The sequence below is a fragment of the Paramacrobiotus metropolitanus genome, unplaced genomic scaffold (genome assembly GCF_019649055.1).
Source record: "Paramacrobiotus metropolitanus isolate TYO unplaced genomic scaffold, Prichtersi_v1.0 Parri_scaffold0000132, whole genome shotgun sequence".
Lineage (NCBI taxonomy): Eukaryota > Metazoa > Tardigrada > Eutardigrada > Parachela > Macrobiotidae > Paramacrobiotus > Paramacrobiotus metropolitanus.
This window is the reverse complement of record NW_026570352.1, coordinates 231,468-344,274: the sequence shown is the minus strand read 5'-3', so window position 1 is coordinate 344,274 and position 112,807 is coordinate 231,468. Positions and strand designations below refer to the sequence as shown.

The 112,807-nt window shown below is 42.5% G+C and overlaps 13 protein-coding genes and 3 long non-coding RNA genes across 28 annotated transcripts; 8 read left to right on the top strand and 8 right to left on the bottom strand.

The window, feature by feature from the left end:
• Positions 1-6,620: 6,620 nt before the first annotated feature.
• Positions 6,621-10,135, top strand: LOC129598914 (BTB/POZ domain-containing protein 6-B-like). 2 transcript variants are annotated; one of them, XM_055497003.1, is made up of 10 exons: positions 6,621-6,847; positions 7,467-7,586; positions 7,668-7,827; positions 7,930-8,108; positions 8,243-8,378; positions 8,731-8,918; positions 8,996-9,038; positions 9,124-9,399; positions 9,495-9,597; positions 9,687-10,135. In XM_055497003.1, exons 1-10 carry the CDS (start codon positions 6,684-6,686, stop codon positions 9,824-9,826), a joined length of 1,509 nt encoding a protein of 502 aa, XP_055352978.1. In that variant the 5' UTR covers positions 6,621-6,683; the 3' UTR covers positions 9,827-10,135. The 2 variants fall into 2 exon arrangements, with proteins under 2 accessions (XP_055352978.1, XP_055352979.1); XM_055497004.1 differs by lacking the exon at positions 7,467-7,586.
• A 10,888-nt stretch (positions 10,136-21,023) lies between these two features.
• On the top strand, positions 21,024-25,106 carry LOC129598925 (uncharacterized). Of its 2 annotated transcripts, none has more exons than XR_008691843.1 (3): positions 21,024-21,146; positions 21,632-22,023; positions 24,447-25,106. It is a non-coding gene; the product is annotated as an uncharacterized LOC129598925 (long non-coding RNA). The 2 variants fall into 2 exon arrangements; XR_008691842.1 differs by lacking the exon at positions 24,447-25,106 and adding an exon at positions 22,213-22,525.
• A 5,988-nt stretch (positions 25,107-31,094) lies between these two features.
• LOC129598935 (uncharacterized) lies at positions 31,095-32,428 on the top strand. Its single transcript, XM_055497022.1, has 3 exons — positions 31,095-31,256; positions 31,359-31,593; positions 31,862-32,428. The coding sequence occupies exons 1-3, from the start codon at positions 31,095-31,097 to the stop codon at positions 32,422-32,424; spliced, it is 960 nt and encodes a 319-aa protein (XP_055352997.1). The 3' UTR covers positions 32,425-32,428.
• A 15,588-nt stretch (positions 32,429-48,016) lies between these two features.
• On the top strand, positions 48,017-49,763 carry LOC129598913 (uncharacterized). Its single transcript, XM_055497002.1, has 2 exons — positions 48,017-48,543; positions 48,794-49,763. The coding sequence occupies exons 1-2, from the start codon at positions 48,260-48,262 to the stop codon at positions 49,407-49,409; spliced, it is 900 nt and encodes a 299-aa protein (XP_055352977.1). The 5' UTR covers positions 48,017-48,259; the 3' UTR covers positions 49,410-49,763.
• A 206-nt stretch (positions 49,764-49,969) lies between these two features.
• On the bottom strand, positions 49,970-53,963 carry LOC129598903 (uncharacterized). Of its 3 annotated transcripts, XM_055496992.1 has the most exons (3): positions 53,608-53,963; positions 53,438-53,556; positions 49,970-53,366 (listed from the first exon to the last, which is right to left on the bottom strand). In XM_055496992.1, the coding sequence occupies exon 3, from the start codon at positions 51,553-51,555 to the stop codon at positions 50,467-50,469; it is 1,089 nt and encodes a 362-aa protein (XP_055352967.1). In that variant the 5' UTR covers positions 51,556-53,366; positions 53,438-53,556; positions 53,608-53,963; the 3' UTR covers positions 49,970-50,466. The 3 variants fall into 3 exon arrangements, with proteins under 3 accessions (XP_055352967.1, XP_055352965.1, XP_055352966.1); XM_055496990.1 differs by having other exon boundaries at positions 53,438-53,963; XM_055496991.1 differs by having other exon boundaries at positions 49,970-53,299; positions 53,438-53,963.
• Positions 53,964-56,850: 2,887 nt separating this feature from the next.
• Positions 56,851-60,064, bottom strand: LOC129598891 (uncharacterized). Of its 7 annotated transcripts, none has more exons than XR_008691832.1 (4): positions 58,231-60,064; positions 57,736-58,165; positions 57,351-57,389; positions 56,851-57,255 (listed from the first exon to the last, which is right to left on the bottom strand). It is a non-coding gene; the product is annotated as an uncharacterized LOC129598891 (long non-coding RNA). The 7 variants fall into 7 exon arrangements; XR_008691833.1 differs by having other exon boundaries at positions 57,778-58,165; XR_008691829.1 differs by having other exon boundaries at positions 57,351-58,165.
• A 3,220-nt stretch (positions 60,065-63,284) lies between these two features.
• Positions 63,285-64,499, top strand: LOC129598916 (uncharacterized). Its single transcript, XR_008691839.1, has 2 exons — positions 63,285-63,746; positions 64,177-64,499. It is a non-coding gene; the product is annotated as an uncharacterized LOC129598916 (long non-coding RNA).
• A 2,684-nt stretch (positions 64,500-67,183) lies between these two features.
• On the top strand, positions 67,184-71,792 carry LOC129598902 (uncharacterized). 3 transcript variants are annotated; one of them, XR_008691838.1, is made up of 3 exons: positions 67,184-68,754; positions 68,832-69,014; positions 69,103-69,205. XR_008691838.1 is itself a non-coding variant. In XM_055496989.1 (2 exons), exon 1 carries the CDS (start codon positions 67,286-67,288, stop codon positions 68,129-68,131), a length of 846 nt encoding a protein of 281 aa, XP_055352964.1. In that variant the 5' UTR covers positions 67,184-67,285; the 3' UTR covers positions 68,132-68,625; positions 71,730-71,792. The 3 variants fall into 3 exon arrangements, 2 of the variants coding, with proteins under 2 accessions (XP_055352964.1, XP_055352963.1); XM_055496989.1 differs by lacking the exons at positions 68,832-69,014; positions 69,103-69,205 and adding an exon at positions 71,730-71,792 and having other exon boundaries at positions 67,184-68,625; XM_055496988.1 differs by lacking the exon at positions 69,103-69,205 and having other exon boundaries at positions 68,832-69,036.
• LOC129598901 (heat shock 70 kDa protein-like) lies at positions 71,216-74,166 on the bottom strand. Its single transcript, XM_055496987.1, has 2 exons — positions 73,727-74,166; positions 71,216-73,651 (listed from the first exon to the last, which is right to left on the bottom strand). The coding sequence occupies exon 2, from the start codon at positions 72,585-72,587 to the stop codon at positions 71,325-71,327; it is 1,263 nt and encodes a 420-aa protein (XP_055352962.1). The 5' UTR covers positions 72,588-73,651; positions 73,727-74,166; the 3' UTR covers positions 71,216-71,324.
• A 516-nt stretch (positions 74,167-74,682) lies between these two features.
• LOC129598897 (actin, clone 302-like) lies at positions 74,683-76,614 on the top strand. The gene is made up of 4 exons (XM_055496982.1): positions 74,683-75,046; positions 75,244-75,718; positions 75,831-76,022; positions 76,133-76,614. The coding sequence occupies exons 1-4, from the start codon at positions 74,930-74,932 to the stop codon at positions 76,534-76,536; spliced, it is 1,188 nt and encodes a 395-aa protein (XP_055352957.1). The 5' UTR covers positions 74,683-74,929; the 3' UTR covers positions 76,537-76,614.
• On the bottom strand, positions 76,209-79,414 carry LOC129598896 (BTB/POZ domain-containing protein 6-like). The gene is made up of 6 exons (XM_055496981.1): positions 79,086-79,414; positions 78,892-79,014; positions 78,599-78,758; positions 78,320-78,498; positions 77,739-77,874; positions 76,209-77,331 (listed from the first exon to the last, which is right to left on the bottom strand). Exons 1-6 carry the CDS (start codon positions 79,331-79,333, stop codon positions 76,897-76,899), a joined length of 1,281 nt encoding a protein of 426 aa, XP_055352956.1. The 5' UTR covers positions 79,334-79,414; the 3' UTR covers positions 76,209-76,896.
• Positions 79,415-80,503: 1,089 nt separating this feature from the next.
• On the bottom strand, positions 80,504-82,845 carry LOC129598934 (mannosyl-oligosaccharide 1,2-alpha-mannosidase IA-like). Its single transcript, XM_055497021.1, is given in 6 exon segments — positions 80,504-80,995; positions 81,307-81,482; positions 81,792-81,994; positions 81,997-82,067; positions 82,167-82,388; positions 82,581-82,845. Coding segments are annotated over 6 exon segments (1,095 nt in total). The 5' UTR covers positions 82,695-82,845; the 3' UTR covers positions 80,504-80,686.
• Positions 82,846-89,782: 6,937 nt separating this feature from the next.
• Positions 89,783-96,235, bottom strand: LOC129598933 (uncharacterized). The gene is made up of 5 exons (XM_055497020.1): positions 95,840-96,235; positions 93,233-94,049; positions 91,934-92,946; positions 90,650-91,684; positions 89,783-90,570 (listed from the first exon to the last, which is right to left on the bottom strand). The coding sequence occupies exons 1-5, from the start codon at positions 95,919-95,921 to the stop codon at positions 89,783-89,785; spliced, it is 3,735 nt and encodes a 1,244-aa protein (XP_055352995.1). The 5' UTR covers positions 95,922-96,235.
• Positions 96,236-105,075: 8,840 nt separating this feature from the next.
• LOC129598932 (mitogen-activated protein kinase kinase kinase 3-like) lies at positions 105,076-106,038 on the top strand. Its single transcript, XM_055497019.1, has 2 exons — positions 105,076-105,172; positions 105,500-106,038. The coding sequence occupies exons 1-2, from the start codon at positions 105,076-105,078 to the stop codon at positions 106,036-106,038; spliced, it is 636 nt and encodes a 211-aa protein (XP_055352994.1).
• Positions 106,039-108,557: 2,519 nt separating this feature from the next.
• LOC129598937 (speckle-type POZ protein-like) lies at positions 108,558-110,199 on the bottom strand. Its single transcript, XM_055497024.1, has 2 exons — positions 109,747-110,199; positions 108,558-109,216 (listed from the first exon to the last, which is right to left on the bottom strand). The coding sequence occupies exons 1-2, from the start codon at positions 110,055-110,057 to the stop codon at positions 108,592-108,594; spliced, it is 936 nt and encodes a 311-aa protein (XP_055352999.1). The 5' UTR covers positions 110,058-110,199; the 3' UTR covers positions 108,558-108,591.
• Positions 110,200-110,591: 392 nt separating this feature from the next.
• LOC129598919 (uncharacterized) lies at positions 110,592-112,562 on the bottom strand. Its single transcript, XM_055497007.1, has 4 exons — positions 112,342-112,562; positions 111,961-112,115; positions 111,559-111,811; positions 110,592-111,197 (listed from the first exon to the last, which is right to left on the bottom strand). Exons 1-4 carry the CDS (start codon positions 112,391-112,393, stop codon positions 110,875-110,877), a joined length of 783 nt encoding a protein of 260 aa, XP_055352982.1. The 5' UTR covers positions 112,394-112,562; the 3' UTR covers positions 110,592-110,874.
• Between the last annotated feature and the right edge of the window lie 245 nt (positions 112,563-112,807).

Genomic DNA, 112,807 nt, shown 5'->3' with positions numbered 1-112,807 from the left:
TTAAGCCTTTGGTCACTGAAGGCCACGCGTGCGGAACCCCCCTTTTATGCCTTTGGTCACCAAAGGCCTCGCGTGCGGTACCCGCCTTTTAAGCGTTTGGTCACCGAAAGCCACGCGTGCGGCACCCGCATTTTTAAGCCTTTGATCACCGAAAGCCCCGCGTGCGGTACTCGCTCTTTTAAAACTTTGGTAACCGAAGGTTACGCAATATTTGTCCACGCTTTTTAGCGTTTTGTAACAGAAGAATTTCGGTTTAACCTGTTTCTAGATACATTAACTGTATTCCCTTTTTAATAAGCCTTATTTAACATATGAAACCGTTTCATTTCGATTCGTTTAGCAAAAAGAGCCCAGCCGACAAGAACCGCCTTTGCACTGCAGCGCGGCGCGTAAGCGCCGCGCGCTGTGCTTGTCTATATTATTATAGGATAGCCGTCTTTCTTAAATACTGTAGTACAGTATACACTACTATACAGTTACACCCCTTCGAATTCGAACTTGAAAAAGTAGAAAAAACAGTTTTCGTTCAAATCTGTGAAACCTTGCTATGTGTATCCTTACCGGTATCACTCGGCAGTGGGAAATAGGAAAACGCCGAAATCAACCGTGATTCCCCAAACTTATACGTACGAGAAATGAGTCGCAATATCCGCTTCAAGGTCAATGGATTTGTCACTGGGATTTTGAATCCCACGGACAAATTCATCGCACTCGAAGTACAGTAGGCCCGATCAATCCTAGCTAATTTTCTCGAGAAAGATATTGCAAAATAAAATGTGAAAGCAGAATGTGTCACCGATTGATGACACACGGCAAAAAACACAAATGCGTTGGACCAGTAATAAGCAATGGATCACCAGAGAAAACGCAAGCACTGACTGTTAAATGAATCGTGCTGCGTGCACACAAACGAATTGTACAGCAGGGCCGCAGGCGCGTTTTAATCCGCATGCTTGAGGTGTCATTAAATAATGCAATAATTTACAACTTAACTGAAGAATGTATTCCATTTTCTCAATGTAACTTGGCTAATTAATACGCGTTATTAATCAATGTAATTAGACTTAATTACAGTAACGCAGCCTGCACAATATTACAAATGTGCATTGATAATTGTAATCACCCATATTAATTACTTTAATTACTAATCGTAATTACTAAATTAACAATCACTAATAGTCTATTACTAATAACAACTTTTAAATCTAATTGAGGCTTATTAATGCGGATTAATACTTGACCACATTTTATTAGCAAATCAGCAATCAGAATGCTTTAATATTTACTATCGTATGTTACGGGTTGTACCGGTGACCACTGTGTAAAGCTCGGTTGGCTATGCACGACAACGGAGGTGAATGTGTATGTGAAATAGAAAACGCAGCTTCGAAGCTGCGTTTTGTAATTCATCTGTGGATCACGTAGCGGACCAATGAGCACAGCCGTTAGCTTTCGGCTTGAGAATGTTGTGGTGACTAACTCGCGTTATCTTTCACGGGCGCGCAAGAGAGCGTTGTGCCTACTTCAGCAAAAACATCTGCCAAATGTTTAGCCAGGTCTGATCAGCACTAGTGTGTTATGCTGTGTACACAATTCAATCCAATCTTCTTCCAACAGAAGAAGAATAAATCACACGTGTAAAACGGGCTAGAGCAAAAACTAGGATAAATGGTGTGTATAGTATTATCAGTTATATTTATCGACGATTACACATTCCATCTATATCACAAACTGCGCAGTCGTTGTGTACAGCCTACAGTACGTACAGGTGCTCCACACGGATTGAATGGATATCCGGGAAGACTACACAGTTATTTATAACGCTATTCTGTCCATGACTCTACACGTCATGGGACCATGTAACTCCCATATTTCCGAAATATTGGAGTATTTCGTTAGATGATAATTATGTCCTTATCATGGCTACGATGCACTTTGCGAACACGTGTCTCCAGAAAATAAAGGGTAGGTTTTTCGAAATTCCATGGGCAAGAATGAGTGCGGCGCGACAAACACAATAGTCGATAGTGAAACTCAGTAACAAAATCAGCTGGTGATTGCGGAAGAAACGGGCATTCGAGTACTCAAACATCGTAAACATCTTGCCGCTCTGCACTTTGTGAAAAGATGCCACAGCAGCCATACGTTTGTGCACTCGTAGTAGAAACGTGGTAAAACAATGTAGCGCAAACGTTGCAAGACGGAGACTAGCGCATAATGCGTGCTGCTGAATAAATATTTAAAGGCTAGTAAAGTGTTAAAAACAGCTTCGTATGTCCCGGTACGTGTGCCACTTGCATATGTATTAATAAATTAATAATAATAATAATATGCAAGCAGCAGATGTACAGTGATGTACACTGTACAGTACATAATTGCTTTCAACAGGACGGCAAAATGCAAGGAACGACAGAGAGAAAAAGCGATCATATCGCCTTCGCTATCTGCCAGTTAATCTTGCAATTATTATTATAAACAGTTTTTTGCAACACGTTTATCACACACCATTGGCACCACGACGACATTGACCTGCTGTCGCTGGTAAGTAGGCGCCGCGAAGCCGGTATTCAGCCTTTCCAGTTTTTTTCTGATTGATAAGCTTGGCAGAATTGGCACGTGAAAAAGATGCCACAGCAGCCATACGTTTGTGCACTCGTAGTAGAAACGTGGTAAAACAATGTAGCGCAAACGTTGGCACGTGTTGTTTAAAATATTATGCTTTCTCTGCATTCCGATGCGGATAGACGTTTCAATTTCTTTCCCTGTTCTCCTCGATTGTGGGCAGCCGGCACCTCGGCTCGCATTCTGTGGGGCGGTTTTTTTTATTTCTTATATTTTTATTTACGTATTTATCCGTTATCTGTGCAGGTAGTATAATTATGTACTGGTACTTATTGTTGTTGCTGCATTTTTGAAATTCACTTGCGTTTTTTCCAATCAGTCTGGATTCTGCGCTTGATGTATGTATAAGCCGGTATTTGGATTTAGTACCGGAAGTACTCCATACAGAAAAGTTCTTAATTGCAAAGTTGAGTCAGAATCTGTATGTTGCGGCCGGTAACTTTATTTGCAGTAACTGAGTGTAATCCGAGCAGAGTTCACATAGAGTTCATTCGGTTCGTGAAGCAACGAGTATGTACGACGCAGGCAGTATGTTTTTTATAATCATAATTATTTTACGAATACCGCTCTGTTCGTACAGGTATAATTTCACAATCCACCGTTAATAACACGATATACACATTTGTATATCGTGTGTAAACGAAGTAATTAATCTGTAGATATTCTTATCGGCTAAACCGAGCGGGCATGAACTAAAGCATGCGCGACAAAATGCTTGTACATTACATACACGAACACTACCGGCTAATTTCTAGCACTGATATAATTTTCTTTACGTATTTTTATGGACCTGATTGAATTCAGTATCCACACGGACCACACCGTATTTTATTGTTCGCCAAAACATACATAAAGAGCTCTGCAGATAAAAAACCTTTTTCTTGTACCAAACGATCGCTGTATTAATTGTGCCCGCAAATTCCCACTGTCGGAAAAATCAACCAATAAAAAAACCAGTAATTTGTCCAATAAAGTTGTATCTGGGCAATCGTAGATTCACAACAGGAAGCAGTCTGTGGTAGCCATAAAAAAGTTTCAGAGGGAGTAAAAAAACCGTAGGAGTATCTATGTTATAATAGGATAACCGTCTTTCTTATACTTGAATTGTAAATAAAGTAACAAGTCCGGCCACAGTCAAACATGCAAGATAACATGCAAGACATTAATAAAACTGTCAACCGGAAGTGTGCATGCAGTACTAATTGGCGCATTGATCTTAATAGGAAATTCTGACTTTAACCTTCAATACATAATTATAATCAGTTTTGTTTTCATCCTAAGCATCGCGTACAACAATAGGCGGAAAAAGGGACTGCGGAATGCTGCACGGTTTCCATTCCGTTTACATTGCGCTTCCTGGGTGTATCTTCCAGCCTTCCAGGGAATCTCCCCGCTGTTGTAAATCCATCCATTGGGTCGTAATCTCTTTTACAAGCTCATAAAAGTTTGTTCTCACGGAGCATTGTCTGTTACTAAAGGGCCCGGTTTTACCATAAAACACCAGCATCATACAACGCCCTACGATGAGAGGCGAGGAATTCTACTTGCATACAGGTATCTTCTATGCATCTTCTTTTGCATCGTACGCTTTTAACTCTTAAGCATCCTTCAGCTCGTCCAACCAATCATTTTATGGCATAATATCATACAAAATCTAATGCCAACGGCAACTGTTACTTGCACACGATGAAAGATCGTTCGTATTTCACTAAACTCAAAGAAAAAAGAAAACATTTCTTGTGTAACACCTTGGTATTTGTATCCTTACTGATGACACTGACTACGAACAAAAAACCTAAAAATCCCGCCAAACTTGCAAACAGAAACAGGCTTCATAACATCCGCTCTAAGAGAAATCAATTTGTGATGGAAATTATGGAATTCATCCGTACGGTTCATGGGGACTCGCGTCAGCCTTCGAATTCAGTGCTGTCGTTGCGTACAGGTGCGCGACGACTCACAGCCGGGATAACGACGTCGGTATACCTGATGTGCGTCATCGCGCACTTATTAAACTTTTAATTCTGCGCTTGACACTATGTGTCCATGATTCGAACACGTCATGTGACGAAAATTGTTCGAGTATTTCGGCACGTGACATGTTCGAGTCGTGGCTACGTTCCGACCGGTCAAAGGGCTGTTGGTCCATGCATCTCCAGGAAACATCCGGTCGGTTTACCGAAACTCCATTCAAGAAAGAGTACGTTGGCATTAGATGTCGACTATCATGTTTACCGGGAAGTTTTTAACGCTGCGACAAACATGATAGCCAACTGTCAAACGCAGTAGCAAAACCACTTGATTATTGTGGAAGATGCGGGCTTTGGTACTCCAACGTCATCCACATCTTCCGCTCTGTGCTTCGTAAGGAATATGCGGAAGTAGCAATCCGTCTGGGCACTCACAGAAACGCAGTAAGCAAGAAAATATAATGCAAATGTTGCGAACGGAGACAAGTCAAGACTGAGCAGAAAAGGAAGAAATGGTCAAATGGCAGACAGAAAACTGCCTTCGTTCGCATCGTCATCTTTATCTGCCACTTAATCTTTAAAATGTAAACATTTTTTTGCGACACACTCATCACACACCAGCGGCATCACGACAACATTGACCTGCTGGGCAGTGCGCGTCGCGAAACCGGTATCAGCCATTTTTTTTATAGACAAGCTTGGCAGTTGGCACATGTTGTTTGATATGCTTTTCTCTACATTCCGAAACTGATAGCCGTTTCAATTTCCTTCACTGTACTCCTCGATTGATGACAACCATTTCAACTCGGCTCGATTCGGCGGGACGGTTCATTCAGATTCCGGGACTATCAAATATCAGCAACCCGCTTGTATTTACTATTTACGCAACTACTTGTAGATCTGTTCATATATGTAGCTAAATTTTCCGAGATATTCCACCTACAAGTATTTTCGATAACTGGTGAGACGGTGACGTTAAAGAAGGTGCTGGGATTTCGAAAACTGAAAATTTTACACCAGCTGCGAAAACGTTTCTGCATGGCAGCATTTTGGTGAAGAATCATGATTTTTACGGTTGTTATTTTAGTATCATTAAATCTATCATCTCGCCACCGCAGCCGCGGAATACCAACAAATAACATAACAGCAAGGGAGTTTTTTTATTTTACTGATAACGCACAATTAACAGGGAATATTTTGGTGTGGGTTTAATAATTGACTTTTCTCCATGCTTACCAGATCGTTCCATGAACAAGTACAAGCCCATCCGGAAACAAGAGCATAAGTGACATTAAGTGTACCCGCGAAATATGTGGGCTGCGTCAAGTAACGTAGAATGATTACTGTAGTGCAGTGGCCACAGTCACAGATAACGTTATTAACGATTACAAAAATCCACCAGCAACCAAGTTGACTGAACCAAGCTGATACCCTAAAAACTTTAAGTTACCACACTTTATTAACCTAACTACGTTTAATTATTTATATAGCTTTATTTATTTAACTTTTGCAACCTGCTGCCAATTTGATGTTGGCGTAACATGCCGTAGTTTGTCTAATACCTCATGCCCATGCTTTTTATTTTTCCCGCATACACTTATGCTTTTGTTTCCGGATGGGCTTGTACCTCTCGAGTTTTCTTAAGTCTTAACTAAATAGCGCGGTAATTTGTGCACTGAGATTGGAATATTTTTCATTACTGGCGTGTCATTCCTTTCTTCATCGTTTGTGTGTTACCGTCAAGTTACAAGTTACTTGCTTACTACTGGCGGTTACAAATCATGCATCCAACCGCATCCATAGATTCATCCATTCAAGCATGCCCGATATGATGATAAATATTTATGTATTTCCCGGTGCAATGTGCATATGCCACACATGGTTCTATAATAAGCGTATTCCAGCACGTACCACTTTGTTTAGGTAATAGGCACATACGCTAAGCGCTTATTAAACGCTTATGAGTTGTGATTCCTTGCTGGTTTCGAGTTTCTGTGTTAGCTTTCTCCTTTACATTCTGTACTCATCTTCTGCTATCGAGTGTTCTTCAGCGTTGTTCTGCCATACCACACGGGTCCCACTTGGATTACGATGGACCCTAATACACAAGCGGTAGAGCCAATTTGGGGATGGCAGAGTGAACTATGCACGATTGCCGACAGAGCGAAACATATTTTCGGGAATGATATTTTGAGCGATGTCACATTCCGGATTCAACCGCCAGACAGCCTCGGTGTCGACATCAAAGCACATAAGTAAGATTTCACTGGACTCTTTAGCACAATTATGTTTGGTGCATACTTCAGCCGTAATCCGGAATACATAAGAAATCATACAGCAATCGCAGAAAAAGATACATAAACGAGTCAGCTTTGTTGTAGCATGGTTTGTTACGATTCTCCAAAGTATGGACGCGAACAGTCGTACCGTAAGAAAAATGCTGTGATTTTGTTGTAAATCGGAAGTCTGTTGTAGAAGGTACACATACAGAAGGAAGCTATATATATATCTATATATATATTTTTGCTTTTCTCCCTCTCTACGACAATGCCAGCGAACTGACCAATGAATATTTTTGTCGGTCACTATATATATACTTTTATTGTTCTTTGTGTGCAGCTCAATAGTCCGTAGATGCAGAAATACGCGTACTGGATACCTTACTGAATATCTCCGTTATTTGACAATGTACCTTAAAATAAATAAAACTTGTTCCTTCCGCCCTTACTAAGAATAAGCGGGATATCTCCGCCTATCGCGTCTCTGCTGGGTTGTCATTCGGTTCTAAAAATTGGTTGTGGTCAAAATATGGCCAGAAAGTGTTCAGTAAAGGGTTATAATGCACTGTATTGCATGGACAACTGGATGTTACAGATTGCTACTTGCCATGGGTAGTGAGGTGTTTGCAACGATGTTTTACGGTTCAATGAAAGAGACGGAAAAAATTGTTAAAATTACGGATATGGACTCCGAGACATTCAGAATTGTTTTGCGGTACGGTACTTACATGTATGTCAGCGGCAGGAGCAACGTCGTTTACTCTCCTGGTTAATAATGATTTTGTATACCTTGCAGATGCATTTATTACGATCAGATCGGGCCGTTTAACAAATGGACCGCATTTTCGACCCTGTACGCCGCGAAAAAATACGGTATCCCAGTGCTGAAAAACGCTTGCGAACAGTACTTGAAACAGAATGTGGCTGCCGATAATTGTCTGGCTTGGTTTATCCAGGTAGAGTAATTTTAAGTGCATCCTAATTTGCTTGAATCGTGTACTTATATGTTCAGGTTTATTGCGAGTACTAATTTGCACTGTGAACGGTATTTGATGTAGGCGCGGCTGTACGACGAAATCAACTTGGAGAACGCCTGTATGGAGAAGATCGATTTATATGCAGCATACGTATTGCAATCCGCAGACTTTCTGGAAATTGACCTGGAAGTGTTGAAAATAATTTTATGTCGTGAAACTGTGAAGGCTAAAGAGGTGGATGTATGCAATGCAGTTACGAAGTACGTACGGCGTCGACCATTGAATAATGTTCATTTTGACTTCGTACGGATGCTAAAACTACAGGTCTACCGTTTATTTGAACCGTAAAAGCAGATGTCGATAAATTACAGTAGTTTTTTTCTTTAAACGGCAGATGGGCTAAGCATCAATGTGAGCAGAAAGAACTCGATCCCACCGGAGCCAATCAGCGATCAGTTTTAGGAGAAGCACTGTTCCTGATAAGATTCCCTACTATGACCTCCGAGGAAGTCGCCAGTGGACCAGCCAAGGTTTGTTGCGCTTATAACGTTCAATGGTTACTCGGTGCTTTTTAAATTTATTGATCAAGTTTTTTAACACCGCTAATTGTTTAACGCGATTTTTAACGTTGTATGCATATATCCAATCAAATTATCCATTACCCAAATTGCATACTGTAAGACTTACGGCAAAACTGACTTCCATAATAAGGGTCCAATAGAGAAAGTAAATTATGAACTACTACTCGCAACATTTATTATTCGGCCGTCTTTCCGGTCCGGAATGGCGGACAAATAGCATTTCACTTTTGTTTCTCTTTTTATCATTTTTGTTGTGTTACAAGTACTACTGAATACTTTATACGGTTCATTTCCTTTGCAGTCAGGCTTACTACTGGCCGAAGAGATCAGCCAGCTTTTTCAATTTTGGTACGCTAAAACGCAATTACCCGAAAAATTCGTCAGCCGAATAAGAGTCGGCAGTCACAAGGAGGTGACTGTCTCCAGGTTCGAGAGCACGAACAGCTCTCAAAATTGGACATACATGGCTGGTTTCCCCGATGTCATCAAGTATTCACTGCCTCGTATTACGTACAGACGTTTTGTACTTGAAAAATTGGAACGATGGTATATTTAGATTTTTTCAGGTTTTCTATCACATCCACCGCACAACCTTGCAGCGATGATTTGGTACTCATACACAGTTAATTGAATACTGCTTTCCACTCTCCTCTTTACAAGAATAGAGCCACTTGAACAATTTTTATTATTGCAGAACGAGGCGACGGTCCACCTGGTGGCTGTTGGTGTGTTTGTCCAAAGCCCACTTCCGGAAGGCGTGGAATGCACTGCAACTATGAAAATATTCGTTTATGAAATGGCCGACCCCAATGGATATCGGTGTTTAAGAGACCACCCGAGAGAGCTGAAAGATTTTCGCCACACGTGGACCATCCCGGGGAAGAAGCATTTATCTGTTGCAAAGTTCAAACTGAGAAACCCCTTCCCGGTAGAGTTCGGAAAGCAGTACGCTCTATCGCTGCAAACGTCGGTAAGTGGGGAGCTGTCTGAGTAAAAAAACAGATCTAAACTCCAGGCTTGGTTTGGGCATGTATGAACACGATAAAATTTTATATGCTATTGTAGGGCATGCAACGATCTTTCTACGGCTCCAACGGGAAAGCAGTTGTGAACACTTCTGGAATCTGCCCACTCTCAGTACAGTTCTCTGACGCTCTAGATCCAGAATGTATGCATCCTGCCTTAGTTATAGAACTATTCGCTTTTCGCATGGTTACATAGTGTTGTATTTAAAAATCTGGATTTTCATGGTTTTAGATGACGTGGTATACGGTTCGGGTTATCACTCGTACAATGAAAGACAAATTGGCTATAATGCACATACCCGAACTAGCACCTGCGGGACAACAACTTTTGCTAACGGACAATTTCCTCAGCTATATTTTGAAACATCCTAACGCGTTGGTATTCCGGTCGTACTTGACCAGCATTTGCTTGTAGATACATCAACTTTCACGTTGCTGTTTTTCAGAAGTACTGCTTTGCACTTTTTCTTTATCAGTTCTGATCGCTGACATTCACTGTGCGGGCATTTTCGGAAAACAGGTTCTTACAGGGCGCAAGAACTACTTGCGGTTGTTTAATTTCTTTTTTGTTGTGGCTGTCTATGAACGGCATGGATTTCTATCACACTTCATTTCATTGCTGCACATGACAAAGTACTGTATGCGCTGGAAACAGTCAGTGAAGTTGTAAAGCCCACGCATCAGTGCGTTACATCCGTATAAAAGATGGTAGTTGATACGTACTGTATTTCGAAAATGCAGCAAATAAATTTCTCACTTTCATCTCAGTAGCCATACACTGCAAAATTAGTAACAGTACTAGACAGTACTAAAGCGCAAATTTTGCAAACCGGTCGCTGTGTGGATCCTTTAGTAAAACCGCACCCTTCGATGTGTGTTTGATCAGTTCGATAAAAGCCATACACTGCAAAGGCTTCCCGGCGTTCCCGGTTTGGAAATGCAGGTAAACTGTTTTACATTACTTTTTGGAGCTGTAATATAAGGAAAAACCGCTTTACTCAAACCATTTCCCTGGTCTCCTACCGACTACCGTCACCCGGCTGGAGTGTGACGTTGTAGCTAAACATGGCGCTTAAATATGTGCCGCGCCGGATCTAGGCATACGTACATATTGCCATAACGTCACACTCCAGCCAGGTGATGGCAGCAGTGCCGTGAAATGATACGACTAAAATGAATTTCCCTCTTATATGTGTACGTAGATAAAATTTTTACCAAAGCGCTGCCAGAGAAAATACAAGGCGTGTGACCGCATGCTTATAATATATATATAGAACAGGCTCTAGCAAATACTTTTATGGGATGTGATTGTCTTCAGAGAGAGAAAACAAAGAGCACCTTGTCGGTTTATGGAAGATTGCGCGCAAGTGGACATTTCCGTGTATTATGCGGTTAACTTAATCTTTTGTAAATATACCGACGATTCTGAAACGCACCCCTTTTAACGCTGGTGTTAGATCAGACTAGGTTTTCCTGCTCCTTTTCATAGGAAGTATGTTTCCTATTATCCGAAATTGTGCTATGACATTACAATATGCCAGAGTAACAACATCCTTACCCGTAACTGAAGCCCATGAACTGGCATTTCGGGGGGGTTACATTTTTGCACCATCTTATGGGGGCTTCAATTACGGGGGAGGGATATAATTCGATAATAACGGTTATATATCTACGTATTTTCATAACCGCCGAAGAAAGTGCCGGTAACGTAATGTAACCGGTAACTTGCCGTATATGTACAAAAATTACAATTGGTGAGTTTGTGTGGCATGTATTTGGAGTGATGGCAACTCGTTGCCGATACTGCGTTCGTTTTGATGAAAAGTTGTGGTATTAGATAAATCGTGGACTGGTTAATCGTTGTACTTAAATTTTACGAATTTTGGACGGTGAGTTAAAGAATAATTAACAGAGTTTGTTATTGCTAAATGTAAGCACACGAACTCACCAAGCATCTGTTTAAGGGTGATGCCGGCGTGACATGGATGCACTGCGACTGCACAGCGCAGATATAGGCCGCTCGCAGTGACCTCAATGGCCGTACTACAGCCTACCCGTACCTGGGTTTTTTTATGAGGAAGTGGTCGTATCGCGCAGGCTGTATACCACTGCGTATACGCGTATACGAAATATCAAAATTATAAACCCCGGTTTGCTTGTTCTTCTGATTTTCATTTTGCTGATTTGCTGATTTTGATAAGCTGATTTTTGTTTTGTTTGGTTTTCTCCTGTTGTGTCTGATTTGGTGGAATCATAAAAGTTGATTCAGTTTTGTGAAATTCATGGAAATTTATCGTGGAGAGGAATGGGTTTTTTGTCATTGAATTATGAATATATTATATGATGAGACGCGACAAGTGTAAGAAATAATAATCGTAATGCATTCATTTGAGAATATTAATGTGAGTATTCCGTAAAACAATAATTATTAGGGTAGGTAATTATAAATATCTTGAATATAGAACTCAAAATTTATACAGTGAAATTGCACACATACTACCTGCAGTTTGCCTGCTGTTAATATTACTATACCTACTAGCAGTAAATAACAGCACTGTACTGTAACTGTATGATGGGCTTAACTGGTTTCGTTTCCGGAACGCAGCGACCGCCGATAAACTGTCCCGCTGTTGCCCAACCGAGATGATCATCAGTACTTTTGTCGGCGCCATATGCCGGTAAAGCGCATTGTTCGTCCAGAAACCAGTATATGTTGCTGATGCGGCGCGGTACGTATCTTCCCAGGAACCTCCTGCTGTGGTGGACCCCTTCACTGGGGCATCAGTTTTCATTAATCAAAGTAAAAGTTTATCATTAAATGCGGAGCGTTGTATAATGATAAAACATTTACTATAACGCCGCCCGACGACAGGCCCTTGAGAATCGTCCGTTCATTTTGACACGATCTTCCACTTCTGGAAATGTCCAGCATGAACTTGTCCAGCAAATATATGTCGGAAAGAGACGGAAAGCACATACCTTGGAGAAATTCTCGTATAGTGATTAATTTAATTTAGAATGGCTTTCCAGGCTCAGCGATACTGACTGTGGGAAACATTCTTATTTAAAACGATTCGCACCGCACCGCTGCATTTCGTAAAAGTTCGGTACGGTTTTCATTTCGGTACGGTTTTCATGGTTAATTTTAATCTCTCTTGATGCGTTCATTTGCCGATATGTTTTTACGGTAAAACTTTAGGTGAATATTAAGCCAGCTGTTAAGTTGTAATTGTAGACAATACGCTATATGTCATATATGTACCCTACATCGAACTATAAAAAAATAACAAAACAGTTCCTTCAAATTTCGAATTTACACGTTGTTGTTTACTTACTGGTGAGTAATAACATTGATTTTGTGACTCTCGATGTTTTCTACTGCGGAATTGCAGTAGATTTTGATGTTTTTTTTTGCTAAAGAAACATCAAAATCAACCGCGATTCCGTCACACTTAAAACAGACGTGAGCTTCCACTTAACGACGATCCACTTAATTAATGACAATATTATATAAATCAGATCCATGCTGAATGTTGTGCGGATGAATCTTAGTGGCAAATTTGGGATTCAGGCGTGTATACCATTCAGCAAGAAATCTGCATCGGCTGTATACAATAGTAGAACTGTCCGAATTCTGAATCACAACCAAGCACAGGTATCAAATGCACAAAAATCAGGATAATTACTTTGTACTGTTTCATACAGTACGCACTGTGCTGTATTGTACGCTCCCCAACACACGATCTAATACGGTAACAAAGACTGTACAGTGTACAGAGATAGTGAATCGGAGAGTGTACAGATAAACGCAACGCACTCCAGCCAGCATGCGTAGGACTACGGACATCCTTGTACAGGTGCATCATGTGGACCAAGTGTATATCGGGATCAGGACGCCATCAACATGGTAATGAAATATTTCGTCACAAAACATGATACTGTAGATTCATGGCTCCGTCCCGATCGGTCAAAAGACTGTTGGGGTCCTGTACATCCTTTTAAACCGGTCGGAATGTAGACAACAGTTAGACCAGGAAACATTCCCAGGAAGCATCAGGGTGGTTTACCGAAACTCAAGTCAAGAATGCGCATGTCGCGACAAACGACACACGACAGTCAAACTACATATGCGAATTTCTTGAATAAAGATTGGGAAGATGCCGGCTTTCAGCAATAACACCTACAGTACCTCAATCTGTGCTCCTTGAGAAAGTTGCGGCAGCAGTCAAGTCAGCCGTATGACTTGTAGTAAAAAATAATATGTAACACAAACATTGCTTAACTAAACGAGACAAGCCACATTAGGTTCTTGGGCACAGTCACAGCAGCTGTTCTGCTTCAGCAGCTTGAAGCAAATGGCGCAACGTACCGTAACTGACTCAACACTAGTGATCGAGGTTTTGGAAGAAAGGAAAGAAGCGATAGAGAGAAAACTACCTACATTCACATCGCGATCGATCACCTTCTCTTATCACTTGAATTTCCCGTTTTAATCTTGAAAACAAAAACACGGCTTTGTAATTTTTCTCTCTAGTCTCTACATTTTGATATCGATGAACTTTGATACTGATAAACGCTTCGAATTCTTTCGTCTCGCTTTCTATTCGGTAGCTGGCAGCCAAGCAAACGCGCCGCGCATTCCATGGAAGATGATTTATTTCGATTTTTTGATTATCCGCTAAACCGAACGCTAATCTGTTGTTGCTGCATTCCTGACGTTCACTGGCAAAATATTTAATACTGTCACATAATGATTTTTATATAGATAATTAAGCGACGGCTCTGATTCACGTTTATGATGTTGCTACTGTTTACTGATTCATTTGAGCGATATGCTCACTCGTGCTATCTGATAGCATTCTTTTCTACTTGTTTGCCTACAAATACTGCTGTTTTTCACTTGTACTTCAATAGATGCATGCATTCAGTACCACTTCCGACAGTACACTTTGTACTTCTGTCTGATTTATTTCCTATTAACAGTTCCCTGCCTCGCGTTGCCTTTCCGCTTACCGTTGATGCATATTACCATATATTAGAATACCGACCGGTTTAGCCGTGCTGTGACCTTTAATTACTTTGCTCTGCCATAAATTATGTAACAAACTGGTCCGACGACTGAGAACCGGTGCCAACTTCCGGCGTTTGACTTTACATGAGCGGTAAAACAAAGCTAATGCTAAGCGGTTCTATGCTGCTCACGGTCGGTGGAGTTCCGTAGCAAACGGGTGCCAACTTCCGCGTTGTTCCATCAACACATTCCAAATTTCACCGTCGGTTCCATCCGGGTTCCAACCGTGTGCTCCGGAGAGGGAGTCCGGACGCCGATTGTTGATCCATCCGAGTCCTCGGCGGTCGTACGCGCATTGGCGTAGACGGGATCCTGTCGGACGGTGTCCGAAGGACGGCAACGCGGCGTCATGGGGATATCCACCGTCCGTGTGGGTATATCCCGAGACAAGTTCCGGTCCGGGTGTTCCGTAGCGGTTGCGGTGACCGCGTTCGTTTCCTGCCGTCGAGGCTGGAATTTTATCCGATTTGTTGAATGGGAGCGGACGTAATGAACAGATGCTCTTTCGTCGCACGTTCGTTCCATTTTTTCTTCAACCGTAAAGCTGAGTTAATGTAGATGGTCACGAATGTGGATCTCTCCTGATTTTAGTTGGAACAACTGTCCCTCGCTGTTAAGAACTGCGTTAACGCGACACTTCGTGAGGCTTTTGTCAGTATTCCACACGTAAGTTACGTGCGGATGGACACTGGACTCGGCCAGAATAGACGAAGAGATTTCGCTGGTGGTGGACAGCACTGGACAATCGTAACACGTCGTTTCGAGGGTGACGTTCTCCAAGAGACAGGTAATGACGGCGGAATTGGTTCCACCGGCGGTCAACCACAGGTATTGCGTCGTATACCCAAGTACGTCCACTTTTTATCATTGCGTTTCCACTGCATGTTTTTGTTCTAATCATGTCACGGCACTGGTCAGCGGTGACCGGAAGTGCTACTTCAAAATTCTGGCTGTTGTACCCACCAAAGAAAAACCCTTCTTGTATCGTACTTTTCATTATCATACGGCAAGCGGAGCCGGAAAAATGTCTAGTAATGTTTTTGTAGTCGAGAAGGTAGTACTTGACATCATGAGTTTCTCTGATGGGGCTTTCTAACTGATCGCACTGAATTCGCGCAGAAAGGTCAGCGATTCCCACGTATTTACTGCGTGAGCAGTCGCATAGCGTAGTGTTCAGTCCGGAGGTACCCGACAGGGTACAGAGTAAGAGAAGAAGAGAAAGCGTTACGAAACTGCGCACACCAGCGCGCAGGCGTTTCGCCGGAACCGGAGGCGGTGCTTCATTTTCTGGAATTGAGTCATCGCTCGTAAGAATTTCTCGATTTCTCGCTTTAGCCGGAGCATAGACGGGATTGTGAACGGTCAGTCCTTTTCTCTGTGGCTCTTCATCTAAACTCACCGTTACGGTGGATTCCGCGTCGGAATCAGAATATGCTTCTAGAGGAAGCGGACTGTCAGAGTCCTTCCTCACAACGATGACTCCAGAGCGATAGCTTGACAGCCGAGTTATCCGGCCTGATGTTCGAGACCGGTATTTCAAATTTGAGTACCACAAGTACTCCAAAATATGTTCAGAGTACAATGAAGTCCATGACATGGCATGGTCTCTTAAATATTTCGCTTACTTCAATAACAGTTTTTATTGCTGTGGTATTTTGCGTTCGGTATTACCGAACGGTGATGGCGTTTCTCAGTTGTTTTCTAGATTGTTGCCGCCCGCGCTTGCGCCGGCAGTATGATTTCCAGCCTCGACGGCAGGAAACGAACGCGGTCACCGCAACCGCTACGGAACACCCGGACAGGAACTTGTCTCGAGATATGCCCACACGGACGGTGGATATACCCATGACGCCGCGTTGCCGTCCTTTGGACACCGTCCGACAGGATCCCGTCTACGCCAATGCACGTACGACCGCCGAGGACTCGGATGGATCAACAATCGGCGTCCGGACTCCCTCTCCGGAGCACACGGTTGGAACCCGGATGGAACCGACGGTGACATTTGGAATGTGTTGATGGAACAACGCGGAAGTTGGCACCCGTTTGCTACGGAACTCCACCGACCGTGAGCAGCATAGAACCGCTTAGCATTAGCTTTGTTTTACCGCTCATGTAAAGTCAGTCAGCAAATAAATTAAAAACTTTTTAAAAAGAAAGATTTATTGAAAATTTCAGAAATATTGTATTTTATTTTGTTTGTTCTTCTAATTTGCTTAAGTAATTAAAATTAAGTCAGGTTCTTGCTTGTATTTTATCAGATTTAAAATGGTCAGGATCAAGTACTAAAATTTCCCAATAAAAAGGATAATTTTTTTTCGGAGAAACTTTATCAAAAATATTGTTCAGGAAATTTCCTTCGATAATTGTCAGATTTTATTTCGAGTTTTAAAAAAAGGTTCGTGAAGGTAGAACCGGTTCTATCCCCGGGAACCCAGTTATATTAGGCTCGCTACCTGAAGCTTTAGGTCGCCGATTTTTTATCAGTTACTACCGCGTTACAAAAAACAGTGAATGATCAGATCAAACGACCTGCATTACAACCATGGTTAGCGCATGGTGTTTGTAGGAATAGACTGAGATCGAAATTTTCTGGGGCAAAGTTTGATATTGAAATTTAAAAATTTAAAATAGTTAACAGACAAGCTGGTGCAGCAGTTTGTTTGCACAGTGCCTACGCAAATGAAGAATCGCTCACCTTCTTCAAGAACTACCCTAAGTAACGCAGTCTAACATCGATGTACAAAACCTGTCTGAAACAGCAATACCATCTGGTGTAAAGTCTCTGATGAGAACCCGTCTGAAACAGCATAAATGTGGCTGTAATATCTCTGACCAAAACCTGTCAGTAACAGCATTTAAATCTGCTGTAGAAAAAAAACAGAACAGAATTCCGTACGGGATCGTGCACACGCGACTCGATCGCAGAATACGCAAAATTACCAGTCAGACACGAGTTTAGCATCGTAGACTGAATGCGCTAACGTTGCATTAAAAAGGGGAAAAGAGGCGTGTGTTTAGACAAGCGAGCGCACAATGTTTGAAACCAGTGACTTAAAATCTATAAATTAATTTTGTCGTATCGATTTTGCCTCAGAAAGTGAGATGTCTGTTTATTTGCGTGAATACGGTGTGGTGTTGTGGTTTTGGTGTATGGTTAACCGCTGATCAAAGTTCAAGTTCAAGTTCGACCGAATAATATCATCGACGGAACCGCATTCATTATAAAAATGAGTCAGGGAATGTAAAATCCAAAACATTTATAAAATGAAAACTTGGTTCAATCCGGTTTTCCATAAAAACGTTCCAGAAATAAAATTCAGATTATTCCGCTGTATTATCTGTATTTCTTCTAACCGTATCAAGTATAAATATTGTTTGCATATTATTACTTGCTATTTCGTGGATGTGTTTAGAAAATTTCAAAATGCAAAAATAGCTGCTTTATCGTATTGCTGGTTGACTGGCTTTTCTGTTTTTCTTATATTAGTTATGGACTGCGGACAGTCGTTTTTCCACGGAGAGAACTGTCACGTATAGATTTCTTTTAACGATATTCGCATGCGCTGGGCGATATGCCCGTACATGTTGTTATCTGATATACGAGTACCTTTCCACTTGTTGCTATCATATACCGCTGATTTTGCGCTTTTCTGACACAGTTACCGCCATACAGTCTGATTTCCTTCAACAACAATCCCTGACTTGCAGTTACCGTCTCGTTCGATGCCGTTTATGCATATTTCCGTAAACACAGCATATTAGGCTACAAAACCGGCCGGTCTTACACCACCGTGACCTTTCTGTTTATTTTGCTCTGGCATTTGTTTATGTAACAATACATTTATCTGCAGATCTGTACACTTGATAATTATATATCTGTACACTTGATAATTAAGCAGTAGTGCTTCCAATACCAAAAGTATTCCATAAAAAGTAATTTTTAGGCAATGTTGGGTCAGATTCTGTGTGCCGGTAACAACATTGAATAACTGAGTAGGTTTCATTCAGTTCGTAAAACAACCACTATGCATTATGCACTAATTAATGGACGCTGCGTGGACACGCTGGCGGCCTCGTATATCGACCGCACCTCCGTGAATGCCGGCGCAGCAGCCGAACTCGCGGAAAGGAAGAAACTTTCGAAACACGCCTGGCTGCAACCAAGATACGATTTTGTTGCCGCTGCCTTCGAAATTTACGGACCTTTGGGAGACGGAACAAAAAAGCTAGTGGAGAAGGTTGGAAACGGTATAGCGACTTCGACTGGCCAGAAGCGAGCGAAAGAGTTTTTTAGGCAGCGAATATCTATGCAAATACAACGGGGAAACGCGATTTGTGTAATGGGTACGCTCCCCTATCAGGATAGCATAGAGGAAGTTTTTCTGTTATAATGACGTTCTGTTTTGATACTAAATTTGTACTTGTACTACGATACTTATTAAAGGTTGCGTCACCATTAGTGGACCATCTCTACTGACGGCAATCCAACGGCGCACTAAGTGGGTGCGGTCAACCCAAAACAGGCAAGCAAGGTGGAAATAGTTATTATTGGTGGAGGTCAATTACATTTGGGTAACGGTTGCGCGTCGGGTAATGGAGAGACGCGTAAAAAATTAGCCATGACTCAGCAGAAAAACAATCGTCCAATCGTGAGTCGAGTACGCTTCCGTGCCAAGAAAGAAATTGAACACCGACGTGGAACTAAAAAACTCATTTTTAATGCTGTAATGTGGTAAATGTGGTTTTACGTCAAAAAAGTTAATTATGAGTTTTGGAATGTGACTCTGGGTCGTTGGATTTACTTTTGGTCCAAACACACACAAATTTTGTTGATCTGTGCAGGAGAGTTACGAGTTACTCGTAGTTTGGGTAATGGTTGCGCTTCGACGTCGAAGCGCAACGCTTACGCGGACAAGTAAGCTGAAAACCCATCCCAGATTTTGTGACGGCGAATCAGAATGTTTGCTTGGTTACGCGCTGTTACGTCACATTTTTTACGCGTTTTCTCGTTACCCGACGCGCAACGCTTACCCAAATGTAACTGACCTCCACCATTAGCTTCTAAAAATTTAGCATCGATAGCACGGCAAAATTGCGGTAACCGGTTACCGGTTAATTAGCTCCCGATTAGTGGTTATTTTCTTCCGATCGTTATTAACAGTAATACACATGAATTACAGTGAACACTATTTCACTAACAAGTTAAGAGTAAACCAGGGAACAATCCGCGAAGTATTACGGGTTTTTAGGAACCTAACAAAATATACAAAGGCAATATTCGCTCGTTTTGATAATTTGTTGCAGTACAGCAGATTTCTTTACTTAGAATGCAAACAAGTTATCATGTTGCTGATGTACATACGAGTATTGCCGATATATATCGACACCTGATGATCAGCATTGATAAAACAGTAACCTGCACTGTCTAGATACCGGGAATCAGTGGTGACTAATTACCCTCCCTTGATTTGCATAATTATTACTAAGTTTCGACATCTGCAACCTTTATCCTGTCGCAATCTAGCGGGCAGTTTGTCAGGGAGAAAAATGCTATAATACATACTCTGGGTAGTGTATAGTGAAATCCACCGAAAACATGAAACGTTTGCCGAAATGAAAGTTTTGCGCGGCGCTTCATGGCTTTTTTCTGCAATTTTTGTATGCTGCTCCCTTTCAAGCGGACACTTTAAAATTACCGGTGGGCAAAAGTTTAACTTCGACATTCGCCATTCTACATACGCAAGGGGTATTTCCGGTACACGTACTACCACCAATATGCAATCGTGTATGCGCATTAGATCTGAAAGTGTGTAACTGAAATTCGAAAATGTACCAGTGCAACCGACTAACCGAACTGAATATCGTTGGTTACTGGATATGCTCTGTATAAGGACTCGTACCATGTATATGTATGTATAATTTTTTAGAAACTGTAGTAACAGATCAGTACGTCAAGGAAAAAAAACCGAACTGATGCTGTTCACTTTTCTTAAACTTTTACGGTTGTCGATTATCTAACAGCAGTCCTACGAGTACCAGAAGCAATCCACGCGTAAAACATTTATACAAATGATAAGCCAACATTGGCACACCAGAACAAAAAGTTTTTTTTACGCGGGAGTATGAACATGCAATCTTTTAATTCCTAAAATGACATGATTGCAGTGATGCAGACTAGTTACTGGTAACAGTGGTAAGTGTACATACGTTGACCGGTTGACGCATACGGTTTCGTACATTACGATCAAACGCATGCCGCGCATTATTAATTTTTAAAACATAAAAACGGTATAAACTTCCACTGCCAGAAACTATGGTGTCATAACAAAAATATAGCCGGTAATACTCTTATTTACCCTGTGTACCACCGTTCGCTTTAACCGATAAGAATTTGAATATTTACATATTTTGTGAATGCGAGTGTGTCGCTTATCAACGATGGATTTATATTATTCTTCATTCTAAAGAGAACAACGCGTTCGTCGTTCAACCACAAGTCAGCACTAGTACTGCGTGAAAGATAAGGCAGAACTCAGCGCTGAAACCCTTTGCAGTGAATGGTTTTAACGCTGCGATCTGCAACAGGCCAAAACAACGCTGGGACTGGCAACATCACTGCAGGTTAGAATTGGATAACAAGAATTTGTCGTTATTTTGCTTAAGGTCTTCAGTTCAGTATTAAGTAATATTTGATAATAGTTAATTAAAAATTAAATGTCATTAATTTTAAAATATCGTTTCTGTTTTTATAGTCATAAATGGCTCAGCGTACTGATTAAATACTACAACTTTTAATAGGACAGTGATGTATTAATTATAATGATTGTAATACTGTACTTTGAAATCTTATAGTATTCAAGGTCCCAAGTGCCGCCAGCTAATTCTGCTCAGTTGTTTTGCTTTTGGAGATAACTGATAAATAATTCTCCTATTTGTTTATTTATCTGATTTCCATAAATTATGGTTTTTGGTTTTTTTCTTGTTCAGTACCTATTTTGTTTTGGTTCTGGAAAGTGCGTGTGCATGAGTTTGCGAACTTCCTGAGGATTATCACGCACATGATTACTTCCATACTTCCATTGTAATATTAGCGCTTTGGTGACCAGGTAGTACCAGTAGCAGCTGCAATTTGTCGACGCGCATTGTCAGCGGATCTTGACCAAACCAGAGATCTTCCGCTACTTTATGGAGCCAGGCATGATCTTTACGGACGATACTGCCATCTTGGGCTTCGACTGCATCCTCGCCACTGTCACCGAGAATGTCATCCACGACGGCTTTACGCATTATGCTCTCGGTCCTGGAGCATCATGCGAAATTCGGTGTGATCCAGCTACAGTTTCGAATTCGGCTGGTTGGCGGACTTTCCGTAACTGCATATGTAAATGTTTCCGTTTGGGCCAAACGGAAATATCTGCCCACGCAGTTTCTGGAAATTTCGCGGCTGATTTCCTGTGAAACGCTAAAGAACTCATTAATAGTGGACGGCTGCATGCAAGTAAGCATATTACTAGTTTAGTATATTGCAATATTTATTAAATATTTACGTATAATGTGTTCTGATACGTATATCCTATATATTAATAAAATAAGCCTTAGCGAATTCCATTTCTGTCACCCTTTTTTGAGCGATCCACTGAGCCAAACTTTGATGTCTATATGTCATTTAATAGCCGTGAGTTTGCAGATTTGCAGAAACCAGTCAGTTTTTTGAAAGTGTGTGAAGCTTTAGAGAAAATCCTAAAAGAACTTAACATACAAAGTCTACGGGAAGAGTGGAGAACCCACCACTGCAAACCCACCCAAGCCACCACTGTCACGAACAGCACAGGAAAAGACATCTACACTTGATGGAACTTTGGTGTCCATTAGTTATCGGACTTTGGTGTCCATTAGTTATCGGACTGCCTTTAGTTCATAAGATTTTTAATATTAGTTAGTTTTTAAAATATGTAGGCTCTGAAAGTTATGTTTCTTAAAGACTGAACATGCAAAATCTCCTGGAAAGTGGGAGCGACGCAAATTCCAAAGATAAAGTAGCTGCCTTCGCAACGGGTTGATTAGATGTATTATTGAAACTGCTTCCAAAGGGCGGTTGGCTTTTGTAATATCGAGCTGCTGACGTGCCAATAAAGTGGAATACTCTTTTTTCAAATCGCGAATAAACATTATTTTGTGAGAGACTGAAAGTCGATTTTGAGAATTTTGGTGTTCGACTGGAAATGATGTGGACTACTCGAGCAAAACAGTGAGTCCCAGTCCCACCGGGCGTACGCACTAGGATTCGAGTCTAACCGCCGCCCGGGGGAGAAAGCGGCCCAAGGCAAATCTTTTCACGGCGACTAAATGAGGAGCGCGCGAGCCTCCCGCAGGGGAAGGGATGGAAGGTTAAAATATTTTTCCGAAAGGCTAAGGAACGTAGACAAAAACGGTTTTATGAAAGCAAAAACCGCATTTTCAGCATTCAAAAATTTAAAATAAACAGAAGGATTTAAAAAGCGAAGCTTATCCGCATTCTAATCTATCTTTCCGCCAACTATAAAGACCACGTCAGATCATCTCCCATCAAAAGTCAAAACAAAAAAATTTGGAAATAAATACCCTCCCCGGTGCGCCTGGGTGCGACAAGCTACATTAATGAACCATCTGTGAGGACGTAAGCGTGAAGCGACAATGCGTTTAATGGGTTGGGGATGTTGTTGGCGTTTAATGGGTTGGGGATGCGACAATGCGTTGGGGATGTACTATACGAATGCATAGATTTTTGCCAAACTTGAAACAAATTATATAAGCCGTAACTTGAGACGTAAAAGAAAGCGGAATCATAGGCGGCGCCTATCTGCAGCGGTGGTCGCAAGCAAGACAGTGCGCTTAAGTTGTCGACGTTAATTAATAATAAAACATTCACCAAAGAACACAACGAAATTTTGAAGTCTTCATCAGGTTTAAATTGTTTGTGTGTAAACAGTTGGAGTAAACCGGAAACTGGAAAGTATTTTTATTCTAAGTGGTCTAAAGGTTAACATCGGTGGTCGCACGGTCGTATCACTGGATTGTTTTGTCGGGACGCACTGACTAAAATTTAACGAAGCTCCGAATGGTATCTGAACCAGTAGAAGTACTGCAATACGGCTACAAAAATTTCAGTAATTATGGAGTTTTTTTTATTTGTAGTTCTTGACAACTGACCGGCATATGCTGCTAATTGCGAGAAGCTTAAAAACTTTGTTATAACTGCAAACAAAAAGGACATATTCCTGGAAATTTTCAAATTTTTCGGGTCTAATGTAAGTTTAAATCTGAAGTCGGCGGAACGCGACAATTTTTTCTCAAAACGGCCTTAAACATTTAATTAGTAAACTGTGATACATTCTAACTGCTACCAATCTGTCAGTGAACTATGACCAAAGACCCAAAATAAAGAATTATTTACGACATTAGTTATGATAAGCATAACCAAACAGGTATTGGGCAGATACTGTTTGTCTCTGCCTATGAAACTAATCAAACTGTATTATTATTAATATTCTTATACGCTCCGCTCAATAAAACTAAATTTGCAGTCCTGGGTTTGTACTTTGTAGTTTTCCTAAATAAAAATTTATCGCCGATTTATTCCGCGCAGTTTGCGCGGGGTCTACTAGTATTGATTATTTTTCTACGATATTACATATGCTTTGAAGTACATGTAATACTTAATTAGCTTTGTTTATCAACAATGTTTAACTGAAACAAGAAAAATAATTATTTAACAGCGGTTACCGGTAAGTAATACTTATAACATAAAAAGGGCAACTACCGTATCAAACGGCTTGTGATAATTTATAGTGTGCACTAGTACATATAAGTTGAATGGTATATATAAGTATTTCTGTTAGTAGGCGCTACAGAATTAACAGTAAATTTTTATTAATTTTGCAGGAAAAAATCCCCGACAAGCTGGCGCTTGAAGCACCATGTCAAAGCATCAGAGCAGTTCGTAATCGAAGGAGCAACAGTCTGCGACGAACTGACAGTATTTCTGACACTGAAATGCCGTCTGTCGACCAGGAGAATGGCGTTCTAGTGGATACACGGTTGATTTCCGCCGCATGGCCACTTCCTTATACCTACGGCGCCGTTGAGTACATGATGAACTTCGTCCGGCTGCTCGGCACCCGGGCCAAGGTCAAAAAGAGGAAGGAATAATTAAAGGAAGGAAATATTTTTGGTCAAAAAGAGGAAGGAACAATTAAAGGAAGGAAATATTTTTGGTCAAAAAGAGGAAGGAATAAATAAAGGAAGGAAATTTCATGGTCAAAAAGAGGAAGGAATATTTAAAGAAAGGAATGTTTTTTTGACCAGAAAGGAAGAAAATTTCGATGGAAAAAAATTGAAGGAAATTTTTGTGGTCAAAAACGGAAAGAAATTTCGATTGTCAAAAACAAGAAAAATTTTCTCTGCAGTTAATGCGCTAAAATTTGTAAAAATAAAATTTGTAAAAAGTTTTGGGAATAAGGTACTTAAACGTTACTGTCCGTTTGATCAAGTGATGCTAGAATACCTAAGCGTTACAGCCAAACCTAATAATTTTACGATAAGAGTACGAACGGCGCAAACTGTTCTTACAGAATGTTTTAGAAGTCTGACGTTTAAATAATGATGCGGTCTTTCGATTATACTGTTATGATATTCAAATTTATGCTGCAAATTCAAAGTTTCAGTGTTAAACTAAAAGAAAGCAAAGTATGTTCACATAGATAAGTTAAAAGGCCACAAAATAAGCAACCGCAAAAGAAGTACTTAAGTAAATACAAAATTAGTAAGTGCATTTGACCACAAATTCCACAATATACGCTAAATAGCAGCCGAACAAATCAGGATCAAGGAGATATAAATTGTTGTCAAACCAACGAAAAATTAACTGCTGTCAAATAGTTCTCTCCGAAACTCTACGATAACTTTGAGTTATTAAAGTGTAAAATGTATTGTCAAGTTGTCAACTGAGGTGCCGGTGTCCGTTTGTTATAATCACAATGATAGATTCGTATGTACTCAACATCATCATTGTGAGCAGAAGGCTCCATACTTATTATTAGCTGTAGTTGCGTCACATTAATTAGCCATTAATTAGTCACATTAATTAGTCACATTAACTGGTTACATTAATTGGTATTAGCGAGAATTTGTCTAGAACCAGACATGGGCCAGGAGTTTGCTACCGGAACGTCAGACTACACCATGTGGCCATGGTGCTTTACTGAAATGAGTGAATGAGGAATAACGCATGGCAACATAATTTATAATATGCAAATTTTCTTACCCTGTCTGTCACTGCTTCTGATTTCACTGCATTCTGTAAAAAAGGCAGGCGCCTTACTGCTTACTCCTACTGATAAGTCACGTATCATTGCATGAACACAGAGTCGCAGACTAAAAAGTTACTAGTATAACCCCCGCGAAAACGGCGCAAAGCTCTTGTCTGTTGTGTGTTAACGCGCTGCGGTGTCCGTTCATTTCGGAAACCATTCATTTCAGAAATCGTATATTTCGAAATATTTCCTTCGGTTTTATTATACTTTCTTATGTTACTGTTCAAATGGCTCTTAGGTTTCTTGATTTTCAGTAGAACCTTAATTAAAAAACCTGATCATGAACTTAAGAAAATGATTTTCTTAAGTTCATGATCAGGTTTTTTAATAAAGGTTCTAATAAGGTGGTTTTCTTGGTATTTTTCAAATGTTTTCTTAGGTTTCTTAGGTCTTTTTAAGTTCTTAGGTTTCCTTAAGTTCTTAATTAGGTTTCTTAATTAGGGTTCGTAATTAGGTGGTTTTTTTAATGAGATGTTATTATTCAAATGTTTTCTTAGGTTTCTTGGGTTTTCTTATGTTCTTAATTAGGTTTCTTAATTACGTTTCGTAATTAGATGGTTTTCTTAGGTTTCCTTATGTTATTCTGGTTTTCTTAGGTTTCCCTATTTTTGTTAATTGTCTCTAAAGTTTTATTATATTTTTTTACGTTGTTACTCTTTTTTATGTGTTGTTATGTAATCTCATCTTTCTTTTGCTTTCTTTTCGAAATGTTTGGTTTCCGAAATGAACGGTTTCCGAAATTTTCTCATTTTTTTCCATCGAAATTTTCTTCCTTTTTGGTCAAAAAACATTCCTTCTTTTAAATATTCCTTCCTCTTTTTGACCATGAAATTTCCTTCCTTTATTTATTCCTTCATCTTTTTGACCAAAAAAATTTCCTTCCTTTAATTATTCCTTCCTCTTTTTGACCTTGGCCCGGCACCGGCATCATCGAGGGCGTGGCTAATGGGAACGTCTTTCTGAATTGCTCCATTATGTTGGTACGATTGAGAGAGAAGTTCCCAAAGGTACGCCAAGACCTTCCTTCCACAAGTCAGCTAACGACAGTTACTCCACTGTGCTCTCTGCGTCGGAGACGGTGATGTCGGCGCCGGTTATGCGGCTGATTACGCTACATCTCCATAATATTAGCTCCTGCTTCGCGTTAAGGCTTAAAGTAAAGTAGGAACTGATTTTGTGGAGCTTGCTGGTTTTCGGCCAGATGATGCTCTCCAGACGCAGCCTAGTGTTAATGAACCGGACAGTTTTGGAAAAACTGCGGAAATTTCTGAATGCAGCCATGGTGGATTAAGTAATGGCGCGGAATGTCTTGACGCGCTCATGGTGACGCCGACACCGTTGGCCGTCAAAAAAATCGTAAGGTGCAGAATTCTGCAGAATCTGCAATTCGTGAGGTTCATCTGTTGATCGCTTCATCCAGCTTCAAAGAAGCTGGATGAAGCGCTGAGGAGTTGCGTCAACGCGAATCAGGAGGTTGTCGTACTTGAGAAGCAGCTGGAATGTTTGATCTGATAACGACACAATACAAACATGGTCGTACAGTACTTATCGTTAATTACTCACATGCAGCATACGTTTGATATACATACATAATAGAATTAAGAGTGTGTTCGGCTACTTAAAAGTGTGCTCAGCTAAGTTATTCGATTGTTTAAATAATACTGTGAAACAATATTCATTTTTTTGTCCAGCCTCGGTAACCAGTAGTCGGAATTGATGTACTCGTAGCTTGGTGACCTATATGTACAACATACTTGGAAACGGTTTCAACGATTGTTGTTTAAATATCACTCGGAGACAACTGCAGTCGAAAGCCATCATAAGTTGGCAGGAACCGTGAGGCGGACACTCTTTGGGCCATCAATAACACCGTCATGGCCGCCACCATCCGGGACGATCTGGATAAACCGCTGGAACTGTTAACCGTCTACGAACGCCTATGACGAATTAGCGTTGAGCCCCTCTACAGATAAAACGGAGAAGTACATATTCTCTCCGAAGCTGCCGGGTATTACGCGAATGTGTTACACAATTTTTCCGTGTTTTTTACAGTTGGCGCCGTAACTTTGATGGAGCCATATGGATTATTCCCATGGCAGTATTCCGGAACCGGATCTGCGAACGGGACTGTATATGCGCGGGTATCTTCTTCAAAATAGTTTCCGACATTCGATTACGTTCTTAGAGGCTAGAGCTACGAACTGGTTTACTCAATTACAGATACAGTGGTTTGCCGACCATCTCCACCCGGGCAAAAGGCGGAAAGGATTCAAACGGACATTACGCAGCATAAAGAAAATTGCCATTTGGACTTCAAACCACATGCCATATGAAATTTAAGAGTCAAGTAGAGTCTACTTGAATTTCACGAAGACGACATAGAGATAATTGTGTAAATATATGGGGAATTCTGAATTTTTTCAGAAAGATATGTATCCCATAAATTACCGCTATTTAATTAAGTTTAATCTTCTTTCAATGCATTCTCGAAATTCATTTAGACATCTTTATATTTAATGCGAATTTACTTATTTTCACGATAGCAGTGCCTTCCTTACATAAAATTGTTATGGAAATGTGGAGTTAGAACTTTTATTGAATTAAGTACCTTTTTTGACGTTTGTGTTTGTAAAAATTTTATGATTATGTACAGTACGGTCGTACGTACCGGCAAAAGTACAATAATAAAAGTACAATAATAAATACATACATTTTATTCGGCTTCGGCCAGCATACATAACAAATCGCCTGCGCAGGTTTACACTAATACTAATTGTATGTATGTGTACGTGTATTTGCAGAATACTGTACGCAAGAGGCTTTAACAGGAGATACGCGATAATTAGCATCAGTTTAACGTTTACTATGTTCCTGTAAAATAAATCTCATATTTCGAAACCGATGTTATTAAGCCAAACTTGTGAAAAGCGCAAAAATCACATTTGATTTTTGTTTTTGCGAAACTTAAACTTAAAAAAAAAACAGCAACAGAAAGCCGAAAATAAATGATAATGTGCAACAACGTACAAGAGTTGGTGTTCATTCATAAACTGACCAATACGCGCGGTACTTATATAGAAGTTATAATATAACATTATCTATATTATAGATATTTTACTTAGAATTAATCGTAACTATCGTAACTATCCGAACGTGCATGGTAAAAAGTAACTCATTTATGAGTAAATAACAGAGAAGATGCTACAACCGCACAAAAGAACCGGAAAGCAGCTACGGTATGAGGGAATTGCGAGAAATTGTGCAAAAACTAATTAGAAATTGTTCGAATTAAATGAAGGCTTGCTTAGTGCCAACTCATACTTCTTTTGAACTTTTGGACGTACCACAGGGTGCGGTGGTCGGTCATGTGTAAGCAGATGCGCAGAACATAGCCCGGTTAAAGTGACGGACACGTGCGCTGTGGCCGGCACAGAACCCCAGAACCCGCAATGGCGCACACATGTTTCCAACAGGCGTGTCGGAACGCTCGATGTCCAAATGCTGGTGACCGGCAATTGCACTCACGGTCAGCTTGGAGGTGGCCGTCCCAATGATCGTCGTGGCGGTGTACTGGGTTTTCAGGTAGAAAGCCCATTAAACTGTTTAGCCTGTCCATGCTCGTGTTGGATTCTGCACCACCAGTTTATCCAGCTTGTCGATGTCGGTCGGTCATTGCCGTGGTTATGGTGTGGCACGGTGCACCGGGTGATGGCCGTCGTCGAGACCGTGGTAGGGGTGTCGTCCGGCGACCATTATACAAATCAGGAATTAACTTCCATCGATGTCGCCCGGGGACCATTATACAAATCAGGAATTATTTCCGTCCACCAGCACGACCTCCGCCTTGACCTGGCTTAAGTGATGAACGCCAGACTGCCGCTGATATTCAGCGTGACCTTTTCCCGTGCCAAACCTTGAACCGCCGTAGGGACTTGAACCTTTATACACTTCGTATCCCGACTGCTCCAAGGGACATTTGCTAGTCGGACACCTGCTAGTCGTGCATCAACGCCACTTTTGCTACTGCGTGGTGTTGATTCTTTTTTATATGCATCTTGCTGTTGGACCGGAAGTGCATCGTCATATGGAAGGCTGGTCCCGGTGCATGCGCCCCGTTATAAGAAGTTCCGGTGTGGGTGGGTATGCGCCTTCGCCCTCCTGAACGTCGGTATGAGCAGCGTGGACATCCGCCCGATCTTCCGCAAAACCGGCACGAGTTGGAGTAACGGGGTGGTCGCCACGAGTGCCGGTCGCGCAGTATCTGAAGTGTGGTTCGGGTGTTCCTGTCAGCCTGATGGAGACCGCGAAAAGAAGAGTGCCGTGTGGTGGTGATAATAATTTTAAGGCTTAAAAATTTATCATGATTTTCTTTGTAATCAGTAGTTTTCCTGAAACAACGAGCAATATTTCGCGGATAACTACGAGTACTCTTTCATTGCTTTACTGTAACTGTATGTAATTATTTTGCTAATGAAGTGATTTATGTGTGCATGTAATCGCACTATTCTTAATGACGGTCGAAGACAAGTAACCAATAACCGGTAACGAATTATAGCCGGCTACCGTAGTTTTGCGAAATTATGCAGTGGTTACTGTATTAAGCGGTAATGTAATTAATTTCTTTAATCGTTTTGAAAATTTTGCGCAGTACAGCAGCTTTATTAATTTTTGGAGAAAACGAGCTACGTATTACGTTGCCGATACATGTTGCATTTGCTCTGAGATGGAAAGTTATGGTTTTCAACAAATCGTGATGTAGCTGTTTAATTTTCAAAATCTTATACTGAAATTAAAACTGTATTACGTGAGTGTTGTATGCACCGTACGCTTGCAGTATCACAAAATCGATACTATTCGTACTTCCGGGTCATAGAGACTACAGTAATTGTTGGCCGTCTGCTTGCCATATGTACGTGTTGGAAATTATGGTCAGAATTGTTTACACGCAATGCCGGGTTGCCGGTACATTACAGAGGTACCGTTAATTACAGTGGAAAGCACGGTCTGCTTTCTGCTGAAATATTATAATTGGTAATTTTTGTTTCATGAGCCCAGTTTTGCTATGCCAGTGTGCTATGCTATTCGTTTACGACATAATAAATGAGAAAACATGCACATCATTCCTCAAGTTTAACTTTAATAACTATTGTCGACAATGAGTAGGGTTTGGCAGGCTGTCATAACCATATCTTTGGGTGCAATATACCTCTGCATAGGAATGTTTCACGTTGTTTCTTACAAATTCCCGTTTCCTGTGGACCAGCTCAACACTACCGGTTATTTAACACTGCCTAGCTGGGATACGATAGCTGATAAAGACAGCCCTGGACCTGACGTGCTGAAAACAGCTATCATCCCCGAGCAAGGCAACGAGTTTCCGGTACATATCGTGCGACTGTACAAGGATCCGCCCAACCGAGACTCGCATACCCTTTGCTGGACGCAATGCCTGAGTATCGCTTCCATAATTCTTTTTGTGCAGCCGGCCAAAATCTACCTTCACACCAATTATCCTGACCACTGGCCGTTTGCTGGCTGCTATATGATCACCAATTATTCCGTGATCGAGATTGTCTACACTCGTCAACGGTTCACCCTCAACGGGCGCCGCATTGAGAATATCTTTCACGAAGCCGATTTCGTCAAGTACAACGTGGTGTACCGATATGGCGGCATGGCCAGCGATTTGGATGTATTTTATCTTCCACAAATCCGTTGTAAGTGGACAAACCTTTTACCATATATAGTAAACCTATATGACTGGCTGTAGCTTTAAGGAAACTACCACTACTGTTTTGGGGTGATCCGTGATCCAACGTGCGGCCAGTTATGCCCAGTAACGCGGATAGCTACCGATGTTTCATTATATGTTTGGAATTTGTTACCCTTTGAGTGTTTGTGCAGGTTTAACAAATAATATATTGGTTAAGTCTTTAATTCAATAAAGTACGAGCATACCAAGTGCTTTGCGTCCTTCATTTACAGCTTTGGTGAAAGAATGGAGAGATGGTAAATACGACTGCCTACTATCCCGCGAGGACCGCATAATGAACAGTGGATTCTTCGCATGCCGAAAAGGACATCCCTACATCCGGGACGTACTGAAGCGCTATCGCTACGATTATCAAACCGCTTGGCTGCACAATAGCGGCAGTGTCCCTTTAGAAATTTACAGCAAGAATGAACTGTATCACAAAACTCTGTACGTAGATACCCAAATGTCCAATCACTCCAAATACTACACTGGACCTGTGCCGTACAAGAACATCCCCGCGTGGCACTACTACGACCACGGTTGCGAAGGCACAGAGAGCAGTACAAGAAATAAAGCTGTGAATTCTTCCTTCTGGGAGATGCTGCATTTCATACAAGCCGAAGCCTGGCAAGTTTTTCGATTTGCAACGAGCCCCTCGACAAGGACAACGAGGATGCTGGCCACGAACCCGGTTGGAACGAGCACGTCTTACAGTAAACCTACTTCGGAGCCTACTGCAACAACCCTTGGACTAACGACAATGACGACAACTATAGCAGCAAAATCAAATTAAAAATTTCAAAGAGGTATTTAAGAGCAGAAACAACGTGCTTATGGGATGATCTACAGCAGCTGTTACAGATTGTCTTTGAATCCAATATTACTGGATCCTGATTCTGATGTAACAGCCATGTTTTGATGAAATCATGAAATCGTGTGCATAAGTACTAACACCATAGCAGAATTAACAGAGTGGCACTTTTTTGGAATGTAGCCTTAAAGTCCCTACACCGACCTTATTTGTTAGTCAGTCTAAAAGTCTTAACTGCAGTTGACGCTCCTTCATCGACATTTTCTTCTCAAGTTAAAGTGTACAAGTTTGTCCGGTAATTTCTGTCGTAGCTAGCGCGAAATTTGCGCTTAAAACGATGGCCGCGTCACTACGCTTATCGGATTGCTTAATTGCGCTCCGCAGTTAGATTGTCCATTACTACACCGACCGTTTTTTAGTCACCTTGCGCCAGGCAGTTACCGTTATTTTCATTAAATTATCTGGCGAGCACCAAGCCACCAGCCAGCCAGATGCATGTTACGTATTTAAGCAGTGTGGCATGGCACGCCGTAACATGGAGTTTGGCGTAACACGCAAATTTATATAAGTATTTCGCTGTCTTGAACGGGCAGAAATTACAGGACAAGCTTGTACTCCGAACGAAGTTTTTAAAAATAATAGGTTACTAACATAGGCTTTCTGGTGCAGTTGAGACACCGGCGCAAAACAGTCACAGTTTATCTTGAACAGCAAATTTCGCTTAGCAGGTCCAGTAAACCATCCACAAAATAATTTGTAGCATCAAGTTGAATTTGATTTTCGAGATGACCATACAGTAATAAAGTACCCTCGCAGTTGTGGTACAATAACCAAAGAAAGAAGTTGTATGCATATATTGTTCTACCGATTCTCATTTATATCCTTCCCGATCTGTCCAGCGACAGAAATCGAGTAATTAATGTAGCTGCTGTCATTGTAGAAAAGACTGGATATTGTTCAGCATACTTTCTGCAGTTTTGATACTCCCATTAGTCCCGTGAGGTGTGACCCTGTTGCCTGCTTCGTTTCTTTAAGTTTTTGATATTTGCTGCAACCGCTCTTCTGCAATATCGGCCAAAATAGCGGGAGCAACTTGAATTCTGAAGTCCATTCTTGGTACAGTTTTTCGGTTGGACATTCGAAAAACGGTCCGAATAATGTACAGGCAGTATCCACCATGGACGTCAAGATGGGATGGCCCCTCAAAGGATGGCCCCCGGCCAACGAAATTAAAAAGTAGCTAATACAACAAAGTCAAAATCCAGTGTAATTGTATTCAAAGACAATCAGCTGTGCGGATAAGTGGCGACCACGATTGCCGGTTCTCCCGCACTATAGAACGGTGATTCGGGCGTCTCGGTCAGTCTGATAGAAGCCCAGGAAAAGAAGAGCGTTGGGTGCTGGTTACTTACGGGATTGACGTTGGAGGCCTTCCGGGCCAGCACTTTCGACAGGCTCGATGAAAGCGGTGTTGTTTGTTCTCCGGGAATCTTGTGCCAACTACCACGCCCATGCATGCCCGTTGCCATCCCACTTAGTGCGCATCTGCTAGCGTCTGGCATCACCGGTGACCACGGAATGGCGTTGTTTTGGAATCCCCATGGAGGTGAAACAGCAGTGCAAAGATTGCGCGTACAGCGTACCCATGCACAACGAAAGCGATTATCGTGGCATATCTTCCCGCGTGAGGATTTACACGGAAGTGCCAGCATGTATTGTAGATACCGTTATCTATTTATTTTTATTAACCGTCCAAGAAACATATCGGTAACATCTCGTAACCGGGAAAATACAGTAATTTTGGCCAACCTTGTAATTGGTGGGTTTGTGTGTTTAGTGATAATACAATTGTGATGTACTGACCTAGCAACTATTATTGTTGTACTATTATTACATATCTACAGTACTCTATTGATTATTTGCGATATTAATGAATCAGTTGTTCTATGATCAGTCTGGAAGAAACGTCGTATTTCAATACGTGACAACAATTATTCTTTAAATATTTTTGGTAAACTTTTGCAATAAAGTGTAACTACAGATACAGTATTTGTAATGGAACCATGCGCGCGTTGCCGATAATGCATCTATTCTGAGACGGAAAGTTGTGATATCGGATAAATCGCAAAGTGCTTAAATCCTACACTTAAAGATTTTTGCTCTTTCGGGTTTTAAGCATGTATGTGCAGTGGGATCAATAGTAAAGTTTATTGTTCTTGCAGAGGAGCGGTTGCTCCATCTAGCCTTCCGACAGCAGAACCACATACAGTAGCGAATGACAAATATATCGAGTTATCAGCTAGGCAGCCGTAGATTCTTGTGGATATCTTGTATGAGTTGTATCTACAGCCGTAGATATCTTGTTGCATGCATTTGTAGTGCCGCCAGATCATTAGTAGTACCGCCGAATCAAGTCGATACTGTAACGCTTGTACGTTACCATCGGCACATTCTGTGTGTATACGTGTATATTCATACGAGTACAGCTAATGGTTATTCCTGTTTTCCTATTTGTGCATCTTCTGAGCAAAGGTGTGGACATTCACTAGAATCGCCTTTGGGCATTTCCTGAACATTTCTTAGTGTGCATGTGTTGAGCTGGTCACTGGTCAGAGGAAGCTTTACTCACTTCCAACTTTCCGACTTTCCGAATTGCAATTTCCGAATAAATACGAGTACAACTGAGAATTCGCCGTTCGATTGCATAACGATTCATACAGTTAGTAGCCATTACGCTACATTTGGTGCCGAGCCCCGCTTGACACGACGTTGACCTTTACCGTGCAGCGACGTTTGTTACGACGACGCATTGCGTCCCATCCCGAACTGCCGCCTACGCATCTTTTGCCAATCGCTCTCCCCAAACCCTCGCTTTCCCACTTCTGCATCCGGCCTGATCATCCGGATCCTCCTCTCCCCTGCATCTCCCACTTTCCGGCTCTAGCGGCGCACGTTCGACGTTTTCACCGACCACAGCCGTCAGGTAAGTACAAATTGCACCATAAAATCTCTCAAAAAAAACTAACGCATCGGAATTCGAGGAAGTCATATTTATATATCACTTATCTACAAGTTGCATACCCGTTATACACCGTAATTAATACGCTTAGTGTCACTACTTTTACTCTTATTTGTTATTATCATATCTACTACGTACATACTACTGCATATTCAATAATAACTTTATCTCTATTGATACAATATTAAAGTACTACTGTTACCGGCATAACAATTACTACGAGTATACATTACAATAGTATTATTATTCAGGTGATATAATCTCTCTACTTACTTACCACTTAGTTTCTGAACAAAATAAAGAAAAAAGTCTTTTGCGATTAGTTGCACCTGTGTTCCGACTGCGCTGTGCCGTACTAGTAAAAAACGTGTGTTGTTGCTGACCTTCAATATTAGTTAATTCGTTTGCTAACTTTACAATCTTAGCACTACTAATCGGTACTAATACTTACATAGTACTTATTTAATACATAACTTATATACTTTTTCATCTAATTATAAAGCGAACTCTCCAGTTACCAGACTAACGTTGCCCTTAAACAGTATTCGTGAATTATTACTCTAAATTGTACACGATTACTTTGTGCTTTGTATATGCCAAGTACTCCAGTGTGATATTGCATACTCCACTGTGCATTGAGAATAATTCACTGTTATTTACATGTATGGGCGTATAAACGGCAGCTATCTGTCACTTGCACACTTAATTTCAATCAACGCATTACAACTAAATAAATTCACAAACGACACAAAAACATTTCTTTTCTTAGTGTTTCAAGCAAGAATACATAGTCTGTATCAACTTTGGTGACTTTTAAGCAGGACTTAGTCGGCCGCACCCCGGCCGGTTCAGGCACATTCCGCATAAATAATTAGTGGCACGGCTTGATTGCACTTTTTGCATTTCGTCTTTATAATTGCACCTGCTCAGGGTCGTTAGCATTTTTCCCATCAAGATATCTTCCCATTATCTAGCTATTATCCACCTGCGTCCAGTTCGACCGCTCACTTAATACCATCATAAAATCTTCAGAGGCAGTCGTTTCCCATGTCATAAATCTTCTAGACTACTGTATACTTTTCTTTGCCCTGTTATTACCTCTCCAATACTTCCCTGGTCTTTTCCCTTTTAATAATTTTTGTCAATTAGCATTCCTTGCATATATTAGGTAGTAATAGCAGTACTCACAGATCTACTGAAGGCATCCCAGCCGTCAGGATACTTAGATTTTCCCAGGCATAGAAGCATCATTAACGTCAGTTATTACATTTTTGTGCATCATACAGTCCTTCAGCGCTATCAATAGCAATTATACGAGGTATCCGGTTTGACCCAAGTTCAATCGCTTTTAATAGCCGCGCAATACCCACCGGTGTTCCCTACACAAGCGCTCCGGTGTGCTGATCAACGCGCCTAGTTTATGCCGCATTTCCGCGGCGTTCACGCTGATCTAGCTTACAGGGTTGGGTTTTCCGTGCTCCGTAGGTCGGCTTACTATAGGCGTGTAAACTACGTTTACCAGCAGGCGTACATAGTAAGTATCGGAAAAAAATAATTTTTACAATCAAAAAATAAATCAGACTTCAAATAGACGGCCTCCACGAGCCGGGTAGCTAAATGATCAGAGATACTCTGAAAGACACTTTTAACAATTTGCGATCATCTTTTCGCAAACGAATGGAAGAAATCGAGAATCAAGATCGCCGCGAACGGTCGGTTGATCCGGATCAGCATCGTGCGCCTACGCCGCATCCTACATCAAACGACAGAGTGCGCGTCTATAGTCGGGCCGGCCTGCCGGGTGATGATCACCCCATCTCTGCAGGCCGGATTGGTGCGGTGCGCTACGCCGATGTTGTAGAGATTGACGCGTTGACCCGCGCGCTTGAGCGTACGGGCCTGGGAACAACGGTAGAAATTCCACGATTTGGTGGAAAGGCAGGCGAAAATGTTACTGCTTGGCTTGAACACTTCAATTTAACAGCCTTTGCTAATGATTGGTCGAGTGAGAAAAAGTGCAAACGTTTCCCTATGTACGTCGAATCTTTCGCTCGTAGTTGGTATATTCAACTACGAGCGAACGACGTCGGCACGGCCGATGGTTGGGATCTCTTGGAGGCAGCTCTCACAAATCAATTCCGTCCCCCAGATTTTATTGAAAATATGAAACGACAGCTACGCAATAGAAAAATAAAAGAAAACGAAAATGTAACAGACTACGTTAATGATGTTCTGGACATGTGTAACTCAGTGAATCCAATGATGGATGATAGCGAGAAAGTCGATTATCTAACCAGAGGGCTGCACGGTGACCTTCTCGAGAAGGTTTTACCGATGAAATCCAAGACGCCGGAGGAGTTTCTATCAGATTGTAACACAGTGTTTGAACTACAGCGCTTAATGCGTCGCAAACTTTTTGATGTAGATATGGCTCCGGTAGAGCAGGTCACATTACCCGACGTTGAAAATAAATTTTACGATAAACATTATGCATTAAACAAATTTCATGCTAAATCTTTACGTAACACTAGTAGTATTTTTTGTACTTACTGTAAACGTATCGGCCATGAAATTTCTCAGTGTCGCCGGCGCTCTCCCTATCGTAGCTCAGGTCCAGGTACTTCTCATGCTAGATATTGCACTAATTGTCGTATGCCAGGTCATAATCTGGATAACTGTCGCCGGCGCCAGCACTCCCACGCGGCCGGCTTCAATAACAAACGGTGTTCATTTTGTGGACGGTTTGGACACTCCGAAAACGAGTGTCGTACCAAAAGTAGACAGTTTTCCGAAAACAATAATAGCTATAATAATAATAACTACACTAATCTTAATAACTATAATAATCCTAATAATTATAACAATATTTGCTATAAGTGCAACCAGCCGGGTCACACTAGCCGATACTGCAACATCAACAATAATAATAACCCAAACAATAAACAGGCCTCTTTTAAATCGCACAGTGCTCCTAACCTGAACCATTTTACGAGGTCAATAGCTAATAGGCCCTATTGTGATTTCCACAAAAGGTATGGTCACTCCACGGACCTGTGCCGTGGACGCCAAAACGCTCAAATTAACACTCAAAATATGCGAGCGGAAACGAGTTCTCACCCACAACCAACTCATCATAACCCAAATGCACAAAATAATTTTCAACCTCTCACAAACGCGGTATATACGCCCAGACCTTTAAATTCTATTGGGTACCAGCAAGTTAACGTAATTAATTCAGAAGTGAAACCGCAGATCGAGTTGCCGATCGTTGAAGCAACTGTTAATAATTATAGCTGCCGGACCTTGCTAGATACCGGCGCAGGTATTAATGTATGTTCTATGTATGTGCTAAATAAGTGCGGACTATTACTAAATAGCGTAACTCAGAAAGTTATCCTAATTGACGGCACTCTGGTTTCCATTCTGGGGACCGTAGTAGCATCAGTAACGCTATTTGGAATAACGGAATCAATTACAATTAACGTTTTACCTACACTAGGTCACGATAAGGACGTGATTTTAGGCTTCCCCACATTAGGACTTTTTGGTATTATATTTAACTGCGGTACACGTGAAATTTATTCTTCTCGGCAGTATCTACCGATTAATAACGCTACACCGGCTATTACAGAAATAGTTTCACCTGCTCTATCTGATTCTGATTTTATTAACCAGACATATATTGATGCAGACAACGAATTTAAATTTGGCTCTTTAACTATTGGTACAAACATCTCAACTAACCAGAAAGTGGCTTTATTAAATCTTTTAAAATTTCACAAAAATGCCTTTCCCTCGAATAAAAAACCTTTAGGTTGCGCTTTGAATTTTCAAATGGATATTGACACTGGTACGCACATGCCGGTTAACTGTGCACCGTATAGAACCAACATGACAGAACGGCAGCACATTCAAGAGCAGATTAATGAGCTACTGAAATTAGACCTAATTGAATACTCTTTCGGCCCGTGGGCTTCACCAGCATTTTTAGTACCTAAGAAAAATAAAAAAATGCGTTTTGTCGTAAACTACTCTAAACTAAATTCAATAACTAAGAAGATGGCCTATCCTATACCTCGTATAGACGATATACTCGACGCGTTAAGTGGGTGTATGTTCTTTACAACCTTAGATCTTAAAAGCGGTTATCATCAAATTCCTCTCTCCACGAATGCACGTGAAAAAACAGGTTTCATTGTTAATGGGCAGCATTTCCATTATAAGGTAGTCCCATTTGGCCTCTGCAACGCGCCTAGTATTTTTCAATGTACTATGAACACAGTATTCTCAGGGTATTTATGGAATTTTGTACTAGCATACATAGATGACATTGTCATCTACAGTAAAACTTTCGACGAACACATACAGCATCTAGGACTCGTTTTAAGCCGACTACAGGATGCTAATTTAATTTTAAATCCCGAAAAATGTGTTTTTGTGAGCGACGAGGTCAGGCTGCTAGGGTTCCTAGTTAATCCTACGGGCGTTCAACCTGATCCCGATAATGTAAAAGCTATCCTTGCAATACCATCACCTAAAAATATAAAAGAATTAAAAACCATAATCGGAAAAATTAACTACTTTCGTAAGCATATAAAAAATTTCTCTACGATTGCTGCTCCTCTTAGCAAACTTGATCGGAAGGATACTCCATTTGTATGGGGCGTGGAGCAAGAAACAGCGTTGCAATACTTTAAGGACTGTCTGATGTCGTCTCCTATATTAAGGCATTACATTCCCGGAGCGCCGGTAACTATTCATACCGACGCTTCCGGCTATGGAATTGGAGTAGTACTTCTCCAAGAGTTTGAGAATTTATTACATCCAATAGCTTATGCCAGCCGCACACTGTCGCACACCGAGCAACGGTGGTGTGCGACAGAGCGCGAATGTTTTGCAGTCTACTGGAGTTTTGTAAAATTTAGGCCTTATCTAATATCAGGCATGGTGACAGTAGTAACTGATCACCATGCCTTATGTTATCTACTTAGTACTAATTAATTTATTTTATTTTATTTTAGTATTTTTAGCAGAGTACAAAATAACTATCCTTTACAATAGTGGTAAAATCATGGGGATGCCGACTGTCTCAGTCGCTGCCCCACTAAAGATATTGCAGTCGAAAATTCCCTTCATCCCTTATACGTATTAGAAGCGTATGATCTGCCGGCTTTACAGCGAGAAGACAAAGCAATTTTTAAAATAATCAAGCTACTCGAGGCTCCCATCAATTCTCTGACGGAGCAGGAGAAAAAGGATATTCGTTCGTACACCCTCAAGGACGAGATGTTATTTAAACATTTTATTCGTCAAGGGGAAATATATCAATTACTTTACGTTCCAAAAAAGCTACGTAGGCAGGTGCTCGCTTTATCTCATGACGATAAAATGTCCGGCCATCTAGGGTTCACTAAAACGTGGGAAAGAATTAAAAATCGATTTTACTGGCGAAATATAGTAACTTCTGTTCGATTATATGTTTCTAGTTGTCTAACGTGTCAGACGCGTAACGTAAATAATCAAACCCAAGTAGGTTTATTACAAAATTATTCCATAAGCAAATTTCCCTTCGAAACTATTTCAGTAGATTTAATGGGCCCTCTTCCGTTGTCTTATAATGGATATAAGTATATTATATTAGCTGTTGACCATTTTTCAAAGTATGCTATTGCTGGTGCACTCAAAACTAAAGAAGCGACGGAGATCGCTAATTTTCTAATCAGTAACGTTTTATTAATATTTTCGTTACCAAGGAAGATAGTATCCGACAACGGTTTAGAATTTACAAATCGAATTTTTGACCAAGTATTACAGTTACTAAATATTTCTCATGTGCATTCATCACCATACCATTCACACGCAAACTATCCGGTTGAGCGTGTCAACCGGAGCGTGCAAGAAATAGTGTCAAAATATATAGACACTTATCATAAAGACTGGTGCTTAGTGCTAGGTTATGCGATTTATGCCTATAATACAGCACTGCATAGTACTACCAAATTTACCTCATATTTTCTCATGTTCGGAAGAGAATCTATATTACCAGTCGATTTAGTCTTACCTACCGATGCCACGTTGACATCGCGCAATCTTTACGACAGGTTTTCAGAAATTTTTGAGCTAGTCATAGCAAATGTAGAACATTCTCAGAATCAAAACCTTAGTTATCAAAATCAGTTTCTGAAGGAAAATACAGCTTTTAAAGTAGGAGACCTAGTTCTGTTACATAAGCCTACCTTTAAAGTAAAAACTAGCAAAAAATTAACACATATGTTTAGAGGTCCTTATAAAATAATTAAACAATTAGGTCCAGTGACTTTCCTACTAGAAAATATAAGAGGCGCCAGAAAGCAAGAAATAGCGCACATCTCGCGACTTAGAGTTTTTAAAGATAGATCAGTGTTTACTTCCGATTCAGAGGTTGATATAAAACAATCCTCAGAATACTCTGCGTCTTCTGACAGTGACAGTGATAGCGATATATTATACACGCTAAATGATAATCCTAATATATCGGCAGGAGAACCCGAGAATAGAATACAGCGGCACAGCACGCGCCAGACGCGACCACCCGACCGGCTAATTCACCAGCTAAATAACTTACAAATGTATTCCGAACGACGTATCCAAGGTCTAGCACTACCGGGGTGTTCCCCGCGAGAGCTAGAAAACTTAATCCTGGATCAGGCCGTCCTGATTGCGGGCCACGACCTGCCAGGTTACGAGGAGTTTATAAATACGCCGACGCGTATCGTTGTTACGTCAGACCCCATCGATCACCCATTATTAAATCCATATTCCTTTCTCCGCGACGGAGAGCGGCCATTAAACTATGGATTTTACTTCCCTAAAAATGGCAAAGAATTTGTGGCAAATTACGTTAAAACCGAGTTGGAAGCAAGGCTTTATATTTTAGAAAATTATAAACCGGATTATCAGTGCTCTCCAGAGGAGAAGCTGGAGATTGTAAACAATTTTATTCTAACAGTTACACCCTACCATACTTGTTTTTATAGCGGCGATTTTTCAGTGCCCGCGTTTTGGGTACCCATCGATAACAGATCACCACGTAGAGCACCAAAACTGCGTGAGACGGCACCAGTGCCGCAACCGCCGCCTCCGTTCGAAACGTCTATATTCCGTGCGCCGAAATTAATTGCAAATGTTGCGTTGTTTCTATTGGTTTCGCTAATTTTGCATCGCGCGGGCGCTTACACGATCTCTGCGTGTGACTGTCAAGCACCGCGCTTTTTGGGAGTGTTTGATATGAGTACGTACGACAGCTGTCATGTCCCCGACTCCCACACGGACGTTCAACTTCCGGTATATTACCATCTCTACTCTGTGGTAAGTAATACGCCTACATTTGTAGGCTATGCATGTCGGATTTGGGTAAATGTATTATTTATCAATGAATTCTTTTGGGGTAGTACGGATACTTACGATCGTTCATACCCAGTTGCAGTAGGACCAGCGGACTGCTGGCACTTAGTACAAACTCTAGACTGTAGTGGCAATACTATGTTGCACGATGGCAACGGTTTTCGGTTCGAGGCACAACCAAATGGTACTGCCAAATGGTTGCGAAATAGTGAATACAAATCAACAAACTGTCTTTTTGGGGAGGTTACCCTCGAGCGGAGCCACGACAACAGCGTCGTGACCTCCGTGCAGGGTAACCTCTCCGGCCATTATTCTGCGGGATATGGTACACATGGACACACTACATATGTGTGGCAGCCCAATACTCAGGCACGCGAACAACGCAGTTGTGAAAAGTTTGCAAAAATTCATGAAGGTTCAGGTGTTTTAGTAAAAACTGACTACTCTATATATGTCAGAGACAAGTTCAGACAAACTGATATATACTTTAACGCCTCGGTCGTTTCCGATTGCCCGGCAACAAATATTACAAGTTATCCGCTACTTAATGATCAGACCTTGATCTTGCAAATTTTTAATTACTCTACTCGTAAACCACTACTCCTAAGTACTCCGGGTGTTGTTGAACATGTAGATATTTCAAAATTGACAGTACGAATGCAGGTATATTACTCCTCTTCTGTACATCAGCATAATCAATAGTTATTAGATACTGTAACAGATCAAGTTAATACCTTAATAAGTGAAACTAATACTTTATTTTGTAAAGCGCGACAGAATAAGAAAATCGATTTATTTTTGTTATCGAAATTATCGCCGGTACTAGCAGCTCATGCATTTAACTTTCCGCTATGTCATCATTTAGATGTTTTTGGAGAAACAGCGATACTTCGTATTTGTAAGACGCTAAATGTAACTTTCGCTAGTAGATATACGAAATGCGGCCCTGAACCACTAACTATAATAAATCACAAAAATTTTACTATTGGTAAAGATGGGTATACCTTACATCCTTTCTCTAGTTGTTTTTGGAATAACGGCATAACAAATTTCCACGGTATAGCGTATTACTTTAATAATTTCAGTTGGGTCCCTTTACAAATTACACAGTCAGCCGCTTCAGTACATATGCGTTCTTATTATATTTCTCCTGTTGATCACGTTTTTAAATCAATGTCCGAATTTTCTAATAAAGAATCTTTTTCTCTAAATATGATAGCAGAATTGTCAGCTTTGTTACAAAATTCAAAATCGGCAGTTTTTAATGAATTAATGTTGAACCCTAATCAACTGGAAACAGCTACAGTACATATGTCTGTTATTGAAAGGATAAAATCTGTATCTGTAGGGATTGTGTCACTTGCAATAACTGTCGGCATTCTCTATGTCGGCGTTCGCACTGGATGTTTTCGGTGCTGTTTCGCCTGCTTGCGGGCGTGTTGTTCATTTTGTTTTAAGTCTTCCGCAGGTGTACAAAATAACAGACCAGTGCGGAATGCAACATATGATGCGCCCGTTCCCTCTGTCTCATATCGCGCTCAACCGGACGATGTCATTATCCCGTTTATTTCTCAGCCACAATTGGAGCCGCCGCAGCCACGACGTATATTGGTGCGCTATCCCCGTTAACCACTCATAGTGGTTCCAGTTCATCTAAGGATATGGATAATGGATTCTCATTACGGCTACCGGATAATTACTTAATTGGATTTCCTAATGGACGTTACGTTTCAGGATTTAGTGTTAATATCTCCTGTCTTAATCGTTCTCAACATTCCTGCGTTTTATGTATTCCTGTTAACTGTTTTGTTTTGTTTGGCTTCGACGGGGACGTCTCAGATTCATATGGGGGCAATGTAACGCTTGTACGTTACCATCGGCACATTCTGTGTGTATACGTGTATATTCATACGAGTACAGCTAATGGTTATTCCTGTTTTCCTATTTGTGCATCTTCTGAGCAAAGGTGTGGACATTCACTAGAATCGCCTTTGGGCATTTCCTGAACATTTCTTAGTGTGCATGTGTTGAGCTGGTCACTGGTCAGAGGAAGCTTTACTCACTTCCAACTTTCCGACTTTCCGAATTGCAATTTCCGAATAAATACGAGTACAACTGAGAATTCGCCGTTCGATTGCATAACGATTCATACAGTTAGTAGCCATTACGCTACAATACTTCCAAGTTCCAGGTAGTAAAAACTGGCTGTTGCCACGTTACACATTTGCGCGCATTCGAGGTATGCCTGTCGTACTATGTACACTATGATAGGCGTTCCTTGGAGCATCGTATCGTTTTAACAAAATGCCGGATTGCCGGTACACTCTGCTGATACGGATTATTTCAGCGGAAACAACAGTCTATGCTTTCTGCTGAAATAATAATTACAAATTTACAATTGGTAATTTCTGTTCCATGAGGCTAGATCAGCAAAGTTAGCGCATTTCAAAGCGTTGCAATAGTTTCATTCATCTGCCGTAGATTAAAACGGTAAAAATGCATTCACATTATTTCCCAAGTGTGCATTAACGATACTTTACGATGAGCAGGGTTTGGCACATTGTAATAACCATATTCTGTTTGGGTGTCTTATACATCTGTATAGTCATGTCGCGTTGTTCCTAATGCCAAATTCATATTTCCTGTGGAACTGCTTAGCACTACAGGATATGTAACGCCCACAGTCAGTACAACAGCACAAAGCTTCGAAACCACAGCTGATACAGACAGCCCTGTTCCTGATGTGCTGGAAACCGTCATTGTTCCCGAACAAGGCAACGAATTCCCGGTACATGTTGTGCGATTGCACGAGGATCCACCCAGCAGAAGTTCTGGTCTCTGCTGGACGCAGTGTCTGAGCATAGCTTCCATCATTCTCTTTGTGCAACCGGCCAAGATTTATTTTCATACTAATTATCCAGACCACTGACCGTTTACTGGCTGCTATATGATTACCAATTATTCGTTGATCGAGATTGTCTACACTCGCCAACGGTTCACCCTGAACGGACGCCGCATTGAAAATATCTTTCACGAAGCCGACGTCGTCAAGTATAACACCGTGTACCGATATGGCGGAATGGCCAGCGATTTTATCTTCCCCAAATGCGTTGTACGTGGACGTAACTTTTGCCATATTAAACCTGCATGGTTGACTGTAATTAAGGAAACTGCAGCTACTGTTTTGGGGTGAACCAGCGTGCGGCCAGTCATGCCCAGTAGCGCTTGTTTACAGTTGTTTAAATATTTTCGAAATTTTTATTTTATCTTCCACAAATGTGTTGTACGTGGACTTATGGTTGACTGTAATTAAGGAAACTGCAACCAGTGTTTTGGGGTGAACCAACGTGCGGCCAGTCATGCCCAGCAACGCGGATAGCTGCCGTTGTTTCAATATTTGTTTGGAATTTGTATCACTTTTAAGTGTTTGTACAGGTTTAACAAATATATTGGCTAAGTCTTTAATTCAATGAAATATACTAAGTACTTTGCGTCGTTTATTCACAGCCTTGGTGAAAGAATGGAGAGATGGTAAATACGAATGCCTACTGTCCCGCGAGGACCGTATGATGAACAGTGGATTCATCGCATGCCGAAAAGGACATCCCTACATCCGGGACGTACTGAAACGCTACCGTTATGATTACCAAACCGGTTGGCTGTACAATAGCGGCGGTGTTCCTTTTGAAATTTATGCCAAGAATCAACGTTATCAAAAGACCCTGTACGTGGAAACCCAGATGGCCAACCACTCCAAATACTATACTGGCATAGTGCCATACAAGAACATCCCCGCGTGGCACTACTACGACCACGGTTGCGAAGGCACCGAAAGCAGTACAATGGATAAAGCTGTAAATTCTTCCTTCTGGGAGATGCCACATTTTATACAAGCGGAAGCCTGGAAAGCCTTCCAGTTCCCTACGAGTACCTCTGTACCTGGGCATAGGCAATGACGGTGCTAGCGAGTAGCGACGATTTCGGGTCGATCAAGTGCATCTTCATGGTCAAAAACGCACTTCGGCGTCTTATGCAACAGCCCTCGCATCAACGACAATGATGACCGCTAAAACAGCCCCCGCAAATTTGAAATTTCCTGAATAGTTTATTTAGAGCAAATTGTTTTTACCATTACTCCTTTGATGGTTCACTTGAGATAGAACCGTGTGTATAGAAGTGCAGATAGTGTAGTAGAATTGTACATGCTGCATACTCAAGCGGTAGCGAAAGCTTTTCGCAACGCCTCTACTGAAGAATTGAAAAACACCTCATAAAAAAATTTTATTTTGCAAGTGTATTGTTTGGAAGCAAATTGATGCGAGATTAACCGATCTACCTAAACGGTGCACCGAAATATGTAATGCAGCTCGAACGTGAAACGAAGCGAGTGTTATTGTGAATGACCCCATACATGGTACCAGAGCGTACATTCGGGTACATGCAGGAAAAGTGTCCCTCTTCGCACACTCCCGTACACTTTTTGCATCGTTTTATAACATTCTACAACCAAATAATTTGCATGAATTAGTGTGAAACCATTTGTGCGCGCAGCACCCGGTTATGTAGTTTTATATGGGTTAAACAAGACTCCAAAGTGTTTATACGCAACAAGTGTACCAAAAGCCTCTGGATAGACCGATCTTAAAATGTTTGACAAAATTGCACATAAGTATAAAGATCGTTTGACACGAAGCCATTTTTCCATCACGTTTTTCGAAATATTAAAATGAGTTTCAAAAGCTTTAAAATCAAAAACTTTAAAATCCGTTTCAAAACTTGGAAAAAAAGCTAGAATCTCGGTTTCGTGTCCAACGATTTTGCAGATCATAAAAAAGATGCTGAGTGTAGTACTCTGTGGAACAAAAGATATGCCTTGATTGCGCTTGCTGTATTACCACATCAAATGATAATGCAATAATGTACTGTAAGTATATATAGCATGTGAATAATGTACATAATTTAATATGTGAATAATGTGCATACGTACCATTTAATTATGGTTATGGTAACGAGAATTTTATGGGATCCATGGCAACCGGCCCCGAAGGATAATATACGTTACTACAGACTGTACATGCACTCGTACATTGTGGTGCTATTGCTGCGGTACGAGCATTAATTTTGGTTGTCATCGGAAAAGGAAAAAAATTGCTTAGATCGAAAAGCCCGACAGTGTGGTGAGCACTTTTTTATTTTTGTATCTCTCAATAATATCCTCCACAAACAACGCTTACAATATCAGTGATATTGAAGTACTAGAATCTCGTGCATCTTTGAATCAAATTATCAAGCCTAGTTATTTTATTTTTGTATCGGTAAGAAAGAGAAAGGGAGTATGCAACAGATGCTGTATTGCTGATTTGCTTGTGAGTTTAAATCCACAGTAAGATTTGTATAACTGCTCATCGCGTGATCATGAACTCCCCGCTTGAGACTCCCATGCTGCCGGAATGCAAAGACTCCACTTTGACTCTGCAGTACAAAATCCCCACAGAACACTTTGTGGTATGTAACAATTTGTCGTCGTCTCAGAATCTCTCTTACACTGTCGATATACGCGTGGGAAAGCAGTGGGCTCACCCTGAGATTACCGAACATTCTCTGACCGTCATTATCAAAGTGCAACAATCCGATGGCCGAGTATCCACCAAAGTTGTACCGGACGCAAAGACTGTTGCAATTGTGGAGGCAACTGTCAGGTAACTTTTTTCTAAACTGTACAGGAGGCTTCCGGCTTCGCTGAGCAGCCCGGTGTTACGACGGTCTATCAGACACTGAAAAAGCTTTCGTAAAGCATTCGTAAAGCGAGCTTGCAAGTATTAGCGAAATTAGTAATACCATGGTTTACGTGTATTATTCCACGATTACACTTCCATGGACTAAAAAACTGCAGTTCTTGTAAATTCCGAATTGGTTAAAGTGTTGAATAAACGAAAACTGCGAATTTAGGGGAATACGTGACGGAAATGTGAACGTCGAGCGGGGATACGAGGATGCTGCTCAATCCGTTCAGCGTCTCGTCATTCCGCCATATTATCCCGATTTGCCCTACGAATTAGACAAAGCAAAAGGGCGGCTAATCCATTTTATTGTATCCTACCGTATCACGCACCGCCGCAGCGATCTGAAGAACCTTCTAGACACCGGTGTTTTGACCGACTGTACGCTGATCTCCAGCGAAGGAAACCAGTTCCCCGCCCATCGCGCCATCTTAGCGGCTCAGTCACCGGTCTTTGCCGCGATGTTCCAGCATGATACCAGCGAGAAAGCCACCGGGATTTGCAAGATTATCGATTTCGAAGCAAACATTCTGCAGTTGTTAATCCATTTTGCGTACACCCGGGAGCTGTCGGCTGGAGACGGAGGACAGCAGATTATTAAGCTGTGGTACGCCGCTGACAAATATGACATGTCGGATCTGCGTCATGCTTGCGAAGACGCGCTGGTGGCATCCGTTAAAAACGAAAACGCGTTCGAATATTTTGTTTTCGCTCGGGAACGAGGTTTGCAGGTGTTGCAAAGGAAGGCTGGCATCTGCATCGGCAATAACCCACTGAACGTTTGAAGCGACATTCTATCATTTTGTATGCACATAGTAGTAATTATTTTGCCACTCTTAATATGACTGTCTGTAAGTGCTGCTAGTATTTCTGATCGAGAGTTTTGCAAAAAACTCTGGAGAAGTGGCAAATGTGGTAGAACCGTTCAAATTAGCTTATCTGCTTTGAGTGGGTTTTGATTGCGGACTGACTGAAGAAATCAAATAACCTAAAACTGCCAAGGTGTGCACTGTGCAGCCGTTTTCACTGGGTGTTTTTGCGACATTTGCGGCTTTTACTGCGCCATTGCTTGTGTGCTTGTCACCGTGTTTCAAACTCTTGTGTTTTTGTTGAAACACTGAATACTTCCTCTATAAAATACTGCGTAATAATACACTCGCGATCTAATTATGTTAACGATGGTACAGATACAATGCGGCTAGTTATTTTAACGAGCCTATAGGCTAATTAAGAGTTCATTCCAGTTTTAGGCTTCATCATCACAACGATATCTGAAAACAGCCATAAAAGTCGGTGCCAGGGTAGGTTGGTACACTGTATTATGTTTTTCGAAAAGTTATGCAGTCTTCTTTCATGGCACTGCTGAATGCTCATGCATAAGTCATCGATTCAATTCAAAATGTTCAGTCTGAACATTTTGAATTGAATCGATGACGATCTTTGCCGAATTCAGTTCAGGAGAAAAACTTTTGAGTATTGACAAGTTTTCTGGTATAGAACCCGCTCCCAAAGGCTGTCCACGCGTGACCGTAAAATTCGCGATCGACCGCGGGCAGGTTCTAAAGATTGCCGCGGTGGAGGGCTCCGAAAAACTCCGTCAGGTATTCAGATGCGACAATGCAGGCGCAGTACATACGGCTAGTGCAACATTCGACGAAGACAAAATGCAGGCAACCAAAGAAGCTTTGGAAAAAGCACTGGACCGTGCGAAGCACGAGGTGGCGTATGACGATCATATACGGGGCGCTCGAATAGCAGCACTGACTATGTGGTTTCGTAGCACACAGGATATATTGCTGCCTCTTTTGGATTATGAGAGGTGGTTGCGAATGCTGCAGTTAATCATATCGGATATCCATATCCTAATTCCATAGACATCCAAACTCCAAAGCACCTCCTACAATGACCTTTCGCCATTTGATTATACTGACATTGTAGCTTGATGCGGTCGTGTTCAGTACTTATCCATTTAATCTCAATGTCAATGAAGCGCTGATTGTCAATAGATGTTGTGCATACCACTTCTGTTTCCACTGGTAAACGACTCCGTTTAGGTATTACCATATTTGATGTCTCACTAGGTACATGCGCTATAAGCTGACAACCCAGCCATTCTCTGATATCAATGGTCTTATCACTTCCATTCAGTACATTTGATGCCAGTAGCGCCGCCCCTTCCGCAACGACGATCCGTGGATCAACGGTTGCGTGTACCTGTATCGCAGGAAATAACCCTATTAACACTTCGGTGATTTGCGGAACGAACCGTCCACACCCCATTATGATTACGTCCGCAACATCGCTTGCAGTCAAACTGGCTCTTGCTAGTACATCCTCGACTGGGACGATGATACTGTGGAACAAACCATGGCACAGGACTGCCAGCATCGACGGGGTTATAGCCACGGAAAAACTCTTTCCGCCAAGCACATATGGAGGGATCTTTATGATCTGGCGATCATTCCCGTTGATTTTCGTACATGCAAGACCCAGTGCAAGCATTACGTTGGCAACTAAACTGACACTGTAAACTTCCTTCAACATTGCTCGCACATGCTTCAGAATGCGCTCATCAATTATCTCTTCCGCTAGTCGCGTAGAATAATTAGACGAACACAACTTAGCTATTGTCGAACCAGGTTTGGATTTAACAACTTTCAGAATGGAGACAGCAAGGTACTGAAGATTCAGTTCAAGCGTCAACACATGTTGTTTTCGACACGGAAAACTAGTGATATATGGCAGGACTGCCGCAACTGGGTCGTCTAGGATCCGCGCCGTTTCCATTCCCGCCATGGCTGCAGCCAGTTTAATGGCCCGGCGTTGTACGATGGCCATAGTTGCTGGAACGGATATTACAGCGCTCCTTACCTCCCACTCGTTTAAAGCTTGACCACATTCGACAAGTTGCCGAAGATAAAACAGGAACATAGAAGTTATCTCTTCTACCGAATACTGTATAGTGCCTCCGTGCTCCTTAATTCTGATCCGGAGACTCCCGTTTTCATCCACGATATCATAGAGCAGATTATATCTGTGTTTAATTGCATCCGCATCTTCGAATTGCAGCCCAATGATACGAATAAGGCTGCCAACACAATTCTTTGGGTCGGCTTCCTTGAAATCCAACGCTTCTTGACCACAAAGTATGATTGTTTCATGACAACTGCCTTCGTCGAACCCAATATAGCTCGGAATTAACGGCTCATTTTGATGTGGTTCCCAACCGTTTCTATCCCACCGTTCGTCTGCACCATGACGCTACTGTTGTGTATCCCAAGACTAATACCAACAGTAACTCCTGTGACCGGTTTCCTTTGCTCTTGGTTTAATTTTCCAAGATTTGTCAACTTTTCTAAAATTTCGGATGATGAGATTCGGGAACCAGCTGCCGCGAAGCAAGAGGAAATACATTTCGCTATTTCCAACGGCACGGAGTGAGCGATCAGCGGCTTGTAACCTTTCAAAATCAAGTTAGCATACTGCGTATCGGGAATGGCGTCAGCATCGAGCACATCCGCGGGACCGCGGTGTAACTTCCTCTTTGCATTGCCCACAGCGTTGTTGCCCAATTCCAGTATAACGCATCCCACACTCCAGATATCACTCTTTCTTCCAACGTTTTCTGACGTCAGTTGGGCGTATTTCCGGTGAAATATTCCGGAGGGTTCCGCGAATGTTACGCATATCACCCGAACATGTGACGCTTTGTTGCATCTGGACGAGATCATCTAAATCTCCAATTAACAATCGACTGTTGTTTTCCAGATTTTGGACCAGAGCATTTGCTGGTTTAACATCACTGTGAATGATGTTATTCACGACATTTCACGTGGAGAAAGTTCACTCCGTCCGCTAAGTCAACAGCAGAACGAATTAGGGTTGTCATCCCACCAAGGTTTTGGAGGTGGGATGTGATGGGAATGTGAACAGGAAGTGATGTGATTGGTGGGATAGGCTATTAATTTATTGAATAATTTCTGACATATTTTTCACGACAAAAAATTCTTAAATTTTATGCTACCTGTTTTCAACAAAGATGCCTTTCAAAAAATTCGATAAAACCGCGCAACTAGTTAAACTACAACAAGTTGACATCAGTTCAGAGTTGACATCAGTTCAAAGCCAAAACTGGCAAGCAGCGAAGTCTTATGGTTCTCGCAGTTTTGCAGCGGTTCGGAAAAAGTGCAAAGCCGTTGCCGGATTTCGTCAAGTGCTGAATCTTCTCGTCGTCTTACTTTACGGTACGTCACTTCAGCATCCCAATCTCCGGACATTTTGGCAGCAAAATCTAATACCGCCATATCACAATGACGGTACTAAACTGCTACAAGCTTTTGCAAATATTTTTTAATTAAATCAAATCAAACCAGAGGCGAATCAAGTCACTTGTGCAAGTACAGATCTGTATGCTTGTGCAAGTTTTCGCATTTCTCGAATCTAAACTGCCTCCCACAGAATTCTTTAGAAATTTAACAAATGTTGTTAAAAATGTATGCACAGCTGATGCGCTATAGTTTGAACTGTCATTTTTAACAATAAAAATTCATCCCATCACATCACCGTCCCATCACTCATCACATTTTTTTATCACGCCCGCAATTGCTCGGCATGATGGGATTGTGAGCAGGAAAACGGCGTGATTGTGAAACTGTGTGACGACGTGATGACAACCCTAGAACGAATGGCGGTTGACACATCGGGTATTCTTCTGCTTTTTAATAGGGCTGCCAGATCTCCATCTAAAACAATCCATATTGCCTAAATGCAGTGAGAGAAGTTCTGGTAAGTACAAACTCCCCTTAATACTCACCACCGTAATAATCCATCATGAGTTTAATATATGTGTCGCCGGATATGGCTGATCGCGCAATACTAACTTGATGGTAGCGCACGAGATGATGCCAAAGCCAAAAAAAAAGCCAAAAGGAGCTGAAAAGCCAAAAGTGCTGAAAAGCCAAAAGGAGCTGCATGCAGCTGTACCATCTCGCGATTCTTTGATTCTCGCGATCCGTTATTGTTGCTCTGCACACAGGGCCAAAGGTTCCGCGGCCAATGTAATCCTGTTCGCCAAAAGTGTACCGATAAGATCTGCCAAAAGTATCTGGCTCGATCTCCATTAAACTATCTTTGCCAGACATAACAGCATAATTTTAGATATACTCATATTATTCGTGTACAACTTATTATGCCAAGAAACTCAGGACGCGATTACGACTTCTGGCAGATCGAACCACGGTGGCTGAAAACCGACGTCAGAGTACATAATATCTTTATAGCAGATAAGATAAATACCGGAAACTGATCAAAACCTTTGTCAATTGTACACCCACAGTAAAAAGGAATGTTAGCATTGTGCCGGCTATCCTTTGTTTTGCATTACTACAGATCTCAGTGTTGATCTTCTGCCGCAACTTTGTGAACGCTGCAACTTTGCAACTAATAGTAATTAACGAAACTACCACAGTGTAACTATTAGTGTTATGTACCAAACTGCGCTTCATAATGGACGGTTCCTTATACAGAGTACAAGACCTCATACGTACGACAACAAGCAAGATACTTCAAATCATTCAAACATTTAAACTGAACATTTACAATCAGCCAACCTGAATTCGGAAGGCCAAAAGCAGGTCCTCGTTATCTACCATATCGCTAGTTATTAATGTTCTGGGATAGCATATCACCCGGCTCCCGTTATATCTCAATGTTAATGAAGGAATGAAGAAGCATGTACTCATACGTTTACAAGCTTGTAATTATAATCACTGATAATTATAGAATTTTGTGCAAAGACTGCACTAGTTTATGGTGTGTTCGTTTACGTGTATTCGTGTGCTTATCGGCATGCATTTTTTATTTCGACGTATTGCTAATATATGATAATAAAATTTATTATCATGTATATTTAATATTGTATGCCGGTAGTCAGTTTTGCGCTAGGCTGCTAACATTCTGCATTCATATGCGCAAAGGATATGCAGATAGGCATACACCTACAGTCCGCGCACCATCGCAACCGTCCGGACTGATGAGTCATCCACCGGCCTAAGAAACGCCCTTGTAAATTTTGCCCACCTGGGTTTTACCCGGCGGTATCGCTGAAGTGATTGTGTGGGAATCAGTTTAGTTTTAATAAAGTACTTGAGCTGTCTAATGAAAAGAACCGCATTAATGGCCATACTGTCCACTGACCGAACCTGCTGAAACGTGCGTACCACCGATTAGGCCTGTGGAGTGAACTGAAGTTACAGGATCTCCTTTTAGTGTTAGCTGCATAGGCCAGGTAAGAGCGAAACCACTGCTCAGGCCAGCACAGTGATAACTGTTAAATGAACAGAATTGTGCAAAAGCTCACACGTCTATCCACCGACCAAGCCTACCGAATAAAGCAACACTCGCCACTGCCCAAGATCCACTATTATCACTGCCCTTTAATCGTTTTTACAATGATCGGAACATGCTGGATTTGATAAAAATTACACCTTTCATTCTATTTTGCCGCATTCTTGACCAAAAGCTAAAGCGTACTTAAACCTTTATTAAGTATCACATACAAGCACAAACTAAGTACCACAACAAATTCACAACAAGCACTTCCTCTGTACTATCCTGATCGGGAATTGTGCCCATTACAAAGCAAAATTATTTGTACTTAGTAGTATTTCATGCAAAACGCACAAAACTTTAAAGAGGTACTTAATGTCAGATTCACAATGCATCTACAATTGCTGCTGATACTTATTCAGCACGCTCCAAAGGGTCTCACATGGGACTGGCTAGGGATGTCAGTGGGTGGCCGAGAGTCGGCGATTGGCCAGCCGGCTGAGGGTTTTGCAAGCCAAAGCGGACCGTTGGCCGGCTGAGGGCTCCAGCTGGCTGTGATTTAGCCGGCGGTCGACTCGGCTGAAGCGGCGGCTTTGTGGTGCAACTTCAGCGTCAATTTCGGCGCCACCAAGTCACCTGATACTCCAGGTTTGTGCTGCTTCCAGTCGCATTCGTATGAGAAAATGTTGAAAGGTGGTGGTTACCATAACTCTCTCGTAGTCTTACTCTGCACTGCTACACTAGTGCGGGTGTTCATTAAAAATCGGTAACAATTTGCAGATAAGCAAGTGGACACATATTGCTGTGTTGACAGTCGCTGGCTACTGTGGCTGGCAATTAAGTAGTTGCCGCAGGAGCGGCGCGAATGCGAGGTGATCGAGCGGCTGATTCGCTCCTACTTCGAGATAGTGCGCAAAGATTCCTCCAACGCGGTCATGATCTTCCTAGCCAACCTTGCCAAGGTGAAAGTTTTTTGCGTCATTTCCGGTCACTTTCATCCTAAAAATGTCCTAATTGTGTATCTACAAAGCAGCCTGCAGAGCGAGCTCGACTCGCAGCTGTATAAACAGGAAAAGTTTGACAAGTTTTTGAACGAATCCAACCAGATCGCGCAGCGCCGTCCAGGGGCGGCCGACATGCTACAGGCGCTGCAGAGATGTGTTTTTGAAGAGATAGTACATATCTGTGATCCTGTAATCAAGTCAAACAAAATAGGGTGGCTGTGTGTCAACTGTTCGCCGACGCGTAGGATGGTAAGGAAACGTTCTTGGTAAATGGCAAGAAGTGGAGCTGATTTGTTTTCCTTATTTTGCAGTATGCCGCCCTTGATTTCGATTTTGAATGGATTGATAGGTACAGGTTCTGGCTTTTATCGCGGCTTTAACGATTTAAAGGTCAAGGCTTTGACTGAATAGCGTGTGAACTCATTATTGTTTTTTAAAAACTTGCTGAACTTTTACAGAAAGATTTTTCAGTTTACACATTCAACCGGCATAGCGGGCACAAATTTTTTCAGCCCTGGCGCACGTGTGATTACCGGGCGCCGGGGGGCTCCCCTGTACGTCCTGAGCACAGTAGCCCTGTCTAACTGCCAACAAAAATGTTAAATGTTATTAGGTGATGGGTTTTTCTGCAGTAAAGTGTGACGTAGCAAGTAGCAGCAATGTCCAGTTGCCGCTGTAACAGTTACGTAGTGTGTGCTGTGCTCGGGTGCGATAAATATCAATACGCGGACATATCGGTATAACTAGACAAGTGAATTAAACTGGCTTTAACAAAACGTTTATATGGGGTGCCAGAGCTCCCGATAAATAGTCGGATGGATGCAGTGGTCAGTCTGACGGACGTGTACGAAATAGACATATTGTGTTCATGGCCCACATAATAATTTAATGGAGTTTAATGTCCTTGTAACAGCGCTTGACGCCCTCTCTAGGCTTCAGACACAATCAATAAGGAACATGCAGTATGCAACTTTTCGACAACGATAAAAGCATATTTACAAAGTTTTCAGTCCATGGGACATGCGCATGCATAACCCGTGGAAAGCTAAGCCTTCGCACGTTAAAGACCAAAAGAAAACTATTGGCTGGGATAATACATTCAGGATGTCTTACAATCAGACAATTAAATAGACCACAAATTATGTAAAGATCATGTATAGCAATATACGCAATATCAATATACCCGCAAACACACAAGCCGGGTTCAAAATCTTTTCAAACGCATCGACCTTAAATGTTGGTGCTGGACTAAAGTCTTGAACGATGTGGTGCGACGCAGCTTTGCACAGAAGTGACGGTACTGCAAAAATCCTGTCGATTGTCGGTACATACAGCGATGAAAGAACTTCTGAGCCGAATTTTCTATAGCCCTGACCGAAAAGTTGGAACACTCACCGCCGGTCTCACCGCCAATAGAACATCGGCTTTCGGATTCTGTGTTCACGAAGAATGTGTTTTATGAGACTTTTGTTCAAGTTATTCGGTATCGTAATGTCACTCCCTATCGCTGAATCCAAAATTCAACGCCTTACACGTTTACATTTCTACATACGAGGGGATGTCAGTAGCGCACCTAGATTATCCCTGTACTTGCTGCCGTCAGCCGGCTGGAGTATGACGTTGTGGCTGTACATGGTGCGTATGTACCGCGCCAGATTTAGCTATATGTAGTGCCGTAACGTCACACTCCAGGCGGGTGACGGCAATACAAGGGATTATCTAGGTGCGCTACTGACATTCCCTCGTATTCTTTAAACCATTGTCTGATTGCCATATCTACCCTTCTGTCACTAATCAATTTGTTCCACCGGTGAAGTCACACCTCTGCTTCCACTGTCGTCATCTTTGAGTTCAACGAAGGTTTTCTGGTAAATCCGGTTGAAAGAAATAGAAAAGGGTTCTGCTATAAATTTGATAAATTTAATTTGACGGGTACTGCTAACTAGCCGGGAGCCCAGATATGGGAGAGTGAGCTAAGGAGAGCCCATATAAGACAGTGGTAGAAATATGGATGATTCGTAGTCGGAGCAATGCATAAGTGTTATCCAGGATGCCATGCCGAGCCGGATAAAAAAGTGACCCGTTAAGTTGTTATCAGTCGGCCGGCGCCTTGAGTTATTATGGAGCGGGCAAGGGAAGCGAATTGTGGAAGAGCAAGGTCACTGCGGTGAATGGCGACGGTGGCGGTGGCCCGGTGCAGGATCTATATTCTAGAAAATCAGAAAACTGTGGCGAATGAAACCCCGTGAGATTTAACGGATAGGTGTCAACTTACCTTTTCGTTTTATCCTGCGGAATTTCTCCTTCTAATGCTTTCGGCCGGATCGAAATCTGTTTCTTACCCATTTGATGATGTTGGTACTGTAGTTGGTACCAACATCATCAAATGGTTAAGAAACAGATTTCGATCGGGCCGATTATCGCTGAGATAATCACCATATATAGTAGCGCTGGTAGCCTTGGTACATCTTATTATATAACGAGATGTACCAGGGCTACCAGCGCTGGCATGATTGATTCGGTGGTGTGGGAACAAAAAAAGAATGAAAAAATGATGAAAAGGTAGAGTGCTGCAAATTAGGTTGTGCATGTTCTTTGTTGGGATATTCGCTTATATAGGAAAAAGCGCCAGCTTCAAATCAGTCAGACCTATCAACCAATCAAATGGTTCCACATCGTATCACATAATCATCGATCAGATGATATCCTGTAGGTTTTCCGCAAAGTAATTTTTGCAATATGCTTCCGGGGCCGGAAGAAAAAGAATTGTCAATAACTCATATTATTATACTCGTATAACAGTACATTAATGCCGACTCATAATATTACGTACTTAGCGAACAGACTTGCAGACTTCCGTGTCGCTGGTGCCTGCAGTGGCGGAGACGTAGCAAGCCCAATTCGAACGGGCGTTATTGCTATTGTCTGAGAAAACTGTGTAGATAGTGCCCCTAGTATCCGGTGGAATGGTTGGCCCGGGTAGACGGAGCCGCTCGTGGAGTTTCCGTCGGCCGTATCCGTGCTGGGTGACGCGGGATCGAGGAATTTGTGGGATCTGCGTCGCCTGAACACCAGTGAATGAGCGTCGCTGGACGCCGAGTACAGCTGCTTGGTCTCAGTTAGATGAATTAATCCTGCAGCGGCGACAGCAGTGACGCGTCGCCAGGCTGAAGCTAACCCAATGGAAGACCCGTTTCCCTTTGTAGGGCACCTTGCTGGGTGGGATGCGGGCCGCTGCGGATACCGAGGACGAGACCCGGGATCCGCTAGGCAAGGCCATGGAAGTACCAAGTTCCGCCAAACGGCGAATCACGGCGTATCTCCAGTGTGCAGTGAGCGGGGTCAGTGCGTTTCTCCATGTGGGTAATGCTCCCCAGCCGACGTAAGCGTAGGTGTTCCCCGGCTCGGTCGGAACTCGGATCGGGAGCGTCACGGTGAAATAGTTCACAAGTCAAGCGGATGCGGTCTCAGGAAGTGCATAGATGCTCAGATGCTAGGTGACCTTTTGGAATCCGCACGTGTGTGGGCTGCTGGCACGGAACTGCTGCACGGGCGACAGCTGCATGCTCTACTAATTTTGTAATTTGAAATTCCTTGTTTCTGTTCTTTAATATAGCTATAAAATATTTATTCGTGTACCATATAGCTGTATATTAAGAGATCGTTGCACAGTTCAAATATTTTCAGAAGCCGGTAGAAGACAACTTTTGTGGTTGAAGATTAAAAGCCATAACGATTAATGTTACGAATAAAAAATAAACAACGTGTTTGAATTTAAACTAAATCAAATCTAAAATGCCGTACACAGTCGACGCGCGTGTTTCCCCGTTGCACGCAGCATCAACCAATGACCCCGTAAACTAACGATTACTCGCTTGTTAACCTTCAACAATATACGCCACATGTACCGGCAGCTTGCAGTGCAGCGGATAGCGCAGGGAAGGATGCCGCTCCACTTCCGAAGGAAACGGTGTAAGCAGGTAAACAACTACACCAGCGCTGTTGAAGTAAAAACGGCAACACGGGATCGTACTTCCCGGCTGTTCATGCCGGTATACTGGGAAAACGGTGTTGGTCTTAATCAAGTCCTTACGGACGATGCCGGTATACGAATGTTGCAAAATGTTGAAATATATCGATTGTGTGCGAGTTTTGTTGTAAGTAAAGCACCGCAGGCAAATAACTTGGGTACTTTTGTATTGCTCACCATCAAAACAGGTTTGTGACTGACAGCACGGGTTTTAAATGATTCGTAACAAGTAATTAAAATTCCAAATTACTGTACTGTCATGATAATTATTTTATTGTAAATGACATAATTGCTGTTAAGCTATGGCTTCTTACGTGGCTACAGTCTCCAGTTCTTACTTGACAGCTGCTTGTTCTTACTTGTAACTGGCTGCATACAGTGCATAACACTACAAGATCCAATTCGCCCACAGACATAACAAACGCTTATAGATAATAATATATAATTACACAGTGCAATATCAACGTCGTACTGCTACCGCACTGTTCTCATATCCGTCCACGGTCTAGTACGAGTAAAAAATACAATTCATAGAACACAGCGCCCTTTGTGAACTGGCTCGCTGCTGCCAATTATTCAAGAACATCCGCTACCGGCTACCGTCAAGGTCGCCATATGTATGGCAAAGTATCTGCAAAAGCAAAAGTGTACGAAAATTAATACATGTGTAGAATATTAGTGCGCGTAGTGGCCTGCTAAGCGTTTCCGGTAGTGACACGCAAATGAGCATATACATGTACTGATGTACACCGGTATATTTGTATCACCCACGTTTAAAATCCCGTGCTAGACTGTCAACCTAGCCGGATACGGGCTACCTGCTCTGATTGTGATTAAATTGAATTAAGGTAGATTAAATTAAAATCATGAACGAGTTTAGTCACTCTTTAAGATTGAAACCAATTTACTTTTGTCTTAAAGAACATTGAGCTGAATGCCTTTGCGCGCTATATGGCACTGACATTGAAATTAATGTTTTTAGACACATGACTGATGCACATTGTATAAAATATACAGCACATTAGCATTTGCGCGCGCCATATTCTGCTGAATTAACTTAAGCTGCCACATTGCGATTTAATCACAAATTAAGTCCATGTTGATTATGTGCGTACTCGCTTTTCTTCAGTTGAAATGCTGGGTGATTCATTTCTTGCTCAAGCGCGCAAGAACTACATATCAAGCGCAATGCTGGTGTTTAAAAAGCCTCCACTATAGACACTACAGAGGGTGCGGCACCCAGGTTGTTAGGTGTTACACTCCCCAAAAACATTTCTCAAAATTCGGTTCATGAATAAAATGTTTTTTGAATTACCTACAAATTTTTTTGTACGGAGTGTGTACGGTTTCGCTGTATTTTTATTTCATATAATATCATATTATGGTAATCTTATATTTTTTACATAAATTATTTTTTAAGTTCTATAAACATGTATTACGTAATCCATTATTTTTTATAGATGAAGGCGCCGCGTACCACGGTTTACCACCTTTGACTCGTAGTTACCAAATGTGACTTCTAATATCCCTCTAGCAAAGCCACTTCCGTAGCACTGTTTGATTTATTATTTTTCAAGCTGTACGTTTAACTGTGTATGACTTTCCTTTGAGCAGTAATATGACATGGTAACGGAACTTCACAAGTTGTGTGAAGTGCTAAAATGCCGGTGTTGTGAATCACAACACCGGCATTTTAGCCACCGGCGACCTGTGCATATTTTTCTATTAGAATGGTTTTCTTACACAGAAATGCCAACTCCTTACAAAATTTCTTCATGATTAATCCACAAGTATATGCCATATCCGGGGCACTGAATCGGAAAAGCGTATATGTAACGCTTTGTTTGTTAGAAATTAACTGACTTTTATGATGTTTATACCGCGACACAACAGTCATGAGGCACATCAATCACTACGGCCGGTATTGCACACATAAGACAAAAAAACAACTAAAATCACTGTTATCAACAACTTTATTCGTTCCCGGTAGAGTTCCTGAAACCGCATCCGCATTGTCTTTAATAATTACAGGGCTAATACGCTTCTTTAAAAAAGGCCAAAAATTAGATAAACTATTTGAAAACAGTAACAAAGCCCAAAAACTTCTAGCCAGAATTAACGATAACGGAGACGTTATTGGTAGGTGGGCGGAGCCGGTGTGGGCAAAGCGGTGATGGTGCATCTCCACTTCTGGTCCGTATGTACGTAGTATTGTAAATGTACATAATATTACGGTATTCAAATTATTTCTATACTACTTTTATATAATTTTTCTTATGGCTTGTGCCTTTTTTGTTTCTTTTTCCCCGAATATTCTTTACTGTTTTCGTGCTGTTTTTATACAAGTATCATTGTATTGCTTTTCTTATGCCTTGTACGTTTTTAAAGAATAATTATCTTCTCGTTAATCTTACATTGTTGTCTACGCCGGCTGCCTTTTTCAAAAATGTTCTTCTTATTACTTTTTATTCAATGCTTACCATTACAGAATTAATGATTTAGGTTGTTTTTGGTGATGGACTGGAAGTACGGTGAATTATTGGCAGATAATAGAGAATTACATATTTCAACTAGCCGAATTTTCAGAATTTTGAAAAAGATTATTTAATGCAATATTACTATTTTGTAAGTCTGCACATTTTTTTGTAGAGTTTTTCGTGGCGGCATTGCGCGATGTCGTGGAAGAAACGATAAAAACTAATATTAATGCTAGTACTGTTATGCGTACGGTTATTCTTGCATATCACAATTTTAGCCTGTTAAGAAAATTTTTCTTAACAAAGGAAGGTGTAACGGTGCATGGCAACAATGCCAGCACCAGTATAAGATCTGTGGTTGTTTGTAATGTTTTATCAGTTTAGTTCACGATCAATTAAAGAGCAGTTAATTAAACAGCAGAGCAGCATCAACGCCCCTTTGATACGTGACACGGTGACAGCCCAGTGCAATTTCTAGAAACGAAATCAAGCCCGATCGGGGCACGAAACACTCTGGCCTATCCGGAGCATTTTCTGTTCCAGGATAATGGCATTTCCGGGCCAACGCATTGTGGGCCAGATCTGGTTCAGATTCGTGGGAAGAACTTGCCCAGCGTAGTGCTGAAATATTCTGGCCCAGAAAATCATAAATAATTACACAAATTCCAAGTTAAAAGCTAACAAAATTACATCAACAAAATTATTCAGCAAGTAATTAAATAAATATTATTACAATACAATGTACTGAAACATTTTGATGGACGATCTGGAACTGCCTGCCGGGGTAGTTTGCTTTTCCCGCGCTTGGAGGCGGTGCTACCGTTGCTGCAGTGTAGACGCACCATACTGTACTTATTACACATCAGTGTAGCGTGTTAGTGCTGGTAGTGATTGTTTCTGCAAATTGCAAACTTATAGCAATAAATTATAAACTGCTCTTCTCCCAAGTTCCCAACTTGATTTTTCTCAGACCTCTGTTTTTGCTTTACGGAATTGTTGTAATCACGAAGGCATTTTTGTATATATGAAACTTATAACGATTGCTCCTGGGAAATGGTTAAGATTGCTGTTTTTGCGCTGTGATTGTGTGAGTTAAGCCTTTGCTGTTGCAACGGTTAGTGGGTTTTGCCAGCTCTCGACTTGCGTCAGTTCACTGATTGTCAAAAACCTCTTTTCCACTGAAGATCCAACTTGTCGAAGCCTCCCATGGTTTAGGATCAAGCATGGAAGTTCCGGAACATGTGGAAATATTAGAAAATTAGAAAACAAGATGATCCCATGCAGGTGCGTGCGTGCGTTAAAAGTACTTCGAATACAGTGTTGTCTGTGTTGAGTATTAATATCAGTATGCAAACAGCACAGATACTGTATATTTTATTTGCATTGGGAATTCTTTTTACTAAAGTTTTACTGATGCGACACGTTATTACCCTTGTTTTAAGTTTTAAATAATTAATTATTGTCGAACCTGTATTGAATTGTGGGTGTGAAGTTTTCGTTTGCGAAGAAAATCCAAATTGTTTGTAGTCCAATTTCATTAATTTCAAAATGCAATAAATTATTGATTAAAGGTAATAAAATCATTATTTTATTACATCATTATTTTATTATTATTGTTATCATTATTATTATTATTATTATCATTATTTTATTATTATAAAACCATTATTTTATTACTAATAAGTGGACTAATAAATATAATATTTAATTTCAGGATCTTGCGCATAAATTCTCCCTTTCCGATGAAAATTTTTCCCGAACGCCTGCCCGCTGCCAGCACGCGCATGAACCCACTGAAGCTGCGAAATATTTCCGAGGAGAAGAACTTAGGAGAGAAGTTGTATGCCATCAAGTCGGATGTGCCTTCGAGCAAAGCTGATGCGAATGTTAACTACGAAATTATTGAGCCGAAATATTGAGAAATGAATGTACATATAACCGCTGTGCATCCTGTTTTTCCATGTTTATGCCGTGATTAATGCAGACTTGTGATCAGTGCATGTGATGCGCTACAATAAATATTAATAAAGCCTATTATGTCACTTAATAATAAAGCTTCTAAGTCATGTAAAGCGCTGGATTTAAGTAAAATACAAAATAAAAAAGCAACTGAAATTCTAAATAAATTTAATGTTTGGACTGGGCCCGAACGCCGTTGCATATCGTGTTTAGATAGGCCCAGGCGGAACCAGAACTTGCTCAGAGTGGGTCTACAAATAGGCCTTCCGCCCGTTTGCCGGTAGGCCTGAGCTCTCTGGCCCGCACAATGGCACCTCGGACTTGGTTTCTGGTCCCGAACAGGGGAGTTTGACAGGCCCAAACAACCCCTGTTCGGGTTACAGATTAGCACTGGGAGTAAGGTTATGAAAATAATATGAAGATGCGTACGTACGTGTTTAATCCTAAATTACGTAATATAAAGTCGAGTCGTATATAATATAAAGTCATATATACGAATTTATAGCATTAAAATGCGCATAATACGCATTTAATAAGTAATTATTATTCAAACAGATATTTAAATTTCTATATGTATATAGTTATTATTATATTACCCATATACGTTGTACGTACGCACTATATAATTATGCAGGTAATTATATAATGATACAATATTTTTCATACCTACATATACGGATTTATACATTTCTAAACGTATTCAATTACTTATTTAAATATTTCTATAGATATCCTCGTATGCGTTGTATATGTATGTAGCGCATACGATAGTATATAGGTGAAGGCTCCTCCAGTTCAGTAACCCTTTTAATCCAATTTAATTCACGTCGTTTCACTTGTTTTATGTTTATTAATCCATTCCGATAATTATCCATAATCTTTTATTGAATAAGGGCATACGTCGATATATACTCGTACTAACGATACATTTTAAAACTACTCAATGGCACTATTCAGTATAATATTATTTTAAAATCTTAAACAAAGTGTCGCAGCATTAACCATAGCTAAGAAAACATGAGAATAAAACATAAGAGACCATAATCCCACCCACAGCATTCCTAACGCATGCCGGCGCAGTGCGCTGTACGACTCAGCTAAAATATCCGCTTATCGTACAAGTGCACTTGCCACATGCGTACGGATATCTGGGTATGGGGTTATGGGTCTTCTTAGTCCTAAGCTGTAAACGCATTAACCCATGCATAAATAAACGCGATAGGTTCATGTAGTGTACGTACATATATAGACTGTACCTATTGTCGTATAGCAACGATGGTTATTGTGATACTTCTTACTTGATGTTATTAGCGAATTTGGGCAAGCGCCAGCATTGACAGTAGCATTAGCAATAGCAGTGCTCACGGCTATGGCCAAACGCACTGCAGCCCGGTTACTTGGCTGCCCAAACTCCGGCGTTGGAGAAAGCAATAGCAATACTGGTATCAATACTGTGCAGGGCACTGCAGGCCCGTATCGAGATCCCGGTTAAATTTTCAAAGAACTCCCCCCACACTTTCCATCAGAAATTTTTCTGAATACACCGTTGGATTCACCGTAAAATTCTAAACAAAATAGTTGAGGAAGATTTTTGAATTTCGCTTTCCCCTTAAAATCAACTGCACGGGCGGTCGCCCATACGAGTCACTCCAATTCCCCAGCGCTCAGGGGGCAATACCCCAAAATCTCGGGTGTCCTAGGTGCGACCGCCCGTGCAGTTGATTTTAGGGAGAAAGCGAAATTCAAAAATCTTCCTCAACTATTTTGTTTAGAATTTTACGGTGAATCCAACGGTGTATTCAGAAAAAGCCTTTGATGGAAAGTGTGGTAGGAGATTTTTTTAAGAAAATTTAATATCTGATATTGTGCACTCGTACAGCCGTACTGGAAAAGCAAAAACTGCCCAGTGTCTACTTTGTCAACCGAAGAAAAGTCAACTGAAACTTGAAAACCACAACTTCAAAACTCTCTGGTCCAAAACTGTGATTTCAGTATTGTTGCAGCTTTATTTTCATCTTAGTCTCGAATCGTTTTGCTTCTCTGACCAACTTGATTAAATGCATTCATCACAGCATTAATCTATCTGCGCCATGCAAACTGCCAAACTGGAGACACGCGAAACTTCTACGCCAGTCAGGGTCTTTTACTGCTGGATAAGGATAAGTTATTTTTATTGTTAACAATAAAAATCCTTTCCTTATGGAGAATAAAGGTGTAGCACGGACTGTAATCTTGCAAATCTATGTTGAAGTTTGTCGAAATTACATAAAAAGCGGGTATTTTGAATTTTGAAATTCGTGCCAGATCGGAAGCGAGGCACGATGCGATTTTTACAGGGAGTTGAGTTGATGCGCTACAAATAGAAATTTCATGATCTTCTGATGGTTCGTTTTAAAGTCATTTTAAAAATAGAAAACAATTACTGTTAACATTGTTAAACATCCCAGAAAAATCTGCATACTTTTTTGAACATTTCTGATTTTGGCTCCCCGTAGGCAGTTGTATTCAGCTGCGAAGGCAGAGGGAGAAAGAGGATGACCGTAGTTTGTCTTTTCTACGGTCAATGCCCGCTCTGCATTGACCGTGCCGTAGCTTTGAAACCGTAGCTAAAGACGATTCGGACCGACAATTGGTCCAAGACCAAAGGATATGGCTATGGCCAATGCTACGGTCGAAGAGTGCCCAAATTGTCTATTACCAGTTATCATTCAGTATCGATTGCACTGATGTGTGGTTATTAATAAATATTAACTACAATACGGAGAGACTTCACAATGGCGTGAAGATAGTTAATCGGACTCATATTGATTGGAGAGAGAGGAAAGTAGTGGCAAAGTGAAGGCTGGAGTGCGGAAGAAAGTGGAATGCCGCTGAGCCAAAGCCAAACGAGAGACAGTGCAAATGCGACGGGAGAAACACTGGTGGGCGTACCGGGACAACAACTGCTGAGGATGACGCAGTTCGACCCTGACAGTGATGAATGGCCATATTGGAAGAAACGCCTGAAGAACCATTTGTTTCTAACGAAAGTACCGGACGCAATGCAGTCTTCATTCCTGCTGGATTCGTTGTGCCCGAAGTCGTTCACACTTCCTTGCAAAATGTGCAAGCCGAAAGAACCGATGCAAATGCCAATAAAGGAACTCTATGAAATGCTGGACGCGGCATACCAGGAGTCGACCTTTTGGATAGCGCAGCGAATCAAGTTCTTCAGTGCGAAGCAGAAGGCAGACGAGACGCTGGTACAGTTTGCCAGCGAACTCAGGAGTAAAGTGGAACACTGCGACTTCCCAGAAGACGAACAAGAGAAAAGCCTGATTGCTGTGTTTGTAATGGGAATGAAGGATGCAGTGACGAGAAAGGTCATGAGTCTAAAAGACTTCAAGACACTGAATGAAGCTTTAAAGGAAGCTAAAGAGAATGAAACGAAGAGAAAGGAATTAGGAATTGGAATTGAAAGTGAATCGGATCATGAAGTGAAGAAAGTCCGAAAATGGAAAGGAAAGAAAGGAATGAAAGGAAAGAGAGATCAGAGTCACGATAAAGATGAATGTTTCCGCTGTGGTAAGTCAAACCACACGTCTAATGAATGCTTTTTCAAGGAGAAGGAATGCTTCAATTGTGGTCAAAGAGGACATACAGCCCGAATGTGTTCAAACATTGGAAACAAGTACGTCACGGTAGAAAGGGATCCGTACGACGTGCTGTAAGAGCCAAGGTGAATTGAAACTGAAGGGCGTACGTACTGGAAAGAACTAACAGAGTGAACTTTATGTCAAGAATGGACATCGTTGCCAAGAAGCGTACTTAATGCTATCGATTGTTGTTGTACTTTTACGACTGAAAAAGTGAAGGGCGAGTTGTAGTGTACGTACATATATAGACTGTACCTATTGTCATATAGCAACGATGGTTATTGTGATACTTCTTACTTGATGTTATTACCAGTTATCATTCAGTATCGATTGTACTGATGTGTGGTTATTAATAAATATTAACTACAATACGGAGAGACTTCACAGTTCACTTTGCGTACACCCGTAACCCCGCCTTCAATCGGAAGTGCAACCGCCTTGACTGCGGCGCCCCGGAATATGTTTCTCCTCCTCCTGGAACGACACCCGCGCCGCTTCCCGCCCGCCAGATCCGACATCCGCTTCCCTTTCCTCCGTTGACCAGGACCGTGGCGCCACTCCCCGCCGAGGTCATTGAGCTCAGGCGGCGCGGTGGGATGTACTCACTGGGCCAGACGGCGCTCCTGCGATGCAGGAAGCGTCCATCCAACGTATCACAGCGCACCACCACCTCCATCTGGAAGGGCCGCTGCGACATGGTGAGGGCGAAGCTGTTGCTCTGTATGTCCAGCGACTGGAGGTCGTCGTCCGCGGGGTTGACACTAACTCGCCGTAGGAGATTGGCCACCGTCAGGGAGAGAATGGCGCGCGCCACCCGCTCCCCGGTGCACGCCCGTTTCCCGGCGCTGAAGGTCACGCAGGCCTCGGGGACGCGCAGCTGCCCGTCGACGATGAAGCGCTCGGGGTGGAATTTGTGGGGCGCCTCCTGCAGGCTGGGATCATAGTGAATCGAAAACAGGTGCGCCACTAAACTGATTCTTAAAAACACCGTAAAGGTCTCCACCTCCGACCTCCGTTATATAAGCACGCCGGCTAGTGACCTTTAGGGATGGCGTAGCCGGCGATGGTGGTGTCCACTTCCGTGTAGCGCGGGATGCCGATGGGGCCGCCGGGGAACATGCGCATCGTCTCCAGCACCACGGCTTCCGTGTATCTACAGCGTGGTATCAACGGTGACCTTTATGTATATATAAGGACGCGGGGATTATGTAAGGGAAGTCGTCGCGGTAGTCCGGCGTGATGGGCGTGTTGCGGCCGACCCTCACGTCAATCTCCATCTGCATACGATACTTCACATCCGGTTTGCGCAGCACTATCGCCAACAGCCTATATATTACGCATATATTACGTATAATAAGTATATTACAGCATAATAAGTACCATAGCTGTACTAAAGAGAAGGCGTACGCGCGCCACTGGTGTATTTGTGTATTTGCGTGAAAATAACCAAACGTTTTATTATCATTATTCATCGAGCGTGTATTGTGATTCCGTCCTACTCGGCACAGATATATTCGCAGCACACACGCCATCAGCCGCCACTTTAATGCCCATTCCGCTGCGCAAGAGGCTCATCAGCGCGTCCTAATGTCATTCTGATGTTCTTGCTAAATATACCAAAATCCCGGTGCACATACCCCGCACCCGGCTACCCCTCCCAGTATTCCCAGTACGGCGGCGCCCCGCCCCCTTCCAACAGTGGCTTCCCGAATTATTACTACAGCTTCGCCGCTCCGCAGTGGGAATACCGCTCCCTGCCCGACCCGGCGCTGAGCTACGCCAACCAGAACTACCCGCCGCCCTTGGCGCTCTACACCGGGACGTCCAATCAGCGTTTGCCTAGGCCTCCATGTCGTTGAACGCCCAGCGTCCCGGATACCCCGTCCCGGATACCCCGTCCCGGCGTCCACGGCGGTGTTGCACCCCCCCCCCCCGGGGCCCTACTACCCACTGTCCCCGGCCGCGGCTAGCCGGTTCCTCCTACCGGCGCCACCGCTGCCCGAAATCCACAAAAACCACTGCTACCACCGGAAAGCCCATGTTCTAAAACGCGGCCAGACAGTGTTCGTTTTTTAAAAAATTGCATTAGAGCGACCAAACAAATCACCTGAACAATCCGGGTCTGCCATATATAGTTAAAGTACAGATACATCCATAGTATGGATGTATCTGTACTTTAACTATATATTTCAGCGTAGCAACAGTAATTTCTTTGTACAGACGTACTGTTCTTAACAATAAGAATGGATCAGACCTGTGCAGCTATGGAAAATTCACCCCGCGCTAGAGTTAAGAGCTAAAGCGACCGCGCGAGTTGCGCTATGAGTTACGCTATTTTTACAGGAAAAATCAGTTTTGAGCTATTCTCGAGCTATTTTCGAGCTACGCTATAATGTAAAATATCGGTAAATTGTAGGCGAGCTACGCTAAAGTTACGCTTTGTAGCTACGCTACAGAGTTAAGTTATAACTCGATAGCTCTAAAATAACTCGCGCTTCGCTAAATAGCTAAAAATAGCTGCACAGGTCTGATTAAGTTTGAAAATAAACAACCTTAAAGAAGTCAGATATAAGGTCTTAGCCGGCAAATTGCACCTCCCGTTTTCGAACATAAAAAAATTCGCAAACATAAAAAAGTTTCATGTAGAACATTTCGGGGAAACGTCGAAAATATTAAGCTAATCAGAAATCTTTTGATCCGAAATTCGATGACAAAAGTTCTGAAAATGGATGACAAAAGTTCTGTTCTGAATGTTCTGTTAACTTGGTAGAATGCGGCTGTGCAAAATTAGTAATTACAATTTACAAATAATGACTGTATTACCCGCTATGTTTTACGCGTTGAGCGACGTTTGAGTTACACGACGTTTCTCAATCGAACAACTCAAAACCTTTCATTAGCTGAACTTTCGCTCACGAGTCACGACCAATCGTCGGAAGTTTTATTGCAAGAAGCTTGATCAGGCGGCGCACTCTCTTTTAAAACTTTTATGGATTTGTTCACGAAACGTCACAGTTGGGTTATAAGAAATTGATACTTGCCATTACTCCCCATTGAACAGGAAGCGACCGTGCTAAGAGCCCAACACTACTACCATTGCTATTTAGTGCACACTGCCCGGTAGGTGACTGACTGACCAAACTACCACCGCTTTTAGTGGACACTGCCCGTTAAGGGCGTAAGATTTCGCTTCGGAAATTTAAAAATTTATCAATACACTAATCTAGACCGGCTGAGGACAACAAGAAATGCGGAGGCGCAGACGACTTCATTTCTTGTATCCAACAATATCATGCCAAAATAGTTTGCAACACACGAGACCATCTGTCATAATTTTTACTGGCTGCACCGAATCTCGGGTTCTATAAAACCACGAACTAAGCGTTTGTAATCGTACACCGCGCGTGTGATCATCATACGCCACATAATGCTGGGCACTGTCCAGGGCTTTTTCTAGAGCATCTTTAGCTTCCTTCGCTCTCTGCTCGTCGAACATTTCCCAACCCCGGTCGAGGAAGTTCAGGCTGTCGGATCTGAATACTGGGCGTTCTTCTCCCTCGCCATCCGCTGCGGTGACTGTCAGCACTTTGTCAGCATCGATTGTAAAGTGTGCAGTCAGAAGTGGAAGACTTTCCGTAAACGGTGTTATATTGAAAAACTTGTATGTGCTCAGGAAGTTCTTTATGCTGTTCTCTCCCTCAAAGACATCAATGTCAATAAAGCGCTGATTACCGACTGACGCTGTGAACACTATTTGGTTTTCGACCGGCAAACGACTCCATTTCTTTATCACCGGAATCGGGGCGCTACCACTGACATGTGCTGTAAGCGTATATGGCAGCCGCTGGTTTATTTCAATGCGTTCGCCAGTTCTATCCAACAGATTGGATGCCAATAGAGCAGCTCCTTCCGCAATGGCGATCGTTGGATCAACAGCTGCATGTATCTTTACGATAGGGAAGAACTCCGTTAGGACATCTGTGATTTGTGGAACAAACCGCCCACATCCCACCATAACAACATCCACCACATCGCTCGCAGTTAAACTGGCTTTTACCAGCACTTTTTCGATCGGTGTGACGATTTTATGGAATAGATCTATGCATAAGCTTTTCAGCATCGACTGTGAGACGCTCATAGAAAAAGCGTTTCCACCAAGCAGACGAGGAATTTCGATGATGTGGCGATCGTCTCCGTTTATCTGCTTGCATGCGGATGCCAAGCATCGTTCCGCCGTTCTGTTTCCAGTTAACTTGACGCTGTAGACATCCTGGATTATTCCAAATAAATGCTCGAAAATCCGCTCGTCGATACATTTTTCTCCTAAAAAGCTCGTGAACAGCGATGAATGTAATCCGATACGTGTAAGTTGCGCGCCAGATATATCGACTTTCACGATAGAGACCGCTAGTTGTTGGCTATCAAAATCTAGTACTAAGACAAATCGTTTCCCGCGAGAGAAACTCCTTATATACGGTATAACGGCTGCGATTGGCTCATCTAACAGCCGCACCTTTTCTATTCCCGCCATGGTCGCCGCTGGCCCGACGTTGCGCGATATTAAAATACGCTGGAACAGTTATCACAGCGCTTTTCATTTGGCGATCGTGCAAAGTTTGTTTATCCCCGGCAAGATGCATAAAGTAGCGCAGGAAGAGGGAAGTTGTTTCTTCCACCGAGTAAATTATACTTCCTCCATTTTCACTTATCTGGATCCTTGGACTCCCGTCTTCGTTTACCACATTGTAGAGCACAAGATTTTTTTGTTTTGTCACGATATCGTGGTCGAATCGCCGTCCAATCATACATCGGAGATTGTAGATGCAATTTTTTGGATTGATTTCCAGACAATCCACTGCTTCTTGACCGTATAGAATATTTGTTCCATATATGCTGCTTTCATCGAACGCTACACAGTTTGGTATTACTGGCTCCTTTTGGAGTGGCTCAAAAATTGTTTCCAGTCGACCATCGCGGTAGACAACAACACTGCTATAGCGAGGGTGTCGATCGCTTTTTCTGGCAGTTCATTCGCTTTTTTCAGATTCATTAATTTTTGCCGGAGTTCAGATGATGAGATTCGAGAATTTGGTGCAGCAAAGCAAGAGGAGATACATTTTGCTATTTCTACCGGCACGGAAAGTGCTATCAATGGCGCGTAGCCTTCCAATATCAGATTAGCGTACCGTGTATCCGGAATCGTATCGGTATCCTGTACTACTCCCGAAGCTCGGTGTAATCTTCGGCTATTATTTCCTACAGCGTTGTTCACTATCTCTAGTATAACACATCCCAGATTCTGCCTGCTTCTTCAAAAGTTCCGGTGACATATAGCGAAGAGTCCCTCGGATATTGCGAATGTCACACGAGCAGGTGACACTCTGCTGCATCTGAACTAGATCATCCAAATCCCCGAGTACCAGTCTGTTGTGATTACCGACTCGGTGGACCAGCACATTTCCTGGTTTGATGTCGCCGTGAATGATGTTATTCACGTGGAGATAACTGACTCCTTGCGCTATTTCAATGGCGTTAAGAATGGCCGTTGATAGATCCGGAAGCTTTTGGTTTTTAGCAGATTGGCAAGGTCTCCATCTGTAAGTCATAAAAAACAGTTACACAGCTTAACGAAGTAAAAACTTTCTGGTATAGCCAGTGATTCATACATACCAGCGTAATAATCCATCATCAGCTTGACAGACACTCCGCCGAACGCCGATGATCGTGCGATACTCACTTGATGGTAACGCACGAGATGCTCCTGCTGAAACGTCAGAAGGAACTGCATCCGGTTGCGCCATCTGTCCCAATTATCTTTGGAGGACAAAACTGCGGATTCTTTGTGTAGGTGGATCATTTTGACAGCCACGGTGTGATTTCCGGTAAAGTCACCGGGATCGGTTATCCTTGCTCTGTACACAATACCAAAAGTACCGCGACCAATGTAATCCTCCTCTCCGAAACTGTACCGACAGCATTTTCCGAAAGTATCCGACTGAACCTCCATCGAAATATTTCCGCCTGGATCCTTTAGGTCTTCTTCCTAATACGATCCGATTGGCGAAATATTCTTGTATGCACGTTATCCGTTTCCCCAAATCTAAGCAATTGCGTAGTGTGGCAGATACAACCAAAGAAATGCTTATCCGTTTCCGTTGCGGGCCGACGCAATCCGCCATAATTTATCTTACAAATGCTAATGCAAGATAAGATAAAAATACCGGTATCGTACATAAAAAGAAGGAGAAGAACACAGCGCACGAGAATGATCTTTCAGTACCTATTACTAAAGTTTGTAACTTAATGCAGCAATTGCTTATTCTAGCAGAGCAAGATAAAATTAAAAAAAACTCTGTTCTTTATCAAAAAGCGGTACAGTTTAACGTAAACCTATCTTACAGTTGCTAATTTAGGATAAGATTAAAATGCCGGTATCGTTAGCAAATAGCATGGGTACCTTTGCGCTTTGTACATATTGAGAAATAAAACAGATTATCAGCTATAGATGCCGGTGCTGTACCATTGCCGGCAACGCGTACTTACTTACCATACCGCATGTGCACGAGAACTTGTATTGCACTTGTGTGTCAAGAGGTGCGATTGCAAGCCATACCATTAATTTTGCAAAGACTGCATTAAATTAAACGGCACGAGCCGCGTACTTCAGATAGTACCTACACTTATCGCAAATCGTGTCAGTTGTGCATAATATTATAATATTTGAAGCATGCGCAGATCGGTAAACATTAAACAGTCAGCGTAGTACCATGGTATGATTTCATTGCCAGATCAGTAATTTGCAGCAAGCTTCGTTAATTTGGAAACCCTGTTAAATTGCTTCTGCTTTGCTACTCCCAAGAGATTTTTCCCAACATGGATAACCTGGCAACAATCATCGACAACGGATCTAGTACTATCAGAGCAGGATTTGCTGGAGATGAAGCGCCACAGCTCAGTTTCTCTACAGTAACCGGACGAACACGGTTTCCTGTACGTATTACAGAGGGTGAACCACCCACACTGGCTTTCTGCAAGCTAGCCGGTAACAATATATGCTACTTTTCTGCTTCCCACTGCTTTCTGCAAGCAAGCTAATAACAATATACGTAAAATTAAACTTAACTCAACTTGTGCAGCGGAATAAAATAAAAATACCCCTTTCGTTTTCTCTTTTCTGGTAAATTCAGGTGGACGAATTAGACCAGCAGCTGTACGTTGGCGATGATGCACAATCCAAGCGGGATCTTTTAGCCATTCAACACCCCATTCACCGTGGCGAGATCACCGACTGGGAAGCCATGGAAGCTATTTGGCAGCACACCTTCAACCTTCTCAACGCCAGACCGGAAGACCATCCAGTCTGCCTAACAGCTGCGCCCCTCACTTCCCGTTATGCCAAGGAAAAAATGGCTCAGATCATGTGTGAAACTTTTCACGTTCCTGCGCTGCATATCGGTAACCAGGGCATGCTGTCGCTGTACGCTTTTGGTCGCACCAGCGGCGTGATCGTCGGATCGGGCGACGGGATAACTTTCTGTATGCCGGTGCATAATGGGCAGGTTATTCCGGAGGGCGTCGCCCGGTATCGGATTGCGGGAAGTGATTTAACGCAGCATCTAAAGAGTTTACTGACCGAGCAAGGATATGGATTTCTTTCAACCGGTACAATACCGGTGCTAATTCACCATAAAAATTGAATTTGTGACTTTCAAGCAGTATTAAAATGCTGGTTCTTGTGTATGAAAATCAGGAAGTGTGTAATTTTTTATTATAGAGGAAGAAATTGCGCGGGATATCAAAGAAAAGCACTGTTATGTGGCGGCGAATTTTAACGAGGAGATGAGCACTTCCAATCTAGCGCTGTCCAGCATCGAGGCTGATTATGCGATGCCTGATGGGCGGATCATTCCTCTTCGGCAGGAACGTTTCGTTTGCCCGGAAGCTTTATTTCAACCGTATCTATTAGGTACAATTACTGTTGATACTTCACCAAATAACAAAGTCTGGTTCAACGCAACACGGAAATTATTCAGGCAAATTTAGCTGAACTTGGAAAATATTTACTTTATTCGATAGGAGCGGAAACCAGTGGTATCCATAAGGTTATCTACAATTCCGTAATGCAATGCGATGCTGCGTTACACGACGAACTTTTCGGTAATATCGTGTTGGCGGGTGGCAACACTACGTTACCGGGTTTCACCAATCGTCTGCAGCGTGAGCTAACCGCACTGCGCAACGAAACATCAACGGTTGTGTCGTCGGCGGATGTCAAAGAGTATGCGTGGGTGCAGAAGGCGGAAGCGAAGGCAGGAACCAACCCGAAGACGGTCCGCGTCATTTCGCCTCCGGAGGCAAAGGATTCCGCCTGGTTGGGTGGTGCACTGCTGTGTAGTGTTTCAGGGGATGAGGCCATGTGGTTGACCAAGGCCGAATACGAAGAGGGCGGTCCCTCCGTTGTTCGGCACAAGTTCACGTGATTTCGATGTTTTGTCGGGAAATTAATTTGCGGTCCATATTAAATTTGGCCTTCAGAAAAGTAATACTATTACTACCGTCGTCGTATCTTCGATGCTCGTCTATAGAAAATTTTTATTTCGATGACAAACCTGTGCACGATTCCAGCGGATGTCAGAAAGTAACAAGTGCTGTGCCGTATTAATTGACAAGTACTGAAATTAAAGTAAAGTGAAAAACGCGAAGAGCCAAGAAATACAGAGCCATTCAAATTTTTAATACGAGGAAGACATAATATTCGCATAGCTTCTGCGTTACGCTTAATCGAAAATAAACGGGTATTCTGTACGCCTCCGACCGTTCGCCTGACTGGTGCATCAAAGTCACGTCCCTCTGCTCTTCTTCCACGCCACAACGTGATCTTCACGAAGGCGCATGTCGGGAAAATACACATGCTGCCGTCCACCTTTGCCCTCGGCCAAATGGTAATATCTATCTGCCGCCTCATACACCACCCATCCCTGCGCACCCATGTTCAGTACTTGTCCACGTTTGAGGATGTCCCTAGCACGCACTACGTGGTCGGCTGTCGTCGTGCCGGCAGTGCCATCCTTCGTCCACGTGAACATCACCTGCTCAGTATCAGAGGCGGTAACCCTGGCTGGCAGCCACCAATGGGTAGGCGGCATGTGAACAAACACTTCTTCACCAGTCTTGAATTCTGTCCGGCGTTCCGTGGAAAACGGCAGCTCGGGCTTCACTGCGGCATCCTTGTACAAGAACAAGCTCAACAGCTGCGATTCACTCAGCAGACCGCTCTGTAACAGTAACATACATATTTTTAGCGTTACCGGACTAAAGACATTTAATACTAAACAGTGAACACTAGGAAACGATTGTGATAAATTTTGAAATCGGTCCTTTCAGTTTTCATAGAAAAACCGGGTTGGGTCGCACTAAAGTTCATATTACACTGCACGCTACCGATGAACGCAGCATTACTTGCATGCAGAGTTGCGCTTTAAGCCATAATACAGAGGTTGTGAAAAAGAGAAGCTTACTCCCTATTTTCGAATGCTAACGTTTTGATGTAATCATATCATCGTCAAAAAAATTAATGATAAAATGAGAAGTGTTCCTTCTTTGTACATGTGTTCGCAGTATTAAGTATTAGTCGGGATTTTAGTACGGTATCACAGTTGGGCACTCTCTCCCGCTGATTTACCTGGCCCGGGCCGTCGGCTAATTGTGCGTGCGTCAGCAGCGGAAACCGGACGAGGAACAGAGCAGCATCCAACACCACACGTCGAACAGCCGGAGAAGAACTAACACCTCGACGCGCACATTCCTCCGTTGCCCATCTGCAATGGCGTGCTAATTAGTTATCACACATGGATAGTCTGGGGCAAGTGTCGGATCTCGTGTTCCGAAGCGTTTGAAAGCATGAACTGTTTTAGTCCATAACGCTGTCTGTTACAAGCGTCACCAACTTCAGGTAAACTCTGGTAAAGGCTTTATTGCACTTTTAGCGCAAGTTATGGCAGCGCTTTTTTATAGGGCACGACGAAACCGTTTTAGATTCAAAATCAGCACATTACTTCTCTTTCGAACCCTACCAAATCGACAGGGAAAATACTAAAACTGCGCAAAAAATTGCGCTGATTCTGTTTATAGTGCGCTGAATGTACAGTGTACGGCATATAAAGTCGCTTTCAGTGTAGCCAGTAATACTGTCTGTAGCTTCATAATAGAAAAGGCCCTGTGCAAGGTGAAAGTTACTTATGCGAGGTGCCTAGTACTGCCTACTTCTCAACAGCCGTGTAGATTTCAAACTCCCCAATCAACAGCGTATTGCGCTGCAGGATCTTCTGCAGGGTGTCCAGTGAGATTGCGGTAAACTGCGCTGACTGCATGATCTCTTCAGCCTTCGAATCCACCAACGCCCAGCACTTCTCCACAATTTTATCAGCATGCCAGTGAAGAGCCTGCCGAGAAACACCATCATTGTCGTATCACGTCACTCATGCGTCATGATGCTTGCCTACGTTTTAATCACTTCTCAGTACTGAACAGTGACACACGTACCTCTTCCAGAGTTCGCAGGCAATTATCAGCATCAAGTCGATGCGTCACAAAATCCGAGCAGATTTTTACCAGGGATGGCACATCGTACTTGTCCGCGCAGTTCATCGTGTGGAATACGTTGTCCGCATTGAGATTATCCACCTTGTCCGTGTACAAGTAGCTAGAATATTTGGCAATGATATTTTCAAGCATTTTACACTGTCAATAATTCCTCAATAAAGGAGTGCAGCGTACAAAATAATTATGAAGTATGAACGCAAAGGAATAAAACAGATCGTGCCTTTTTAACATACCTGAGCAAGTTGGCGAATGCGTCGGGAATGAAATCCGGGATGTCGATAGGAACCTGACAATTCTGAGGCATACTCCCATAAAACATGGTGGCAAACACGGAGCTAGATAGGCTCAAGATATTCCTGCAAGCAAACAAACCCTGACCGATTTGCGCCAGCATTAGCTGCAAGAGCCAGGAGGTTCTCCGTTTTACTTGTGGGCTGCGAAGATCTTTACTGCACCAAACTGACGTCCCACAGTGTGATGCGGATTGTCACTGATTGTGGACCAAATTTGAAATCCGTGATTTGCTGCGCCCTGCAGCCTGGGGGCGGTTGGACGTATGCCATAGGTCTGCCCGGAAGCTATCGTAACACGGCCCATTAGTAACACGGCTTTTCCTTGCCACTTTTTAAACAGCATGCGTTCTCCAAAGATGATGTTTGCTACTGCGACAGGCATATAAAATTAACAGAACGTCACTTGCAGAGACACTATGGCGGATTCATACATCGACGCGACCTCAAAGTGTGCTGGCGCCGCCGCCGAACTGGCTTGCCGTGAGAAGATTGGAAAATACAAGTCGCTTACTGATCGCTGTAATTTTGTTCCCTTTGCATGTGAGACTTTTGGCACTTGGTGTGAGACCGGCATTGTTACTTTAAAAGAGATCGGCAAGAAGTTGTTTTTAAGAACGGGCGAGAGTCGCTCTACTTGTTTTTTGTTTCAACGTTTAAGTTTGGAGATTATGCGTGGTAATGCTATGAGTGTATTGTGCACTGTCCCTTCCCATGTTAATTGGGACAAATTCTTCATTTGATCATATTTGTTGAGCGAAGCTCGCCTTGTACATATTGTGAAATAAACTAATGCAAGAATGGAAAAAAAAAAATTAACAGAACACCATCATCAATGAACAGCAGAACGCATGCTCGATAAAAAAGTGTAATGTGCTCTGTAAATTGCGTGGCGGTGCCGATGCCGATCTGCCATAATGTTAAGTATCGCCATCACTACAAGTATGTACTGTATCCGTATCTACAATATTATATTATAATGTATCTGTAAGAGTTACTTTATATCAATGTCCAAACCGATGCTGGCGATGTGAAGTGCACTGGCTGTGTTCCTGTTGCACATTTTTTGTTCATTTAGATTTTGAACCGAGCACCGACCCGTCGATCTCATTCTTTTGGCATATATTGTAAGTACTGTACAACAATTAAAGGCATGAGAAAACGTTGACAGATCAGTTAGTCGATTTGCGCACGCGATCAGATGCAGAGTTTAAGTTAAAGCAAACATAGTTCATTTGGAAATCTTTTGTCTCAGAGGTGAAAACAAGGGGAGTGGCTTATGTGAAGCCTTTCCTAAACGGAGAATGCTTGACAATGAGCTCTGTGCATTCACATAGATCCATTCAGATAATATCTATATACACGCAAGTACCCGTCAATAGTACAGCAAGTACAGCGAGCATCCAAGCACATTCACCGAGTACTTCTAGTGAGTTCGAGAAAAATTTCTAAATGGGCTGTATCTGTACTATAAGTCTGAGTAAGTACAGTATAACAAGTAAGAATACAGAGAGCTGTATAACAAGTAAGAATAGCTCACGAGGCGCATTGCCCAACTCTTGATTCTCTGATCAGCCTGTGCTAGGTATCGTTAGAATCCTTATAAATTAAGCAGTCTTTTCCAAAAATCAACTTTTCCCCATCTAAAGAACTGGGATTTAAAGATCTCTGAGAAACCAACGCATACATGATGGTTAACTTCAATCAGAAAGGAAAGCAGACCCACAAGGAAAGGAAACTAAAATAAAGCACTGAGGGCTCGTGCGAACCACCTAAAAATTCCACGGGATGTCTCATTTTCGCTGCGATAAGAAGATACAGCCCTCTGGAAAGCATAGGAATCGAGTGCCGGTAAAGGATGTCCCCCGGCATTGAACACCCAAGAACTGAGAGGCAAAAGGTCATCGTACGAGAATATCAGGTACAGGAACTTAAGAGTTTTAGCCAGGAAGTAGCTTTGTTGAATATCCTCTGGCGCTGAGTGTTCGTTGTTCACATCGCTGACACCGCTGTATCCGTAAGGCGTTTTGCAGTACTTCTGTATAGCCTATCAAAACTTCATCGGTATTTATTCGGAAATTAAAATTTTGAGTCAACTTGCAGAACTTAAAATATTAAATTATTAAAACCATACCGTGAAAAAGCTGACACTACTGTAGTTAATAAACCAATAAAAAACGAACGATACGAACGAAAAAAAACGAACGAAATATACTAATAAATAAAACGAAACGGTACCCTGCGACTGCTGTGATCGTTTTAAAAAATTTTGAGAAATCCAATTACAACTATGTATAAGATCCTTGATTCCTGCGTTTCTGCAAAAATTGTTTCGATGATCCCAAATAAAGACCTTGCCTGCACGGCTTCCCATGCCCATTCCCGATACATCGAGTTTCCGGTGAATTTCCACAGATAAAAGTAGCTTTCAGTCACTTCCGGACGGAGCGAGTACTGCTGATTCCCTGACACGATTGCTGCCGGATAACCGTCAGCACTGTCCATCCTGAACGATTCCGGACCAAGTCCGGTACCTACAATACCGAAACAGATTACCGTATCAATTATCAAACGTAAGAAACAGTTAATAAACGTAAAATTCCGTTAATGATTTCCACTAACTTTCCGTGCAACATCCGATAGCACGTATTTTAACAGTTTCATTTGCATTTATCTGATATAATTTATTGTCCTATTTAGTTATTTGACTTTAACTTGAAAGAAATGTTACGAAACAAAATCTAAGTAGCAATTCATTATATTTCTGGCACATTTTCGTGACCGTTGGATGTGCTTATAAGACATATCAATAAGAGCGATAATATTCTTGTTATTTTTCTTACTAGTGAGACTGTATGATAAGTGACACGTTCGGGTAAAATTTTTAGCAAAGCTAAGGAGCCGCGGAACATCAACCGGAGTCTGAATTTGTGTAGGGAGTACAGCGAGCGCATAGAGTCCGCCGATAAAGCAGGCCGAATGTTCCATATTCGGAACTAATCCCCCATTCGGTTCCAGCCGGGCAAAATACTCAGGTTTACCGTATTGCCGCTCAAAGCATGAGCTGAAAGTAAGCCGCCCAGGAACCGAATATTCATTTCGAAAACGGAAAATGTCTCCTGTAGAAATTTAGACCATTTATTCCGTGATGCAATAAATCGACAGCAGCGAATAGAATCAGCCGTCAGGCAGAAGATTACTTCCCTATTTTGACGCACCGCATTGCGAATGTCGTAGTGTTTCGTGACCCACTCGGTAGCAGCATCGAACTCTTCGGTAAACCCCATCAGAAATAAGGTACTCAGGGAATCAACAATTGTCAGCCCCATTGATTTGCCCCCGACGGGAGCCGGTCCAGCAGATCCATTTCTCGATATTGGTCGCAGTTCGTTTGCGCCCCATGCATACCGCACATAATTGCCCCAGGCAAATTTCATCATCTGTAAGAATCCCAACATGAAATAAACGCAGATCCTTTAAAAAATTTTCAGCAAATACAAAAGCAAACAACAACCGGCCTGATAAAATAAATAAAGCAGCGATAAATCAATTTAGTCAGTTTAATTTAGAGAATTAAATCAGTTTAATTTCCAAAATTTAAGATGCCGCCAGGAAAATGTGATAGTACGTACCTGTTTAACGACGTTTCGTCTGTAAACAGAACGCAGAAAATATGTTGACCAGATGGTTGCGCATATCGCCAACGTCACACAGCACACCACCACCGGAAATGACGGCTTTCTCATTTTACGACGCATTGTCGATGAACAAAACCGAAATTATAAGCGACATCCCCAAGGTGCAGCGCCACATTCATAGGATTTTTCGAAAGAAGAGCCGCATTGTATTACTATCATTGTCTTTCGGTAAACAGTCAGTACTGGCGTTTTTTTCGGAATTGTTTATACATGTATCGGCAAATGGCTACAGCGTGCTGTAGCTTTCTGGACGAGCATATTATAGTCATGTACCTGTACAAGCTTGTCCGGTAATTTCTGCCGGTTCAATACAGCGAAATACACAAATTTGCGTGTTACGCCAAATTCCATGCTACGGCGCGCCACGCCACACTGTTTTCATACGTAACGTGCACCTGGCTGGCTGGTGGCTTGATGCGTGCCAGATAATTTAATGAGAATAGCAGTAACTGCCTGGCGGAAGGTGGCTAAAAAACGGTCGCTGTAGTAAAGGACAATCTAACTGCGGAGCGCATTTAGTCAATCTGATAAGCGCAGTGACGTGGCTATGGATTTAAACGCAAATTTTGCGCTAGCTGTACCTTTACGACAGAAATTACCGGACAGGCTTGTACACTGTACCTAACTACATTGTTATGACGATAGTGCATGCAGACATCATGCAAGGTCTGCATGATACACTAGCAGCTGCAACCGGCAAAAAAGAATGACTGCGCTTGCACTTTGCATCAGTAAGTACTGTACTGACTGGTGAAGTACATACTTATCGTTAGTAGTGTACTGTATTACAAGGCATTACGTATCGTTTGTTACCCGATAATATTATGATCTAACAGTCTTGTTTGTACCCGACATGGCTTCTGTGATCGTAAACCATTAGCCAGTAAACATTTCTGCCGGCTACATACGCTCATTAAAACTACAGTAGCTTCCTGACTGCATCCCAATCAATATTGCGTAGTGGCGGTAGTGCAAGGCCAAGTAAGTAGATCGCAGTCGTCCACATTGCTAAAAGAGGATGCAGTGTTTCCAACAGTGTAACGCAAGTAAGAGCCAACGATCAAGGATCAGAAACAAGGGCCGCATTAAGCATGAGCCGCCGCCTAATAATGCTGAAGCTTGCGCGGCGATTGCAAACAGAGAGTTCAGAACTAGCATCGTGCAGATAGTAAATATTAAACTGCCAAACTTTCCGCGTGAACAAAGCGCAGTACTTCCGAATGTATCGTGGTTGTTGCTATTGTTTTTATTGACAAAACCAAAAGAAAGTGGTATAGTACCGGTATAAACCTGCAGCGGATTGTCTTGAATCAGCCACTGAAGCAGTAAAACCTCCGAAATGTAAGCCGAACCTACATCGAAGCGGAAGTAGTCTCGCAGATGGGGCACTCGGCGCTGGCTTGTAGGATAAACGGCATCCTGCCCCAAATTACGGATGGTGGAAATCAGATCCTTGATGGCCGTTCCCTTACTTGTTTTCAAAATGCATGGTGTTCCACAAATTTTTCTGAATCTTGATTTCAAATACTATTTCCTTGGCTTGTGCTACTGAATACCAGTTCTTTTTCTGTTAGCTAGGTTCGAATTCCCACGATTCGCCAAAATCGTAGCTAACGAGTTACCCACCTTTAAGTTCAGTGAATAACGAACTGTAGTCCGGTACTGACAAATACGGGCTGTGAGCTAATTTATTAGACCATCTCAGCAGGCTTCTGCAACAAGCCGGTACTATCAGTACTACAAACTTTGTAGTACTGATAGTGATACTGATAGTACTGATAAGCTACAGAAAAATCTTCAAAACCTTATCCGGGATCAGATCCAGTGATTCATAGTCATACAGTATTACTACTATAGTCGGCAATGCGGCATACACATATGAAAAAAAGTGTTTGCAGTACAATAGTAAGCTCGGCGATTGCAGATTGATAATTTCGGAACGCATTATAACTATCCGTTGTACATCAAACAATCCAAACCTTTTTCCATTGAACAAAACTTGGCAGCTAATGTGAAGTGGAGGCGATCATACTGATTCTTTCGTTGCACCAGGTTACAGAGTACTGTACTAGAAAACCATTATAAATTTCTGTTTGTATTGAATTCAGCACAAAAGGATATACATTAAAGGCTCCAAATGCAGCAGAAGTTCAGTTAAACATTCAGTGGGTTCCTGCCGATGCAGATGCCGGCCTTCTTTTGCAGCTCGTGCAAACCGCGTTCACGGGCAAAAACGAAGTAATCGAAGGCATTGTCGATGTTGACGGACGCCACCATTACGCTCTCGCATGCACTGCGGAGATCCGACATATCGTATTTGTCAGCGGCGTTCCATAGTGTAACTATCCGTTGCTGGTCATCTCCAGTTGACAGCTCCCGAGTGTATGCGTAACGGACCAATAGTTGCAAAATTTCTCCTCCGAAGTCAGTGATGCGGCAAATCCCGGTAGCTTTCTCTTTGGTGTTATTCTGGAACATGGCGGCGAAAACCGGCGACTGAGCCGCCAAGATGGCGCGATGGACCGGAAACTGTGTCCCTTCGCTGGAGATCAGCGTGCAGTCTGCCAGGAGTCCGGTGTCTAGGAGGTTTTTTAGGTCGGGGCGGCGATGTGTGATTCGAAATGTTAGGATGACATGGATTAGTCTTCCGTCTGCTTTGTCGAGTACATAGGACAGAATTGGGTCACGGACTGCAATGACCAGACGCTGGACAGATTGAGCTGAATCCTCAAATCCCACTTCGGGAAGACAATTTTTCGTATTAATCCCCCTAAATCCATAATTTTTATTTACCGAATATCGAGCACTTCGGAATGTGTCTGGTATTTTCAAAGAAATTTGCAGTTGCAAAAGAGAAATATCAGTAATGTGAATAGCGCATGGTGCGCGTGGGAAATTACATCTCTAATACGAGTACAAGCCCGATTACATATTGAGCATGTAAAGGAGTAAAAAATACTTTTTATTCGCGTTATTAGCAACAAAATTTTCACACTTCTACATAAATCGTGAGAAACTAAACCACAAGCCAGTTACACAACATCTACAAACACAGGCGGGCGAATGACAGAGAATATTTCATCTAAATTCGCCGCCGGTGGTAAAGAGTAAAAACTTTTATTAAACATCGCGTACAAGTACTGTATACAGTATACTGAGTACCGAAACAAAATTCATAACAAAAATACTTTTTCAATGCTGTCCTGCTCGGTGATCGAACCCATAACACATATCGCGTTTCCCGTTGCAACTGGATAGATAACCGCTGTCTAAAAAAATCTTTTGCCCACTTCTGGCCTGTGGCGGAAGCTATGCCGTTACCAACCTTCTCCACTTGTAAAACACAGGTACTTAGTGTGAAATAAGCTCTATGTCAGCACTTGGACGACAGCCACTGCACTACAGTTGTGTCACTTTTGTGCAAAGAGAAATTGTGCTCCTCAGTTAGCTGATTAGATCGTCCTTTACTTCACGGGGTTTCGCCTAGCTCCCATCCACACAGCAATTACGGTGTTTTTATTAATTTTGTCATGCATCAACTATGCAAAATGCATGTAACGCAAGCTGAACCTTTTAAAGACTAGTCACGAGAGGCGGTGACCCCGAAAGTTGCCCCTGGGGACACCCAAGGTTGGCGTCCCCGAGTCAGCTGCTGTGGAACACTCGCCTACATTGAACACTTTCGAAGGAACCGCAAGTGTTCAAAGTATACGGATTTCACTGACCATGATCAAGGAGCTGCACAACAGCTTCAGTAGCGCACTACTGCGTCAAGTCGAGCTGGCTACCAATTTCGCAAACGAATAACCTAACGGTCAACCGTGGATGGTTGCCCTATCCAACAGCTGCGGCTGTCTGACGCTCAGTAACATTCCAGTTGCTATGGCGGATATTGTTACGCTTGTACCATAGCAACTTCGTAACCTCTGGCTATAGAGATGTGACTTAACTGGACACTCTGGCAGCTTCATATATTGACCGTGCTTGCGTCCACACCAGCAACGCAGCAGAGCTGGCCGAAACAAAAAACCTCGCGAAGCATGCTTGGGTTCAGCCAAAAATAGGACACTTTATCGCGGCGGCAACAGGACAATCACGAGGCAGAGAAATCTTCCGATAGCGCATTTCCATGCAAATCCCAGGAGGAACGCTGGCTACGTTATGGGCGCAGTACCAGACCAGGAACGATTACGAGTAAAGGAAATATTTTTGCTATAGCCTCTTAGCACCGCATTTTTGTTTTGTTGTTTCTTATAGAATGTGCGCATTTCACTTGGTTATTTTGTTAGATACTTCCACGTTTTGAGCAGAAACCGCATGCAGACATAAAGGAACCAAACAAGGTCATAGGACATTACGAAATACTTGTACGTCATTATTGTACTGTACAAGTTACTGTATCATTGTACATACACTACTGCTTCAAACTTAGTACACAAAGGGTCGTTGTTATATCAGCTGATGCCGACAATGGTTTCGTTGACTGGCGAATTTAAACCGCCGCCTCATAAAATTAATGCCATTAAACATGGACGTAAGCTATAAGCCAGTAAATGCGCGTCCTGAGTTGTTATACACTCCTCGTACTTGTACAACAATTTTAAACTCACGATTACACCGCTGCGGTCGAAAAATATTTTATAAGCGCATTATCTGTAGTTATACGAACACTATGTACTTACCAGACATGGGCCCCCTCAAAATCGAAAAAATTTCCATGTTCTCTAAAAAGGTAGTATACTATTATAGTATGCTTAAAAAATATTTCTCTCCCATCGTCGAGGCTGGCGTGGCCAGACAACAATTAAAAGCGTACACATTATCACAAAATTGATACTGTTCACTGCAGTGCACTGCAGTACAAATTATTCGTAATTATTACAGTATATTTATTTTTTACTGAAGCACCGTGAACTTTTGCAGCTGTCGAGTAGTGATGTACAAGAAGATCACGTAAGGCAGCTCGTGTCATTGCTGCATGAGTACTTACACATTTCTGAAAATATCTCATCGATTAGTGTCAAAAACAATAAGTTGTGAAAAAAAGGCTTTCTTCTACTACTTAATAAGCAGATGCGTGATGTACTTCATAACAAATTTCGAGAATGTGCACTTTGGCAGCAATGGCAGGAGATGCCGCAAGTGGGTTTCTTTTACATACATCATTACTCGACAAAAGTCCACTGTGCTTCAGTAAAACGTTAACATAAAAATAATTACGAACAACTTGTGCTGCACTGCATTACGCAGTATGTGATAGTATGTAATCTGTTAATTGTTGTCTGGCCACGCCTCCTTGACGATGGCAGATAAAAATATTTTTTAAGCATACTATAATAGTATACTACCTTTTTACAAAGAACGAGAAATTTTGAATTTGGAGGAGCCCTGGTTAATTATCTGTGCGAGAAATCGGCCCCTTTCCTTCCCGGCCAAAGCATCTCAGCTTCTAAGCAACAAATTTTTCTGCTTTGAAGTGCCGCAAAAAATTCTCGCTATTGGGGTAATCTCGAACTATTGACGTTTTGCCAATTTGATTTTGCGAAGCCCCGTAAGCCCACCGGTCAGTCAAAAGCTTGTTACCATGGACCCATGGTTGCCATAAGGCTTACACGAACTGCACCGTCACCATGGGCATACAACTGATTATTTTTACGTTTACATAGAACAAAAACGAAAACTGCGCTAATAAGCCTGCTAAAACTAGGTAGTTTGGGACTAAGTTCACACGCAGAATTTTCTTTCGAAAACGCACGACGTAGATATAGTAAACGAACCTTTTGAGTTACGCAATAACGACGGACGAAGTATTCACTTGGCCAGTTGGCCTAGAGCTTCTAAAAATTACAATCCACACCAGTACTTACTGCACACAGGGACTTTTTAAGAAATCGATTCCACAAGAGAAATGATTTTAGAGAAAATCTGATGAGCGCATCATAACCAGCTGATTTTTCTGATCAAGGGCCAAGGCAACAAGTGGAGAAATCCAATAAAAAACAACGGTTCTCTTCCCCAAACAATGGTACCTCGGCACCCACTCACGAGGCGGTTGTCATATTGCTGGAAAGCTTTTGCCAAGGGGAGTGCGGTGCTCTAGGTAAACCAAATACTACACTGATTTCGAAAACTGCGCTAACGATCCCATCCCCCTCACGAGGCGGCTGACCTGTCGTTGGGAGAAAATTATTTTTCACAGGGAACAGTTTGTTTTATGATACTTTTATCGCTAGATGGCCAAAACCGGAAAAACCCACTGGACGACTGCAGAAACCGTTTCATAGCAAATCAACCGCTCGCATTAGGATAAGCAATTCGACCTGGAAAACTGCTCAAAGGCGTGTAGAAGCATTGTCATGTTTTGGATTTTTGGCGAAACAATTATTGGCGGGAATTTGGTTTGTCCATTCTGCTCTAAGTTGTTTAAAGTTTCGCCATATGTCTCCTCGATCAGCAAAATTCGCTTATTCTAATGCACTAAACAAATTTTCTTTAAAATGATTTCTCCAATTGGTTTTATAATTATTTACGAATCGGAAATATGCTGTTTCCCCTGAAGAAATAATTTATCCCGCCGACCACCAACCGCCTCGGTCTGTGGACGTGGTGAATTTTGTTAGTAGAATTTTCAAAATCAGTGTATTTAATTTACTGTATTATCGCGAAAATAAGAGACACCCTTTCGAGCCGGTACGGCGAGTTTGCAAAGCGGCGACATTGATGTTAAAGGAACCGCAAAGCCGCCGCCGGCACTTGGGCGTTGTTGCGGTCTAAAAGGTTTCTTTTAATTTCGTGACAATACAGTACCTAGAGAACTGTTTTTCTCTTGAAAAAAACGTTTCCCTCCAGCGATATTTAATGTCGTCAAACAATTTTTCGTACATGCAATCTAAAGAACAAGCAAATTCACCGAACGGAATTCGCAACAGCTGCAGTGTGCAAAGCAAAAATAACTAACTGGGCTCCGATCCCACAAGAAAAGGTTTAATTACGAACTAGTAGACCCCGCGCAAATTGCGCTATCGTAACGAAACTTTTGGTTTCTCGCATGGCGTATTAAGTTCTTAAGGTCAAAAGTATACGTTTTACTGAATATTCACTGGTCAGAAAAGTAAGAAAAGTTTCAGAAACTTTATTCACAAAACCTCCGGAAACACAACGTTGCGCGTGTAAGTTCCAAGTCTGCCAGGTAGAGTTCCGGGTACAACTTTCACTTTTATATCGGAAAAAGATGATACTCTAGAGAATGCCACATAAAGCTGGCCATGAGAAAAAACTGGCTCTGGTAAATATAGACCCAAGCGTTTGAGCGTTTGTCCTTGAGATTTGTTGATAGTCATTGCAAATGCCAATCGAACAGGAAACTGTTTCCGCTTGATGCTGAAAGGCATTGTGGGATCTGTCGTGGTCAGGACAATCCGAGGTAAAAGCACGCGCTGTCCTGCACATTCGCCGGTCAAAACTTCCACGTCCAGGTAGTTTTCGTGAGCGAAACGAACAACCATCCTGGTGCCGTTCACCAGCCCTGATTTCCCATTGAAATTGCGCAGCAGCATCACCACTGCACCTGGTTTGAGGAAGAGCTCATGAGGTGGCAACCCAGCAGGCGTTAAGCTATGTATGAACTCAATGGGATAATTCGTAAAATCAGCGTCACTGTCTCCCTCCACAGAATCGACGCTAAAATATGACCGGCCATCCCCGGGTAATAACTGCTTAACAACATAATCATTGATTTCCGCGCAGTGGTCGTTCTTTGGCGCTAGAATGGCAGAATCAGCCAGACAGGAAACATTCGATGGGTCAATTGTCTGACCATAGACGTCTCTGACTAAATCCATTGCTGACCCTTCAAACACACATTCTTTGGGAACCTCGACCATATCTCCCGTCGCATCCGGAACAGTTTGTAAGCGTCCTTCACCTAGAAAACATCAACGACCATGCACAGAACAGGATGACTATTCAGGACCCGTTCAGAACAGAAATAATATACAACGTACCTAATTCCAGCAGCCACTTGCTAAACACTTGCTGTTCAGGCCCGGTTCGCATGTTGGCGGTCAGTCGTCTGACAGTAATCATAGGCCACAGTGAACTTCTTTTGATGCTTTCTTCCACTATCCTCCCACGCGATCCATGCCGTACGACAGGAAGTACCTGCCGGAAATCCCCACCAAAGACAATAATTTTTCCACCGAATGGCTCATCAATTCGCATAAGGTCCCGCAAAAGACGGTCGAGGGTAGAAAGCGCATGTTTAGGTGCCATAGGCGCTTCGTCCCAGATAATCAACGAAGCATCGATTAACTTGCGGGCTTCAGGCGAAGAAGGTTTCATACTGGATACGGACGTTTCATCTAAGTTTAAGGGAAACTTGAATACTGAATGGCAGGTACGGCCGCCCTTGAGTAACGTTGCCGCAATGCCGGTCCAGGCTACAGCTATGACCATCTTTCCACGTCCTCTCAGTATGTGGGACAAACAGCGGTACACATATGTCTTCCCTGTTCCACCGGGACCATCAAGAAACCAATGCTTAATGCCAAAGCCTACATCCACTGCGTGAAGCACTTCCCGCACAAATGAACTTTGCTCTGGATTTAATGTTTCTTGCAGTCGATCACCTTCACTCGCCTCTTCTTCTACGTTGTACTGGTCAAAGTGGGTGTCCACTGGGCGCACTGGTTGTGGTAGTCCAAGATGTTTACAGTTGAGTCCATGTTGTAGCAGTACACACTCGATATCCCACAATGCTCTGCTGCTGCTTTCTTCTTCGGAATAGGTGCGGCGGTAATCTTCCGTCAAACTGGCCTTGTGTTCTTCAAAGAGTGTGCAGGCATCAGCGGGTACGCAGAAGGCGCAGATGTAAGCAAACATCTCCCTTAATGCTTTAGGCATGCTGGACAGGCTTGCTTCGGATAAACACGCGCTCCATTCAGAATCGTCGTCCAATAGTTTTAACGCTTTGGCGGCTTCTTGAAAGCTGCTGTGCAGAATCCCAATAACAGTTCGAAGCGATTCAAACGATGTAGCACCTACAGAAGAGGCGTAACGTACACAGAAAGTACATGGTAAAAGTGTGAGTTTATTTAACTAAAAAGTGATAACGGACTGCCCCTTTGAGTGATGGTGTACAGTCTACATTTTTTAAGTTACGCATTGACTCGTGTACCATGAAGTACGTTTTTACATATACTCAAAAAGCATCTAAAACAGTAATTCACTCTCAAACATGCGCATTTCGAAAAGTGAAAATATACTTGAAAACTATCGCATTTACGTACCCTTTCTATGCAGCAGCAAAAGGCGTAAAAAGAATCGCTCACGATCCGATGGCGAAACCGCGTACATCCGCCCAATTACAGTGTCACCTCCTCGTTGTCGGGGGTGCCACTTTTTTTCGCGCCAGACAAAATGCTCAGGTATATCTGCGTAATATAATTGTTTTGCTGCTGGGACTTCGCTGTTCAACCTAAAATAGTCCGTGAGAGTGGTATGCGATAGTGCTGCTCTCGCCGCCGCACTAACTTCGTTCCCTTCTGCAAAAACCACATTCTGCATATCCGGTAGGTGTACTGCTAAGCGCACAATTGTATGTGACTGTCGGTGCATTTCGTTCTCGTTCAACCGCCAGATTCCTTCCGGTGAACTAACATATCGGGCGTTCAGGAATGTGTCGATTTCGTTCCAGTTGATCGTTGCACTGTTATCACCTGGATAGCGCTGCTTTATCTTGACGTTGGCACAGTCATACCCCTTGTACACGTACTTAAATAAGTACTTCACAGACTTCACACTGGTACATACTTCCACGTTAATGTGGGCATCATACTTGCAGGACAGCCATTTGTTATAAGGCACAACCCACTGATTGCTAACGGGAACATCGTTGATCAAAATTCTTCTTCCTTCGTCTCTGCGCTGGTACACAGGATAACCATTCACATTTTCTTTCGTAGTTGGAGAAAAATCTTTAGGAAATCCTTTTGTGCACTTGCCGTCCAGCATACACGGTGAGCCTGGATTGATAGTGCCGCATGGTCCATGTACCATTGTCGTACAAATAGTTTCGAACAAACGGGGAAATTCGACGGCATTGGGGAATTCAGCGGAAACAATTTTGTCGATATCATCGAGTTCTCGAATTTTAGAATCAGAGGCCAGGATCAACAGAATGTGCGCATGAGGCAGGCCTCGCTTCTGAAATTCAATGACGTAGACGTATGCTGTCACGGTTCCGAATACTTTCTTCTTCAGAATGTCCTTCATCAGCTCATCCAGCTTCAGTTTGAAAACCCTACAAATAAGTAACCAAGTCGATTACGTAAAGTATAATGCAGTACAGTAAATACAACTAAAATGTAAAGTAATTAAGTACAGCAGTGGAGAGCAGTTTTAGGAAGACTATGATACCTAAGTTAGAGCCGTTACAGGTTGCAAATAAGTATCTAAAAAAGAGAAAGCCGTAAGCCATCACAGGAACTAAATAGATGTGCGTTCGTGCACTACAAACTATCCCAAACCCCATGCGGTATTTTTAACTGGTAGTTTACTTTTATTAATCCAACGTGTGCACGCTTTACCTGGCAATTAAGTCCGGGCGAAATCCAGCACTCTCACGGTTCCGGAGATTGCCCGCGATTTCTTTCCACCGGGGATTGCAAGTGAAGGTCACAAATAGATCCGGCTTTCCATACCGTCGAACAATGGACATCGCGTCTTGATAATTCTGGTACATATTCCGTGGACTTCCAATGAATGTAGACGGTAAAACAACAACCCTGCCGGCAGCGATGTTGTTGTCTTCGGCGACAGTGTTTATATGATCTAACAGACCGGCATAAGATTCCGCGCGCAGTTGCTTTTGATTCAAACGGATAAACTGCAATCGGCTGCCTTCGACGCGTACGTACGCATCGACAATATACTGCTGAAACAATTTTCCAGATGCATGCAGTACGCTAAAGTTTGAACGAATCGCCAGTCGATAAGAATAGAATTGTAACTGGGTAATACGCTTGCGCTTAGCGGTGCTGTACAGCGGATCATGAGCCAAGGAGGGATGCCAGCCGTATTCTCCAGCGGGGAACAGCAAAGGGTACACCATCGGATCACAATGTGGACTGAGCGGTGAAATCCGGGAGAGGTGCTGCTGTTTCGTGTAAACTACAATATCCCGCTCAACAGGTGGTTCACCATCCGGAGACACGAATACTGCTGCAACTTCGCCAGACCGTGGATCATTGTACCGGCGGGGATCATTTCCGTTTGCCTTTAGAAGTACCAGAGAAATATCGCGCATTTCAGCAGGCAGCATCTCACTGTCGCGATACACTTCACCCATATGGCGAAATAAGTGAGCACTAGTAGACCCCGCGCAAATTGCGCGCAGTATATTGGCTACGGAATAGGAACGATTTAAAATAAGAACGATTCATTTTTTACATATCATCATTATTCACTTTTGGTGAAGAAGATCACGGTTAACTTTTTGTATTGTGCGCTGTATGGTTTGTGCGAATAAGTTTTTCGTGGCCACGTCACAAACTTGGAGCAATCGTAAATTCCCAAGGTCTGATACCGGAAACCGCACTATAACTCAGAAATATGGAACAGACGTTGATTTAACGTTTCCAGTTCCTGCATATCCCATCTGTACAAATAATTTTTCCACCCGTGCCCTTTAAACCCGAAAGTATCGGTATGGGAAGTGGTGGAAAAGCAGAATGCATAAGCACTCCCGTGCCAAAAAATTGCCACGATTAATGTCTCACTTAGTTCCGCTCGCGCCGCAGCTCGGCGTCGACTGCGGCTCCGTCTTTCGGTTCTTAGTCTACACAATAGGAAAAAAATCAGATTTTCAAAAAAATTACGACGCAAAGGAAGAGCCTAATGCTCCGTGACACCTGGAGCCTTCGGAGCCTGCTCTTCTCAAATCTAACTTTTGCTGGCTCTGCTACAGACTTACGGTCTTCGGGTAAGAGCTATCGAAAGATAGACCCCACGAAAATTGCGCGGTTAAAATCGGCTATCTATTCTGCGGACATAAATACGCACAGAAACACGCTAAACTATAACAGAAAAATTTCGGTCTGCGGATAATTCAGTCCAATAGCTGCCGGTATGAGCGATGCGCAACACAGTATAGAGTACTATAGACAGTTTTTATTTAAGTAACTCCACTAAGCAAAGTAGAGCAGGCGCCGTGGCTGGTGATTTTTAAAGATTTTCTTCAATTTTTTCTACCCTGCTGCTTCGCTTTCTGCTGGTTTTCAGATTTTACAAAACACAAAATTTTAGAAAACCCTTTTACAGCTCTCGAGCCCGATCTGCACTATTATGCCAAAAAATGCGCATTGCGCACTTCCATTGCTCACCAGCTGCTGCCCGTGGACGCGCTGCTACTTTAAAATTGATCAGGACTTCTGCGGGAGGGCAGTTGCTTTAATGATCATGGTGAAATTGTTCGATACGCTTTGTAGCTTTTTTCAACAAACTCTCCTTTCTTTTGGAGTCTGAGTTTCCATAAGAAATTAAAAACTCGGAGACGGGGCTACCCTATTACATAAAAATTAAATTTTCTTTCCAGTGAAGGGTTCTGGAAGCCCTTGGTTGCCTTGTCAGCAAGGGGGTTTTTGGCCGTTTTAATTGAGACAACGGTGAGGTGGTCGGTTCTGCAGTGGTGGATTCTGCACTTCTCCCGTAGACTTGGCATGTTAAGTTTTTTCGATTTTTTGTAAAAGTGGAACAGTTTTTCTGAAATCTGACTTTTGATGGCTCTACTACACAATAAGAGCTATCGAATGATACCAAGACATTGAAGTTTGGTTCTGTGTGTCGCTGGGACTGACTCCCCGCAGTTGAATTTTGTGCACTCCTTATTCTTTTAGTATAAAGGATGGTAGAACTTAATCTTAACCGAAAATACACGTTAGCATGGTGTACAGATGCATACCAATCTGTACAGTATCTAATACTTTTTCTAGCACTAGTGAATCAATACGGAAACGTTTTTATCGAAGTTTATCGTTTTTATAGAAGATGTGGAAGCGAAGTAAATTTATAAGTAATTTTAAGTTTGTCTATATATTTTCGTACAGTACTATTAAATAAAGAATGTTACTGCAGTACAGGTAGCGCCAACACTTTCAAAATACAGAGACCGTTTTAATCGTAAAAAAGATCCTCACCTCGCCGTCGCTTCCACAATAGCAACCGGAAATCCAATTCTATAGTAATTGTTGCTGGAGAAGTATATGGATACCCTGCCATCGGACTGATTCACAATAATTTTGGCCGTCAGAATAACTTCTGCAATCTCAGGGTAGTCCCACTGCTTTCCCACGTGCATGCTGGCAGTGTATGAGCGAAAGAGAGGGGTCGGATCGCTAATTTTTTCTACGAAGCGCTCATTAGGGATTTTGTACCGTAGAGTCAACGAGGAACTCTTGCTAACCGGCAATATGGGAAGCTCGGGCATCACGTTCATGATCAGACTGACCGAACAAACCGAGTTTAAAAATTCAACTTTCGCCGATTAGCTTTACCGATTAAATATACCGTAATATTTGCCGAACTTATGCCAACACACACACTAACGAGATAAACAAAATAATGTCTGACTGAATCCAAGAATGCACCGTTTCAGCAACGGAATTTCCCTAGTCGTCTACCTCATAATTGTATTAGAAGCACCCCGGTTGCTGAGCAACCGGTGTGCTTTGAATACAATTATGAGGACACTTGCGCCTTCTCACATTAAATCCAGGGCGGCAAACGCTGGCGCAGCTGCTTTGGAAGCGGAAGAGAAGAAGTCGCGGCTATATGAGTACTTGAGCGGCAGCCGGCAGGTATAAGTAATTTTACTCCTATTGCTTAAGATACGCATACAGCCGGGAATAGCCAAGTTGACGGGAAGCTAATGAAGCTGTGGTATAATGCCGACAAGTATACATATTGCGGGTTGCCTGGATGGTGGCAAATGTTACCATTTATGACATTATAATGACAATGTCATTAAATTTTACTGGCTGTTCTTATAATGACATTCGGAATGGTTATGTATTCTGCGTTTGACCGACGGCATCACATGGTTGAAGTGCGGCATTTTTGTCGTGCCTATATTGCATACTTGCTGAACCTTTTGTTTTGTACATTTGCGAAAATGTGAAATTATTAAAGACGAGTTCATATGTACTGTACGAGGAACTAAAATTAATTATACAAACCTCTTACAAGAAATCAAGAAATACAGTGCAATTATTCTTCCGGATAACTGCGGTATATGTACCCCATAGCTGGTTACGTGCTCAGCCAAAAACGTGGTTAATACCACTATCCTCACACTTGATCCAGAAGCACTCCAAGAAATATGAGTATGTTACGGATCCGTTATCCATTATACAGACAGAGACTTTGTGTCAAGGATTCAGCACGCCCACTGAACTCTGCATCTATACATGTTCCCCAGTCGTTTAGTACCTCATAATTTTTTGAGTTTGCTTTATTCACTGTGGTACAACGTATTTTGCAATAATTAAAAGGAAATGGCTATTCTCACCACCCTGACGCCACCTTTGGCTGTTGTCACCACCTTTCACCTCGTTTGGGCTATTCGCACCACCTTTTTTATAATATTTTTCACGCCACCTTTGGCTATTCCCACCCCTTATGGTTTCACTGCTTTAGTGCATTCGGCTGTTCCCATACGTTTCTGAATATACATAATATTATTTCTTCGCTTTCAGTCACACTTCACTTTTCTGTACAGTTGCGAGCCATAAACGTTCGAACAAAACTGGGTACTGACAGTGGTCGGTGATTACTCTGTTCGCATTGCAATGCTGTGCTGCCAGAAAAAATGCAAATCTATGCCAACTTAGAAGAACAGCTGGTGCCACTGTCAAAAATTGTGGTCACAAGGCTTACGACATAAAGAGCGCAAAGAAACAGTTTTATCTAAACTTGCTTTCAAAATTTCTTTAAGATTTTTAAAACTGTGTAATAAAAGAACATCTCCTATGAAGAGGTGGGAATAGTCAAAAGGTGGTGTTAGGTTTCATTTTTAAAAGGTAGTGGGAATAGCCTAAAGGTGGTGAACGGTGGAGAGAATAGCCAAATGGTGGTGCGAGGTGGTGGGAATAGCCACACCCTAATTAAAAACATCACAATTTTTACAACATTAAAACTTCATTAAACTTTTTCACTCCTTCCATTGTTCCAAAAATTAGTCCGCGTTCCCCCGTTGTATCTCGAGCGACAATCTTTGACGTAATAATTCATGGGAACGCTTCTCGCCTGTCTGGTGTTCCAATCGTCTGCCTAGTTTGATTATGGCGATAGCAGACGGTCCCCAAGGGTCCATTGTTTCGCAGGAGCAGTTGTCCGCCCTGTTGTCGGATATTATTTTTGAAATCAGCTGGGCTGCATTTGTCTGTGGCGTTCTCCAGTGCATCATTCGCAACACGGCAAACACCGCCGACTGCATCGCTAACACGGCTAGATGACCTGGAAACTGTGACTTAACACTGACCACCAGTGTGTAATCCGGTAGGGTCCTGATTCGCATAGGCAGCAGCTGCTGCCGACGCAGCTGCTGCCGACGCCTCTCCATTCCAGTTTTTGTCAAGAACAAATAGCCGAGATCCTGTTCTAGTCCATCTAAGTTACAGCGGTGAACATCGGCAACTACAGCATGCGGTCGCTATATGCTGATGGGCGCATTAGCCGCGTTGTCGTTCGATCGGGAGGCTGGGTGACTGCCTGACTGTTGGCGTATTACGAGTGAATTATTGTTAAAGGGAATTACGGGGGATAAGAAGTGCTGCGATGTGACGGTGGATTTTAACGACGAAATGAACAATGCCATTGTCTACTGTTGGTGCAAATTATGCGCTATCGGGCTCAAGCGTCCATTCGACAATACCGGCTTGTGTGTACGGCAGTTCCGTTACAGGTAACGCGACAGGTCGTCGCGGGAAATTTGGTTTTACGGACATTTAATTCGTCTAAGGACAACCGGTTCTTGTGGCTGATATTCATATGACTGTTCGCTGCCATAAACCACTCGATAATTTTTCGAATCCCCAGTCGCGCGACCAAAAGTAACACAACAAAATGGCTGCAAAACAAGTTGTCCCAAAACAAATTAGCCGTTGCGACGAAAAGCGTGTGGCGAAATGTCCCACGACGAAATGTCCTGCGACCACTTGTATTGTATTGCTGCTTCCGCCGTTACAAGCAGCAATACAATAAACTGATAGGCATATTATTACGCCGTATATTACTGCGTCACGCATGCGGAGCCTGATTTATTGCAAATTATACATGTAATAACACCAGTCAATTAATCAGTCAAACAGTTATTTGCGTTGAAGAGTTCAAAAACTCAAAAAATTTTATTTTCGTTCGAAAAGAATATCGGTGTTGCAAGGTCCTGCTACGGAAGGACGCATTTTAAAAACCACAGTAACAAAGCGTTTTTAGCAAGTGCAACTGACCTTTGATAGCCCTACTCAAGCGCTTTCTTGTATCAGTTACAGTATACAGAAAGACATCGTTTTATATGTAATGTACAGTAAGAAGGTCCTTCGAATAAGGCTTTCATCCGTTATAATAAAATAGTGTACTCAGATATGCAAGCTGTTTTATCCGAATTACAAGACTTCGCACTAAGCACTGAAAAAAAAACACTGCCTGTGTTGGTATTGGATCTCAGTCGCCAAGGCCTAGCTGTCTCCATCGTTGAGGTCAATAAATCCAAACCGGAATCTACGGAAGTTAAGCTAGAATCGGCTTATTACACCTGCCGCCTAGGAGAAAATGATATTGACGAGCGTATAATGGATCATTTGACAGGAACGATCGAGGATATCTACATCATCACTTTATTCAATAGTAAAGCGACATCACAGTTTCTAATATCTGCTTGTAAGCAGATCAATGGATCCGATCGCCAGACAATAGAGATTGCGAATTTGTTTGGCAGGGGCGTCTTTTCAATGACCATAACTCCATCGATGCTTGCAACGTTGTGTCTTGATCTGTTTCACAAAATTGTTGATCCAGTGAAGATAGTTACAGACGATGCCAGGTTGAAAGCGTCTGATGTTGCGGATGTTGTTATTGTTGGATGCGAGAGGTTCGTTCCACAGATCACTGAGGTCTTGATGGAGTTGTTGCCGGAGGCACGGATACACTCAGACGTGGATCCAAGGGTCACAACTGCGAAAATCGCTGCACTTCTGGCATCCAGTGCAATGAACGGGAAAGAGGAAAACATAAAAATACAAGAAGAGTTCCCTCGCGCCCTTATAGCACGCGTTCCTGGTGATTTAGGCAACCTGGTGATACCGAGGTGGAGTTGTTTGCCGGTAGAAAAGCAAATGGTATACACCACGTCTGCCGCCAACCAGCAGTTCATTGACGTCGAGGTTGTTGAAGCGCTTCCTAACGTCAAAAAATCCATAGGTGTTTACAGGTTTTTCGGTATATATAGCACCGGCTCCAAAAGGGTGTCCCCGCGTGAACGTTAACTTTGCGATCGACCTCGGGGAAGTACTGAGCGTTACGGCGGCAGAAGGCCACACAGAGCTCCGTCAAGTATTTCGATACAACAGCCCGGGGTCGCTATATTTCGGCTGTAAAGCGTTCGACGAGGAGGAAATAATGAAAGCAAAAGAAGCTTTCGAAAAAGCGCTGGACAGTGCGAAGCACGTTGTGGCGTATGATGATCAATTACGAGGCGCTCGAATAGAAGCGTTGAATATATGGTATCGCAGCACACAGGATTGTTTGCTGCCTGTGGCGGATTACGAAAGATGGTCGAAAATGTTGCAGCTAATTCTCTCCTAATTTTTAAAAAGACTTACGGTATTGTGGCGCTATGACAGCATTTCGCGGCTCCTGTATAATACTATAATGCCAAGTGTTTTGAACGTTTCAGCCAGATGGTTTTAGCAACGATAGCCATAAGAAATAACAAGGTCCCGAAATATTTGGATAACAGAAACAACACTTCTTTCCAAAAATAATACCCGCTCCTATAATACAGGCTTTGATGCTGTGTTCGTTTATTACAGCCCTATAACGAAACCGCCCTCGTAATTGTACTTTCAATAAAACAATTCGCCAAGCTGTTACCCAGTTCAGCGTAGCTAAATTTGTTAATTGACTTTGTCAACGTTACAGCTTCAGTCCTTCACAGCAATTTCAAATCTGATGGTAATCTACAAAAAAAAGAAGTAAGCAGAAGTACAGAAACAATAACTATAAGCAGAAGTAACCATCAATCAGTTTTACAGAAGCCGCAAATGCACGGGTGCAAGGACAATTAAGCGCATGCGCCGGGATTACACACGGAAAATTTGAAAAAAGGCTGTGCTGCGACCACCAGACAATACAAGGTTACAAACGCTGCGGATGGTGGAATTTTATTATTCGAAATGTTATGTAACACGTGGCAGCTAATAATAATTACTAAGGTCCAATGCCTTCTTAGGTTGCACACGTATGAGCGGACAAGCAAACTCACAAAAATGGGATGTGCTGCGCACGCCGTATTGTGCAGTAAGTACTCGTAATAACCGCAGAAGGGAAAGAACCACACGGACGGGACTCAAACTTCACATGAACAATTTGACACTTAGTAAAGTTTAAAACACTGAAATACGATTATTATCAAGGTTGGTGAAATGCTAAACTTACCGTAAAACGATCTGTCGGCTGTTAATGCTGGAAACGCTGGCACGGTCAGCAGCAACGCTGACCGAAGGCAGAATGGCGTGTACACCTGTGACAACGTATGGCACACCCAATCATTTTATTTCAATTCAGCAACGTTATGCAGATACGTACACGCCAGAGAGATGCCTGTGTATTAGCATGTACACAGTACACACAAAAACAACGATCGCAAGAAAAAGCAAAATAGACAACAAGCAAAACTTGTAAATTCTATTAGTTTGTTAAAACAAATTTTCCCGTAAATCCGATCGATCAAGCGTACTTCTATAGGAAATAGAGATTATTAAAACCGTAATAATAGGAACAGCGAATAAATGAGAAAAAAGGAAAGCTCGTAACACTTATACTGGAGGCATAATCAAATTTCTATTGTCACAATACTTTCGTTATGTTTCCGCAATAGTCAGCAAATAATAATCATCACGTCAGTTTCTCCACCAAAACACATGCGGTTATGTAATAACTGAGAGAAAATTCAAACATTCAAAGGATCATTTCCAATACACGAGCCTGCCTTCTTCTGCAGCGCCGGCAGGCCTCGTTCACGAGCGAAAAGAAAATATTCAAAGGCATTTTCCTTTTTAACCATTGCCACCATCCAACGTTCACAAGCATCCCGTAAATCCTGCATATCGTACTTGTCGGCAGCGTGCCACAATTTATTCAGTTGTTCGTCACCTTCGCATGACATATCCCGGTTGTAGGCGTAACGTACAAGTAGCTGCATCGTTTTCCCGTCGAAATCCTTGATGTTGCATGTCCCAGTAGCTCTCTCCAGCGTATCGCCCTGGAACATGGCAGCAAAAACCGGCGACTGTGCCGCTAAAATGACGCGATGAGCCGGAATCGTTGCTCCGTCACTGGACACCAATGTACAATCCGTCAGGACACCCGTATCGTACAGCCGGTGCAAATGCTGCAGAATTGCTGGCGGATGGATGACCTCGAGTACCAGGGTTACGCATACGCACGGCTTTGGAGCACCTGTAGGCCACATACCGCCAGTGTTCAGCCAATAGGACCGGTGCTGACTCCCAATCGCGCCAATCGGTGTAATGAGACGTTTCATAGTAGCACTGGGATCCTGAACGATCCCTTCCACGGAGTCGCACCTACATTGAACATTGAATAAAGTGCACGAAAATGTATGATTGGGAAAACTGTCGCGGTTTCACCAGTTTGTGTTACAGCGGTTGTTTTCTAATCGGTATCTCTGCAGTCGGCAGGAAAGTAGTGCGCAATGCGTATGTTCACTTCTGTGAGTTGTCAAAAAAACACGACTGCACGAGCGAAGAAAAGAGAGAAGAAATCACAGAAGAAAAATTAGTTACAGAAGTAATGATCAGTTAGGTTATTGAAATTTGAATGTACAGTATATTAGACACTGTTGTTTTACGCTTTGCTTCTAAGAAACCATATAATTTTGTCGTCTTGAATTTTATAGTTTGCATCGCACGTTTATTCTGCGCAATTTTTGGCGGAGTATGTAAATACAAGCAAGAACACCGGAAGTGTGGGCGGATTGTCAAACACATGAGCTTGAGTCACTGAATAAACTATGCCACGTTGCGCCGTGGTTTCTACGATAAATGCGCCTCTTGCTCCAGGGACGAAACAATAAGGATTTATGCGACAATTGGTGGATGCATTGAATGCACACTCTCTGTCACATTATCGAAACCACTTTACTACGATAATTTTTATTTAAATTGAGCACACTATGCAGTCAGTTTATTTCGCGGGTTTACTTTCAGCCTGGCTTTGTATGTAGCAGTTTCAGCTCAACTTCTGCTGCAAGTGCGGGCTAAGCATGGCATTAAAAAAGTAAAATATGTTATTCGTACCGGACGGTGGCCTCCTTTAAAAACTTCCGAAACTCATCACATTCGTTAGGCGTTACCCAGGTCATCACAGCACCATCGGACTGCATCACATCAATCTGAACCTCCAAGGTGCATTCGGGGATCTCAGGATAATCTCGCTGCTTTCCCACATGGATTTGGGTGGAGTGGCGCCGGCGACTTGGCGAGTGCGCCGTCACAAACTTGGTTGTAGGAATTATGTACTGTAGCGTCAACGTTGATGTACGTCGTGGTAGGCAGCTTTCTGGTGCCTCGTCCATCTTAAAGCTGCCGTCACAATTAGCAATAGTTGAGAGTTTTGAATGGACACCAGATGAACCCGCGATTATAAACCAATAATCCCCGCGAACCCGCTAATAATCTATCAACCGTTTAAAAACTTGAAAAGAGAAATTATAAACAGCCAAATACTGTAGCATCACACTTTTTCTTCGTAGTAGCAGCACTGATACACTGTGCGGTCTTCGCAGTACTGGAAAGTGGAAACATCGATCTGACATGCAGTTCTTTGTGAATTCGCACCAATGGCGTATAAACTCTACATGGTAGTAGAGCAGCATGACGCCTCGACCCACTTAATTGCTGGACGAATGCGAAATTGTCGGGCAGCTAATTTATGTCTATATATGCGCGGGGTATAGAGATAGACAGCAGTAACAAAGCCACACCCGAAGCGTTTGTGGTGCCGCCACCATTGCGATTCCGATTACTGTACTGTTATTACATCTGTATTTCCCCAGTTTGCCTGGCCGGCCGGACTGGCCCGGACATATCAGGCAGCTCATGCGGCAGTATGATTTCATATGCTTTGACCGCATCCCCTTACGTACCGAACCTACCGCATCACGATAATTACCGGTAAACCGACATATTATTTATTTGACATTGGCCATTGAAACACTAGTGAAGCGTATGCGCGATCACAAAACCTTTAATGATTCAACATTAAAGGTTGTGAACGGCACGAATGCCTCTACGGCGAGCGAGCAAATTATTTAAACCATTCTTCGAGAACTGCGTACTTCCGGCGTTCGCTGTCCGCAGCTAACTGTGACGCACTACTGCACTTTCTTGATCATGAACTACGTCCACACCCTTTTCCGGAACTCCCCTTCACTACTTGCACTTGTTGGTCCAAATCGGATTTAATTTTACTGTCCGCTTGATTTCGTTTACATTAAAATTATTTTCTCCAAGTTCCGTTAGTGTTTCGGAAAAAGCTACTGCTCTCAGTAAATGGCGGCTCAAAATAAGTGGGAATTATGTTGTATGTGCAGTCAGTCTCTGGATCCACTTCTTTAGATACTTGTAGTACTGCATATATTCACAACAGTATCACCTCCATATCTAATCTTTTTGTCTACGTATTGCCAAAATATGGTGCCGAAAACATGCATCGAAGTTCTTTCCCATTTCCGTCCATAGAATAACGTAGAGGACGAGAAAAGCTGTACCACTGAATTGTACTTGGGGTGGTGGACGGAACAGGAGTACTTTAGTGCACGGAGTCAAAGGTGCAGTTATCACTCTATCTTGTGCCTGTGGTCTTTTCTGTTTGTGCAGGCAGTGTTTTGAATGATAATCGTATTTACTTAATCTTAATATCAATCGGCAGAATAGCTGTAAAGTATGTCAGTGTGAAAGCGAGCGTGGTGGATTTTCGTCCGGCCAACAAAAGATAGGCAAGCGTAAATAATTCTTGCTTTGGTTTGCACCTTCAAAACCACACAATCGCTGCTTTAAAAATAGTTTTATCGAGTGCCATCTCTACACCAACACTTTTCCGATCTGTTAATTTCATGTGTATTTTATGAGCAGAAATGCCGACCGATGATATACTGAAATCGGAAGTTAAGTCAGATACTTTTGGAAAGGTGTGTCGGTACATTTATGGGGATGAGGACTACATTGGTCGAGGTACGTGTGGTATGGTTTACAGAGTGACAATAACGAATCCCGGTGGTTTTACCGGTAGCGAAACTATGGCGGTCAAAGTAATTCCGCTGCACAACGAGTCCGAAGTAATGGCCACAACGGAAAATTGGAACAGCTGGAAACGCCGAATGGAGTTGTTGTTAACTTTTCAACACGACCGCCTCATACATTATCACCAAATTAGTATTGCCAGGTCCTCAACATCTGACGGGGTATCTGTCAAACTCTTGATGGATTATTATACCGGTATGTTTTTTCGTTTATCTGTTTTTTTTTCGTTTTCTTACATCTTGTAATTACTGATTTTAGAAGGGGATCTGGCGGGCCTCCTGAAAACCGCAAAAATTGCAGACTTGCAAACAGCCCTTCGATATGCTATTGAGATCGCCGAAGGTGTGAGCCATCTCCACTTGCACAATATCATCCACGGTGATATCAAGCCGGGAAACGTATTGGTCCACCGGCTGGGCAACCATAACAGACTGGTGCTCGGGGATCTAGATGATTTAGTGCAAATGCAACAGAGTGCCACCTGTTCTGGAGACATTGGCAATATCCGTGGAACGCCCCGGTATATGTCACCAGAAATGCTGAAAAAATATCTGAGCTTACCGATGTTAGACAAAGTGGGTCGTAAGACCGATGTATGGAGTGTGGGATGTGTCATACTTGAGTTGATGGACAGCGCTACAGGGAATACGAAGAGAAGATTATACCGAGCTCCAAAAGGAATACTTGACATCGACGAAATGAATAATAGTCAATATGTTGCGCACATTGTGGACGGCTATGCGCCATTAACTGCTCTTTCCTTGCCGGTACAGCTGGCTGAATGCATATCACTGTGATTAAAAATTGCGAGTTCTCACAGAATCATGTCCGCTGAATTACTTCAGAATTTGCTACATTTAAGCATGCCGAATGAGCGAAATGGACCTCTTGAAGACATCGCTGTGGGTATTCGTTTCGGGTTGGATACCAGCAGCGTTGTAATGCACCGGGATGGCGGGTCAACAACGATCACGGAAGCACACCAGAATGATTTGGTAATTCCGACTTTTGTAGCCTTCGACCAAGCCACCGACTACAAAACAAAAATACTTTGCGGTCAAGAAGCAGTGGATTACCAGGAAATAGATCCGAAAAATTGCATTTACCTCATAAATCGTCTTCTTGGGCTGCAATTCCACGATGGAGATGCAATTTGAACAAAGAGACAATTTGTTGTATGATATCACCAATGAACAAGGAAGTTTAAGAATCACGGTAAAGGAGCGTGAAGAAACTGTAAATTATTCAACAGAGGAAATAACTTCAGAGTTCCTTTCGTATCTGATGCGTCTTGCTGAATGTGGGCCAGCTGTAAGCAAGGGTCAGGTAGAGAGCATTGTGATAACCGTTCCAACGTACTTTTCTATCGCACAACGCCAGGCCACAAAACTGGCTGCGGCCATGGCGGGGATGAAAACGGTGCGGATCCTTGACGACCCACTTGCTGCAGTCATGCCATACATTGAGAGCTTTCCCTTACGAAAACAAACGTCTTGGTGCTGGATTTCAATCGATATTACCTCGCAGTTTTCATTGTGAGAGTGGATAAATCGGTTATTAAATCCACACCGAACTCAACTCAGGTTAAACTGTGCTCGTATCATTACACTAGTTGCCTAGGGGAACACGATATCGACAAGCGGATTTTAGTGCATGTGAGAGGGATTATCGAGAATATTTACAGCGATGATTTAATCATTAACGAACCGTTTGAACAGCTCTTGATATCCGCATGTAAGCAGATCAATGGACCTGATCGTCTGGTCATAAAGATTCCATATACCTATGCTTGGCGGAAGCAGTTTTTCAACAACCATAACCCAGCCAATGCTGGCCACTACGTGTGTTGATTTATTTCACAAAATTATCGCACCAGTGCAGAAAGTGCAACAAAAAAGCAGGGCTGACACCGACCGATGTCGCGGACGTGGTCATCGTGGGATGTGGGCGGTTCGTTCCTCAAATCACCGATGTCTTAACAGAAATCTTTCCTGTAATGCACATACATGTGACGGTTGATCCAAAGACTGCCGTTGCGGAAGGAGCTGCCCTAGTAGCAGCTTTCAGTGAATCAAGCGAAGCTAGGGAAAAAATTGAAGTAGTAGAACGACCCGCCTTTCTGTTTATAGCGCACATTCCAGGTGAAGCACCAAATAATACGATGATGCGTCTACCTAAAGGAAGTCATTTGCCGGTGGAAAAAAGAAATGGAATGCACAACGTGTACCGACAATCAGCACTTCATTGACATTACATTCGTAATTGCTTTTGAAAGTTCCGAAAACTTCATTAGCGTCTACAGGTTTTCGGGTATAGCACCGGCTCCTAAAAGCCGCCCACGTGTGACTGTAAAATTCGCAATCGATCGCGGGCGAATAGTGACAGTTTCCGCGGTGGAAGGTCCCAGAAAGGGCCGGGAAGTCTTCTTGTGCGACGATAAAAACTTGACAGAGCTGTATTATAAAACGTTGGACGAGGGGAAGACGCAGAAGGCTAAAGAAGCTTTAGAAAAAGCATTGGACCGTGCCAAGGAAGATATAGCGCATGATGACCATATTAGAGCCAGTCGAATTAAAACTCTGACTATGTGGTTGCGTAGCACAGAAGATTTATTGTTGCCTCTGACGGATTACGAAAGGTGGTCCCAGATGCTTCATTTAATACTATCCTAGTCTATAAAGATCCGTGAAATTTTCGATGATTGGCTGTACAGTCTGTACTGCATGATGACGTCTTCCGGCTCCTGTATCACTAATTCACCCAGAGAAAACGATTTTGAAAAGAAACGAATGCCGATGCCACTAGCAAGAATAAATACGCTTCCACTTTCCAGTAAACTTACTCCACCTATTATGAAACGTCTTAGGACCTTGGTGAGCGCGTTTCGCTGAGTATTCTACTGTAGAGGGAATGAGGGATGTGTGCTAGCTGCTTTGGGTTTACTGAAGTAATTTGCCAAACAGAACTGAGTGTTTTCACCGTTTTGTAATGCAAGATGGAGTAAAACTCAGTTAACAACGAGCAGAGTTCAGTTTTTCATTAACGGGTTAAAATGTAACAACAGTCGAGAAATAAAAGGTCAGAAACAGAGGCGCACTAGCAGCCGCAGAACTAGTGCAAAATCATTCGCCGCGAATGTATACAGACAAGTATAGAAAATGTTATTCTGCACCTATAATAATCAATCCAACGCTCCCGTCGCACAAAACAGCAGTATGTCATAGCGACTGTTAGTATCTGTTCAGCAATTATTGAAAAAAGGCTAACAAAGACAAATCACATACCATGTCACTGAGTTAAATTCCACTCAGTTCAATTATTTTAATAAAAAGACAGTGAAGAGCGCCGATTCAAACATGCAGTGGATTATTCCCGATACAGATGCCGGCTTTCTTTTGCAGCTCCTGCAGACCTCGCTCACGAGCGAATAGGAAATACTCCAGAGCGTTTTCTTTCTTGACAGATGCCACCATCAGATCTTCGCACGCGTTACGCAGCTCCGGAATATCATACTTGTCAGCGGCGCACCACAGTTTGACGATTTGTTTCCCACCGTCTTCAGCAGATAATTCCCGGGTATACGCGTAACGGACCAGCAGCTGTAGAATGTCTCCTTCGAAATCGATGATGTTACAAGTCCCGTTGGCCTTCTCGCTGGTGTCATTCTGAAACATGGCGGCAAAGACCGGCGACTGAGCCGCCAAGATGGCGCGATGGGCGGGAAACTGGGTTCCCTCGCTAGAGACCAGCGTGCAATCGGTTAGTAGTCTAGTGTCCAGGAGGTTTTTCAGTGTGGTGCGGTTATTTATGGTGCGATAAGTAACAATGACGTGGATCAACTGTCCGTTTGCTTTATCTAATACATAAGCCAAACTGGGATTCTGAACTGCTTTGATGAGCCACTGTAGGGATTGAGCGGAATCCAGGTGTCCCGCTTGGCCAAGTGCGTAAGCATTCTCATTCACACATATTCCCCTAATGGATAAAATCCTGTTAAGCGAGTTATAGACAATTAAGAAAATTTGAATAAATATATTTTTAGTAAATTTACAGGCGCTGTATTCGGGCAAAAATTACAAAATTCTTATATTATATCTGTACTGTATTTGCATTATACAGCACATCGTCCTCTCTACAAGTAATAAAGATAATTTCGACCGTTGACGTTTATGTTTTTTATAGATAAATAAACTGATAGGATCATATGAGTCGACGGAGAAAATAGCAGGCTGTTTTAAATAACAGGATAATAACGGGTATATAATAAACAGCTGCCGAAGCAGCAGATTATTTAACAGTTAAAGGCTCAACGGCTGCTTTCTGTGATAGTACTGGCTGCCATCCCTTGGTGGGCGGCCGTGCTGCACCGGCATTTGGTTACGTCAGGAACTTTATTACAGATATGCCCTTGGCTTGAGTGCATCAGCTAACGTGCGCTCTCCTCGCAAAGGAGACAGTCCAGTTACGCCGCCGAAGTCACCATTTCCAATTTAACACAGCCTTACCTGGTAGTTGCTTCCACTACTGGAACGGGAGATACCACTGTGTTCTTGTCTTTCGTGGCCGGTAAGACGCTGATGGTCTGTAATACCCGGCCATCGGACTGCAGCACATGAATGCAAACTTTCAAAGTATGATCGCTTATCTCAGGATGATCCCGCTGTTTCCCGACATCGATATCAACAATATACGAGCGACACCCGACCCACATCGTGCTCTCCACAAATCGTTCGGTGGGGATTTTGTACTGCATAGTTATCGTATCATTTTTACATTCCGGCAATATGGGAGTCACGAAAAGCGGGTCCATGGCCATGAAATGCGCAGATAAACAACTCTGGATTTCGATGCTAACTCAAATCAGTAGTTTTGGATATACGGTGATTAAATTGCTAATATAGCACGCTCTTCTTTTAACATAAACGGGATAAACCTAACCAGAAACCAGAAAGCTGACAAAAAACTCTTACGGACCGTAATGTATACAGGGCAAACCAAGCTGCCCAAGTGAACATGCTTAAGACTGCTGTAAGGTCTGGTTTTATAATAATCTTGACTCTTGAGTACTCTTTAAGCGCGTTAATATTATGGAAGCACGAATGCTGTTTATCTGCAGGAATATTGTGCGTAAAGTATTTACTGGTTGCGTAGTTTTAAAGTCCATTACATGGCCGCAAGGGTCAGAAGGCCTGTGGCTTGTCGGTACTCTTACATTTAGTGCACAATGTCATCAAGGCGGATACCGCAAATTGCAGATGTAATTAACAAAACCTGTAATGCATATTATGTGCACGCGGATATTTAACCGATTAATGATACATCACCGATATGTGCACAGAAACGTCTGTTGTTTTTATTTGCCAGCCAGCCACGTAGGTAATTGTGTTTAACCGGGCTTTAATGCCTAAGTACTTAGAAAGCCTAAAATAATATGTAAAATTTTTGAGAGATACTGTAAATATAATTTACTGTTTTAGCGCAGCGCAACAAATTAAAAACTTAGCTTCTCCAATCCCCATAAATAGCCTACTTAAATGCGTAAACGAAATGTGAAAGCTTATAATTTTATACTTTATGGCTCAGACAAAAATAAGTCACCATCAGAAACACATGGTTCGTTTGTAATTCCGTTTTTATGCTTTAGTGGCGGCCATCCCGTCAATCTTCCGCTGCTCATCGGGTGTGGGCGGATTCTCCGGGCAGTCGGGCTTGGATGCGGTGTATTCGCATAAGGGAATCTGTTCAGCCAGAATGCAGAAGGGGCCGAATAGCTGATTGAGCAGATTGTCGATTTGTGCCGCTTTTCCGGGCGGGAAATCTTTGGGGTTCTGTCGCACACGGACATCCACGTGCGGTACGTCACACGATTGGGTGGACAGGTTGGGTTGTTCGCAGCGGTACAGAATCCATAAACCTTGGTCCTGGTTTAGATAGACGGTGCAGTACGTGCGAGTAGCTGTGAACGACGCAAAAGACAACATTAAATTACTGTGCAAATCGTTCATCTTTTTTCTTGTATATATTTATCTGCTCTGTAAATTAAAATCCTATACGCTTATTAGCTGACCTTTAGAGCAGCGTAATTAACCATTGTTAAGTGTTGACGCTTTTGCAATATAATGATACTTTGCCCATAAAAATAAATTAAATTAGTTGATGTGATATTATTAGATTTTGTGCAAATATTATGCAAACACTTAAATATTACGCAAATACGACTAAAATAAATACAACTGAGCCGTTGCTATTGTTTATTGTACGGCAGGCAGGTAACCCATTAAAGGCTAGGATCTATGCATGCTATTACATGTACGTACTGATGGGTCTAACATCCTGGTAGACATCCACAACCTGGATCCCGTTCCAGGCGATGAATCCCAAAAAATCCATACTCGAGCACGTCGTGTCATTGGACGTCGGGTACCAGGAAATGGCGGTGCGTTGCGCGACAGCAGGAATATTCGTCATACCCGGCATAGACGTGGTAGCCAGGATGGTGGTGCGGTATATGCGGTTGATCCCATTAACGCCGGTCAGCAGATGTCGGTAGATGTACCACGTGCCTTTCAACTTCGAACACCATCACAATCTCACCATTACCGTAAATGCACGTAGATATAAACATTAAGATAATTTTACATTACATAAGATATTTTAATAACTGAACTATGTACAAGCACAAATAATAGTTTGAGCGGGTAATTGAAGGGTTGGCGTACAATATTGGGATCATAATAGTTACGATCTGGGCCGCATGTCAGAATGGGCCGTGGCAAACACTGATGGTACACCGGTCCAGGGTTCTGACCGGGATACAAGGGCGGCTGACCAGGATTCGGGTAGGCCGGACCGGCGGAGTACGGGGGATACTGACCTAAAATTATGACAAATAAAGTCCAAAATTGACAAAATATTAGAAAAGAGAAATACTAGTGTCATATCTAGTGAAAAAACAGGTTACCCTTTAGTACTGTATAATATCATTATATCAACCTATAAAAACTGATGTACAGTGCGAAATTGCTTGCGAATTTCATAGGGCGCGGTTTTCTTGGTTTAGCAGCACATTTAGAGTAATTTTAGCAAAAATTTGGCCATACCATAGACCACTGCAATGGCAGTAATCCAAAAGGCAATCCCAAGGCAACCCATTTCCGTTAGGTTATACAGTGATTACTGGGAACTGGGAGTATATACCGGTGATTGCCGGTGGCCGCTTACAATTAATTCCGGTAGCCGCAGGAATTAGTAGCGCTTTGCTTATACTGTGCGTTTAGCAAGTAAAATTAAACCTACAATCAGATAAGTGGTAAGTTTATAATCACGCACATGTACGGGCGCAGACAGATGTCTGTGTTACTTATAATAATTTAATTGGGTGTGCTTAGTGTTAGTGCATGCTGTCGGTTGTTGCAGGAAACGTCTATGTTGTCAGTGGCATTTCAAAGTTGCCGACAAAATGAAATTTAATCGGCCATCTCAATATAAAACACAATACCATCCTTTGATCGGCAAGCATCCCTAGATAAATTACTTAACCAGCAGGTAGCACAAAAACGCGTAGCT

Excerpts from the sequence above, each read along its gene's own strand:
- LOC129598914 (XM_055497003.1), top strand. The coding sequence starts at position 6,684 with ATGGACCCTAATACACAAGCGGTAGAGCCAATTTGGGGATGGCAGAGT. Across the intron at positions 6,848-7,466 it reads GTCGACATCAAAGCACATAA|ATTGCTACTTGCCATGGGTA; the intron begins GTAAGATTTCAC and ends TGGATGTTACAG. Across the intron at positions 8,109-8,242 it reads GTATGCAATGCAGTTACGAA|ATGGGCTAAGCATCAATGTG; the intron begins GTACGTACGGCG and ends TTTAAACGGCAG.
- LOC129598935 (XM_055497022.1), top strand. The coding sequence starts at position 31,095 with ATGTTTCACGTTGTTTCTTACAAATTCCCGTTTCCTGTGGACCAGCTC. Across the intron at positions 31,257-31,358 it reads AGCAAGGCAACGAGTTTCCG|CCGGCCAAAATCTACCTTCA; the intron begins GTACATATCGTG and ends CTTTTTGTGCAG. Across the intron at positions 31,594-31,861 it reads TTATCTTCCACAAATCCGTT|CTTTGGTGAAAGAATGGAGA; the intron begins GTAAGTGGACAA and ends CTTCATTTACAG.
- LOC129598913 (XM_055497002.1), top strand. The coding sequence starts at position 48,260 with ATGAACTCCCCGCTTGAGACTCCCATGCTGCCGGAATGCAAAGACTCC. Across the intron at positions 48,544-48,793 it reads ATTGTGGAGGCAACTGTCAG|GGGAATACGTGACGGAAATG; the intron begins GTAACTTTTTTC and ends CTGCGAATTTAG.
- LOC129598903 (XM_055496990.1), bottom strand. The coding sequence starts at position 51,555 with ATGTTCCTGTTTTATCTTCGGCAACTTGTCGAATGTGGTCAAGCTTTA.
- LOC129598902 (XM_055496989.1), top strand. The coding sequence starts at position 67,286 with ATGCCGCTGAGCCAAAGCCAAACGAGAGACAGTGCAAATGCGACGGGA.
- LOC129598901 (XM_055496987.1), bottom strand. The coding sequence starts at position 72,587 with ATGGCGGGAATAGAAAAGGTGCGGCTGTTAGATGAGCCAATCGCAGCC.
- LOC129598897 (XM_055496982.1), top strand. The coding sequence starts at position 74,930 with ATGGATAACCTGGCAACAATCATCGACAACGGATCTAGTACTATCAGA. Across the intron at positions 75,047-75,243 it reads CCGGACGAACACGGTTTCCT|GTGGACGAATTAGACCAGCA; the intron begins GTACGTATTACA and ends TGGTAAATTCAG. Across the intron at positions 75,719-75,830 it reads ATATGGATTTCTTTCAACCG|AGGAAGAAATTGCGCGGGAT; the intron begins GTACAATACCGG and ends TTTTTATTATAG.
- LOC129598896 (XM_055496981.1), bottom strand. The coding sequence starts at position 79,333 with ATGCCTGTCGCAGTAGCAAACATCATCTTTGGAGAACGCATGCTGTTT. Across the intron at positions 79,015-79,085 it reads AAGATCTTCGCAGCCCACAA|GAATATCTTGAGCCTATCTA; the intron begins GTAAAACGGAGA and ends GTTTGCTTGCAG. Across the intron at positions 77,332-77,738 it reads TAGCCGACGGCCCGGGCCAG|AGCGGTCTGCTGAGTGAATC; the intron begins GTAAATCAGCGG and ends TTACTGTTACAG.
- LOC129598933 (XM_055497020.1), bottom strand. The coding sequence starts at position 95,921 with ATGGCAGGGTATCCATATACTTCTCCAGCAACAATTACTATAGAATTG. Across the intron at positions 92,947-93,232 it reads CGCCCGGACTTAATTGCCAG|GGTTTTCAAACTGAAGCTGG; the intron begins GTAAAGCGTGCA and ends ACTTATTTGTAG. Across the intron at positions 90,571-90,649 it reads CAAGTGGCTGCTGGAATTAG|GTGAAGGACGCTTACAAACT; the intron begins GTACGTTGTATA and ends GATGTTTTCTAG.
- LOC129598932 (XM_055497019.1), top strand. The coding sequence starts at position 105,076 with ATGCCGACCGATGATATACTGAAATCGGAAGTTAAGTCAGATACTTTT. Across the intron at positions 105,173-105,499 it reads TGAGGACTACATTGGTCGAG|AAGGGGATCTGGCGGGCCTC; the intron begins GTACGTGTGGTA and ends TACTGATTTTAG.
- LOC129598937 (XM_055497024.1), bottom strand. The coding sequence starts at position 110,057 with ATGGCCATGGACCCGCTTTTCGTGACTCCCATATTGCCGGAATGTAAA. Across the intron at positions 109,217-109,746 it reads GTAGTGGAAGCAACTACCAG|GGGAATATGTGTGAATGAGA; the intron begins GTAAGGCTGTGT and ends TTTATCCATTAG.
- LOC129598919 (XM_055497007.1), bottom strand. The coding sequence starts at position 112,393 with ATGGGTTGCCTTGGGATTGCCTTTTGGATTACTGCCATTGCAGTGGTC. Across the intron at positions 112,116-112,341 it reads TGCCATTGCAGTGGTCTATG|GTCAGTATCCCCCGTACTCC; the intron begins GTATGGCCAAAT and ends TCATAATTTTAG. Across the intron at positions 111,198-111,558 it reads CCAGGATGTTAGACCCATCA|CTACTCGCACGTACTGCACC; the intron begins GTACGTACATGT and ends CGTCGTTCACAG.